Consider the following 144,179-nt stretch of genomic DNA (forward strand, 5'->3'; position numbering starts at 1 on the left):
GACACGTGAAACACAGGATGGATCCGCAGTGAGGCCGGAAGCTGAAGCCTCACCGCGGCTGGACTGATGACCTTAAGGATCTTAAATGGGCCGATGTAACGGTCCTGTAGCTTGGGGGAGTCCACCTTGAGGGGAATGTCCTTTGTGGATAACCACACCTCCTGCCCTGGCCGATACGCAGGGGCCGGGGCCCGCCGACGGTCTGCATGGGCTTTTGCCCTCGTCCGGGCCTTTAGCAAAGCAGAACGGGCGGCACGCCACACCCGACGGCACTTCCGTAGGGCACCGAGGGCACACCGACCTCTCCCTCAACCACCGGAAACAACGGGGGCTGATACCCCAGACATACCTCAAAAGGGGAGAGGCCGGTGGCTGAAGACACCTGGCTGTTATGAGCATACTCGATCCAGGCCAAATGGGTACTCCAGGCCGCCGGGTGCGCGGCAGTCACGCAGCGCAAAGCCTGTTCCACCTCCTGGTTTACCCGTTCTGCTTGCCCGTTGGTCTGAGGGTGGTACCCGGACGAGAGACTCACCGTGGCCCCCAGTTCCCGGCAGAAGCTCCTCCAGACTTGCGAGGAGAACTGGGGATCGCGATCGGAGATGATGTCTGTTGGAATCCCATGCAGCCGGACGACGTGGTGGACCAGGAGGTCCGCTGTCTCCTGGGCTGTTGGGAGCTTCGGGAGGGCCACGAAGTGGGCCGCCTTGGAGAACCGGTCCACTATCGTGAGGATGGTGGTGTTGCCCTGGGACGGCGGGAGGCCCGTGACAAAATCCAGGCCGATGTGGGACCAGGGGCGATGAGGCACAGGCAGCGGCTGGAGTAGGCCTGGTGCCCTGCGATGGTCAGCCTTGCCCCTGGCGCAGGTGGTGCAGGCCTGGATATAATCCCGGACGTCGGCCTCTAGGGACGCCCACCAGAAGCGCTGCCGGACAACTGCCACGGTTCTTCGCACCCCTGGATGACAGGAGAGCTTGGAGCCGTGACAGAAGTCCAGGACTGCAGCCCTAGCTTCTGGTGGGACGCATAGTTTGTTCTTCGGCCCAGTTCCGGGGTCCGGGCTTCATGCCAGGGCCTCCCGGACGGTTCTCTCTACGTCCCAGGTGAGGGTGGCCACGATAGTGGACTCCGGGATGATGGGTTCCGGTGGATCCGACAACTCCGCTTTGACTTCATCTTCATGTACCCGGGACAAGGCATCCGATTTCTGGTTTTTGGTCCCGGGACGGTAGGTGATCCGGAAGTCAAAACGGCTGAAGAACAGTGACCAGCGGGCTTGCCTGGGGTTCAGCCGCTTGGCGGTCCTGATATACTCCAGGTTCCGGTGGTCAGTGAAAACCGTGAATGGCACGGACGTTCCCTCCAACAGATGTCTCCACTCTTCAAGAGCCTCTTTCACCGCAAGGAGTTCTCGATTGCCGACGTCATAGTTCCATTCAGCCGGGGTCAACCTGCGGGAAAAATAGGCACACGGGTGAAGGACCTTATCGGTCTTCCCGCTCATATCCCCGGGTGGCGCTGTTGGTTTTTTCCTAAATTACGCTCCCTCCAATCACTGCTTTGCATCACACTGTCCTCACCATGATACAACATGAACCCACCGCCTGTGCTCCTGCTCTTACTTCCCTTCCACTTGGTCTCTTGCATACAGAATGTGGGCTGTTTTAATGTTGTGACAACACACAACACACAACTAAACACACAAAATTTGTAAAGCCAATTACACCAGGTGACGTGTGGGCAGGCTCGAAGATAGAAGACCCCCGACGAGAGAGAAGCCGCGTCCCACACGGCTTCCACCACCAACGGTCTGAAGAACACCGGAGCCGCCAAGTCCCGTATCCCCAGGTGGCCTCTGTCTTCGGCTGTCGACCCTGGTACTGCTGGCAGAAAGCAGAGACAAGATGAATGAGTGTAAGTCCACACACTCAGTGGTCCACGGTCTGTACACAGTTAGGAGGGAGAACCCCCACCTCCAAATCACACACTCGTGCAGCTCTTGATTAACCACTTATCTGTTTGGAGTGTGAGGCGCAGTCGTCGCAGTCACACCAAATGCCAAAATCCCAGATAAGGCAACAACCACAGGACAACGGCTGCAAATGAGATTAGATTAGTACACAACGTTTTAGTCAGCAGAGAAAATTACCTCTTGGTAGTCGATTTCTCGGCGGGGAGGTGGAGTTACAGTCCGGCTTATGTAGTGGTGTAGATGAGTGACAGCTGGTGCGATGAGTGACAGCTGTCACGTCTTCTGGGTCTGGCGCCCTCTCGTGCTTGGAGCCCGCACTCCAAGCAGGGCGCCCTCTGGTGGTGGTGGGCCAGCAGTACCTCCTCTTCAGCGGCCCACATAACAGGACCCCCCCCTCAACGGTCGCCTCCTGGCGCCCAACCAGGCTTGTCCGGGTGTCTTGCGTAGAACTTGGCCAGGAGGGCCGGGTCCAGGATGAAGCTCCTCTTCACCCAGGAGCGTTCCTCAGGTCCATACCCCTCCCAGTCCACCAGGTATTGGAACCCCCGGCCCTTACGACGGACGTCCAGGAGCCTGCGGACCGTCCAAGCAGGTTCCCCGTCGATGAGCCGGGCAGGAGGCGGCTCAGGTCCAGGTGCACAGAGGGGCGAGGCGTGGTATGGCTTGATGCGGGACACGTGGAATACAGGGTGGATCCGCAGTGAAGCCGGGAGTCGGAGCTTCACTGCGGCCGGGTTGATGATCCTGAGGATTTGAAATGGTCCAATGTATCTGTCCTTTAACTTAGGGGAGTCCACACAGAGGGGGATGTCCTTTGTCGAAAGCCACACCTCCTGCCCGGGCTGGTACGTGGGGGCCGGGGAACATCGGCGGTCCGCATGGGTCTTAGCCCTCGTCCGGGCCTTTAACAGGGCAGAGCGGGCGGTCCGCCACACCCGGCGGCACCTCCTGAGGTGGGCCTGGACTGAGGGCACACCGACCTCTCCCTCCACCAGCGGGAACAATGGGGGCTGGTACCCCAAACATGCCTCAAAAGGGGAGAGGCTGGTAGCAGACAAAACTTGGCTGTTGTGGGCATACTCGATCCAGGCCAGATGGTGACTCCAGGCCGCCGGATGCGCGGAGGTGACACACCGAAGGGCCTGCTCCAACTCCTGGTTGGCCCGCTCTGCCTGGCCGTTGGTCTGGGGGTGGTACCCGGACGAGAGACTCATGGTGGCCCCCAGCTCCTTGCAGAAACTCTTCCACACCTGTGAAGAGAACTGGGGACCACGATCTGATACAACGTCCGATGGTATCCCATGCAGCCGCATGACGTGGTGGACCAGGAGGTCTGCCGTCTCCTGGGCCGTCGGGAGCTTCGGGAGGGCCACGAAGTGGGCCGCCTTGGAGAACCGGTCCACTATCGTGAGGATGACGGTGTTGCCCTGGGACGGCGGGAGGCCCGTGATGAAATCCAGGCCGATGTGAGACCAGGGGCGATGAGGCACTGGCAGGGGTTGGAGGAGGCCCGTCGTCCTCCGATGGTCCGCCTTGCCCCTGGCGCAGATGGTACAGGCCTGGACGTAGTCCCGGACGTCGGCTTCCAGGGACGCCCACCAGAAGCGCTGCTGGACTACTGCCACGGTCCTACGCACTCCGGGATGACAGGAGAGCTTGGACCCGTGACAGAAGTCCAATACGGCAGCTCTAGCCTCTGGTGGGACGTACAGTCTGTTCTTGGGGCCAGTCCCCGGGTCCGGGGAAAAGATGAGTATATCGTCCAGATATACGAAGACGAACCGATGCAGGAAGTCCCGCAAGACGTCATTTACCAAAGCTTGGAACGTCGCGGGGGCGTTAGTGAGGCCGAACGGCATGACCAGGTACTCAAAATGACCTAACGGGGTGTTGAATGCCGTCTTCCATTCGTCTCCCTTCCGGATCCGAACCAGGTGGTACGCGTTTCTAAGATCCAATTTCGTAAAGATTTGGGCTCCATGCAGGGGCGTGAACACTGAATCCAACAGAGGTAACGGGTATCGGTTGCGAACTGTGATCTCGTTCAGCCCTCTGTAATCAATGCATGGACGGAGTCCGCCGTCTTTTTTACCCACAAAAAAGAAACCAGCACCCATCGGGGAGGTGGAATTCCGGATCAGCCCGGCAGCTAAGGAGTCCCGGATGTAGGTCTCCATTGATTTGCGTTCCGGACGTGAGAGGTTGTACAACCTACTGGACGGGTACTCAGCGCCCGGGACCAAATCGATGGCGCAATCATACAGTCGGTGCGGAGGAAGAGTGAGCGCCAGATCTTTGCTGAAAACATCAGCAAGATCATGGTACTCCTTTGGCACCGCCGATTGATTGGGGGGAACTTTGACCTCCTCATTAGCCGTAGTGCCCGGAGGAACCGAGGATCCTAAACACTCCCGGTGGCAGGTTTCGCTCCACTGCGTCACAACCCCGGACGGCCAATCTATCCGGGGATTGTGCTTCACCATCCATGGAAAGCCCAAAATCACTCGGGAGGTAGATGGTGTTACATGGAACACCATCTCCTCCCTGTGATTCCCAGACACAACCAAAGTCACTGGTTGTGTCTGATGTGTGATTAATGGAAGCAGGGTGCCATCTAGTGCTCGCACCTGCAATGGTGCCGGCAGAGCCACCAGGGGGAGCCCTACTTCCTTTGCCCATCTGCTGTCCAGCAGATTCCCTTCTTACCCCGTGTCTACCAGTGCTGGGGCGTGAAGGGTTAAATCCCCACAAAGGATTGTTACTGGGATTCGTGCAGATTTGCGGGGTCTTTCCGCGTGTGTGTTATGGCCCACCCTTAGCCCAGTTTCTAAGGACGGGCGTTGTAGTTTGACCGTTTAGGGCAGTCCTTCTGCATGTGCTCACAAGAGCCGCAGACAAAACACTCCCCGCGGGCCAGCCTCCTTTGTCTGACATTTGTTTTCACTTTGGCCCTGCTCGTGTCCATAGCCTCCTCAGCAGGGGGAGCTGTAGCCACACGGAGCTCTCTGGCAGTGAAGCGTGGGGACGACGTCACCTTGTCGGAACCGGAAGGGGGAGGGACGGCTCGTGCCCGGTCACGCCCCCGGCCTGCTCCCGACGATGCTCGTTTAAACGGTTGTCTAAGCGTATAACCAAATCGACAAGCCCGTCAAAATCCCGCGGTTCTTCCTTAGCCAGTAGGTGCTCCTTAAGGACCGGGGACAGTCCATTTACAAAGGCGGCGCGGAGCGCAACGTTATTCCAGCCGGACCTCACTGCCGCGATGCGGAAGTCGACTGCATACTCGGCTGCGCTACGGCGCCCCTGTCTCATAGACAGCAGCACGTTCGAAGCGGTCTCGCCTCTGTTGGGATGATCAAACACTTGTTTGAACTCCCGTACAAACCCGGTATAAGACGTTAGGAGCCGTGAATTCTGCTCCCAAAGCGCCGTAGCCCAGGCGCGTGCCTCTCCTCGAAGCAGATTAATAACATAAGCTACCCGGCTAGCGTCTGATGCGTACATGACAGGGCGCTGTGAAAAGACGAGCGAACACTGCATGAGGAAGTCTGCGCACGTCTGAACACAGCCCCCGTACGGTTCCGGAGGGCTTATGTATGCTTCAGGGGACGGTGGGGGGGTTCGTTGAACGACCAGTGGAACGTCTGATACAGGCCCAGGACCAGCCAGAGGAGGGGCTGCAGCAGCGCCCTGATCGCGCTTCCAGCCTGGCGGTGAGAGCCTCCACCCTCCGATTAAGGAGGACATTCTGCTCGGTCACTAAATCTAACCGAGCCGTGAAGGCGGTTAAGATCTGCTGCAGCTCACTCAACACGCCTCCCGCTGACGCCTGCGCTCCTGGCTCTTCCATTGGCCGTTCACGCTCGGGTTGACGCCCCTCGGAATCCATGACGATGGCTGAGAAATCCTGTTGGGAAGGTGTCGTAGCACGGACCCACAACAGGGGGCGCAAATGAACGGACAATGAGTAAGCCAAAAGGTAACAATTTAATGTTGTGACAACACACAACTAAACACACAAAATTTGTAAAGCCAATTACACCAGGTGACGTGTGGGCAGGCTCGAAGATAGAAGACCCCCGACGAGAGAGAAGCTGCGTCCCACACGGCTTCCACCACCAACGGTCTGAAGAACACCGGAGCCGCCAAGTCCCGTATCCCCAGGTGGCCTCTGTCTTCGGCTGTCGACCCTGGTACTGCTGGCAGAAAGCAGAGACAAGATGAATGAGTGTAAGTCCGCACACTCAGTGGTCCACGGTCTGTACACAGTTAGGAGGGAGAACCTCCACCTCCAAATCACACACTCGTGCAGCTCTTGATTAACCACTTATCTGTTTGGAGTGTGAGGCGCAGTCGTCGCAGTCACACCAAACGCCAAAATCCCAGATAAGGCAACAACCACAGGACAACGGCTGCAAATGAGATTAGATTAGTACACAACGTTTTAGTCAGCAGAGAAAATTACCTCTTGGTAGTCGATTTCTCGGCGGGGAGGTGGAGTTACAGTCCGGCTTATGTAGTGGTGTAGATGAGTGACAGCTGGTGCGATGAGTGACAGCTGTCACGTCTTCTGGGTCTGGCGCCCTCTTTTGCTTGGAGCCCGCACTCCAAGCAGGGCGCCCTCTGGTGGTGGTGGGCCAGCAGTACCTCCTCTTCAGCGGCCCACTTAACAAAAAGGGTGCAGGTTTTCTTTGCAGCCACTGACTCCAGCAGGTGATTTCACTGATGAATTCCTCCCACGATCAAAGCCGACTGTATAACAATCTAACTCCCAGGATCATTGGCCAGTGGGGAAACGACTTGAATTAAAATGACATATCTGTCAAACTCAAGCATCAGTGTTATGTGAATAATAATTTATTTGTTTGAATGAGGTAATCACTGTCTGTGATACCACAAAAGGATGTGGACTGAATTCAAATGTCTTAAATGTTGGGGTGTAACTCTCCGTCTGTCAAAAACCGTCCTCTCTGTTAATGCTTATACGTAGTCCATCACTATTTCAGAATGCAGAAACACAACAGCAGTTGTGTACTCTGAGTTTGCAGTAGACAGTACATATGTGTAGTTTGCACTAATCTTACTCTGTATAATTTACACAAACAAAGTCCTCTCCAGAAAGTTTAGCAGATCACATCTGTGAGCTCATACATGCAAACCTGTGGCAGGTCTGAAGCTTTGGGTCTTTGACCAAAGTAACCACTTGGATTTTTTTGGTGCCAGTGACACATACTTGTGAACCCTGACTGTGAAACAGCCCATGTCTACCTTTCTCCTCTCCATCGTATCTTCCAGCTCTCTCCCTTTACCAGTCAAACTGCCAACATTCAAAGTCCGACTCTCACTTCCACCCTTCTAGTTTTCCTCTTCTCCCGCTGTCTCTGGACATGTTCTCCTCCTCTTCTTCTTTGCCCAGCAGTAGCCCAATTTCCACTGGCATCCTGTTGGGCAACGGCACCAGTCGTCGTTAACCCGGTTAACCGTTGTTAACCCCCCCCCACACACACACAGCCTTCACTGCACATGCATCATTTCTGAATGTCAGCAGCGATTCACCAATTATCACCTCATTTCTGCTTAAAACTGCACTCCAGATATCTGAAGCTTTTGTACAACAATCATTTCCACATAAATTCAGCATTATTTCATCATAAGATGTCAGATGTGCTGCTGCGCTTACGTCATTTCTGAGCGTCAGCAGCGATTCATCGATTATTGCCTCATTTCTGTTTAAAAGTCTTCAGAATGATTTAAGAGGTTTTACTTTGTTATCTGATGGTTAATAATCACATTATTCCCTTTGATGGCTTTGGATGTAGAGAGTCAGACTCAGACATGCTGCTGCAGCGCTCTGATCGCTTCCTCCGTCTTTTATGATGAAATCATACTGAATTTATGTGTAAATGATTGTTGTACAAAAGCTTCAGATATCTGATGCTGAGACAGATGACTGGAGGCAGTTTGAACCAGAAACAAGGGTGATAATCACTGAATCACTGCTGATGCTCAGAAATGATGCATACACGGTTAAGGCGGGGAACCGATTTTTATGGGGGACCGTTTGGTCTGCAATACCCGGCCTCAACTGATCCAGTATGGAAATTAGATTTTTAGTCTGCATGGTTGGCTTGTTTTACACTGGATGCCTTTCTTGACGCAGCCCCCCTCATTTACTGGGATTGGGACGGCACTCAGAGTGTACCGGCTGCACACCCCATGTGGCCAAGTTGGGTTTTGCAGTGTGATATTTGACAAATGAAGCAAAATGTAGGATTTCTGTATGCGTGACAGTGGGTTTGACCTGAACCGTGAACATTGCTTCAAGCAGCTTGGTGATGACGGTGGATTTTCCAGATGTTTCCTGATACTCTTCAAACAGATCAATAGAAATGACAAACAGTCGTGCTAATTATTACCAGTAAATCTGATAACGTTTTATTACATGTAAACCTGCAAACAAAATCAAAGTCACAGAGTAAATAACAGCCAGCTTTTACTGTGACATCACAGACCCATAAATCAAACGGCTTCAGTCCCACTTTGAAAACATTGACGCAGCGCCGGCTGAGCGTGGTGCAGTGTGGGGAAAATGCACGGCAAGTGTAGTCCAATTTTCTCCATCGCTGCATGCCGTCACCAAGCCACATGACTGTAAACCCTCACGGTTGTCAACTCTGCAGTAAGCGGTAAACTCTGATGGTCTCAGATGAACTTTATCCGGCACAAGAAAAAGGTGCAGTTCTTTGACTCACCACTTGAGGCCAGCTCCGAAAAAGAACAGGTTCCCATTGAAGTGTTAAAATGTGATGTTCAAATTTAGAGCAGAAATAAACATGTTTACAGCCTGGTACAAAAACAGTACCTGACAGAGGAATGTCATGTTTGCCGCTTTTATCTGCAACCTTATTCACTACCCAAAGTTCATGACCCTTGGCTGAAAGAAGGAGCAGACCGGTAAATCGAGTCTCGCCTTCTGGCTCAGCTCTTTCTTCACCACATGGTCTGATACAACATCCTAAACATGTTCCCAATCTGTCTATCTTATCCCCCTCATGAACAACACCCTCTGAGATAAACTCCTTGACCTGGGACACTAACTTTCCCCTGATCCAGAGGGGACAATCCACCATTTTCCAACACAGGACCACAAGGTCAGTATTTCTGTGTTTAAAAAAAAATCCTTTTTATTTGATTGATCTTACGAAATACTAGACTCTTCATGAAATTCTACTGTATTTGCATTAATGGGTAAATGTCCACCAAGTGGAGCTACTGTTCCATTTCAAGAACATTGGGGCATGATGATGACCAACCTGTTGCTTATACAACCCCTGGCAAAAATGATGGAATCACCGGCCTCAGAGGATGTTCATTCAGTTGTTTAATTTTGTAGAAAAAAAGCAGATCACAGACATGACACAAAACTAAAGTCATTTCAAATGGCAACTTTCTGGCTTTAAGAAACACTATAAGAAATCAGGAAAAAAAATTGTGGCAGTCAGTAACGGTTACTTTTTTAGACCAAGCAGAGGGAAAAAATATGGAATCACTCAATTCTGAGTAAAAAATGATGGAATCATGAAAAACAAAAGAACGCTCCAACACATCACTAGTATTTTGTGCACCACCTCTGCTTTTCTAACAGCTTGCAGTCTCTGAGGCATGGACTTAATGAGTGACAAACAGTACTCTTCATCAATCTGGCTCCAACTTTCTCTGACTGCTGTTGCCAGATCAGCTTTGCAGGTTGGAGCCTTGTCATGGACCATTTTCTTCAACTTCCACCAAAGATTTCAATTGGATTAAGATCTGGACTATTTGCAGGCCATGACATTGACCCTATGTGTCTTTTTGCAAGGAATGTTTTCACAGTTTTTGCTCTATGGCAAGATGCATTATCATCTTGAAAAATGATTCATCATCCCCAAACATCCTTTCAATTGATGGGATAAGAAAAGTGTCCAAAATATCAACGTAAACTTGTGCATTTATTGATGATGTAATGACAGCCATCTCCCCAGTGCCTTTACCTGACATGCAGCCCCATATCATCAATGACTGTGGAAATTTACATGTTCTCTTCAGGCAGTCATCTTTATAATCTCATTGGAATGGCACCAAACAAAAGTTCCAGCATCATCACCTGCCCAATGCAGATTCGAGATTCATCACTGAATATGACTTTCATCCAGTCATCCACAGTCCACGATTGCTTTTCCTTAGCCCATTGTAACCTTGTTTTTTTCTGTTTAGGTGTTAATGATGGCTTTCGTTTACCTTTTCTGTATGTAAATCCCATTTCCTTTAGGCGGTTTCTTACAGTTCGGTCACAGACGTTGACCTCCAGTTTCCTCCCATTCGTTCCTCATTTGTTTTGTTGTGCATTTTCGATTTTTGAGACATATTGCTTTAAGTTTTCTGTCTTGACACTTTGATGTCTTCCTTGTCTACCAGTATGTTGCCTTTAACAACCTTCCCATGTTGTTTGTATTTGGTCCAGAGTTTAGACACAGCTGACTGTGAACAACCAACATCTTTTGCAACATTGCGTGATGAGTTACTCTCTTTTAAGAGTTGATAATCCTCTCCTTTGTTTCAATTGACATCTCTCGTGTTGGAGCCATGATTCATGTCAGTCCACTTGATGCAACAGCTCTCCAAGGTGTGATCACTCCTTTTAGATGCAGACTAATGAGCAGATCTGATTTGATGCAGGTGTTAGTTTTGGGGATGAAATTACAGGGTGATTCCATAATTTTTTCCTCAGAATTGAGTGATTCCATATTTTTTTCCCTCTGCTTGGTCTAAAAAAGTAACCGTTACTGACTGCCACAATTTTTTTTTCCTGATTTTTTATAGTGTTTCTTAAAGCCAGAAAGTTGCCATTTGAAATAACTTTAGTTTTGTGTCATGTCTGTGATCTGCTTTTTTTCTACAAAATTAAACAACTGAATGAACATCCTCCGAGGCCGGTGATTCCATAATTATTGCCAGGGGTTGAAGTAGTAGTTCCTAACAGTTTAAGATACACATTGTTTGTGGCACTGTAGGCAGTAATTATTGAAATGAAACTGAAAAATGCTTGAAACATTTTAGTTCGTATGTAACAAGTTCAAAACAAAATTTTCACTTTCTGAAACTCAGTTTAAGAAATAAATCAGTGCTTTTCTGGAGACATTTAGAGGATGGACACATGAACACTTCAACAGTCATTAAGAAATCCAAATGGTGAGTTCGTGTACAGCAAATCGGCTCTCAACATCAGTTCTGCAGCTGAAGGCTCCACCCACAGCTCATTAATTCCAACAGGTGTGCTCAGCCAATGAGGAGGTGTGAAACCCCGGCGTTAATTAATCAGGTGGGAGTGGAGTAGGTGGACATGAAATGGAGGGACTGCATAAAAATGGCTAATTCTAATGCACCTGACAGCTGCTTGAAATGAGCTTGTCAGTTTCTTTCTTTCTCAGGGCCCGGTCAGGTCTCGTCAGGTTTGTGGATGGCAGCCACAGTAGAACTGATAAGCGGGAATATTTCCCGTCATGCTCAGTGATTTATGGTCATCTGCTTTCCTTTAGAGACTCGCTGTTTCTTCTGCCGTCTTTGCACATGCACATATGGCGCGTGTACAGCTCTGGATCATGTGTTTTTACACATTACTCCCCGGGTGCCGGACTGTGGCTGACCACTGCCCCTAGTGGTTGGATTGTGTCCAACTGTAACGAGGATGGTTAAATGCAAAGGAAAAATTTCATTGTATGTAAAACTTTGGGCCCCCCTGATGATTTCCATGATTTTCCTTTATAAATCATTGGTTGTTTGGTTCAGCAATTTCAGTTAAATATATCATATAGCAGACAAACACAGTGATATTTGAGAAGTGAAATGAAGTTTATAGGATTTACAGAAAGTGTGCAATAATTCTTTAAACAAAATCAGGCAGGTGCATAAATTTGGGCACCCCAACAGAAAAAAAATACATCAATATTTAGTAGATCCTCCTTTTGCAGAAATAACAGCCTCTAAATGCTTCCTATAGCTTCCAGTGAGAGTCTGGATTCTGGTTGAAGGTATTTTGGACCATTCTTCTTTACAAAACATCTCAGGTTTGTTGGTTTCCGAGCATGGACAGCCCGCTTAAAATCACACCACAGATTTTCAATAATATTCAGGTCTGGGGACTGAGATGGTCATTCCAGAACATTGTACTTGTTCCTCTGCATGAATGCCTTAGTAGATTTTGAGCAGTGTTTAGGGTCGTTGTCTTGGTGAAAGATCCAGCCCCAGCAAACTTCAACTTTGTCACTGATTCATGAACATTGTTCTCAAGAATCTGCTGATATTGACTGGAATCCATGTGACCCTCAACTTTAACAAGATTCCCAGTACCTGCACTGGCCACACAGCCCCACAGCATGATGGAACCACCTCCAAATTTTACTATAGGTAGCAAGTGTTTTTCTTGGAATGCTGTGTTCTTTTTCAGCCATGCATACCGCCCCTTGTTATGTCCAAATAACTCAATTTTAGTTTCATCAATCCACAGCACCTTATTCCAAAATGAAGCTGGCTTGTCCAAATGTGCTTTAGCATACCTCAAGCGACTCTGTTTGTGGCGTGTAAGCAGAAAAGGCTTCCTCTGCATTACAGCATCATACAGCATCTTTGTGCAAAGTGCGCTGTATAGTTGAACGATGCACAGAGACATTATCCGCAGCAAGATCATGTTGTAGGTCTTTGGAGCAGGTCTGTGGGTTGACTATGACTGTTCTCACCATCCTTCTCTTCAGCTTATCTGACATTTTTCTTGGCCTGCCACTTTGGGCCTTAACTAGTACTGTGCCTGTGGTCTTCCATTTCCTCACTATGTTCCTCACAGTGGAAACTGACAGCTGAAATCTCTGAGATAGCTTTTTGTATCCTTCCCCTAAACCATGATGTTGAACAATCTTTGTTTTCAGGTCATTTGAGAGTTGTTTAGAGGCTCCCATGTTGCCACTCATTAGAAGAGATGCAAAGAGGGGGAAAATTTGTAAATGGCCACCTTAAATACCCTTCTCATGACTGAATTCACCTGTGTAAGGAGGTCAAGGGTCAATGAGCTTACCAAACCAATTTTGTGTTCCAGTAATTAGTGTTAAATGTATTCAAATCAATAAAATGACAAGGGTGCCCAAATTTATGCACCTGCCTAATTTTGTTTAAAGAATTATTGCACACTTTCTGTAAATCCTATAAACTTCATTTCACTTCTCAAATATCACTGTTTGTCTGCTATATGATATATTTAACTGAAATTTTTGATCCAGACAACCAATGATTTATAAAAGGAAAATCATGAAAATTATCAGGGGGGCCAAACTTTTACATACAACTGTATATGTACAATGACAATAAAGGCTCTATTCTATTCTATTACTGCAGTATGAGAACATTGCTCTTCCACTAAAACTGTTTTGTATTTTTACTGTTTCTTTGAAAGTCCCATGACAAAAAAAACAAACATATGAAACCAAACTAAGTTCAAGTCAAGACATTACTAACTTCAGTAACATTAGTAACTTTAATATTGTTATTAACTTTTGTAACTTAAATAACGTTAGCGAAGTTACTCACATTCGTGACTTTAATAACATTACTAATGCCATTAAAGTTGCTAACATTAGTAACTTTAATGTTAGTAAAGTTATTAAAGTTACTTTTAGTTACTAATGTTAGTAACTTTACGAGTGTTATTAAAGTTACCAAAGTTACTAATGCTAGCAAAGTTGGTAACATTAGTAACTTTAATAATGTTAGTAAAGTTATTAAAGTTACAATTAGTTACTAATGTTAGTAACTTTACGAGTGTTATTAAAGTTACCAAAGTTACTAACACTAGTAAAGTTGCTAACATTAGTAATGTAGATGATGTGGCCCATAACCTGTAGGTGGCCGAGGACAGTTTTTCTCGTGCTATCGTGTAACATGAACTCAAACACGCGATGTGCCTGCAAGCTTGAAGGTAGTAGTAAGATGGCCGCAGGGCACCTTCAGTTAGCTAACACCTGATGATGTCACAGTGACATCACATCCTGCTGGATTGTCTCAAACAGCCTTGACTTTGTCCACATCAGCAGCTGGTGCTGACTCCTCCCCCTGGGCAGCCACACCCCCTCCTGATTGACAGCAGCTGTGCTGATGTTCTTTCCAGTCCTGAAATACATAAAGTTGATCCTTGTTACTGATGCTAGCAGCAGCTAATGCACATGCTAACTGATGCCGACAGTCAGACTCGAGTCCTTGAGTCCAGAACCTCAAGAACCTCAAGCATACTACTTTGCTGTGCTGTCACTGATTGCCATGAATGCAGATTCTGCATCAGTGTTGTCATTGCTGGACTTGAATGCAATGTTTCATACAGCCGACCTTGATATCTTGGTGGTGAGAATGGAGACTTATTTTGCTATTTCTGGAAAGGTGCTTGCATGGCTGAGATCTTATATGTCAGGTAGAACTCAATGTGTTCTTATAATGGTGCAACACCTGATTTCTCAGCTATGAAATTTGGTGTACCTCAGGGTTCTGGTTTGGGTCCTCTGTTGTTCACCTTGTGTGTTTCACCTTGTGGCCAGACTATTCAGTGTCACAGAGTTGATTTTCACTGTTATGTTGATGACCTCCAGGTATATACAGTTGTGCTCAAAAGTTTTTAAAACAAAATCTGCCAGCGTATGTAACTTTTGAGCGAACTGTATGTAGGTCTCTGTCAGCCAATGTGTGTCTGTTCACAAAACTGGATGTCTGCAAAATTCTTGCTTTTGAATGCAGAGATGTTGGTCCTCTCAGACTAAGACATCTTTCTGACCACTGTCACTTGCTGACTAACTGACTCATCAATGTAAGAAAGTTTAAAGTCTTGTTATGACTTTAAACTCCGTGTGACTCCGAGAGCAGATTTTAAGGTTTTGTTGCTGACTTGTGAGGCTCTAAACCAACATGCCTCCTCGTACCCTGCAGTCGCTGGATGCTGACCTGCTCTGGGTCGAAAGGGTTAAAAAGAAGTCAGCAGGTTTTAGAGCCTCTTCCTGCTCGTTGAACAGCCGCCTGCTGGAATTCAAATTCCAGCGACTTTTTTAAGACTAGTTTTAAAACCTATTTATTTTCTGTTGCTTATCACAGGGATGAGAACAATCTGAAAGGAAAAAGACTGGTGGGTGACTGTGGGGGTGAAGTTTGAATTTTTTCACACTTTAAAGGAGCTATTCTGGTGAATTTTAACAGGAAAAAAAAAGATAAGATAAACTTTATTGATGTCACAGAGGAGATGATTTTATGTGATGATTTTATGTGGATAAAAATGTTCTCATTTATACCTTTAATTGTTTAAAATCTTGGCCATGAATGACGATTCATAATAAATTGTATGTAACTTTATTGTGACCAGACATTCCAAATCAATGCTAGTCAATAATGAAACCAGTCAGTCTGATGTCTGTGTAGATCCTGGAAAAAGCCACTCAAGACCACATGACAAATGATAGTTTTTCAATTAAAAACCAGGTATGTCCAACAACAAATCCAAGTTGACATCATCTATCGTACTGAAAGGAACAATAATAATGAAATCATCTCCAGACAGTTCTACCTAGTTTATGTGGTATTTTCCTCTTGTTCAGTAATTTATGTTGATTCCTGGTGAAACATTACTAACTTCCATCAGGAGTAGATATTCAGTCTGACGACAAGGCTGCAGGTTGTCAGCGCTATTACTTTGTCCAGCCATAATTTAAATTTCTTTCATTTATATGTATTTGCTACTTTAAGGTTTCCCATAATCCCCCTGGTGTCCTCCTGGTGTTTCCCAGGATGCACCGCGGCACCAGCAGAGTTCCGGCATCTCACACTGCATGTAAACAATGGCTAGCGAGATCATGAATGGCGCTGATCCATCTGAGTTCACAGGTGATTATGATGATGACGACACTGGAGGAGGGGCAGCACCTGTGATGGACTTCTGCCCCAATGTGTCTTGTCCAAACGTCACGAGGTGTGTTTACATTGTGTCCTGAACCGATGTCACAGCCTGAACGGTCCCCCCCTAAAAATCAGTCCGCCTGCCTTCACTGCACATGCGTCATTTTGGACCGCAGCAGCTCGTCTGACTCTCTTCACCCAAAGTGATCAAATGGATTAATGTGATTATTAACCATCAGATGACAAAGTAAAACCTCTTAAAATGTTGTTAAACTGTTGTGTGTGTGTGTGTGTGTGTTGTTTTTAGTCCTGCGTGGCTGGATGTGATATGTTGTCCTTTTTATGATTTGCTGCCTTTCTTGATGATTTGGTGCTGAAGAGATGGTGCTAAAATTAAGTTTCATCATGTCCACAATGACAATAAAGTTCTATTCTATAATTAGTGAACCGCGGCTAATGACACACGCGCAGTGAAGGCAGGGCGGACCAATTTTAGTGGGGACCGTTCGGTCGGTGACACCGGAACTCTGCTGAAACCGACCTCTCGTGTGAGTCACGGACCGCAACACGGCGCGAGATTCACAACTGCAAAACAGCGAATAGCACCAAATCACAACAAAGCTGCCTCAAGGTGCTTCACACAACTAAGATCTAACCTTACCAACCCCGAGAGCAAGAACACAGGCGCAGGCCTGGTACCACTGTGGTACTTTGTCCAGCCACATCCATGCAACCTTTTCTTTGCAGAATCTTTATCAATTTCTCGAACACACTCACCATCTTCATCTTTTACACGTTCTTATTTAACGTGGGTCACCAACGAAAGGCCGAAGCTCGTTTCCAGAAGGTCCCATGTGTCTCTCACTCCTCCCAGCACTCCTGTTCAAAGTGCCAGTTGGGAGCACAGCTGCAGTTGAGAATCAAACCCAGATTGCTGGCATCTCAGTCCAATGTGCAAACTGTTACGCCACCACCTCCCCCTCCAGCACATTTTCCTCCCGATAAACCAGTGTTGTATAAAATACCAGAAAATCACACTTAAGTAAAAGTACAGATACCCATTCAAAAAATGACTTTGGTAGAAGTTCAGGTAACCGATTGAAATGCTACTCAAGTAAAAGTCTTAAAGTCTCTAGTATTTATTGTACTTAAGTATGACAAGTAATGTACAACTAAATGTACTCAAGTATTGAAAGTAAAAGTACAAGTAAATGTTAATAATCAAAAATGGACCAATTTTTTATATTACAAAGTTTATCTAGGCTTGTAAATGACTGGTAGTATTAAACACTTCAGAAACAAGGTTTCAAAACCTAAATGAGAGTAGGCTACTCACTAGGTGTTCACAGGAAACGGGTATTTATTTCTATATGTATTTATTTATTTTCATTGTTACATGGTTTTATCTTTTCTGTTGTGTTTTGTTTCATTAGGTTCTTTTTGTCTCTTTTTCTAAAATTGTATTGTAACATTATTAGTCTATTATTATTGACTATTATTGTCTATTATGTAGACTATTGTTGTTGCTATAATATATGAATAAAAATAAATTAAAAAAAATTACAATTTGACTCTTTTACAACAATGAATGCTGAGCCATTAATTATACAGCAAACAAATCAACACAAATGTGCTGATGCAAACAGCTTAATGCTAACTTTAACATTGAAAACGCCATAGACATGCTAACGTGTTAGCATCGGTCCTGTTTTTAAGTTATAAAATACATCTATCAACTGTTTCAGAAGACCATAACAGGTCGGTTTAACATAAAAATATTAAATATTACTCACAGACATATGCTCTTCGGGGTTTTAGCGGGAAAAATTGGGATAAAGCGAAATAAAACAATGAATCCACAAATTGTAGATCGAAGCACTGCTTCGACCTGTGAATCACTGCTTCAATTGGTTCAAGGTTCAAAGCAAAGCCGCGCTGCAGGTCTGTAATCAATGTAGAGAAATGATCATTTTCCTGACAAACACCCCCGAAGTGTGCAACTGCAAAAAAGCCTATTGGACATGACTCATGACAAATCGGCCTGACTCCGTTACAGTCATAGTAATCAGTGGTGTCTCTGGGTGAAAACACAACTTTTTTTCGTCTGTGATTTTTTTTTTTGTAACGGGTAACGGCAGTGCGTAGAGAAAATGTATCAGAGTAGAAGTATGCAATTAAGGTCGGAAATGTAGTGAAGTAAAAGTGAAAGTAAGCTGAATTAAAAAAAACTCAAGTAAAGTACAAAGTCTCCCAAAACGTACTTAAGTACAGTAGTGAAGTATTTTTACTTCGTTACTATACAACACTGTGAAAAACTGGACAAACTTTCTTCACTTGCCGCCATTCTGCATCCCATAATAAGCAGTTCTGGCATGTGGGATCTCACACAAGGTACGTTTTTCAGGAAAAGTAAAGTTTTTACTGCTTATGGGACCCCAGCCCCGTCATGAACTACCCAGCCTTTTTGTTAACAGACACAAACTGCGGGACAAGGTGCTACTTCTACCTGCTACCAGCAAGCCCCGTGCACACCATGCTGTTCAGTAACAGCGACGCCCGGTGGCTAATGTGAGAACTGTCACAAACACATCACACCTCAATGTTTTCTCCCCAGATTTGAAATGAATCCCAAAAGTCATGAAACCGCTGATCGGCAGCTGATTCTCATCCTTGTTTTATGGATTTTAATTTTCATTTTAATCTTGTTCCTACAAAACTGTTTTTTATGGTTTTATCTGCTTTAACTCTGTGTTGGAGTTTGTTCAGCACTGTTGATTTGATTCATTTCATTGATTTTTCATTGAAAGTCCTTTATAAATAAATATATTATCTTCATTTTATTCTTGTTACTATCACTGTTGTTCTTATTTTTCTCCAACACGTCTCAAGGCAGGAATTGAAAGTTGTTTAAATAAAATGGTGCGAGCGCCGCTCACAGAGGATCTGGACACGTCTTACCTTCCTCTGACAGAAGGGGGAGCAGTAGCTGACTTTGCGGCAGGCCGTGCACTCGCTCAGCGCCACGCGGCCACAGTTGACGCACATTTGCTGTAAATAAAAGACGATGAGTTTCCTCTGTGAAAACCACCATGAATGACCAACAGGGGGCAGACTTGGATCCCAGCTGATGTTACAGAGGAACTCCTCCCCTCTGCTGTCAATCAGTCCTCAGCTGGCATGAGAGCCCGCCCCCGTCTGCACAGTGCCCTACGTGGATGATGATCTCGGTGACCTCAGAGTTTCTCTTGGTCTCCGGCTGCTCCTGGTCCTGGTGTGGACTCGAGATCTGGTTCTGGAAGTGGCTCTGTGGACACAGACCAAAGCCTTCAGCGTCTCACACCGCGTGGTTATTCTTTGTTCTGCTGTGTGAGCTGCCACATGGCCTCACCTCTTTACTGGCGCAGTGACCTTTGACCTGTGGCACCTGCTGCTTGGCCTGTTCAATCAGCACCTTCAGCTGCTGCGCGTTGCTCAGCAGCACGTTGGCCATTTCCTCCAGCTGCTGCCAGGTGGACGTCTGGCCCTCCCCCAACACTGGCCCCACCCCCACCTCCAGCCCTGCTACTACACCCGCAGACGGAGATGCTGCCACAGCGACCTTCGCCTGAAGAGGCTGGGGGGTCACGGCCAACGCTGGCAATGCTGCGAGCACTGAGAGACACAGGTAGTGTCTTTAGACAACGTAAAAACCAACAACGACAACAAAAACAATACAACAATAACAAAAACAATGGAACAATAACAAAAACAGCAATGCAACAACAAAAACAATGAAAAAATAACAAAAGTGCAACAATAGAAACAATACAACCACAACAAAAACTCATTAAAACACAATGCAACAATAACAAAAAGACAATAACAAAAACAACAATGCAACAAAAACAAGACAATAACTAAAACAACGACAACAGCAACGCAACAACAAAAACAAAAACAGCAATGCAACAATAACAATGAAACACTAACAAGACCATAAAAAAATGCAACAAAAACAAATGAAATAACAAAAACAATGCAACAATAACAAAAACAATGCAACAATAAAAACAAGACAATAGCAAAAACAACAGCAATGCAACAACAAAAACAATGCAACAATAACAAAAACAAGGCAATAACAAAAACAAACCAACACAAAAATAACAAAAAACAAGTCAAAACGACACAAAACATAAAAAACAAACAAAAACGTAAAATACCAACACAAAAACCAACATAAAAAATGACTACAAAATGACATTTGTAGACATACAAAACTTAAAAAACAAACAAACAAAAAAACAATGCAAAACATAAAAAAAAACCAAACAAACACAAAAATCACAAAAAACCCACTACGCAAAAATCACACAAATCAACAGAAAAATACCAACAGAGAACTATGACAACAATGATGCACTCTGGTATTGAGTGCAGTTAAAGTAGTGCACGAACAAGCAGCTGCTGCATTAGATGATCTGCTGCAGTGCCCTCTAATGGCAGCAGCTGGAAGAAGATGACGACTGGTACCTGTGGTGCTGGTGAAGACATCACTCTGCGCCGCGCTGTCTGACATGATGGCAGCAGGCTCGCCTGTGGGCGTGCGGTCAAAGGTCACTGTCCCGGCTGTGGTGATGTGTCCTGATGGACACACAGTGACTGTGGGAAAGGAAACACCGTCAGTTTGACACCGGACCTGACCTCTAACCCTGTGCCCAAAGGTTGTTCAACTGGACAGGACCATGACAGTCTGCTGGTACCACCCACTGTGGGCGCCATCATCGACATGTGATCTGAAGTCCTTCACCCGGAGCAGGATCTCAGTCTGAACCTGGACTGAAGTTTCACACACTGCTGCAAAATGTCCCATGAAGAAGACATTCCAACTACATCACAAAGGTGCATGCTGGGAACTAGCGGCCACCCTCAAACCTTTACCTGATCGCTTCCCTGCCCCTGTCAGTGAAGCGTTTTCCTGAGTCACATGACCACACATCTGACTCCTGTCCCTCCTCCTGTCTCTGTGTATGCATGTATATGTAGGACGGGTCACAAATCAAATACACAGGAAACATTTTGATGCATGTATTTGGAATGACAATCAAGACCTTCCTCCTCCCCCTCCTGCTCCTCCTCCTCCATTGTGGCTGTTGTCATAATTTATGTAAATTAGAAGCTCATTTATTGTCTTAGTCAAACCATAACACTGGTCAACAACAAAAAATAATTTTCAGAACTGATTTTGGGTCATTTGTGGTGCTGAATCTGAATATGAGCTTTGGCTATCTGCATGTTCCGGATTGATGGATGACGCAAAAGTTGCTCATTCACTTACGAGTTTGACGCCACTAATCACACAAAAGCAGTTTCAAAAGCATCGTTTTGAAATCAGGTTCATAAAATGTGAACAGAGAGCCGTCATATCGTTTATGGCGCTGAAGAGGTGTCTGACACGGCAGCTTCTACTTCAATGCTTGATACAAGAAACATGTTTTCATATCTCAAAAACGTGATGTGAAATTACCCAAAATCCTTTGGAAAAACTCCATGGAAGAAAATGGTGTTGACAGTCTCCTTCATAAAACATCCTCAATGTCACATCCTCATCAATACGCAAAATATATGCAGAAATCAACTCAAATATAATCAGCTATTCTCCAGAGGGTACCTGTGGTGTAAGTATCAAGTTACTGTGTTCACTAGGGATGGGTATTGATAGGTTTTATTGATCATTCATCAATTCCGCTTATCAATCCAATTCCTTATCGATTCCCTGATCAATACCGCCTGAGAATTTTCTGTGTACTAAAAGTAGGCTTTACGGGTTTTCTACGTCAATAACATTTTATTGAGTCTTAAAGTAAATAAATATGAAATTGGTCACTGGATCCTTGATCTGTGGACATACGAGGTCTGTCCAAAAAGTATCGACCTTTTTATTTTTTTCAAAAAACCATATGGATTTGAATCACGTGTGATTGCATCAGACAAGCTTGAACCTTCGTGTGCATGCGTGAGTTTTTTCACGCCTGTCGGTTGCGTCATTCGCCTGTGAGCAGGCTTTGAGTGAGCACTGGTCCACCCCTCTCGTCGTCTTTTTTATTGCGAATAAATGTCTGAATGATTTGGAGCTGTGCTGCATCAATTTTTTCCAGAAACTGTGAGAGACCTCCAGGTGGACACCATTCGGAAAATTAATATGGCTTTCAGGGACGATTTTATGGGGATTACACAGATTAAGGAGTGTTACTGCCGCTTTAAGGACGGCCCACAACTGCTGAGAGCGCACCGCGCTCCGAGCACCGATCGACAGGCTGAATCAACCAGATCATTTCCAACGTGAAGGCTTTGTTGATCCGGGATGTCGTCTGACTTCCACAAAAAAAGGAAAAAGGTGTGGACATCAGTACTTTTTTGGCACATTCCACTGTTAAAGGAGTTTTTTTCATGGAAAGAAAAGCGGATGGATGCGCCACCGTGCCGTTCATGGCGCAGCACAAAACCACCTCCGTGTTGGTCTCACAGGACGGCTTTCAGATGGCTTTCTGACTGCTTTCGGTGGGTTTTCAGTCGTGTGACTAACCGAGAAATTGTGGATGAGCCTGGACATGCCAGGACATGTCCTGTGAGGCTTCATCACGGCGTTGCTTTGCGCCATGCGGCTCCACCGCGACGCGCGGAATTCCTCCGCTCCTCTTTCCATGACAAAAACTGCTGTAACAGTGGAATGTGCCGTTCATTTCCAAACGGAATGCTGTGTTTTATCCAGGATGTCCTCTAACTAGCACAGGAATTGCGGAAGACGTGGACATCAGCACTTTTTCGGCACATTGAGACAGACGTGCGGAGGAATTCCGTGCGTCGCGGTGGAGCCGCATGGCGCAAAGCAACGCTGTGATGAAGCCTCACAGGACATGTTCTGGCATGTCCAGGCTCATGCACAATTTCTCGGATAGTCACACGACTGAAAACCCACCGACAGCCATCTGAAAGCCATCTCAAAGGCGTCCTGTGAGACCAACACGGAGGTGGTTTTGTCCCGCGGCATGGTGGCGCATCTGTTCGCTTTTCTTTCCATGAAAAAAAACTCCTTAACAGTTGAATGTGCCGAAAAAGTGCTGATGTCCACGTCTCCTGCCTTTTTGTGAAAGTCAGGCGTGAAAAAACTCACGCATGCGCACGAAGGTTCAAGCTTGGCTGATGCAATCACACGTGATTCAAATCCATATGGTTTTTGAAAAAAATAAAAAGGGTCGGATACTTTTTGGACAGACCTCGTAATACAACCCCTGGCAAAAATTATGGAATCACCGCCTCGGCGGATGTTCATTCAGTTGTTTAATTTTGTAGAAAAAAAGCAGATCACAGACATGACACAAAACTAAAGTCATTTCAAATGGCAACTTTCTGGCTTTAAAGAAACACTATAAGAAATCAGGAAAAAAAAATTGTGGCAGTCAGTAACGGTTACTTTTTTAGACCAAGCAAAGGGAAAAAAATATGGAATCACTCAATTCTGAGGAAAAAAATTATGGAATCACCCTGTAAATTTTCATCCCCAAAACTAACACCTGCATCAAATCAGATCTGCTCATTAGTCTGCATCTAAAAAGGAGTGATCACACCTTGGAGAGCTGTTGCACCAAGTGGACTGACATGAATCATGGCTCCAACACGAGAGATGTCAATTGAAACAAAGGAGAGGATTATCAAACTCTTAAAAGAGGGTAATCATCACACAATGTTGCAAAAGATGTTGGTTGTTCACAGTCAGCTGTGTCTAAACTCTGGACCAAATACAAACAACATGGGAAGGTTGTTAAAGGCAAACATACTGGTAGACCAAGGAAGATATCAAAGCGTCAAGACAGAAAACTTAAAGCAATGTGTCTCAAAAATCAAAAATGTACAACAAAACAAATGAGGAACGAATGGGAGGAAACTGAGTCAACGTCTGTGACCGAACTGTAGAACCACCTAAAGGAAATGGGATTTACATACAGAAAAGCTAACGAAAGCCATCATTAACACCTAAATAGAAAAAAAACAAGATTACAATGGGCTAAGTAAAAGCAATCATGGACTGTGGATGACTGGATGAAAGTCATATTCAGTGATGAATCTCGAATCTGCATTGGCAAGGTGATGATGCTGGAACTTTTGTTTGGTGCCGTTCCAATGAGATTTATAAAGATGACTGTCTGAAGAGAACATGTAAATTTCCACAGTCATTGATGATATGGTGCTGCATGTCAGGTAAAGGCACTGGGGAGATGGCTGTCATTATATCATCAATAAATGCACAAGTTTACGTTGATATTTTGGGACACTTTTCTTATCCCATCAATTGAAAGGATGTTTGGGGATGATGAAATCATTTTTCAAGACGATAATGCATCTTGCCATAGAGCAAAAACTGTGAAAACATTCCTTGCAAAAAGACACATAGGGTCAATGTCATGGCCTGCAAATAGTCCGGATCTTAATCCAATTGAAAATCTTTTGTGGAAGTTGAAGAAAATGGTCCATGACAAGGCTCCAACCTGCAAAACTGATCTGGCAACAGCAATCAGAGAAAGTTGGAGCCAGATTGATGAAGAGTACTGTTTGTCACTCATTAAGTCCATGCCTCAGAGACTGCAAGCTGTTAGAAAAGCCAGAGGTGGTGCAACAAAATACTAGTGATGTGTTGGAGCGTTCTTTTGTTTTTCATGATTCCATCATTTTTTCCTCAGAATTGAGTGATTCCATATTTTTTTTCCCTCTGCTTGGTCTAAAAAAGTAACTGTTACTGACTGCCACAATTTTTTTCCTGATTTCTTATAGTGTTTCTTAAAGCCAGAAAGTTGCCATTTGAAATGACTTTAGTTTTGTGTCATGTCTGTGATCTGCTTTTTTTCTACAAAATTAAACAACTGAATGAACATCCTCCGAGGCCGGTGATTCCATCATTTTTGCCAGGGTTGTAGAAATAAATCAAACCTGTAGTTTTTGTCAAAAGCATTTCCTTTCAGACATTAATGAGACAAATGTAACTCCATAGACTCTGATTGAGCTCAGCCAGCTGCACGTCAACATCATCAATGCAATTCATAAAGAACGCAGGACGTCTCATTTTGGGAGAAAAAAAAACACGGTTTGTAGTTTATTGTGTGATGTTTGGAACGAGGTGTTATTTGATTTAAATCGGTAATACGGTTTGAAGTTATTCATTCCCACCAAAATCTATCTTTGAACTTTACTCAGCAAAGAGCCGCGTGGCATTTGGGCTGTGCAGGATATCATTATTATTATTATTTTCTTGACATGAAGGTCAGTTTATGAACTGGCGAAGTGGGTCCGGCTCACACCAGAGAACCATCATGTTCACTGCCCCACGAAAATTTAAAAAGGAATGAAAAAACAGAGGATGATTCTCATTTCTTGCCTGCAACAAGACAAAAGTACCAGTCAGCACAAGGTGACTCACAATTGACATCTTTAAATGGCTTTGCGGACCCACTGCTTCTGAGAAGAGGCCTTTTATTGTGGCCAGCCTAAGGCACACCTGTGCAATAATCATGCTGTCTAATCAGCATCTCAGAGCTGGCATTGAGGCAATATGGCTAAGCCTGAAACTAATTTGTTGACGGGTTTTGGGGGCTGCCTAGGTCCCCAATGGGGTCCAGGGGCAAAGCCCCAGACTGGGGGCTGCGATTTTAGGCCTTTTCAAACCTGTTTGGAAAGCTCTCAGAAACACCCAATGTTAAAGATTTTAAACAATCATTACCATCTTTGAGGTCAAGTGGTTTGTGTTTTACAATCCAGATTTCTAAAGCAAAAATAAAATAACCACAAACAAAAATTGGGCACAGGTTCCCCTAACATCTGCAGGTTTTGTCTACATACTACCAACACTGACAACACTGTTGCTGCTGGCTCATATATTCAGGGCAATTATTTTATAGTTTATTCAACAGACCAGCCGAAGTGAACATCAGTGTGGAAAGAAAAGCAAGGCAGAAAATGAAAATGGTTGGGTTCGCATCCACACTGAGTTTCAAATATGTGAAAATAATTATTATTTCAATAAATGAATGGTTATTAACTTACAACATGACCTAAGCATTTTGTTTCGAAATGCCAAAATTCGTAAGCAATTTGAATTTTGAAATTTATCGAACACCTCATCATGGATGCTTAATCCTTTCACTAAGACCTCTTCAAACTACATAAATAAAAAAACATAAAATACTACTTACAGCAATCGGCTGCACTGGTCAAAATCATATCCACTAAATAATCTCTTTCTTCAATTTGATCGCTTTGTCTAAAAGGTGCCTGCAAAATGCTAAGAAAAGATTTTTGTTCTGATACAGATCAGCCACATTAAAACACGTTCAATGATTGGTTATCACTTCGAGCTAGACCGATGTTAAAATCGTGTTATTAAACCAAAGAACAGGGTATATTTCGCAGCTCTTATTAACAAAGAAACCGGTATTTCCCGGCGCTAAACGTCATTCGCGGACCATCCCCTCAAACTCTGTCATAGTTGTGTTATAACCAGTCAGCATTTATTTTATTATACATCTGTGTAATTACTAAAATTATCTTCTTGGATGATTCATTCGTGCACGCACGCAAAAAACAAAACAAAAACAAAACAAAACAACAAAAAAAAACAAAACACTGGCACTTCCTCGCTTTCTCTCCCTCAAACTGTCATAATTGTGTTAAATATTTCAATTCAGTTTCAATTTATTTTCATTTATATAGCACCAAATCACACAGAGTTGCCTCAAAGCGCTTCACACAGGTAAGATCTAACCTTACTAACCCCCAGAGCAACAATGGTAAGGAAAAAGTCCCTCTGAGGAAGAAACCTCAAGCAGACCAGACTCAAAGGGGTGACCCTCTGCTTGGGCCATGATACAGACATAAATTACAGAACAATTCACGGACGAATATACAAGAAATGCTATTGGCGCACAGGACAGGAGGATCGCTAACACGAATACAACTCCATCTCTGGATGAAGCTGCACCTTAAACAGAGAAAAAACAGAATCAGGCCTCAGAAAGACAAAAAATACAGTATATTTGTCAGCATTAAACAACAAGAAAAACAGAGAAATACTAAGGTGATCGCCGGCCACTAGCCCTAAACTTCACTAAAAGACCCAGAATTTAGGTGAAGTTGAGGCCGCAGCACGCTCCAATTACTAATAAATTAATTAAAAGAGTAAAAAGCGTAAAACAAAACTGTACCAGTATTCTAGCCATATGAAAGGGAAAATAAGTGCGTCTTAAGTCTGGACTTGAAAATCTCCACAGAATCTGACTGTTTTAGTGACGCAGGGAGATCATTCCACAGAACAGGGGCAACGATAAGTGAAAGCTCTGTGACCCACAGACTTCTTACGTATTCACCTTAGGGACACAAAGTAGTCCTGCACCCCGAGAATGTAAAGCCCGGGCTGGTACATAAGATTACTTAGGTCAGCTAGGTAGGGAGGTGTCAGTCCATGAAAAATTTTATAGGTTAGTAGCAGAACCTTAAAATCTGATCTCACTGGGACAGGAAGCCAGTGAAGAGACGCCAAAATGGGAGTAATGTGGTTGTACTTTCTGCTTCGTGTCAAAAGTCCTGGCTGCAACATTTTGAACCATTTGGAGAGCCCTAATGCTAGACTGCGGTAAACCAGAAAATAGAACATTGCAGTAGTCCAATCTAGAAGAGGCAAACACATGGATCAGGGTCTCGGCATGAGCCATAGACAGGATGGGATGAATCTTCGCTATATTTCACAGGTGGAAGAAAGCAGTCCTAGTAATATTTCTAATGTGGAGGCCAAAGGACAACGAAGGATCAAAATTACCGCAAGGTTCCTCACTTTGTCAGTGTGATGTATGACACACGAGCCTAGGCTGAGTGTTAACTGGTCAAACTGATGCCGATGTCTCACTGGACCAGAACCATCATTTCAGTCTTATTAGAGTTTAAAAGTAGGAACTTCTAGACATCCAACTTCTCACTGATACAAGGCAATCGTCTAAGGATTTTATGTGAACGAGATTACCAGCAGTTATCGGCATGTATAACTGAATATTATCTGCATAGCAGTGAAATGTAATCCGAAAACGCTGCAATATGTGCCCAAGAGGTGCTATATAAAGGGAGAAAAGCAGGGGGCCTAAGACAGACCCCTGTGGAACCCCAAATTTCATGTCACTAAGGTTAGAGGTAGTGTTACTGTACAAAACACAGTGAGAACGACTGGTCAAGTATGACGTCAACCATGCAAGGGCACTCCCAGTAATCCCAAAATGATTTTCCAGCCTATCAATGTAGAATATGATGATCCACTGTATCAAATGCAGCACTGAGATCTACAGCAACAGAACCGTAGTGGTGTCCGAACCCATTGTAAGCAGAAGATCATTCACCACTTTAGTGAGAGCCGTCTCTGTGGAATGATATTTTCTAAAAGCAGACTGCAGTGGCTCGAAGAGATTATTCTCAGTAAGATAGTCTATGAGCTGCCGTGACACCACTTTTTCCAGAATTTTAGAGAAAAATGATAGATTTGATGTTGGCCGATAGTTTGTCAATACACTAGGGTCAAGATTAGGTTTCTTAATTAATGGTTTAATCACTGCAGATTTGTAACATTTATGAACAGATCCAGAAGTTAAAGAAAGATTAATAATCTCCAGCACAGTCGGCCCAAGAGTGGACCACAGGTCCTTAAACAGTTTTGTTGGTATAGGATCAAATAAACAGGTTGTGCTTTTGTTGACATTATGAGTTTTGTCAGCATGCCCAGTGAGATACTGTCAAATTCTGTAAATCTCGGTAATACCTCAGTAGTGGTGCCCACCTCAATAGCAGGGTGTAGTGGTTGGGTTAAGGCATGCTGGGATATGTTTAACCTGATGTCTTCTATTTTCTTCTCAAAGTAATCCAGGAAATCTTGTGCTGTAAAAGGAGAGCGAACTACAGGTGGTTGTCCATGAATAAGTGTTGCCACCATGTGGAACAAGAACTTGAGTTATGCTTGTTTTTTGTTGATCAAATCGAGTAGTAAGTCCGCTTTGTTGCCAGTAATACATGCTTATAGTCTAAGATAGCATCACGCCACGCAAGGTGAAATACTTCTAATTTTGAACGACACCATTTCCTTTCTAGACCTCTTGCTTTATGCTTGAGGTCACGCAGATAATCATTGAACCAAGGTGACTGTGATTTGGGGGAGCGCGGTTTTAACACAGTTGGTGCAATCATGTCGAGTGTAGTTTTGAGCACTGAGTTTAAACTATCCACAAGTCTGTCTACTGACTGGGTATTTGTCAAATGTGAAGCTAAGACATCAGGCAGTCTAGTTCAGTCTTAGTTGAGGAGTTGATGCATCGCCGTAATGATATATAAGGTTGTTGTTCCACTAAACACAGCAGCGAAACTGTAAATTTAATAAGTGAGTGATCAGAGACGACTGATGTAAGAGGCATGATGTCAATATTCGTGACAGCAATACCACGTGCGAGAACCAGATCCAGGGTATTTCCACGAGTGTGCGTCAAATCCCAAATGCATTGCCGAAATCCTAATGCATCCACAATTTCCATAAATGATTTGCAGAGGGGATCAGAAGGCTTATTGATATGAATGTTAAAGTCACCAATGATCAGAATGTTATCTACACTAGTTGAAGTTAGAGATGAACGCACCAAATTCATCTAAGAATTCAGAATATGGGCCAGGAGGCCTATATACAGTGACAAAGTAATACGACTGATTTTTATTCTTCTGACCTTGGCAATGTGTAATATCCTGAGTAGAGCGGAGAATCAGATGCTCAAACAAGTGATATTTGTAACCCCCAACAGCTAATAAGCTAAACCAAGATTTATAAATAAGAGCAACACCCCTGCTTGCTTCGCATCACGAGAGACGTGACTAAATGTATATGCTGGTGGGCAGGCCTCATTTAAGGGGAGGACAGCTGTAGGTTTAAGCCCAGGTTTCACATAGCCCAATCATATCTAAGTGATGATCAATAATTAGATCATTGATCAACAATGATTTTGAGGACAGTGATCTTATGTTAATGAGACCCAGTCTAAGGACCTCAGTGGGGTTGACAGTTGAACTGTTGGGTTTAGGGGTGGTTCCAGAGTAGCATATATAAGATGCCTAGAAGTAGGTTTAGGTTAAGACATTCCCGCGCATTGTAGTAGCAGACACGAAATCTTTGCTATTGCTGGAACAACCACTGGGCCATCCTCAATTTCAACATCATTCAATATAGTAATGGTATTAAGTTTGGAAAGCATATCCTCTATGATTTTTATGGACACGACTACAGACGCAGGCCACAGTCTCAACTTGTTGAAATTCCCTCCCTGGCAAATAAACTGCACTATCACCATAGTGGATTTCTGCACTAAATTCCCCACTAAGCTAATGGATTCCACACCCACATTTGTCATAAGCCTTTCAAGGTCTCTAATCACCTACTCCGTGGCCTGCTGTAGATTCCTAATGTTACCCTCCCTGTAGAGCTCTATCCATGTTCGCAGACAAGATGGCGGCACCTTCCCCAGTAGGGTGGAGGCTGTCCGGCATCAGCAAGCCACGGCGGCCCCAGAACGAAGGCCAGTTATCAATAAAGCTAAAACCTTGCTGTCTACAAAACTGCGCCAGCCACCTATTTAACGATGTCAGCCTGCTAAACGCCTCATCAGTACCCCGGGAGGGGAGGGGACCAGAGACTATTAATCAATACCGATACATCTTTCTGGCAAGGTCACAAGTCCTCTCTATGTCCATTTTTGTGACCTCTGAGTGCTTCATCCTGATATCATTGGTGCCAATGTGAATAACTATGTGATTATATCTCATGTCATGTTCCTTCTTCTGTCTTCCCTCTGCAGCGGTCAGCACCCTAAGATGAGATGCAATGTCGGGAGCTCTGGCCCCCGGAATACATTTAACGTCAGCTGGCATCTGTAACCTGACTTTGCAGGTGATAGAATCCCCTATCACTAAAGTCCGGTGTTTCGGCCTGGAGACAGGAGTAGAAGTCACTTGTGGGCTCAGAGAATTCACATCTGGCAAATCCAAGGGGGAGAGAGAACCGATTCACAGTTCGCACTGGCGAGTGTGTTCGGGGTGCCACAACCCGGGCACCAAGCCCTACGGGGCTTTCCTCCGCCTAGCCACAGTCCGAAAAGCCGTCCTCCACAGCCGGCGTTTCTAAGTTGATGCTAATGGGCTCGCTAGCTGGCCCAACACTAACCTCATCTGGAGTGCCCGTAACATCTAACTCCACTGTGCTAAGAAGCTGCTCTAACTTACGGACACGGCTCTCTAAGAGAGCCACCCTATCTTCCAACATCACGCAGGATTTACGGAGGGTGTAAAGTATAATAAGTAGTGTACTTTGTGCCACTAAGAAATTCAAGAATATAGCCAAGCAAACACGAGCTAACCAATAATGGATCAGCTAATCACTCCTAAGGCTCAAAACAGACGCAAATAAATGAATTAAAATTCACAGCAGTTACACTGAAAAACTAACAAGTATTAAACAGGTAAAAAAGGCAGCAGCTATAAAATACACTAAACAGTTAATTAACTAACAGGAGTGTAAAAAAATGAAATGAAAATGATGATGAGGTCCGAAATAGCTAACGCAAGCTAACCGCTAGCGAAAATGCTAGCCGCTCCTAAGATTTACACAGGAGTAAAATAATTACTTAAAATTCACAGCAGTTCAACTGAAAAAAACGAACAGAAGTATTAAAAGGGTAGAAAAGAAACAGTTATAAAAGTAACAATGGAGAGGGGAGGGGTCGACCTAGCTAGCAAAAGCTAACCGCTAGCAACGCTAACCGCTAGCGAATGCTAATTGCTAGCGATTCACAACAGGACTGTTGTTAAATAACGTTCAGAGTAGATACAATTAATAACCAGAAGGGTGCTAAACAGAAATAAAAGAAGTGTATACAACTGTGTGAAGTTCAGAGTGGCGTCACAGCAACAAACAATCCGTCAGAAGCAAGTTGCCAGATCTGTCTGAATAAAAGACAAAAGGGACATAAGTCCTGCTCACAGGCTGATTGCCAGAGACAGGACATGTCCACGTCAAGTATAAACTCCACACAGACATCTCCACGTCACTACTATCTACAACGTGTCCTTCCATAGGGATTACATGGCAACCTGTCACCTCCGCTGCATATATCCGGATGCAAAAGCCAGAAATCTGGCGGCAGGCCGGAAAAATACCAGGCCTGGCATCTTGATGTGCCACACCTGTGAGGTGGGATGGATTATCTGTGCAAAGGAGAAGTGCTCACTAACAGATTTAGACAATCTGTCAACAATATTTGAGAGAATTCTGGCGTCCTGTCCAGGGTGAACCCTGCCTCGAGCTTTATGACTGCTGGGATAGGCTCCAGTCCCCCGCGACCCTTAATTGGAGTAAGCGGTTGAAGGTGTGTGAGTGAGGTCTTTTTGTGTACATAAATGGTAAATGGACTGCATTTATATCACACTTTTCCATCTGCATCAGACGCTCAAAGGCTTTACAAATAATGTCTCACATTTCACCCGATGTGAGGCTGCTGCCATACAGACGCTCACTACACACCGCATACCGCCACACATCACCACAACATAGAAAATGTTTTAGGTCTTTGAGTTCAGCTTGTGAAAAATGGGAACAAAAAAATTGTTGCGTTTTATATTTCTGTTCACTGTGTGTGTGTGTGTGTGTGTGTGTGTTATTTTTTTATTTATTTATTTCAGAAAACCTTTAAAAGGTTTTCAGCTGAAAACCGCTCAAAGTGAGAGGTACCAGGTGGTATCAGGACATTTCATAATGTGGCCCCAGAGGTCAGCGTGATGTTTTTGGTAGCTGGAGGCTCCTTCCTGATGTGAGCGGCTGCAGGCTCCGCCTCCTTCTTCCTTCGCTTGTACGGAACAAACAGCCGTACCGGACCGGTCTGAAGCAAACAGACCGAGAAAGACCAGAGGACCCAGTGAGTGAACCAAACAACCAATCAAAATACCAGCACCCACTGTTTGAAACCAGACAGGACAGCGTGAACCTGGGGATTAGTTTGACCAAACAGTGTGTTTTTTTCCAAATGTCACTGAGGTTAGGAGTGGAAAATTTAGGAAAATTATTTTTCTGTATCACATAAATTCACAACATTAAAATACAAATAAATCAGTAAGCAAACTCACCATGCTGAGGTTATCTGCTGTGACAGAATCACCGTCCTTTAAAGTCTACAGACAGAAGAAAAACAGAGGCTGACTCACAATCCACAGCTTCAGAATCAGAGCCTCACCACAGCGCCCTCTGGCGGCCATCTCTGGGTATAAGCCCTCTAACACAGTGGTCCCCAACCTTTATGTACGTACATTGTTTATATTGTGAATATAATAATAAGCGTGAATCCACTGTGTAAACGTTTGCAACATAACATCTGTTTAACATCAAAGTCTCTGTTCACATCCTTTCTGCCCCTAAATAAATTATTCAAAAATACACGTGGAAAAATAAATAAAGAACAAGAACCAGCAATTCCACATTTCTTTCTCTATTATCTAAATATACCTACACAACATTTTAATTTTTTTATATTAAACACGCCATGAATGTAATTTTCAACAGATGAAATAAAGTTGTCAGTTTGAAACATCTCCTCTCCCCTCTCCCTCTCCCCCCTCTGTTGGCGACCACCGCCCTAACGCTCTCTGACTCTGGTCACTATGGTAATGCTTAAAAAGGCCTTCAAAATAAGATACAGATCGCCACAAACATGGATATAAAGTGCATGAATTTTAACTCACATCCGTGGGAGCCCTGAGCTTGTTTCTCTGCAACGAGGATGGTCCCATCTGGGGGTAATGGGAGACAATGACACCCGAAGTGTGTTGATTATGTTCAGTCTACTCCGTTTTTTTTGCTTTGGTAGCTGTAACTGCAGAAACCCAGCTTCACTCAGATCGGATGTTGGAAATGGCAACAGGGTTTTCAGTGCTGTGGTGGTGATCTCAGGGTATTCTGCCATGACTTTAATCCAGAACACCGGCAGAGTTGTTGGTCTCAAAAATACTTTTAAAGCCGCTGTCGTTTGCGATCTCCAGTAGTTGAGCTTCTTCTTGCACAGACATGCTGGATTCACCTGGTTTGTTGATAAAGGGTTGCCAGATCCATTCCTTGGCAGTTCGTGGGTCCTTTTTGGTTGGGAAGTAGCGCTCAAACTCTTTTAAAAGTAAAGACAAGTGATTGTGCAGCAGCTGGGAGAATGAAGGCTCAGGCTCAGTCTCACACAAAATCCACGCTAATGTTTGAAACATGTCCAATATGCCTCTGTTCACGTGCCGTCCCCAACAAATCCAGTTTGGCTTTAATGCACCTACTTTATCTGCCAACTTGAAGACCGCTGTCGTTTTCCCCTGAAGTGACAGATTGAGTTCATTGAGCAGCGTGAATATGTCGCACAAGTAAGCCAGTTTTGCGACCATTCCTCATCACTGAAACGTGCTGCCAGCGGTGACTTGTTTCCTGAGAGAAATCTTTTGCAGTGGCTCTCGTAATTCAAACAGTCTGGCCAGCGATTTCCCTCGGGATAACCATCTTATTTCTGTGTATAAGAGAAGCCGTCTGTGCTCCGCGTCCATCTCCTCACAAAGCTGCTCCAAAAGGCGCGAGTTAAGGGCGGCTGTGCTTTGATGTGGTTAATAACTTTAATGACAGCATTCAATACGCTGTTCAATTCCGGTGGCATTTTTCGGCTTGCCAGCTTTTTCCCTGTGAATGATACAATACGTGGATTCACACTCAGGTGCAACCTCCTAATCCGAGCAGTTAAACCAGACAGCCGTCCGGTCATGGCAGCAGCTCCGTCTGTGCATATGCCAACACAAAACAGTGCCTTGAAACAGTTTCTGCGCGCTGTTGTGTTGGTTGGCAACCAACAGTGCACATAACGTTGTGTGGGCCGCTGAAGAGGAGGTACTGCTGGCCCACCACCACCAGAGGGCACCCTGCCTGGAGTGCGGGCTCCAGGCACCAGAGGGCGCTGCCGCCTCACAGGATGCAGCCAGAGTGACAGCTGCCGCTCATCATCTTTGACAGCTGTCACCATTCGTCGGATCAGTGTCGTATATCAGCCAGACGACATCTCCACCTCTTTGCCGAGATATCGTTCGACCCAGAAGGTAACATATCCAGCCAGCGAATTATTCTTTGACTAGAAAATACTTTTTGCCTTGTACAGAGAGAAGAACAGCAGGAGATTGCTACACGGATAAGTACCTTACATTCCTGCAGTGTTTTTCCTGACTAGAGGTGGAGGTGGTGTTTCACCCCACGTGTTGCTGGGTGCAGACGCACCCACATCTGACTGTTTCTGTTCCTCGCCAGCAGTACGGATCTGACAAGCGGAGGCAGTGGCCACCCGGAGTTCGGGACTTGGCGGCTCCAGTATTCCCGGGGTTCGGTGGCGGAGGAAATCGTGTGGTTCCGGTTCGGCTGGGACGGACGTCTCCTACCTTCGAGCCTGCCCACACGACACCGTTGTGATTGACTTATCGCTACAATTATTATTATTGGTTGTGATTGTTGTGCTTGTTTCACAACAGTAAAGTGTTGATATTTGACTTCCTCCATTGTCCGTTCATTTACGCCCCCTGTTGTGGGTCCGTGTCCCTACACTTTCACAACAAACATATCCTCATGTACATCCTCCTGATAAAGATATCACACATAAGTAGTATTGCCCTGTTGTCAACATCTGTAGATTCATCAGCCTGGAGTACGTACCACGGTGATGTATTAATCCTCTCCAACAACTGTTTCTCAATATCTTCGGCTGTTTCCTCAATGCGCCGAGTCACGGTGCTAGCCGACAGAGGCACCTGTGCTATCTTTTTAACAGCAGCCTCTTCTAGAAGTTCACAGCAAATGTCTTTAGTGGAGGGTAATATCAATTCTTCACCAATAGTGAATGGCTTTTTAGCCTTAGCAATACGGTTAGCCAACCAAGTATGATGCTCTCAGTGCATTCGCATTTATTGATGTGGTGGCCGCCAGTAATTTTTTCTATCCTTCGTGTTCCTGTTTTTTTTCTTTCAAAATACTGCAGGGGCTTGTCTTTAATCCAGGTGTTTGACATCCGCCCTCTAACACACCGGGTGTTTGAACACCCGCCCCCTAACAGACCTGGTGTTTGAACACCCGCCCCTAACAGACCGGATGTTTGAACATCCGCCCTCTACAGAACGGGTGTTTGAACATCCGCCCTCTAACCACACCGGGTGTTTGAACACCCGCCCCTAACAGATCGGGTGTTTGAACATCCGCCCCTCTAACACACCGGGTGTTTGAACACCGCCCCTAACAGACCTGGTGTTTGAACACCCGCCCCCTAACAGACCGGGTGTTTGAACATCCGCCCTCTAAACAGACCGGGTGTTTGAACACCCGCCCTCTAACAGACCGGGTGTTTGAACATCCGCCCTCTAACAGACCGGGTGTTTGAACATCCGCCCTCTAACAGACCTGGTGTTTGAACACCCGCCCCCTAACAGACCGGGTGTTTGAACATCCGCCCTCTAACACACCCGGGTGTTTGAACACCCGCCCCCTAACAGACCGGGTGTTTGAACATCCGCCCTCTAAACCACCGGGTGTTTGAACACCCGCCCCCTAACAGACCTGGTGTTTGAACACCCGCCCCCTAACAGACCGGGTGTTTGAACATCCGCCCTCTAACAGACCTGGTGTTTGAACACCCGCCCCCTAACAGACCTGGGTTTTGAACACCCGCCCCCTAACACACCGGGTGTTTTGAACACCCGCCCCCTAACAGACCTGGTGTTTGAACACCCGCCCCCTAACACACGGGTGTTTGAACACCCGCCCCCTAACAGACCTGGTGTTTGAACACCCGCCCCCTAACAGACCCTGGTGTTTGAACACCCCGCCCCTAACACACCGGGTGTTTGAACACCCGCCCCCTACAGACCTGGTGTTTGAACACCCGCCCCCTAACAGACCGGGTGTTTGAACATCCGCCCCCTAACAGACCTGGTGTTTGAACACCCGCCCCCCTAACACACCGGGTGTTTGAACACCCGCCCCCTAACAGACCTGGTGTTTGAACACCCGCCCCCTAACAGACCGGGTGTTTGAACATCCGCCCTCTAACAGACCGGGTGTTTGAACATCCGCCCTCTAACACACCGGGTGTTTGAACAGCTGTTCCTTGGTAACTCAGATGTTGGACTGGGTGTCACCTGGACTTTCTGGGTGTTCTGACACTTTAGGTTTCTGAACTGACGTTTCCTGATATTGTGGGTATTTAGATGACTGTTCCTTTCCAGGGTGTGTTGGGTGACTCACGGTGGTGGGCTCGTCACAGCAGGCTGTGCAGGTGCAGGATGCAGCGTGCGGGTTCAGGATCCCTTCCTACACAACACCACATACATGAACTGAAAACCAGCTGACCTCCAACACCTTTAGTGACACCTACAGAGTTGGTCTGGTCTGAAAACAGCACGTAACCATCTGCCAATCACTGTGCTTCTCCACAGACAACATCTTGACTAAACCACACCCATTTGACACCAGCCAATTAAATCAATTTTGACAATAGATCTTGTTTCAGTCAAAAAAACAAAAAAAAACAAAAACAAAAAACAGAAAATAATGACATACCGACTATCAGGTGGTCTGTGGAGAGTCTCAGTCATCCAGCTCAGCTGGACTTTAAGGCCGTCACACCTTGACCATGAGCCAGCATTTAGAGTCCCTTTATTCAGAGAGCAGCATCAACTCAGAACATGGCGCCATTTTGGTTCCAACTGCGCTGAACTACTGAATGAACCTTTAATGTTTTCAACATTTTTTTTAATCATTTAACCACACAGAGAAACACATCCAGGTACAGGTGCTATCAAAATAAATAAAAAATAATTAAGGTATCAAATTTACATAAATTTACAATTCATGATGATTTATTTCATTAATTTAAAGCCTGATTTATGCTTCTGCAGCTCTGTAACTCTGTGTCATACAATGACGTGTGTGACAGTTTTAAAGTTCTCCGTCTCTGGATTATAATTTATTCTGGACTAATTTGACCTTCAACAAGCTTTTCTTTCTACAATCATCACCTCCAAATCAAAAGCTGAACATTTTCCTCTTTTACTGACTTTGTGCTGTAAAGTTGTGGACTTTTCTGATCCATTTGTAATAAGCGTGTGCATTGTTAAAATACGAGAGGAAAGAGTGAAAGCAGAAAAGTGTCAAATCACAGCCGTTTGTAATTTAACATTATTTTATTTTTTATCTTGGTGGACCATTTTCATTGTGTGCTGAATGCTGATTAGTGGACCGGCTGTGGGAAACACTGCTGTGAATGAATGGAGCACTGTGACTCTAAAATTTTAAAGCCCCGGTTGCATTCTGATCAGCGGATCTGATCAGACCTGAATAATGAAGCGCACAGCGCAAAGATCACACCAACAGTGACGGCGCTTTAAAAGTTTAAAGAGCCACCACGTTTCTGTGTGATCAAAGTGTGATATGGGCATACTCTGAAAAACGCACCTGGAGCAGAAAAACCTCAGAGGGACTTGCTTTAAAATGCTACATTTCAGCTACAACAAGGAATTAAAGAATTTTCAGACATTGTTTTCCAAAATCGTGTTTCTTTTTATTCACCTCTTTTTGCTCACTCTGCATTTAATCATTAGTGATTGATCTCTGCTCCCCTCCACAGCATGTCTTTTTCTTGGTTCTCTCCCTCAGCCCCAACCAGTCCCAGCAGAAGACTGCCCCTCCCTGAGCCTGGTTCTGCTGGAGGTTTCTTTCTGTTAAAAGGGAGTTTTTTCCTTCCCACTGTCGCCAAGTGCTTGCTCACAGGGGGTCGTTTTGACCGTTGGGGTTTTTTACGTAATCATTGTATGGCCTTGCCTTACAATATAAAGCACCTTGGGGCAACTGTTTGTTGTGATTTGGCGCTATATAAATAAAATTGATTTGATTTTGATTTGATTTGAAAATCAGGAGCTTTATTTGGACACGTGTTTGTCAGACTGTGATGGTGAATCGGACTGAAACAAATAGGTCAGACTTTATATTTACTCCGTGTGTGAATTACCCTTAACTTCTTAGATGTATTCCGGTGTTTTTTTAATATGGTCGGATTACACTGGTTAAATCGTCATGGTGTGATGGGGCCTTTAGATTCTTGATGTGTTTTCTTGAAAACGTTTCACTTTTCCTCCAGAAACCTTCATCAGTTTGAAGTTACAGTCGTGAATCAAAGGAGTAAACACTGTAATTCTACAAACTCAGGAGGATTTTCAGCAAATTCAACATTCCTGTTTTCAAACCCGGCAACAGGTCCATCCTGAAGACGGAACGCCACAGACCCGCAGGCCCACAGACCCACAGACCGACAGTCCCACAGAACGACAGACCCACAGAACGACATACCCGCAGATCCACAGACCCACAGACCCACAGACCGACATACCCGCAGATCCACCAGACCCACAGACCGACAGTTCCCACAGACCGACATACCCACAGATCCACAGACCGACAGACCCACAGACCGACATACCCACAGATCCACAGACCCACAGACCGACAGACCCACAGACCGACATACCCACAGATCCACAGACCGACAGACCCACAGACGACATACCCGCAGATCCACAGACCCACAGACCGACAGTCCCACAGAACAACATACCCGCAGATCCACAGACCGACAGACCCACAGACCGACAGACCCACAGAACAACATACCCGCAGATCCACAGACCCACAGACCGACATACCCGCAGATCCACAGACCGACAGACCCACAGACCAACATACCCGCAGATCCACAGACCCACAGACTGACAGTCCCACAGAACGACAGACCCACAGAACGACATACCCGCAGATCCACAGACCCACAGACCGACAGTCCCACAGAACAACATACCCGCAGATCCACAGACCCACAGACCGACATACCCGCAGATCCACAGACCCACAGACCGACAGTCCCACAGACCGACATACCCACAGATCCACAGACCGACATACCCGCAGATCCACAGACCCACAGTCCCACAGACCGACATACCCGCAGACTGACAGACCACAGTCACACAGACCGACATACCCACAGATCCACAGACCCACAGACAGACATACCCGCAGATCCACAGACCGACAGACCCACAGACTGACAGACCCACAGACACACAGACTCACAAACCGACAGTCCCACAGACCGACATACCCGCAGACCCACAGTCCCACAGACCGACATCCCCACAGTCACACAGACCGACATACCCGCAGATCCACAGACCAACAGACCGACAGACCAAGAGACTGACAGACCGACATACCAGCAGATCCACAGACCGACAGTCCCGCACATCGACATACCCGTAGACCCATAGATCGACAGTCCCACAGACCGACATACCTGTAGACTGACAGACCCACAGTCCCACAGACCAAGAGACTGACAGACCGACATCCCTGCAGAGCAACAGACCGACATCCCTGCAGAGCGACAGACCCACAGTCCCACAGGCCAACATACCCGCAGACCCATAGACCGACAGTTCCACAGACCGACAGTCCCACAGATCCGCAGACTAACAGACCCGCAGACCGACACACCGACGGTCCCACAGACCGACAGACTGACATACATGACCAACAGTGTTATGTGTCGGACACGGGCGGAGGACCGGCCAGCGTTTGAAGTCGGACCCAGTATAAAATAAGCAGAGCACGGTTCAAAGGATAACAGAATTTAATGACATAACAGTGAGTGCTTAATTACAAACAAATGAGTGCGCGGTCTGGCGAGGTGGAATAACGGTGCGCTCCCAGCAGCACAAACGGTCCGGAGCCAGAACAGTTCGGACCCAAGGACCCCGCCGACACCCCCCAGGTGGCCGCGACCAACCGAGTCTGTGAAAGAAGAAACCATCATGTGAGTCCACCACTCCACACACAGAGAGACCACTCAAAGGTGTACATAAACAGCAAACACTTCCTGGCTTAATCACCAATCAGCTTCCCACCCTGCAGGCATGGAACACCCAGTTCACATTCTCCACTGCAGTGGAAGCTGATTAAATGACTAACACAACAGCTCAATATAATAAGGTGTGAGGGACACCACATTTACTGACTGTACTCATGTTAGTCACAAAACCTAAAGTACCTCAGGAAGTGTGCTGACGAGCGTGAGACCTCACCCCCTCCTCTTTCACAGACCATGGCATCAAACCTGGTACGGTCTCTGCATCCATGATGATGAGATGGCTCTCTAGACGACGATCTCACCCGTCTGGTCACAAGGTCGAGTCTCTGGCAAATATACACTGTGTACTCCAGACTTAAATGCAACCATGCCCCAATCCATAAAGATGCACCACAGCTGTGAGTCCTGACGAGCTGCACATGACAAGCTTCAGGTGATTAGGGTGAGGTCCTGATAACTCAGCCACACAGCCACTCAGTCCTGAACGCATGCCACCTGGAAGGAAAAACAAAAGACAGAACAGAAGACAGAAACAAAAGGCAGCCAGGCACCCCCAGCCATACAACAAACAGATTGACATACCCACAGGCCGACATACCCAGAGTCCCACAGTCCCACAGACCTGCAGACTGACAGACCCGCGGACCCACAGACCGACATACACGCAGACCGACAGACCCACAGACCCTGCAGATCCACAGACCCACAGTCCGACAGACAACAGACCCAAAGAATGACAGACCCACAGTCCGACGGACCCTGCAGTCCCACAGACTGACAGACCCACAGTCCCACAGTCCAACAGACGGCCATCTGCTGTGTGCAGCTCAGTGCAGTGAGCTCGACATTGAAGAAACCAAACAGCCGCTCATCAAACCAACGACTTGACACAGGAGGGTCAGGACTTTGACGCCTACCAGCATCTAAAGGAAGACAGACCCACCTTTGAAGGTATTCAGAAAAGAGAAGCTGGTTGGTTTGAAAGAGGCCAAAGTGATGAAACCTTCTGTAAAGTGTGTTTGTGGGGGGGTGATGAGACATTCTGTTCTTTCATCAACAGACCCAGAGAGCGTCCTCACACCTCCTGAAGTGAAGCTAAGGACCTCAGGAACTCACACCTGAACTTCTGGGACCTCTGATGACCGACAACTCTTAAAGGGTTTTTTAAGATTTAAGTCATGAAATGTATTTTCTTTGGCACCACTATAATTTTATTCCTCAGCATTTAGATAAAGAAAAATAAAATCGACATGATGTTTAGATTTTGGGAGAAATGAAACTTCTCCATTTTGTGAAATTCGAAAGGCCCTACAGCTTTAACAGAGTTCATTACATCACTGTGACATCACCGACACCACAGAGGGTCAATATCCAAGTCTCACGTCTGTAACTTAGAACTGATGAAGTTTTTCTGGATGACAAGTGAAACGTCTTCAAGGAACTGAAGACATCCAGCTGAGCAGACGGCAGGAAGATCCACCTGAAGTCACTTCAGATCATTACGTCTGGCTCAGTTAGTATCTGTAGTGCAATGCAGTACTGTGTAGTAGTGTGTAGTAGTGAGTAGTACTGTGTAGTAGTGTGTAGTAGTGAGTAGTACTGTGTAGTACTGTGTAGTAGTGAGTAGTACTGTGTAGTACTGTGTAGTAGTGTGTAGTAGTGTGTAGTACCTGTATGAGGCACAGCAGAGGTCTACCGGCGTAACGGATGCTCCTCTTCCAGTCTTTGCTGCTCGCTCTTCCTGCTGAAGCTTCAAACTCAGAGGGTGTGAACCACTGCTGGTTGTGTTTGATACAGCGACCTTTACCTCCTGAAGTACACACACACACACACACACACACACACACACACACACACACACACACACACACACACACACACACACACACACACACACACACACACACACACACACGGTGGAAAACACAGTGGTTGAGCACATTAGTGCAAACCAGCAACAACAAAGTTCCTGCTGACAAATGAAACACAAACTGAAACAACGATCCTCCTTTAACGGACCACACAGGAGAGATATAATAAAATATGACATCTCACTGTCCACCTGTTTGGTGAAAACAGTCACAGGGCATTTGGTTCACATTTTCTTCGCCTCTGGGAACTGACGTCGATGCCACTCAGTAGCTTGCAGCAGGTGGCGCTGCTGTTCATCCTTGGTTAGGATCTGATTTTAATCCTGGATAAGTGCAGCTCCTCATTCAGCAAAATCACTGACAGCAGCAACGTGATCCAGGACCTGCTGCTGGACTGGAGTGACGGGTCGTCCTGCCACTCTGAGGGTCCCTTATCAGGAAGATCATGGTGACGCTGAAATGCCTCAAAAATGCCACCTGACGCAGAAGGAACAAAATCTGCAACTAATGAACTCATGGATCCAAACCAGAACTCAACACGTCACAAACAACAGGAGCCGGGCGGCAGCGGGTCATATTTTACAAACCTCATGAAATTTCATTTTTTGGTTCCCCTAAAGGAACCAAAAAATGAAGAAGCACCTTGAGAAAGTTGAAGTTTGTTTTTCAGCACCACCCTAGTGTCTCATTCAAATGTTCTGAAACCAAAAACCTGCCATCTGGTGATGCTGCAGTTCTTTGGGAAGAAGGCCTGACCTGATCCCAGGCGGTTCTTGAACAGGATCCCACTGGTGTTCCTGCAGCGGACCGGCAGCTCGTTGTTGTACACCGAATGGTCCCAGTTGTATTTGGAGCAAGAATCTTTGTCCTGAGGCGGAGTCAGGGGGGTGGGCGGAGTCTGAGGGCCTGAAGGAAGAGAACAAACTGGTGTCAACATTTCTGATGATAAATATGACACAGCTGCTGCTCACAGGAGGAGCGGCTTTGACTGCAGCGGGTGTGCGTGTGCGTTTGGAACCAGGTTCTGTGAACCGGTCTGTGGCGCATTTCTGACAAACCTGGAGCCATAGCAGCGGTGGACTTGAGGCTGGCGGCCTCCACGATGCTGCCATCAGTGTGGACCACGATCAAAGTGGCCTTCTGGGAACTGAGACCGTCACCCAGCTGCAGGGCCGTCCTTCCGCTCTGCAACACAGACACAGCACTCATCACCTGCCAGCAGAGGGCGCAGTAAACACAGAATGATGTTGATGATGTCATTCTTAATATCAAACTGTCTCCATGTTAAAATGATCCGTGAACGTCTCTAAAGTCTCTGTGTCAGTGTGTGTTGCTGTGCACGCTACCAGCACGTGTTCAGACAGGCTTCCAGATGTGGCCACTGTGGTGGTGAACGCGTGGTCATCTGCCATCGTCACTGCTGTCACCTCTGACCCAGGAAACACACACAGTGGGCGTGTCACATGGTGATGAAACACAGTTTATATAAAATGTCATTTCAATGTATTGAATGTTTCACAGAAAGTTATTTCAGCTGCAGAGTCACAGGTCGGGTCGGGTTTTAAACCTCACTCACGGGCCGGGTCAGGGTTTAGACCTTGCTCACAGGTCAGGTTTTAAACCTCGCTCACGGGCCAGGTCAGGGTTTTAAACCTCACTCACGGGCCGGGTCAGGGTTTAGACCTTGCTCACGGGCCGGGTCGGGTTTTAAACATTGCTCACGGGCCAGGTCGGGGTTTTAAACCTTGCTCATGGGCCAGGTCAGGGTTTTAAACCTCGCTCACGGGCCAGGTCAGGGTTTTAAACCTCACTCACGGGCCGGGTCAGGGTTTAGACCTTGCTCACGGGCCGGGTCGGGTTTTAAACATTGCTCACGGGCCAGGTCGGGGTTTTAAACCTCGCTCACGGGCCAGGTCAGGGTTTTAAACCTCGCTCATGGGCCAGGTCAGGGTTTTAAACCTCACTCACGGGCCGGGTCAGGGTTTAGACATTGATCACGGGCCGGGTCGGGTTTTAAACATTGCTCACGGGCCAGGTCAGGGTTTTAAACCTCGCTCATGGGCCAGGTCAGGGTTTTAAACCTCGCTCACGGGCCGGGTCGGGGTTTTAAACCTCGCTCACGGGCCAGGTCGGGGTTTTAAACCTCGCTCATGGGCCAGGTCAGGGTTTTAAACCTCACTCACGGGCCGGGTCAGAGTTTAGACCTTGCTCACGGGCCGGGTCGGGTTTTAAACATCGCTCACGGGCCAGGTCAGGGTTTTAAACCTCGCTCACGGGCCAGGTCAGGGTTTTAAACCTCGCTCACGGGCCGGGTCGGGGTTTTGACCACGCTCATGGGCCAGGTCAGGGTTTTAAACCTCGCTCACGGGCCAGGTCAGGGTTTTAAACCTCGCTCACGGGCCGGGTCGGGGTTTTGACCACGCTCATGGGCCAGGTCAGGGTTTTAAACCTCGCTCACGGGCCAGGTCAGGGTTTTAAACCTCGCTCACGGGCCGGGTCGGGGTTTTGACCACGCTCATGGGCCAGGTCAGGGTTTTAAACCTCGCTCACGGGCCAGGTCAGGGTTTTAAACCTCGCTCACGGGCCGGGTCGGGGTTTTGACCACGCTCATGGGCCTGGGTTAGGGCCGGTTTCTGGTACGTTTCGTTTAATAACGATGCTTTATGAGCCTGTTGGGACTGGATCCTTTATCTGTACATGACACAAGAATATATAATCATATAATGTCACAACAGTGTACCTTGGAATTATTTACATATTATTTATTAGAGATGTTCATTTGATTTGGGTGAGTTTAAACAGAATCAGTGAATGTAATAAAGGTGTAATAACAGCATCTATTCCACACCATGAGTGAATGTTCACTTCTTTACAGCAAAACTGTAATAATAAACTTATTTTTCAAGTGAAACTGTATTATTGAAAGACGGCCGTCCACAGATTTGATCAAGATACAGATTCTTTACTGTCATTGTAACGTGTACAACAAAAGGTAAGATGCAGCTTTTCAGTGTAAATATAAACCTGAGTGAACCACACACAGACGTCCCCACTCAGGAAGAAAAGAAAATCAATATAAAATTTAACAGAATGAAAAATGTGTTTCCAGAGCGCAAAAAAGAATAAGTAAAATTATGAGTATGCAGTGGCAAAAAATAAAAAGAGAATACATATTAAAAAAAAGAGAAAAGTATGTACAAAACTGTGGATATTTTGGTGGCAGTGGGTATTGCACCAAACACCACATTACTTATCCTGTAGAGTTCAAGTGGACCAAAACCAACACTCAGCTACAGGGAGGTGCACAAACCAGGCAGGTCCCAAGCCCAGATAGATGAGGACAGTAACGGTTGGATATAGTTGGTACTGATGCAAGCAGGTCGTGGGTTCGCTTCTCCTCCTTTGTATGTGGAGTTTGTGTGTTCTCCCCGTGTTTCCTCCCACAGTCAAAGACATACTTAGGCCCCGTTAAAAACACAACAAAACAAAAACACTGTATCATCCCCGCACGCATGCCGAAATCAGCTCACATCAATTTTTTTTTTTTTGGGGGGGGGGGGTGAATTTCATTAACGGCAGTCCAGCCGGTAAAAGATCACAGTCAGCTGCTCCGTGTCACTCGCACACAGTGTGCACGTTTATCACGCTGCTAGTGCACAGAAACAACATTTATTTTAAAAATATCTGATATTTTCAGTTCCTCACTGCAGGTGCTGTCTGTGTTGTTTTTCAGGTTTGAAATGACGTATGTACTCGTTTCTAAGAAATAAATAATAAACCCCTTTTTCTGACGTCAAGGGCGATAAACTAACGTTTGATTTTTATTATGGGGCGGTACTGCTCCTTTCTCTGCCCCTAGTGGTTAGATTGTGTATACTGTAATTAGGACGGTTAAAGGACACGTCCCACGTTATTTGATGTCCCGATTAGCAGCACATCATTAAAGTATTCATAACTGTAACCCTGTCTGTGCATGTGTTAACACTTATTGGTCTCTGATGTATTTTACTGATAATCATCCCTCTCACTGAGTGAGCATTTCCAGAAAAACGTCTTATTTGGCAGTTTGTGGTGTGCGACGTACATTTCAGCAAAACAGAAGTAATGTGATAAACGCAGTTTTTTACAGAAATAGAGCTTTTGTATGCTGGAGCTTCCTGAGCTTCCAAAGGTTGGAAATGCAGCATAGGAAGACTTTTCCCATTAGAATTCCACTCTGTTTCAATTATGTGTTCTACGAGTCTTTGCTTTCAGCCTAATTTGTGTTGCTGACAGTGTTGGGGGCCGGGGGCAGCACTGCTGGTGGAACCGGCACAGGATGGAAGTCCTGTTGTGGAGTCGGTAGCTGTGATGCTGCTAAACGAGGTCAGATGCGTGGAGCTCGCTGTGCTTCAGAAGGATAGAACCGGCTCTCATCCACCATCTGGACATCTGCATCCAACTTGACTCCATGTTACTGCGCAGACATTTACAGGACTACTTTGTGTCCCTAAGGTGAATAAGAAGTCTGTGGGTCACAGAGCTTTCTCTTATTGTGCCCCTGTTCTGTGGAATGATCTTCCTGCATCAATAAAACAGTCAGATTCTGTGGAGACTTTCAAGTCCAGACTTAAGACGCACTTACAGTGAGGAAAATAAGTATTTGAACACCCTGTGATTTTGCAAGTTCTCCCACTTAGAATCATGGAGGGGTCTGAAATTTTCATCTTAGGTGCATGTCCACTGTGAGAGACATAATCTAAAAAAAAAAAAAAAAAAAAATCCAGAAATCACAGTGTATGATTTTTTTTTATAATTTATTTGTATGATACTGCTGCAAATAAGTATTTGAACACCTGTGAAAATCAATGTTAATATTTGGTACAGTAGCCTTTGTTTGCAATTACAGAGGTCAAATGTTTCCTGTAGTTTTTCACCAGGTTTTCACACACTGCAGCAGGGATTTTGGTCCACTCCTCCGTACAGATCTTCTCCAGATCTTTCAGGTTTGGAGTTTCAGCTCCCTCCAAAGATTTTCTATTGGGTTCAGGTCTGGAGACTGGCCAGGCCACTCCAGGACCTTGAAATGCTTCTTACGGAGCCCCTCCTTAGTTGCCCTGGCTGTGTGTTTGGTGTCATTGTCATGCTGGAAGACCCAGCCATGACCCATCTTCAATGCTCTTACTGAGGGAAGGAGATTGTTTGCCAAAATCTCACAATACATGACCCCATCCATCCTCCCTTCAATACGGTGCAGTCGTCCTGTCCCCTTTGCAGAAGAGCACCCCCAGAGTATGATGTTTCCACCCCCATGCTTCACGGTTGGGATGGTTTTCTTGGGGTTGTTCTCATCCTCTAAACATGGTAAGTGGAGTTGATTCCAAAAAGCTCTATTCTGGTCTCATCTGACCACATGACCTTCTCCCATGCCTCCTCTGGATCATCCAGATGGTCACTGGTGAACTTCAAACTGGCCTGGACATGTGCTGGCTTGAGCAGGGGGACCTTGCTGCCCTGCAGGATTTTAAACCATGACAGCATCATGTGTTACTAATGTAATCTTTGTGACTGTGGTCCCAGCTCTCTTCAGGTCATTGACCAGGTCCTCCTGTATAGTTCTGAGCTTTCTCAGAATCATCCTTACCCCACAAAGTGAGATCTTGCATGGAATCCCAGACTGAGGGAGATTGACAGTCATCTTGTGTTTCTTCCACTTTCTAATAAATAATCATAACAGTTGTTGTCTTCTACCAAGCTGCTTGCCTGTTGTCCTGTAGTCCATCCCAGCCTTGTGCAGGTCTACAGTTTTGTCCCTGGTGTCCTTAGAAAGCTCTTTAGTCTTGGCTATGGTGGACAGGTTGGAGTGTGATTGAGTGTGTGAACAGGTGTCTTTTATACAGGTAACAAGTTTAAACAGGTGCAATTAATACAGGTAAAGAGTGCAGAATAAGAGGGCTTCTTAAAGAAAAATGAACAGGTCTGTAAGAGACAGAATTCTTACTGGTTGGTAGGTGTTCAAATACTTATTTGCAGCAGTAACACACAAATAAATTACTAAAAAAATCATACATTGTGATTTCCAGATTTTTTTATTTTTTTATTTTTTTTAGATTATGTCTCTCACAGTGGACATGCACCTAAGATGAAAATTTCAGACCCCTCCATGATTTCTAAGTGGGAGAACTTGCAAAACCGCAGGGTGTTCAAATACTTATTTTCCTTGCTGTATTTTCACTTTCGTATGGCTAGCATACTGGTATAGTTTTGTTTTACGCTTTTTACTCTTTTAATTCATTTTATTAGTAAACGGAGCGTGCTGTGGCATCAACTTCATCTAAATTCTGGGTCTTTTAGTGAAGCTTAGGGCTCGCGGCCGGCGATCACCTTTCTGATGCCTGATTCTGTGTTTTCTCTCTGTTTCAGGTGCAGCTCCATCCAGAGATGGGTGTGGGTGTCTACTTCTGCAACCCTCTAATCCTGTGCACCGACATGGACACCCAAAATTTCCTGTATATTTGTGTTGTCAATTGTGTCTGTAGCATGGCCCAAGCAGAGGGTCACCCCTTTGAGTCTGGTCTGCTTGAGGTTTCTTCCTCAGAGGGAGTTTTTTCTTACCACTGCTGCTCTGGGGGTTAGTAATGTTAGACCTTACTTGTGTGAAGCACCTTGAGGCAACTTTGTTGTGATTTTGCTCTGTATAAATGACTGTGAGTATATGTGACTGATTGTTTGTTGTGACTAGCTGTTTATTTTAATCTGTTTGTTGTGACTGACTGTTATGACTGTTTATAAAGACAATAAAGTATTTATCTATCTTGTTGTGACTGGTTGTTTGTTGTGAGTTGCTGTTTGTTATGATTAGCTGTTTGTGGCGAGCGGCTGTTTTGTTTTCATGTTTGTTTTGGCTGACTGTTTGCTGTGAGTGCTTTTGTCTGTTGTGACTGGCTGTTTGTTTTCGACTGTTTGTAGTGACTGGCTGACTGTTGTGACTGGTTGTTTTCATCTGTTGTGGCAAACTGTTGTGACCGACTGTTTGTTTTCATCTGTTTGTTGTGACTGGGTGTTTATTTTTGTCTGTTTGTTGTGACTGGGTGTTTATTTTCGTCTGTTTGTTGTGACTGGTTGTTTGTTTTGACTGACTGACTGTTGTGACTGGATGTTTGTTTTCATCTGTTTGTTGTGACTGATGTCTGTTGTGACTGGCTGTTTGTTGTAACTGACTGCTTGTTTTCATCTGTTTGTTGTGACTGGCTGTTTCTTTTTGACTCTGTTGTGACTGGCTGTTATTGTTTTGATTCACTGTCTGTTTTCATCTGTTGTGACTGGCTGTTGGGACTGGCTGTTTGTTTTCAGCTGTTTGTTGTGACTGACTGATTGTTGTGACTGGCTGTTTCTTTTTGACTGTTGTCACTGGGTGTTTGTTTTCATCTGTTTGTTGTGACTGACTATTGTGACTGGCTGTTTGTTTTCGGCTGATGGTGTGACTGTCTGTTTGTTTATCTGTTTGTTGTGACTGACTGTTGTGATTGGCTGTTTGTTGTGACTGAGTGTTTTCTTCTGTTGTGACTGGCTGTTTGCTATGACTGGCTGTTAGTTTTCATCTGGCTGTTTTTGTCTGTTGTGACTGACTTTGTTGTGACTGGGTGTTTATTTTCGTCTGTTTGTTGTGACTGGGTGTTTGTTTTCACTGACTGACTGTTGTGACTGGATGTTTGTTTTCATCTGTTTGTTGTGACTGATGTCTGTTGTGACTGGCTGTTATGATTCACTGTTTGTTTTCATCTGTTTGTTGTGATGGCTGTTTGTTTTCATCTGTTTGTTTTAGCTGACCGTTTGCTATAACTGGCTGTTTGTTATGATTCACTGTTTGTTTTGATTCACTGTTTGTTTTCGTCTGTTTGTTGTGGCTGGCTGTTTTTGACTGGTTCTTGTAACTGACTGCTTGTTATCGTCTGTTTGTTGTGACTGGTCGTTTGTTATGATTCACTGTTTGTTTTCGTCTGTTTGTTGTGGCTGGCTGTTTTTGACTGGTTCTTGTAACTGACTGCTTGTTATCGTCTCTTTGTTGTGACTGGTCGTTTGTTATGATTCACTGTTTTCGTCTGTTTGTTGTGACTGGCTGTTGTGACTGGCTGTTTGTTTTCATCCGTTTATTATGACTGACTGTTGTGACGGGCTGTTTGTTGTAACTGACTGCTTGTTTTCATCTGTTTGTTGTGACTGGCTGTTTCTTTTTGACTCTGTTGTGACTGGCTGTTATGATTCACTGTTTTCATCTGTTTGTTGTGGCTGGCTGTTTTTGACTGGTTCTTGTAACTGACTGCTTGTTTTCGTCTGTTTGTTGTGACTGGTCATTTGTTATGATTCACTGTTTGTTTTCGTCCGTTTGTTGTGACTGGCTGTTGTGACTGGCTGTTTGTTTTCATCCGTTTGTTATGACTGACTGTTGTGACTGGCTGTTTGTTGTAACTGACTGCTTGTTTTCATCTGTTTGTTGTGACTGGCTGTTTCTTTGTGACTCTGTTGTGACTGGCTGTTATGATTCACTGTTTTCATCTGTTTGTTGTGACTGGCTGTTTCTTTTTGACTCTGTTGTGACTGGCTGGTATGATTCACTGTTTTTGTCTGTTTGTTGTGACTGGCGGTTATGATTGGCTGTTTGTTGTGACTGGCTGTTTATTTTTGACTGTTGTGACTGGCTGTTTGTTTTCATCTGTTTATTGTGACTGACTGTTTTCGTCTGTTTGCAGTGACTGGGTGTTTGTTTTCGTCTGTTTGCTGTGACTGGCTGTTTGTTGTGACTGACTGTTGTGATTGGCTGTTTGTTGTGACTGGTTTGTTATGATTCACCATTTTCGTCTGTTTGTTTTCACTGGCTGTTTGTGATTGACTGTTTCTTTAAGACTGTTTGTTGTGACTGATGTCTGTTGTGACTGGCTGTTATGATTCACTGTTTGTTTTCATCTGTTTGTTTTGGCTGACTGTTTGCTATAACTGGCTGTTTGTTATGATTCATTGTTTGTTTTGATTCACTGTCTGTTTTCATCTGTTGTGACTGGCTGTTGGGTCTGGCTATTTGTTTTCAGCTGTTTGTTGTGACTGACTGATTGTTGTGACTGGCTGTTTCTTTTTGACTGTTGTCACTGGGTGTTTGTTTTCATCTGTCTGTTGTGACTGGCTGATATGATTGGCTGTTGTGACTGACTGCTTGTTTTCATCTGTTTGTTGTGACTGACTATTGTGACTGGCTGTTTGTTTTCGGCTGATGGTGTGACTGTCTGTTTGTTTATCTGTTTGTTGTGACTGACTGTTGTGATTGGCTGTTTGTTGTGACTGAGTGTTTTCTTCTGTTGTGACTGGCTGTTAGTTTTCATCTGGCTGTTTTTGTCTGTTGTGACTGACTTTGTTGTGACTGGGTGTTTATTTTCGTCTGTTTGTTGTGACTGGGTGTTTATTTTCGTCTGTTTGTTGTGACTGGGTGTTTGTTTTGACTGACTGACTGTTGTGACTGGATGTTTGTTTTCATCTGTTTGTTGTGACTGACGTCTGTTGTGACTGGCTGTTATGATTCACTGTTTGTTTTCATCTGTTTGTTGTGATGGCTGTTTGTTTTCATGTTTGTTTTGGCTGACCGTTTGCTATAACTGGCTGTTATGATTCACTGTTTGTTTTGATTCACTGTTTGTTTTCGTCTGTTTGTTGTGACTGGCTGTTTGTTTTCATCCGTTTGTTATGACTGACTGTTGTGACTGGCTGTTTGTTGTAACTGACTGCTTGTTTTCATCTGTTTGTTGTGACTGGCTGTTTCTTTTTGACTCTGTTGTGACTGGCTGTTATGATTCACTGTTTTCCTCTGTTTGTTGTGGCTGGCTGTTTATGACTGGTTCTTGTAACTGACTGCTTGTTATCGTCTGTTTGTTGTGACTGGTCGTTTGTTATGATTCACTGTTTGTTTTCGTCTGTTTGTTGTGACTGGCTGTTGTGACTGGCTGTTATGATTCACTGTTTTCATCTGTTTGTTGTGGCTGGCTGTTTTTGACTGGTTCTTGTAACTGACTGCTTGTTATCGTCTGTTTGTTGTGACTGGTCGTTTGTTATGATTCACTGTTTGTTTTCGTCTGTTTGTTGTGACTGGCTGTTGTGACTGGCTGTTTGTTTTCATCCGTTTGTTATGACTGGCTGTTGTGACTGGCTGTTTGTTTTCATCCGTTTGTTATGACTGACTGTTGTGACTGGCTGTTTGTTGTAACTGACTGCTTGTTATCGTCTGTTTGTTGTGACTGGTCGTCTGTTATGATTCACTGTTTGTTTTCGTCTGTTTGTTGTGACTGGCTGTTGTGACTGGCTGTTTGTTTTCATCCGTTTGTTATGACTGGCTGTTGTGACTGGCTGTTTGTTTTCATCCGTTTGTTATGACTGACTGTTGTGACTGGCTGTTTGTTGTAACTGACTGCTTGTTTTCATCTGTTTGTTGTGACTGGCTGTTTCTTTTTGACTCTGTTGTGACTGGCTGTTATGATTCACTGTTTTCATCTGTTTGTTGTGGCTGGCTGTTTTTGACTGGTTCTTGTAACTGACTGCTTGTTTTTGTCTGTTTGTTGTGACTGGTCGTTTGTTATGATTCACTGTTTGTTTTCGTCTGTTTGTTGTGACTGGCTGTTGTGACTGTCTGTTTGTTTTCATCCGTTTGTTATGACTGACTGTTGTGACTGGCTGTTTGTTGTAACTGACTGCTTGTTTTCATCTGTTTGTTGTGACTGGCTGTTTCTTTTTGACTCTGTTGTGACTGGCTGTTATGATTCACTGTTTTCATCTGTTTGTTGTGGCTGGCTGTTTTTGACTGGTTCTTGTAACTGACTGCTTGTTTTCGTCTGTTTGTTGTGACTGGTCGTTTGTTATGATTCACTGTTTGTTTTCGTCTGTTGTGACTGGCTGTTGTGACTGGCTGTTTGTTTTCATCCGTTTGTTATGACTGACTGTTGTGACTGGCTGTTTGTTGTAACTGACTGCTTGTTTTCATCTGTTTGTTGTGACTGGCTGTTTCTTTGTGACTCTGTTGTGACTGGCTGTTATGATTCACTGTTTTCATCTGTTGTGACTGGCTGTTTCTTTTTGACTCTGTTGTGACTGGCTGTTATGATTCACTGTTTTTGTCTGTTTGTTGTGACTGGCGGTTATGATTGGCTGTTTGTTGTGACTGGCTGTTTATTTTTGACTGTTGTGACTGGCTGTTTGTTTTCATCTGTTTATTGTGACTGACTGTTTTCGTCTGTTTGCAGTGACTGGGTGTTTGTTGTGACTGACTGTTGTGATTGGCTGTTTGTTGTGACTGGTTTGTTATGATTCACCATTTTCGTCTGTTTGTTTTCACTGGCTGTTTGTGATTGACTGTTTCTTTAAGACTGTTTGTTGTGACTGGTTTGTTAAGATTCACTGTTTGCTTTTGTCTGTTTGTTGTGACTGGCTGTTTGTTTTCATCCGTTTGTTATGACTGGCTGTTGTGACTGGCTGTTTGTTTTCATCCGTTTGTTATGACTGACTGTTGTGACTGGCTGTTTGTTGTAACTGACTGCTTGTTTTCATCTGTTTGTTGTGACTGGCTGTTTCTTTTTGACTCTGTTGTGACTGGCTGTTATGATTCACTGTTTTCATCTGTTTGTTGTGGCTGGCTGTTTTTGACTGGTTCTTGTAACTGACTGCTTGTTTTCGTCTGTTTGTTGTGACTGGTCGTTTGTTATGATTCACTGTTTGTTTTCGTCTGTTTGTTGTGACTGGCTGTTGTGACTGGCTGTTTGTTTTCATCCGTTTGTTATGACTGACTGTTGTGACTGGCTGTTTGTTGTAACTGACTGCTTGTTTTCATCTGTTTGTTGTGACTGGCTGTTTCTTTTTGACTCTGTTGTGACTGGCTGTTATGATTCACTGTTTTCATCTGTTTGTTGTGGCTGGCTGTTTTTGACTGGTTCTTGTAACTGACTGCTTGTTTTCGTCTGTTTGTTGTGACTGGTCGTTTGTTATGATTCACTGTTTGTTTTCGTCTGTTGTGACTGGCTGTTGTGACTGGCTGTTTGTTTTCATCCGTTTGTTATGACTGACTGTTGTGACTGGCTGTTTGTTGTAACTGACTGCTTGTTTTCATCTGTTTGTTGTGACTGGCTGTTTCTTTGTGACTCTGTTGTGACTGGCTGTTATGATTCACTGTTTTCATCTGTTGTGACTGGCTGTTTCTTTTTGACTATGTTGTGACTGGCTGTTATGATTCACTGTTTTTGTCTGTTTGTTGTGACTGGCGGTTATGATTGGCTGTTTGTTGTGACTGGCTGTTTATTTTTGACTGTTGTGACTGGCTGTTTGTTTTCATCTGTTTATTGTGACTGACTGTTTTCGTCTGTTTGCAGTGACTGGGTGTTTGTTGTGACTGACTGTTGTGATTGGCTGTTTGTTGTGACTGGTTTGTTATGATTCACCATTTTCGTCTGTTTGTTTTCACTGGCTGTTTGTGATTGACTGTTTCTTTAAGACTGTTTGTTGTGACTGGTTTGTTAAGATTCACTGTTTGCTTTTGTCTGTTTGTTGTGACTGGCTGTTTTAAATATAACACGCCTGGAGCCACAGCTGGAGCAGTGTGTGTGTCTGCATCTCTGAGTTCCAGGACTCTGCGCTGGGACGGAGCTCATAGTGCCTGAGTCCTAGAGAAACTGCAAACAAAAGCTGTGGAAATCTGTGTGCATGGCGGTGGACCACCTGCTCTGGTTCCTCGTCCAGAACAAAAGAGGGATCATCTCATTCATCATCAGAATCCTCACTGTCTGACGACACACTGTGCGAAACATCCATCCATCCATCCATTTTCTTCTGCTTCATCCGAGGTCGGGTCGCGGGAGCAGCAGCTCAAGCAAAGCCGCCCAGTCCTCCCGATCCACACACACCTCCTCCAGCTCCTCTGAGGGAACCCGGAGGCGTACCCAAGCCAGCTGCGAGACGTAGTCCCTCCAGCGTGTCTGGGGTCTTCCCCGGGGCCTCCTCCCGACGGGACGTGCCCGCAACACCTCTCCAGCGAGGTATCCAGGGGGCATCCGAAAAAGATGCCTGAACCTCCTCAGCTGGCTCCTTTCGACGTGGAGGAGCAACGGCTCGACTCCGAGCTCCTCCCAAGTGACCGAGCTCCTCACCCTATCTCTAAGGGAGTGCCCAGTCACCCTGGGAAGGAAACTCATCTCGGCTGCTTGTATTTGCGATCTTGTTCTTTCGGTCACGAGCCAAATCTCATGACCATAGGTGAGGGTCGGAATGTAGACTGATCGGTAAATCGAGACCTTTGCCCCCTGCTCAGCTCTCTCTTCACCACGACGGTCCGATACAGTGACTGCATCACTGCAGATGCTGCACCGATCTGTCTGTCAATCTCACGCTCCATCCATCCCTCTCTCATGAACAAGACCCCGAGATACTTAAACTCCTCCACTTGAGGCAAGGACACTCGATCGACCTGAAGAGGGCAAAGCACTTTTTTCCGGTCGAGAACCATGGCCTCGGATCTGGAGCTGCTGATTTTCATCCGAAACGCTTCACACTCAGCTGCAAACCGCCCCAGTGCACGCTGAAGGTCCTGGTTTGACAAAGCCAACAGAACCACATCGTCTGCAAACAACAGAGACAAGATTCTGTGGTTCCCAAACCGGACCCCCTCTATACCCTGACCGCCTAGAAATTTTGGCCATAAAGGTAATGAACAAAACCGGTGAGAAAGGGCAGCTCTGGCGGAGGCCGACGTGCACTGGAAACAGGCTTGACTTACTACCGGCAATGCGAACCAAGCTCCTGCTGTGGTTGTACAGGGACCGGATAGCCCTTAACAATGGACCCCGGTCCCCGTACTCCTGGAGCACCCCCAACAGGGCGCATCGAGGGACACTGTCGAACGCCTTCTCCAGATCCACAAAACACATGTAGACTGGTTGGGCGAACTCCTATGAACCCTCGAGCACCCCATGGAGGGTGTGTAGAGCTGGTCCAGTGTGCCGCGACCAGGACAAAAACCACACTGCTCCTCCTGAATCCGAGCTTTGACTATCGGTCGAATTCTCCTCTCCAGTACTCTGGAATAGACCTTACCGGGGAAGCTGAGGAGTGTGATCCCCCTGTAGTTGGCACACACCCTCCGGTCCCCCTTCTTAAACAAAGAGACCACCACCCCAGTCTGCCAATCCAGAGGCACTGTCCCCGACCGCCACGCAATGTTGCAAAGACGTGTCAACCAAGACTGTCTAACAACATCCAGAGACTTAAGGTACTCCAGACGGATTTCATCCACCCCAGGAGCCTTGCCACCGAGTAGCTTTCTGACCACCTTGGTGACTTGACCTTGGCCAGGGTGATGGATGAGTCCGCCTCTGAGTCCCCATTCCCTACTTCCTCTTCGGAAGACGTGACGATGGGATTGAGGAGATCCTCAAAGTATTCCTTCCACCGCCCGACAACATCCCCAGTCAACAGCTCCCCACCCGCACCATAGACAGTGTGGGTGGAGAGCTGCTTCCGTGTCCAAAGGCGTCAGACGGTTTGCCAGAATTTCTTCGAGGCTGACCGATAGTCCTCCTCCATGGAAAAAAAACACCTCTGGTGTGCCGTGGTCACTGCTGTATCACTGTATTATGTTACTAAGCCATATATATTGATTTATAACGGGAAACTGTCAAAACAAAGAATAAATATAAGTGTAAAGATGATTGAAGATATCAGAGCAGTAAACTGATCAGTCCATGTGTGTGGTTATTTCCACCAGCTGCAGGTGATCCACAATGTGAATTCTTCCTTCCAGAACAGCTCTTTATATAATCATCTGAATCATCTACCTGTTGTCACATGTACATGATTGTCATTCCTACACTCATACTGTTATATTTATTAAAAAATAATAAGCGCACACAGGGGCTGCAGCTGTTGCTGCCATTGCATTCAAGTACCATTGGAAATTAAACAACGTTTTTGTTGTTTCAAAATTAGCAGTTGCTTGTGGCAAAATAATTAATTGTATCCACACAAAAGATTAATTCTGGCCTATATAAGGTGCCTGAGCCCATTAAAGCTGACCCCCCACCCAGATAAAAATATCCAAGCAAGCAGGCCGAGTTTGCCCTGGGTGGCTGGCTGGCCCGCCGATGGGGGCCCGGGAGCCGCGTCGCGGGGCTTCTGGTCCTATTGGCGTTGGGGTGGGGGAAGAGAGTGTTTGGTGGCCATCGTTCCTTTTCAGTTGGGTTTGTCTGCTCTACCGTTGGTGGGTTGGGGTCCGGTGCCTGGGCAGGGGGTGGTGCCTCTCCCCGGGGCTCGGGTGTGCGTGGCCCCCTGTGCCCCGGCCTCTCCCTCTGGGTTTGTGGGGCCCGCCTGTCTCCCCTTTGCTACTCGACTGCCTCTGCGACTCCGGTGTCTCATCTTGCACCTTCCCTGGTTCGGGGACCGCCGGGCGGGGTGGCCTGTCCATCTGCGGCTCCCTGGCCCCCTGTCCCCCCTATTGGTTTGCTCCTCCCTGGCCTCCGGTGCTCCTCCGGGGCTGCCCGCCTCTCCCCGTCCCGTGGTTTCCCTGGCACCTCCACCGGATCTGGGGTTGGGCTGGGGGACCGGTGGGGCTGGTGTGGGTGGCCTCCTCCCCTTGCCGCGCCTCTGCCTCTGCCTGCTGCTTGGGGTTGGGCCTCACGTGTCACACATGTCACACCCTTTTAATGCACTTCACCGGGTTAGCACCTGCACGCACATCATATTGGGTTGTAAGTAGCACATTGTAGAGGTCACATGATTTGCGGTAGGGTGTTGGGGATGGGTTTGCAGGGCAGTCTGTGGCGCAGCTGTGCACTGCAGCCTTCCACTGCGATCTCCATCCGCCACTACTGCCTTGCAATTTTTATGCACACACCTTACTTCTACACGTTTAGTAAACACCTTCACCAATTTAGAGTCGGGGTCACTAGGCGGTGGTGGGTTTGCAGGGTAGGCTGTGGCACAGCCGTGTGCCATGACCACCCACGGCAGTCTGAAAACCTGCCGTCTCTTGCCCTGCTTTTAATGCAACACTTTATCTTTGCACACTTAGGGGGTCGTACACAGCAAGGGAGATTAATTGTAACAACTATGGAGGGGTTGGTAGGTAGGGTGAGTGTGGCACGTGGGTTTGGCCCCGAGTGGCTGTGGATGTCTGGGGCTCTGGGGTGGGGGGTCTTCTCACACACTACATACCTTCTGTCTTGCAAGAATAAATTGCATATATGGGTATTAATGTTCATAAATAGTTCTGCCAGTGTGGCATTTACCATTACTATATATGCAGACAGGGGGAAAAAAACAATAACATTACAAAAACTAAACAAACGATTAAAAAACGTCAAGCACGACAGCAAAACGAAACACAGACGAATTGAAGTTTTCGTTGCCCTTCATTCAAATTTTTCAACAGTTTAAAAATCCTGACGAAGCAACTGCTGCAGGAATGAAGCTGAGTGAAGGTTAAATGATGCCAACGAAAGTCCAGATTTCTTGTTTTGTCAGGGCTTCATTGCCCTTCATTAAGTGCCCTGTGACTGGACCGTAAGAAGCAAATGCTCATCTTTTATAAAGAAAGTCAAATCACAATATTATTTGTCTGTCACCACTAATAACCTAAACAGTCCACGGGAATTTTGGAAAGTTATTAAATCTCTCTCTGTGAGTAAAAGCTCTCACATATGTTTTAAAGGATACTGTTCCTGTCTCTAATAGGATGGAGATGTTGAACTGTTTTAACATTTTATATCTTCTGGCTCTTTGTCAGATCTGTTGCTGTGAAATCTTGCGAGGCCTCGTAATGTACACTGGTCAACCTTTCAACATTGTATCTTTCTCTGTTCAGGAAGTTTATCAAGCTCTTAAATCTTTACATCGTAGGAAATCATTAACTTATCTAATGTTACAATTAGTGGCGTTTTTGCATTAGGGGCCTGTGGGGCACAGCCCCACCAGATGTCGCTGTTATGCAGAGAATTATGTTCATCACAATTATGTTGTTCAGCAAAACTTCAAGTTAACAAACTGAACTTTGTTCTCCAAATAAAATGTTGACGATTTCATTTGCAGAGTGTATTTCTTCTCTGGACTTGTTTGTAATGTTGTTCTGTGTGGATTTGTCTCTGCTGCTCACCCGTTTCCACTCGGTGGGGCACAGCAAGAGAAGGCCGCGCCTGCAGCGCTCTGAATTGGACACACTGCTGCGTGTGCATGCGCGTGCTCAATGCACACGTCAGTTTGGCTGGTGGGGCCTGACAGCCAGGGCCCCAGACGCTTTCCTATTGGTTGATTTGGTGTGAGGGCGGGTACTGGGCATCGCTACCTTGTCAGTTAACTAGTTTGCTGTTTAGAAAAACAATGAACCGAGTAGATTATTTAGCGACTGTGTGATTTGGTACTCCACCGATCAATAAATTAGAGATTAAATGTCTGGGACCCCATAGACCAGAGGATTTCACCCTTTGTTAAGAAGGAAAGGATAAAAATAGATCATTCAACCATGAATGGTTCAAATGTGAAAAATGGCTGTTTTCCATGTTTTCTTTTTGGAGGGGAAACTCTGGACAACAACTGGATTTCAGGACTTGAAACATCTATCAGAAAGGCTGCTAAAACATGAGAGCTGCACATCACGTGGATAATGCCATCAAGGTCGGCTTAGGGACCACAAATATTACATCGCAGCTTGACAGTGCACACAGACGAGACATCGAAGAGCACAATCGCCAGACTGAAGAAAACAGGTATGTTCTTGGCAGAATTATAACCTGCGTGGACATGACGAGTCTGCCAGCTCCTTAAACCCTGGCATTTTCAGGTGTATTTTTGAGACGATGTGTGAGGGAGACTCCAGGCTCAGAGGACAATATGATTCTCAACCTGATTTTAAGGGCACTTCCACAATAATCCAGAATGACCTTTTGGATTGCATGTACAGTGTTTACAAGGATGAGGTTACTCAACAGTTGGTAGATGCACCTTTCATTGCTGTGCAGGCAGATGAGACCACTGACATCTCCTGGAAATCACACATGGTCACAGTGCTGCGCGACATGGTCAACAACACAGTGACAGAGAGGTTTTGGGAGTTTATTGAGGTGAAGGACAAAACGGCTGCTGGTCTATCAGCTGCTATAACAGCATCTCTTGAGCCCCTGAACCTGGGAAACAAGCTCATAGCACAAACATATGACGGTGCAGCAGTAATGAGTGGAGGTGTGCGCGGAGTTCAGACTCTTGTCAAGGAGCGCTATCCAAATGCGCATTTTATGCACTGTTACGCGCATCAATGAAACCTGACAGTCCAACAAACCTGCTCAGCAAGAATTTCCGAGCTGAAAGTGTTTTTTGCTGATCTGTTTGCAGTGTTTTTCTCCAATTCACCAAAGAGAACAGCTGCTCTTGACGCAACATCGGAGAGGCGCATCCCTAGACCTCCAGCCACGTGGTGGAAATTCAAAAGCAAAACAGTCAATGCTGTGTGGGAATGCCGCCAGGAGATAAACCAAATCAAATCAATTTCATTTATATAGAGCCAAATCACAACAAACAGTTGCCCCAAGGCGCTTTATATTGTAAGGCAAGGCCATACAATAATTATGTAAAACCCCAACGGTCAAAACGACCCCCTGTGAGCAAGCACTTGGCGACAGTGGGAAGGAAAAACTCCCTTTTAACAGGAAGAAACCTCCAGCAGAACCAGGCTCAGGGAGGGGCAGTCTTCTGCTGGGACTGGTTGGGGCTGAGGGAGAGAACCAGGAAAAAGACATGCTGTGGAAGAGAGCAGAGATCAATCACTAATGATTAAATGCAGAGTGGTGCATACAGAGCAAAAAGAGAAAGAAACACTCAGTGCATCATGGGAACCCCCCAGCAGTCTAAGTCTATAGCGGCATAACTAAGGGATGGTTCAGGGTCACCTGATCCAGCCCTAACTATAAGCTTTAGCAAAAAGGAAAGTTTTAAGCCTAATCTTAAAAGTAGAGAGGGTGTCTGTCTCCCTGATCTGAATTGGGAGCTGGTTCCACAGGAGAGGAGCCTGAAAGCTGAAGGCTCTGCCTCCCATTCTACTCTTACAAACCCTAGGAACTACAAGTAAGCCTGCAGTCTGAGAGCGAAGCGCTCTATTGGGGTGATATGGTACTATGAGGTCACTAAGATAAGAAGGGACCTGACTATTCAAAACCTTATAAGTAAGAAGACTAGAAGGAGAGAGCATATCTCACCCATATTGGCCTCTCTTCATTGGCTTCCTGTTAATTCTAGAATAGAATTTAAAATTCTTCTTCTTACTTATAAGGTTTTGAATAATCAGGTCCCATCTTATCTTAGGGACCTCGTAGTACCATATCACCCCAATAGAGGGCTTCGCTCTCAGACTGCAGGCTTACTTGTAGTTCCTAGGGTTTGTAAGAGTAGAATGGGAGGCAGAGCCTTCAGCTTTCAGGCTCCTCTCCTGTGGAACCAGCTCCCAATTCAGATCAGGGAGACAGACACCCTCTCTACTTTTAAGATTAGGCTTAAAACTTTCCTTTTTGCTAAAGCTTATAGTTAGGGCTGGATCAGGTGACCCTGAACCATCCCTTAGTTATGCTGCTATAGATGTAGACTGCTGGGGGGTTCCCATGATGCACTGTTTCTTTCTCTTTTTGCTCTGTATGCACCACTCTGCATTTAATCATTAGTGATTGATCTCTGCTCCCCTCCACAGCATGTCTTTTTCCTGGTTCTCTCCCTCAGCCCCAACCAGTCCCAGCAGAAGACTGCCCCTCCCTGAGCCTGGTTCTGCTGGAGGTTTCTTCCTGTTAAAAGGGAGTTTTTCCTTCCCACTGTAGCCAAGTGCTTGCTCACAGGGGGTCATTTTGACCGTTGGGGTTTTACATAATTATTGTATGGCCTTGCCTTACAATATAAAGCGCCTTGGGGCAACTGTTTGTTGTGATTTGGAGCTATATAAAAAAAAAATTGATTGATTGAATTAAGAAGAAGAATTTTAAATTCTATTCTAGAATTAACAGGAAGCCAATGAAGAGAGGCCAATATGGGTGAGATATGCTCTCTCCTTCTAGTCCCTGTCAGTACTCTAGCTGCAGCATTTTGAATTAACTGAAGGCTTTTCAGGGAACTTTTAGGACAACCTGATAATAATGAATTACAATAGTCCAGCCTAGAGGAAATAAATGCATGAATTAGTTTTTCAGCATCACTCTGAGACAAGACCTTTCTAATTTTGGAGATATTGCGCAAATGCAAAAAAGCAGTCGTACATATTTGTTTAATATGCGCATTGAATGACATATCCTGATCAAAAATGACTCCAAGATTTCTCACAGTATTACTAGAGGTCAGGGTAATGCCATCCAGAGTAAGGATCTGGTTAGACACCATGTTTCTAAGATTTGTGGGGCCAAGTACAATAACTTCAGTTTTATCTGAATTTAAAAGCAGGAAATTAGAGGTCATCCATGTCTTTATGTCTGTAAGACAATCCTGCAGTTTAGCTAATTGGTGTGTGTCCTCTGGCTTCATGGATAGATAAAGCTGGGTATCATCTGCGTAACAATGAAAATTTAAGCAATGCTGTCTAATAATACTGCCTAAGGGAAGCATGTATAAAGTGAATAAAATTGGTCCTAGCACAGAACCTTGTGGAACTCCATAATTATCCTTAGTCTGTGAAGAAGACTCCCCATTTACATGAACAAATTGTAATCTATTAGATAAATATGATTCAAACCACTGCAACGCAGTGCCTTTAATACCTATGGCATGCTCTAATAAAATAAAATCATCTCTAATAAAATTTTATGGTCAACAGTATCAAAAGCAGCACTGAGGTCTAACAGACGCTTTGACTTGGGACCTCTCCAAAGTTTTGTGCATCCCAAAGTCACCAGCCTTGGTGTCACCATAGACAGCGATCTTAAATTTGATTAACAGGTTAACGCGGTTTTAAAATTGAGGGGTTTTTTTTACCTTCGTCTTTTATCAAAAGTGAAACCTTTTATCCCTTTTAAATTGTTTGAACAAGTCATGCACGCTTTTATTTATTCTCGTTTAGACTACTGCAATGCACTTTATTCGGGGATTAGCCATAACGCACTTTCCCGACTGCAGTTAGTCCAGAATTCAGCGGCTCGACTTTTAACGTGCCAGAAAGCGTGAGCACATTACCCCAATTTTGGCTTCTCTGCATTGGCTCCCTGTACGTTTTAGAATTGATTTTAAGATACTTTTGTTTGTTTTTAAAGCTCTGAATGGACTGGCACCACAATATATCATCAACTGCCTCCAGGTCTACACTCCAGCATGAGCTCTGAGGTCCAAGGGCCAGTCCCAGCTCATGGTGCCTAGGACTTAAGACTTGAGACTTAAAACTTGAGGGGACAGAGCCTTCTCCGTGGTCGGTCCCAGACTCTGGAACGCTCTGCCCCCACATGTCCGATCTGCTCCCACTGTGGAGTGTTTTAAGTCCCGTCTTAAGGCCCATTTTTATTCCTTGGCTTTTAACACCGCATGAGTTGTACGGTCCTTGTGTCTTATTTTATTTTTATTTTATTGAAATTTATTTTTTTTTTATCATGGTTTTTATCTATTTATGTATTATTTTATCTTATCTATTTTATTGTTATTATTGTTATTATTGCTATTTTCCGTGTCTATGCTTTTGTTGTGCAGCACTCTGGAGACTCGGGTCTGTTTAAATGTGCTTTATAAATAAAGTGGATTGGATTGGATATTTAAGCTCGAAGCATTAATTAATGGTAGGGCTTCCTTGAGCAGCCTGGTAGGAATGGGGTCTAATAGACATGTTGATGGTTTGGAGGAAGTAACTAATGAAAATAACTCAGACAGAACAATCGGAGAGAAAGAGTCTAACCAAATACCGGCATCACTGAAAGCAGCCAAAGAGAACGATATGTCTTTGGGATGGTTCTGAGTAATTTTTTCTCTAATAGTTAAAATTTTATTAGCAAAGAAAGTCATGAAGTCATTACTAGTTAAAGTTAAAGGAATACTCGGCTCAATAGAGCTCTGACTCTTTGTCAGCCTGGCTACAGTGCTGAAAAGAAACCTGGGGTTGTTCTTATTTTCTTCAATTAGTGATGAGTAGTAAGATGTCCTAGCTTTACGGAGGGCTTTTTTTTATAGACCAACAGACTCTTTTTCCAGGCTAAGTGAAGATCTTCTAAATTAGTGAGACGCCATTTCCTCTCCAACTTACGGGTTATCTGCTTTAAGCTGCGAGTTTGTGAGTTATACCACGGAGTCAGGCACTTCTGATTTAAAGCTCTCTTTTTCAGAGGAGCTACAGCATCCAAAGTTGTCCTCAACGAGGATATAAAACTATTGACGAGATAATCTATCTCACTCACAGAGTTTAGGTAGCTACTCTGCCCTGTGTTGGTATATGGCATTAGAGAACATAAAGAAGGAATCATATCCTTAAACCTAGTTACAGCGCTTTCTGAAAGACTTCTACTGTAATGAAACTTATTCCCCACTGCTGGGTAGTCCATCAGAGTAAATGTAAATGTTATTAAGAAATGATCAGACAGAAGGGAGTTTTCAGGGAATACTGTCAAGTCTTCTATTTCCATACCATAAGTCAGAACAAGATCTAAGATATGATTAAAGTGGTGGGTGGACTCATTTACATTTTGAGCAAAGCCAATTGAGTCTAATAATAGATTAAATGCAGTGTTGAGGCTGTCATTCTCAGCATCTGTATGGATGTTAAAATCGCCCACTATAATTATCTTATCTGAGCTAAGCACTAAGTCAGACAAAAGGTCTGAAAATTCACAGAGAAACTTACAGTAACGACCAGGTGGACGATAGATAATAACAAATAAAACTGGTTTTTGGGACTTCCAATTTGGATGGACAAGACTAAGAGTCAAGCTTTCAAATGAATTAAAGCTCTGTCTGGGTTTTGGATTAATTAATAAGCTGGAATGGAAGATTGCTGATAATCCTCCGCCTCGGCCCGTGCTACGAGCATTCTGACAGTTAGTGTGACTCGGGGGTGTTGACTCATTTAAACTAACATATTCATCCTGCTGTAACCAGGTTTCTGTTAGGCAGAATAAATCAATATGTTGATCAATTATTATATCATTTACCAACAGGGACTTAGAAGAGAGAGACCTAATGTTTAATAGACCACATTTAACTGTTTTAGTCTGTGGTGCAGTTGAAGGTGCTATATTATTTTTTCTTTTTCAATTTTTATGCTTAAATAGATTTTTACTGGTTATTGGTGGTCTGGGAGCAGGCACCGTCTCTACGGGGATGGGGTAATGAGGGGATGGCAGGGGGAGAGAAGCTGCAGAGAGGTGTGTAAGACTACAACTCTGCTTCCTGGTCCCAACCCTGGATAGTAACAGTTTGGAGGATTTAAGAAAATTAGCCAGATTTCTAGAAATGAGAGCTGCTCCATCCAAAGTGGGATGGATGTCGTCTCTCCTAACAAGATCAGGTTTTCCCCAGAAGCTTTGCCAATTATCTATGAAGCCCACCTCATTTTTTGGACACCACTCAGACAGCCAGCAATTCAGGGAGAACATGCGGCTAAACATGTCACTCCCGGTCCGATTGGGGAGGGGCCCAGAGAAAACTACAGAGTCCGACATTGTTTTTGCAAAGTTACACACCGATTCAATGTTAATTTTAGTGACCTCCAATTGGCGTAACCGGGTGTCATTACTGCCGACGTGAATTACAATCTTACCAAATTTACGCTTAGCCTTAGCCAGCAGTTTCAAATTTCCTTCAATGTCGCCTGCTCTGGCCCCCGGAAGACAATTGACTATGGTTGCTGGTGTCACTAACTTCACATTTCTCAAAACAGAGTCGCCAATAACCAGAGTTTGATCCTCGGCGGGTGTGTCGCCGAGTGGGGAAGAACGGTTAGAAATGTGAACGGGTTGGTGGTGTACAGGGGGCTTCTGTTTAGAACTACACTTTCTCCTCACAGTCACCCAGTCAGCCTGCTTTCCCGGCTGCTCCGGATCTGCCGGAGGGGAACTAACGGCGGCTAAGCTACCTTGGTCCGCACCGACTACAGGGGCCTGGCTAGCTGTAGAATTTTCCAAGGTGCGGAGCCGAGTCTCCAATTCGCCCAGCCTGGCCTCCAAAGCTACGAATAAGCTACACTTATTACAAGTACCGTTACTGTAAAGGAAGCCGAGGAATAACTAAACATTTCACACCCAGAGCAGAAAAGTGCGGGAGAGACAGGAGAAGCCGCCATGCTAAACCGGCTAAGAGCTAGTAGCTACGCTAAGCTAGCGGATTCCTAAAAACACGCAAAGTGAATAATGTGTAAATAATTTAGAGGTGATTCAGCAGAAGGAGTGCTTTAGTTAAGGCACGTAAAGATTACACTGTGAAACAAATCGTTATCTAGTTAACTAGATAAACAGCTAACAGATACAGCAAAACACCGCTGTGCTCCGGAACAGGAAGTGATACAATACCGCAGTGAGAGCCAACCACCAGTAGAGGCAACCTACCAAGGACTGATAAAGGACTGTTTGGACAACATGTGCACACAAGAGGGATGGGACAGGGTGACCATCAGTGAGGCCTATGGCCTGTCCATGCACCTGCAGGACACAAAGTTCATACACTTCTTGCAGTTTATTTTCTGAGCTCCTGCCAGAAGTGGACATTTTGTACAGTGTGCTGCAAAAGCAGGACATTGATACAGCCGACATCAATCAGGTGATGGACACCTTTAAGATGAACGTGGGATGTTTCAGGGAACGAGCTGATGTGATTGTGCAAGAAAGTGGAGCAGAAGGAAATAAAAGGAGGAAAACTGACAGCTACAGTTATGAAAGAGGCCTGTGACACTGTGTTAAGTCAAGTGGAGGAGAGGTTCACTAAGAGTGACCGTCTGATTGCAGCAAAACTCACTGCACACTTTCCCCAAGTTTGTGCAGTCCTTTCCAGGGGCTGAACTGGAACGTGCTGTTAAACTATGGCCAATAACAAATAAGGCGAAGCTGAAAACAGAGTTGATGTTCCTCTACCAGCACAGTGAACTCAGCACAGGCAGCACCGCACTTTCTTTACTGTAGTCCATTCATGAAAACAACATCCAGGAGGCCTTTTCTGAAACAGTGACACTTCTACAAATCATAATCACAACACCAGTGACAAGCACTGAATCTGAGAGAAACTTCTCCAGTCTAAAAAGAATAAAAAAGTTTACACGGAATACAATGGGACAGCAGAGATTGAACGCCTTGGCGATGCTTTCTATTGAAATGGATTCATCCATGGACTGTTAGCAAGGTCACTGAGAAGTTTACCACCATGAAGGACCACCGAGCTTCATTCAAAAACTGAACCATGGTGAGTCTTATTTATTTTTATTCTTAACTATGACATATTGACTGCTGTGCTGTGTTTAAGCGTTGGTTTGAGGATGAGAAGTTTGACGCACAAGTGTCAGAGGGTGACTTAATTTACTTATTTTTATGTGGAATTGATAATATGTAACATGTATATTGTATAATTGTAGCGGAGTTGAAGTAATGGGTTGCTGGCGATAAGTGTGTAGTAGGGATGTGAATCTCATCACTGCCAACAATTCAATGCGCATCTCGATACATGACCAGCGATACGATACATGGTGATACACGATGATACGATGTGATACGATTCACCCCTGTTCCTGATTCGATGCGATTTGATATGTATCTGATGGCAATTCAATTCCTCACAATGCGATACGATGCAATACGATGCAATTCAACATGATGCAAAGAAATTATACCAAAAATTTAAATAGAAAATAAGAAGCTGCAATTCAGTATGGTACTATGGAATTCTTCTGATTCTATTAGAGGCAGAGGACTTGTTTTACTCCTTATAAGCAACAAATTTACCAGATTTAACATTAAGGAACAGGAATTGGTTTCCTCATATTTGGAACCTGTTTTAATCACAATGGCAGAACTTAAACAGTACAGTAAACAATAAGTAGAGTAGAGTAACTTTACTGATCCCCAGGGGGAAATTAAGGTGTCAAGTAGCTTACACAATACACATAATGCCCACATTGACATTTCAAGACACACATATACACAACAAGCATTAACACAGGTCAAAGTCAAGGGGAGGGGGAAAAAAAAAGCAAGTGTGCAAAAACATATCCTGTGAGTTGAGGTAGACAAGAGATTAACATGACCAAGAAGCAATGAGTGTTGATAGATAAGTCTATGATGTAGTATTGTGATGTAGAAGTTAGAAGAACTAAGACATAAATAGTATTCAACAAAGAACAAAAATCCTGGTAAGGTGCATGAAGACATTCAGCAAAAACTTAAAGTGATCAAAAAGCAGTGTTACGTGTACTAAGCAGTGATAGGAGTGAAGATTTCTCAATTATCACAACTTCACAGTCCAGTAAAAAGTGTATTGCACAGTCCACACACACACACACACACACACACACACACACACACACACACACACACACACACACACACACACACACACACACACACACACACACACATGCCTAGCGGTATCCCGGGACTGGGCCAGCTAAGGAATCTCGCAGTCTTTGTTTGTGATAAGCAAGGAAGAAGTATGTCCAGTGTTCATGAGAGTTCCATAGTGCAGTGATTATCCTAGATAGTGCAGTGCAACCGTCCCTGGTGGTGAAAAATAGTGGGGTAAAAACTGTTCTAGTGGCTTGTAGTGAAAACTTAGCATCCTTGAATAACTGGAGGACATGGGGTCTTAAGCAGTCCAGTCCCCAGTGATGATGTCCTTCTGTGTGCTGTTAAACAGTTGTGTGCTTTTTCCTGAAACCTATTTGATAAGATGGCATTTGAATAAACAACTCCTTTACTTGGTCACTCACCAGGACGTCAAGAATTTTGGCCACCACTGCTAGATACAAAAAAAAAAAAAAGCCACTCACGAGATTTGAACCTGAAAAGACCAGAGGGGCAGACAGGAGTCTTACCGCTGCACTACAGCCACAGTTGGACAATGGAGGCAAAAAAAATGCCTAAAATCAATAAGATGGGAAACGTATTTTGTTTTTAAAAAATAAAACAATGTATGAAAGACGATTTATGAGACATTTTCCTGCCTAATCCCCACAATTTTAGCCAACGTTAAATGACACAACAGGTAAGTTAGAACAAACTTTACCACAAAGAGATCTGTGCTCGACTGAGTCGCTCTGCTCGTTCACCACCACAGACCGCAAGGAGTTGCGTCTGAACCTCTATCAGAACCCATATCGCATTTTTGGCAGGTCCAACCTCCATATCATGGGTATCGAGAGATACCGCCTCTCCTTCCCACTAGAGGTGCACCGATCAGGATTTTCGCATTCTTTTCGCAAAATCCACAGATCCACAAACAAATGCCTACTGATTCACAAATACACACTCACGCACACTGGATATCCACTAGATGGCAGTGTGGTTCCATTCATTACACAGCAGTCTATTTAGATCTCTCAGTTTCTTACCATCTTTGCTGTATGGTTGCTGCTGCTGTAGTGTCTCTGTAACTGAAAGTTGTGCAAATTGTTTGTTCTTTGTCGGGTCCGGCTTCTGCTCTGCTTGAGAGCTAGCTGCTTTGTGAAACTCCTGGTATTTTGTCAAGTCACAACTCTTCAAATGTCTAATTAGGTTTGTAGTATTGAATGTTTTTGGGTTTACTCCTCCTCGAGGGATAGCCTTGTCACAAGTGTTGCAAATAACAAATTGTGTCTGTTTTTGACACCGCAAAAAAAGTCCAGACCGGCAAAGCCATTTTGAAACTACACATGCTCTTGGCTGGGCATGACAGGACCAAGCGCTCCCTGCGCTACTGCCTGCACTGTTGTGATCGGTCCTTTGATCGGCGCATTTTGCCGATCACCGATCAAACCGATCAAGGCGTGATCGGCCGATAATGATCGGTGCCCGATCGATCAGTGCACCTCTACTTCCCACTCATTTGTGTCCTACCACAATCCTCAGGAGGCTCCCCTGAGACATGTGCGTATTTAAATGACATACGCTATTACCTCAGGGATTTCACCCATGCTACCAGTACATTGCTAACATTACATCTACCTCATCAAGCAGACTTCTAGCCGCGAGGTTAGCCGGTTCGTTGAGCGTCAACCCGCGGCGGTACGACAAGACTTTGCTAAACTCAGCTTAGCATTAGAAAAAGAATATTCGGATCATTCCGTTCGGACAGATCTTGCCGCCGCTATGGCCGTCAAACAAGGCAGGCGCAAACCGCCCCAGCAATATTATAACAGGTTTCTCTGTACCTATTTCGGCACCGAAATGAACCAGGTATGGAAGAAGACCTTAACTTTAAAAACTTGTTCCTTGAGAACCTCCACCCGACCACGAATCATAATTTGGGAATCCTGGGAGATCCCAATGAGGCTCCCATACAGTACCCATGTCACCTTGGTGTGAAAGGTTTTGCTAAACAAATAAAGACAGAGAGTAAACCGGAGGACAAAATGATCCTCAGCCTTGAAAGACCAAGGCCTACCCTTGAGCTTGAAGGCACCTCCGGGGGGGCATTTAAACCCCATACTGGCTCTGCCACTACCTCCCCTCGACAGATGAAACCATCTGTCAGAGGCCGACCCAAGGATTGAGGTGGACCACGAGCAAAACCTCAGTGGTCCCCACAAAGCCAAAGTGACTTCGGAACCAGAGAGGGCTCCGAAACTGGTGAAAATCGGGGTAATAAATTCAAACCCAGACAGTGGGAGAAGCCCACCACATGGGAAGATCAGCCCGATGACAGACATGAGTACCCAGGTGGCCGATCCCAAGGATGGCAGGGTTCCACACACCCTCATCAGGGACCACCTGGATGCAACACTAAGAGTACTTGGAACCGAGACTCCCGAGAAAGAGACCAGTCCAAGCACTCAATTAAGGATGTGGACTCAAGCCTCCACCAAGAAATCTGTAAGATCATGAAAGGCCTCCTCCAGGAGTTTGAGGACGAAAAGGCCAAAAAGACAGATAACATGCTGTGTGTAAACAGCATAGCAACACCAACTACCAACCTGGTTTCTTCACAAACTCCACCAAAGGCATCTGAGGACTGTAGACAACCCGTGAGCGGCACCATCCCAGGACCCACGTCCTGAAACATGGTACTTTTTCAGATGGGGACCAAGAACCAAGAGAGACCAAGTCTGGTCCTCCCAGCACCATCTTGGTAGTCCAGGTCGATCAGGACAAGAGATCACACGCTGATCCAGCGTCCATTATACCTGGACAACCACCTGTATGGAAATTCTTGGGCAATCTCTCTGAGAAGGGGATTGCAAGAAATTTTATTTGTCCCTAACTCTGGAAAACTCGCTCAGACATGAGGCTCTTGTGGATACCGCTGCCGATGTCACCTTGATGTCTACCTCACTGTTTAAACAACAGCAGGTAGCAGCACGGCAGGCCAACAGAAACCTCAAACTATCGCCGTGTTTGTTAGAGATCCAGCCCTACACGATCAACCCAGCAACTTTATCCTCAATGGCTCTGGCCAACATCACTGTCGGCCCCATGAGTCTGGTACACCCTGTGTACATATCGGCACTCAACACCATTCCCTTCCTCTTAGAGAAAGATTTTCTCAACTGATTTGAACCCCTCATTGATTTCAAATGGTTAAAACTGTGAGCACAGGTCCGTCACCCTCTCCCACCTGAGGTGACCCAACTAGCAGAGCCCCAATGTTATGCCATTAAGACTCTGATCCCAGATGATATAGAACCCCCACGCGACATGGTCACAGTGAACATCTCGTCGACTGTAGACCCGCGGAATGCTTCATGGCCACCAGATGCACTGCTGGCCAAGAAGGACACTTTCCTCTGTAAGCTGTCAGAGGATACTAATGCGAGTGAGTACTCCTCTCTGGTAGTAGATGGTCTCCATTAGGAAAACACACACACCGCTGATGTTGGTCTGGCTCTTTGGGCCGAAAGATCAGCTAGTCAAAGTCTGTTTGATTCATTGAGAAAATCCAATCCAGACATTTTATATGTGGAAAAATCTTCCCGTTTTCCAAAGGACCCTCTACCCCAGACCATACTCAAGGCAACTGGAATCTGCACACTCAGAACTCGCTGGAACCGACAAGAATTGAGCCACTCATTCTTAGTCGTTCCAAACTTATCATGCACTGTCCACATAGGAGGGGACCTGCTTGTCCGATTGGAGGTACAGGTTGACAGAGTCAATCAGGTCCTCTGGTCTCTGACCAGAACATACGACGACCCCGCTTACTCAGATTCGGAGTATCTAAAGTCTGGGCAATGTCAGGTAGTGAGTGATGGTCACATCACGATACCTGCCAATCTGAAAAATGCACCATGCTGCCTCGTGATTCATCCAGGACAACGGCTCCAACACTTGCAGGTGGTCTTCCAGCCATCCCAGCTCTTCACCAAACTGGGACTGTCTCTCAAAGCCACCCCGTTTCTGAGCCTAAGAAGTTGGACAACTCCCTTGGTGGTGCATAATGACACTGGCGAAGACATCCTGATTCCCAAAGCCACCCCACTGGGCTGGTTAATCAGCACTGACTTTCAGGACTTTGAGATAAACATTCCAGTTCTTGGCCAAGTCCCTCCATCACTTCTTCCCTGTCCAGTCCACAACAGGGGGTTGTCTTTTCCAAACCCTCAGGAGTGATCACTGTATTTCCAGTGATCATCTCTGAAGAAGACACTGTTGGCAGAATAGACCTTGAGGACCCTGACCACATGGTCCTCCAGACCCTTACAGTCCTCATGGTCGACTCTCAGAACAAAACAAATACTGAAGATGACACTGAACCAGCTCTGAACCTTAACCAAGATTCTGATTCTGAGTTTGCATCTCAGGTAGAACAAGTTTTAGCAGCAGCAGATGCTTTAAAGAATGATAAGGAGCGAGGATGCCTAAGAGATCTACTCTATAAATACTATAAATACGTCCTTTGCCAATGATTCATTGGATTGTGGACTCACACACATCCACTCTGTGCGTATCCCAACTCCTCCAAACACACCGCCCACCTTCGTGCGACAGTACAAAATTCCTTTGGCATCCTATGAACCTGTACAGGAAATCATAAAAGACCTATTGGGAAAAGGGATCATAAGACCGTGCAGCAGCACCTATTCAGCCCCTGTATGGCCGGTAATCAAACCAAATGGTAAGTGGAGACTTACCATCGATTACCGCAAACTCAACCAACAGGTGTCGCGATCTCGATGGCTGATGGCTCGGTTAGAGCAGGAACTTCCCAAGGTAAAAGACGCAAGATACTTTTCCACGCTTGACGTGGCCTCCGGGTTTTGGACAATCCCTGTCCATGAAGACGATCAACACATACTGGCATTCACCTTCGCCAACCGCCAGTACACTTTCACCAGGTGCCCATTGGCTATGCCAACTCACCTGCAGAATTCAACATTTTCTTGAATAAGGCATGTGCTGATGCTAACGAGCGAGGCACCCTTATCTATGTTGACAACATCCGAATGCCAAACCCCACATTAGACACACATTTGGAGGGGACAGACCGCATTCTGGGCCAACTCATGACTGCTGGTGCAAAAATCCCACTCTCCAGGTGTCAATGGTGTCAGACCAAGGTCAACTAAATGGGCCTCCTTGTCGGGCCAGACGGAGTGCAACCACAAGTTGGATGAGTCCAAGGCATCACCAACATCAAAATGTCTACGAACCTAACAGAACTGCCAAGCTTTCTGGGAGTGTGCAGCTACTCCCGCCAATTCATTGAAAACTATGGAGATTTGGTGAAACCACTGACAGACCTGCTCAAAAATGATACGCCGTTCCTATGGGGTGAAGCCCAAGAACAGGCGATGCGGGCTTTAATAGATAAACTCTGCTCAGCCCCATGCCTGGCAATACCCCGATTGTAGTAAAGAATGCCACCTAGAGGTGGGATTCTCCAATCACTGCCTAAGCAGAGGACTGTACCAGATGTACGACAAAGATAGGCGAGTGGTTGCATACACAAGCAAAACACTACAACCGCCGAAACTTAAATTCAGTGACTGCGAAAAAGCCCTACTAGCAATAGTCTGGGCCGTGAAACATTTTGCCAACTATCTGGGCGGACAAAAAGTCATTGTAGAAACTAATCATCAACGAGTGACATTCCTTAACAGTCAGACTGCGAGAAGGTGTAGTAACAAACTCATGAGTTACCTCTTGGTTGATGGCACTGCAAAGTTTTGACCTGGAGGTGCAGTACGCACAAGACCGCAAAACTCCCCTAGGCACAGGGTTAGCTGCTTGCCAGCACTGCACCGAAGACACACCGGCTGCAACCCCGTTGAACGAAGACGTGTCACCACCCGACTCCCCTAATCACCACTACTTTGACCACAATGCCTGCCAAGGCATGATCACTGCGTAAGTGGACGGCTGCTCATTTCACCACGAAACAGTCGCCCGGGCAGGAGTGGGGGTCGCATGGATTGACAACACACCACATGAGCCACAAAAGTTTCAACTGGGACCACAGTCCTCTCAGTATGCAGAAATTGCTGGCATACTCATAACATGCCAGTTAGCTGTGGCACAAAATGTCGAAACATTTGTGCTATGCACAGATTCGAACTATGCACGTCTTAGCTTTTTGTGCCACCTACTCGGCTGGAAACGCAATGGTTTCGTAACCTCCAACAGGAAATCGGTCAAACACAAAGAACTGTTTGAGGCTTGTGACCACCTCATAACTACACATGACCACCAGATATACTTGAAAAAGGTCAGAGGTCACTCCCGCACACCAGGCCAAGACAAAGAATTTAATGACTTGGTTGACACACTAGCCCAGCAAGGTGCTCTGGACGGCATGCCGTGGGGATTCGATGAGGCATTTTTGATCCGCCCACCCACCCATGCTGTGTCCGTGGTGACCTGGACCAGGACTGCTACCGCAGACCCTGCCACAGTCCCCGTCCCCACAACAGCCTCGGTTGCTCCAACTTTCTCCGACTCTGACCTGGCTTCACTCCAGGCTCTGGACCTGGCCATAAACAAAATGGTGCTAAACCTCACTGATCCTCAAGTTCACCCACTCACTGAGGATGATTTTGCTTCCGTCCCTGACTTGAAACAGCTGTACCATGCCAGAGATAACTTACAAGTGCTCTGTGGCATCTTGTTCTATGCTTCTGAGGATCTCTCTTCACCTGCGTTAGTGGTTCCTCGTAATCAAGGGGGGGGGGGGGGGGGATGTTGATGCACAGGCACGATTCAGCATGCGCAGGTCACAGAGGAATGAAAGCAACATACAATGTGATACGACAGGTGGCATATTGGCCAAAAATGCAGAAGGATGTGAGCGATTACATCAAAGGCTACTTGGTCTGTTGCCATTTTCAACCTGTGAACCCAATTCACAAATCTCCCTTACAGAAAAGAGGTATTTCCTTCCCTTGGTCAGATCTACAAATTGACTGGGTAGGACCCCTCACGAAGTCTGCAAGAGGAAACAAATATTTCTTCACTGTCACATGTGACTTCACCAAATGGCTGGAATGCTCCAAACGATACAGCCTTGACGACAGCCTATTTGTTGATGAATCACATCTTTTCATGATTTGGACTACCTATCCGCATAAACTCGGATAGAGGCATCCACTTCACCAGTGAAGTCATGCAACAACTCTGACAAGTGCTGGGGGTAAAGGCGATCTTCCACATCAGCCACCACCCTCAGTCGTCAGGACAGGTGGAAAGGGCCAACTGAACTGTGGTGACCATCCTGCGCAAGTACATGGCAGACAACCACAGAGACTGGGATGTGAAACTTCCCTTGGTCCTCATGGCCATCCAGGTGACCCCTCACGAATCGACGGGGTTCTCCCCTTTTCAAATGATGACAGGCCATCAGATGATGCTCCCCCTCCACCTGCTGTACCAGCCAGGGGAGGCAAACATTGCGACAGCATACACGGCTCAACAATACAATTCATTCGAGATGACACCGCCGGCATCTGCGGTCTCAAATCACTGTCCAACAACCATCACGCCATTCGGCCAGGTCACGGACACTCAGGTAGAGATAGTAGGACAACGTTGGCTAGTTAACTCCCCTGAAAAATCAGCCCTACTAGTGTACGACCGTCATAACACATTGACTCGTATCGAACTCCCTCGAAAGACCTCATGGGTCACAGTACCCTAAAATGCCCTGCTCCACATTGGTGAGGTATCCCTCTACCACCTGCATCCTGACCAATATGAAGGAGCCATTGAAGTGTCAGATTTTTATAACCAAACCGCTATCGAACTAGACCAACAAACACTGGAGAAAATCCAGTATGAGGCCTCTCAAGTCATCGACGTGGCCCCAACAGATAAAGTTTTGAAAGAGATTCAAAATCAAGATCTCAGACCATACCAAGCCCTATCATATGCTTGGTCCACTCCTGACACCCTGCTGTTCGTAGCCACAATTGCCAGTTACGTAACTACCCTCGGCTTAGCTCTGTGGGCACGCCGATACGCCAATACCCTTCAAGACGGTATAACCAGGTGTTCTCGAGCCCTCGCCAGGCTAGCCTGAAGAAAAAGACGTGCGGCCGAACCGTCCGAAAACATCGAAGGTAACCCAAATTTTGGCCAAGAACTCGAACCTGACCAAGCATCAGAGCTACTGAATTTGGATTAGACAAACCTGCTGTGAATAGTGTAAATAAATAGTTGGCGCCCTTTTTCGGGGTAAAATTATCCACAGGTGATCATTTCAAATATTCTAAAACACATATTATATTCTTCCTGATCCTGCTACACTTGCATGACTCAAAATTCCATCCTTGCACTATAAAAGCTGCGCCAGTAGCATCTGTTTCTGGATCCTTCGACCCGTCAGTAAAAAGTAAAATGTGTTCTTGGTTCCTCTCTGTTACATGTTCATGAAATGCACTGACCAGGACTCCATGATTATTCCATGCCCAAAGTTCAAGTGGTGTGAGGTCAACCTTGGGTTTCTCTAACTGCCACAAAGAACAGGAGACCACAATGCTCCTGGACAGAAGACTTTGTCATGCACCAATAGTTCCTTTGCTCCTACCTCTCCTGACCACTCAGAGCTTGATAATTTAGTCCCTTCTCTCTCCCAGTTTGGCTGAATCACTACTTTAACCGGGTGATCATCTCTCTGACCCGTCAGGTTTAGCCAATAATCAGCCTGATGTTTCTTCTGCCGCAAGCTAAGTGTCATTTCTCCTGTTTGAACCTGCAGCACACACTGGAGATGACCACACCGCTCCTGAACATACCCTGAGAGCCTGAGCTAGAACTAGATCCAAACAAGACAAAACTGTCTTTGAAGGAAGCTTCCATCTTCCATTCTCAATATTATCAAATACACATAAATTTGCTTTAAAGAGGCCATATCTGCTCCCAGTCTGTTCCAACAAGACACCTCATTATCTCACCTTTTTTGCATTTGTCAACCACTTTCAGTATATGATCCCTCCATGTCAGTCTTGAATAAAAAAACTCCCAAGAACTTAAAACTTGACACCTTCTCCAAACTCTTACCATACAACATCAGTTTTATATTTTCTCCAATTGTCTTCCTCATAAAGAACATAGTGTTTGTTTTCTCAACAGAGAACCTGAAGCCTCACCTCCTTTCCCAAAACCTATTCTTGTGATACAGCTTTTTTTTAACTTTCCTACAATAAATTTAACATTCTTCCTTCTTTTCCATAAACTTCCATCATCTGCAAGCAATGACTTACCAATACCTGAATCAATATTTGCGAAAATATCATTGACAACAGAAAAACAAAAACAAAAACAGATATAATGTAATTTTGAAAATTTTTACAGTGCAGATCTCAAAACTACTGGTACAATTTGCCGGAAGGTACATCAAAGATACAAGCTTAGATTTGATGTTTTGGTGAAAGAATTAAATAAATTTATGGTCAGCGGGTGAAGCTACATCTCTTGAACACTAGATGGCACACCCACTCTGAATACATGAAGCACTTTCAGGATGGTCACTTCCTTATTTACAACAGTCAACACGAAACCACCAAAACTTTTTATTAAAAAAATACTTAATTTACTCATATTTGAAGTCATTCTGGGTAAATTGACGTTACCTGGCTGATTTTGTCTTTCTGCTCTGGTTAAAAAAAAAAATCATTGCGTTATTTAATGTGGCGCTTTCTCAAATGTTTGAGGTTGTGACGGAGCCTCTGCCTTCCCCCAATGTGTCAGCTAAAATAAATAAACAACAGCTTGGCAAATATCAGCGACAGAACAGGCATCTATCTGACAAACTTACAGGAACAGCAGTGAGAGTCACCTCAGCTCAGAACAGCCCTCTCTGCCGCAGCAAACTGGCTCACACACACACACACACACACACACACACACACACACACACACACACACACACACACACACACACACACACACACAGCTGGTTCACAGAGGAGTTTTCCTGGATCAAAAAACTCTGCAGCCGTTATCGCAATTAGTCGGGGGACTCCAAATCTCTACCGTCGGGCAAAATAATAATAATAATACATTTTATTTCTAATGCACTTTTTGTTTGATACCAAACCTCAAAGTGCTACAAGGGCAAACAGAGAAAACAGATAAAACAACAAAATACAGCAATTTCAACAATTTAAAACAGTGTATTAAAAAAAATTTAAAAAGCAAACAGCATTTAGTCCATATATGTTTTTCTAAAAAAGGAAGGTTAATTATACCGTGTACTGGATAAACCAGATAAACCGCCTAAACCGCACAGGCCTGCATAACACTGATCATAATATTAAACAGTACAGGACTTATCACACTCCCTTGAGGGGCTCCATTTTCTACCTGACATTTTCTTAATATTTCTGATCCCATCTTAACCTCAACACTTCTACCCTTCAAGAAGTCCATTACCCAGTTCAACATATTTCCTCCTCTTCCTCTCATCTCCATCTGGATTAACAGGACCTCAACCCAGAACATGTTGTACGTTTTCTCTATGTCTAAAAATATCTGGACCACAGTCTCGTTGTTGACCTGAGCTTTCCTTATCTCATCTTCTAAGCATAATACTGAGTCAGCGGTGGTTCTCCCTTTCCAAAAATCTGCTCTGTTAGTTGGTCAATAGGCCTCTTTCCTCAATAAAGTGTATTATTCTTCCATTAACCAATCGTTCCATTAAATGGATCGTTCCATGGAAATAGAGTTCCTTTCAAATGTCAACACAACAGAAAAAACATACCCGGCATTTGAAAATGGAGAGAGTGTACACGACTTTATTGATGGATTTACCAAAATTTTCTTTCACCGATGTTGCAAGACTGGTGGAGGAAAACTGAACAACAAAAAAATGAATACAGGGTACAATTTTTTCCATGAGGGATTGGTCCATAAGCATCAAGGTAAGTAGAGAGCAAGCACCAGTTAACTGTTACTGACCTGTTAACTAAAATATCAAATCATTAGCCTATCCACTTAGACATAATGACATAGTGGATATAGATTACCTTTGTAAATCATCATCTACTTTTTATGTTGCATTATGACATAAATTTGTTCTGTCTATAGTTGTCCAAGTGAACGTCTCGTGTGTAACGACAATAATGTTAACCAAATGCTTTCAGAACCAGTTATTTTCCTCTGGTAATATCTGTGTTTATGTGTATGCATATCAAACATAGTAGACGGGCAGGTGTTTGTGAGGGCTAGATGCTGTCCATCCCGCCGGATAGCTTGAATCCATTTCCGACTAACTTCACAATCAACAGGGAAAGAATGAAAGGCAGGTATGGCTGCTTTTGAGCATTACAAGAACAGCCCAGTATGTTACAAGAACTCCTGCTCATTGATGCGCCATTTGTTTAAACACTACTGTCGCGAGTCTCTTCCTTACCGTTGCTACAGAACTATTTGTTTACTTATTGCTGGAAAAGGGTTTCCACAACGAATGTGTATTTCCAGTCAGATATATGGAAGCTGGATGAAAGGTCTATGACAGGGTGGGCAACGTGTTCCAGAAAGGGCCAAGAGGGTGCAGGTTTTCTTTGGAGCCACTGACTCCACCAGATGATTTCACAACTGATTCCATCTGCTCAAAGTGATATTAATCAGTGAAATCACCTGGTGGAGTCAGTGGCTCCAAAGAAAACCTGCACCCTCTTGGCCCTTTCTGGAACAAGTTGCCCACCTCTGGACTATTTAAGCACCCAAGTGAACTGTCAAAAAAAGCCAAGAAACATGGAACTGCAACAAACAACACATGTAGCATAAATTTTGTAATATTAGGAAGTAAAATTGTGGATATAGTTATTAGAATTTTTTGAGTGTATTTTCTGATGTTAATATCTTAAAAGTCAAACAAATTCATGTCTTCATAAACACTAAATTAGGGTGTCCAGAATGCATCAGGTCGCACCATTTGACTTCAAAATTCTAAAAAATTCCCGGGGGTGGATGCCCCCAGACCCCCTAGTGCAGGGGTGCCCAGGTTTGGTCCTCAAGATCTACCTTCCTGTCGCTCTTATGGGTCTTTCACACTGAACACGTCAGAAGCGTCAGAGGTGTCAGGAATCAGTCTAAAAAGCATTATTTTCAATGAGACACATTGCTTTTTAGATGCGTCAGAAGCGTCGCTTTAGCTTGGCTTTTGATGTGACACTTCTGACGGGAGCACGCATTGCCGCTTGGTGGCAGGCTAACGTGGTCAAAGTTCAACCCAATCAACTTTCGACACTCTGAGCTGTGACGTAGCTTCGCGCTGTCCAATAGGAACGACGCGTCGGGCCAAAACACGGAAGACTAATGGCAGAAACCACTGATCTGTACAAAACAGATCGGTGCAGAAACCACTGATCTGTACAAAACAGATCGGTGCAGAAACCACTGATCTCTACAAAACATTAACGTGTGACAGGACTGTTCATTTATAGAGCAGTTTTCTGAAGAAAAATCCTTGGAAATGTTTTTTTGTTGTTGTTGTTTGTTACCTCAAAATTTCTGATTACTGTTAAAAAAAAAGCTTAGAACACTTGTAATTAAAATAGCTAAATAAATCAATAAATGGTTTAGAAACCGTTCATCTGTAAATTAAAACCACCTGTTATTTCAGATTAGATAATTTCTTGTTTAACATAAGGAACCTCTGACATTTATTTTTATACAAATAAAATAACATGGAAATTTGTACATTTTTTTTTAAGTCTGGTAGATTATATCTCATTTCAACCATAAAAACAGACACTGTACATAAATACAAATGTTTATTATAAATGCAACAGGAAATAATTTAACAATGACTGCAGTGTGATTGTAAAGTAGGATTTCTGTGACATAAACCTCAAGATGAATTTTTTTTATAGTCATTTAAACTTGTAATTTCGTCAAATATGTAATTGCCTTTAATGTTGTGATCAGGACAGAGTCATTTCTAAAATATGAATTTGAGCACAATGGGCCTCATGTATCAACGTTGCGCACTTGTGGCATAAATTTACGACGTAAACTTGAAATACACCAAAAGGCTTGAAGTCTGGAGAAAAAGGCGAGCAGCACTTTCTTTGCAGTCAGCGCTGTGGCCACAGATCGTGCTCGATAGACCAGCAATCCCGCAAAAGCGGGATTTGTATTGATTATTATGTAGTATAATCAGGAAAGTGTTATTTATGTAACATATGCACTGATTTGTATAATGGCACTGTTTATCAGGCCGATTGTTTTCATTTTTATGTGGATTCCAGCGCTGGTTCATTTCGGTGTATAATTTACACCACCTCTCGACCTGATGTATATTTTCAGCGCAGCGTACGCCAACGACCACATTGATCAATGCCAAGTAGCGCAGCCGTTTTGGCGTACACCCCATATACGCTCAAATATCGCTGTACGCATGTTGATACATGAGGCCCAATAAGTGGAGAGCTTCTACCTGTGCAAATGTCTTTTGACTTTGAGTTCATGATCCGTTCATTTATTATTAAAATATAAAATGAAACCACTTTTTAAAAAATAATAAAATAGTTGCTGTTTAAAGAGCCTTTTATTTAGAAGCAGGTGATGTTCTGCTGGATTCTCAGGACCAGATGAAGGTCTCTTCTGCAGTTTTGACCTCTGGTGGTGTTGCTGAAGACACTTTTGTCCTATTTTGAAGAGCAGAGATGTTTTATTTCGACTGGACTTCGTGGTGTTCAGCTCATCAATGGAAGTTTGGTTGTCTGCACAGCAAATGTTCCTGATTGGGACAAATAAAAATATTTATTTAAATATAAAGAAACAGTTTATATATAAAAAAGGAAAAAAAAAACAGGGAAAACAATGGAAAAAAAACACCCCAAAAAATAAGTTATTTAAAGTTGAGCTTTTGTGGTGTCTGGAAAAAGCTGTAGCTTTATTTGGTAAAAATAAAAAAGACTGAACATTTACAAATTAAAGCGTTCACTCAGATTAACTGTGCTAAAAGGCTAAGCTAATGTTAGCCGATCAATAAACCTTCACAGCAGTTCAGTAAATGTCACGTTTTACTTTTATTTTATTCTCACCTCGATAAAGCTGCAGAACTAAACTCCGTTGTGCAAACTGGGACTTCACATATATCCAAAAAGTGGGAGATTTCGGACTGAGTGGGTTTGTTCCATCACCCCGGTTGCCTGCCTCGGTCTGTCCAGTGATGATGCCTGAAGGTCGGCTTCTCTGTGCGGGTCGGCCCGCTGTCGCGGTTTGATTGATATCCCACCAAGTCATCAGTCCTCCCTCAGTCGGCGTCACTCCGAAAAGTAGCTGAAAAAAGCTTCTCCCAGCAGGGTGATGGAGAATCATTCTACTGCTGTTTTTTAAAGCTTTTGTGGTTCAGCCGATGCAAATTAAAGAAGGCGATCGTGCAACTTTTTTCAGGTTGTGGAAACAGCCAGAGTGTGATGTAGCAATCTCCACCCCCTTGCCGCTTCCGAAGCGAAGCGTCTGATGCCACAATGTGTTGGAAACACACCAGCCTGGCGTTACAACACATCGGAAAGCTTTGACGCGTCGGCCTGACGTCTTCAGTGTGAGAGGACCATAAGTTGTCTCCCTGCTCCAACACACCTGAATCCAATGAAAGACTCATTAAAAGTCTGCTAACAAGTCTTTGACTGGATTTAGGTGTGTTGGAGCAAGGAGACAACTAAGGGTGTCAGGAAGGTGGCTCTCGAGGACCAGACTTGGCCACCCCTGGTCTAGTGGTTAAGTACTGGGCTTGAGACCAGAGGATCCTCGGTTCAAAACCCCAGCCTGACCGGAAAATCACTAAGGGCCCTTGGGCAACGTCCTTAATCCCCTAGTTGCTCCTGGTGTGTAGTGAGCGCCTTGCATGGCAGCAGCCTGACATTGTTATGTGAATGTGAGGCATCATTGTAAAGTAGTTCTGAGCATCTGATACAGATGGAAAAGCGTTATATAAATGTAGTCCATTTACCATTTTATCTACAGTCCTAAAAAACAGCAAAAAGACTAAACTGCTTCAAATCCCTTACTTTATGTCTTTACTTTACGTTGGCCTCTCTTCATTGGCTTCCTGTTAATTCCAGAATAGAATTTAAAATTCTTCTTCTTACTTATAAGGTTTTGAATAATCAGGTCCCATCTTATTTTAGGGACCTCGTAGTACCATATCACCCCAATAGAGCGCTTCGCTCTCAGACTGCAGGCTTACTTGTAGTTCCTAGGGTTTGTAAGAGTAGAATGGGAGGCAGAGCCTTCAGCTTTCAGGCTCCTCTCCTGTGGAACCAGCTCCCAATTCAGATCAGGGAGACAGACACCCTCTCTACTTTTAAGATTAGGCTTAAAACTTTCCTTTTTGCTAAAGCTTATAGTTAGGGCTGGATCAGGTGACCCTGAACCATCCCTTAGTTATGCTGCTATAGACGTAGACTGCTGGGGGGTTCCCATGATGCACTGAGTGTTTCTTTCTCTTTTTGCTCTGTATGCACCACTCTGCATTTAATCATTAGTGATTGATCTCTGCTCCCCTCCACAGCATGTCTTTTTCCTGGTTCTCTCCCTCAGCCCCAACCAGTCCCAGCAGAAGACTGCCCCTCCCTGAGCCTGGTTCTGCTGGAGGTTTCTTCCTGTTAAAAGGGAGTTTTTCCTTCCCACTGTAGCCAAGTGCTTGCTCACAGGGGGTCGTTTTGACCGTTGGGGTTTTACATAATTATTGTATGGCCTTGCCTTACAATATAAAGCGCCTTGGGGCAACTGTTTGTTGTGATTTGGCGCTATATAAAAAAAAATTTGATTGATTGATGTCCACAAAAATTTATGCGGAAAAAGGGGTCTGGAAGACAAGATGGTGTCGAAGCATCATGTGACAGCATTTTAACCAATCACTGCGCAAAGGGATGAAACCAGAGTTGGGCGGGAGCTGGTATTTTTTAAATGATTTTGGTGGAAAATGATCACGTGAGCCTGTTACAAGTAACTTGAATTCATCGCACAGGGCTAACAGGCCTGTTAGCCTATTAGCAGACGGGTGAAGAGTGCCTTGCCTGCAAAGGCCGTTTCGTCCGGGTTCTCCGCCATGGTGCTGACTTCGGCCTCAGACTCGGTGTCTGAGTTCAGTCCCTCCTCCGGAGGCGGTTCGTCGAGCCCGAGCGCCTTCGTGGCCGAGTCAGCTTCGTCCATCGTTCCGAACAGACGAAAAGAGCCGAGCAGCGCCGCGTCAGAGTGCGTTCAGCCTACTGGTCCGACCCGAGCAGAATCGCCACCAAATAATAACAGAAATAAATAAACACTCGGTGTGAGCTTAAGGAAAATGACCCCGAGCCCGCAAATCTGAATCCCGGAGACAAAAGACCGCCATACTCTTTCCCTTTCACCAACAAATCGATACGACGGAAATGACCGAGTAGAGCCGAAGCGCCACACAGCGGCCAGCCGAAACCACGCGAGTGACGAAGACAGTTTGTACGTGAAACACATGCAGACACTAAACATAAAATGGTCCCTGGGCTGTCAGTTAATCCACGAATAAAACCTTTTTTTCTGCTTCTACAACTCCGTAACTCTGTGGCCACGCAATCACGTGGACTCTTTCAAAGTTTTCGTTGATGGGTGTCGCAATGCAATTTACCACTGGAACAATAGGGGGCGCAACGTGACGAACACGGCAGGGACCGAGTCACACTCTCACGAGCGCCACGCGCCCGCGGCCGACGTGCTTGATGAATGCCTGCGCAAAAAGTAGTTCCCAGATAATTGATAATGAGTATATCTCATCTAAATGAATTTTAAAAGTTATCAGTAATAAAGATAAATAAAGATAACTGAAGTTTTAAGAGTGGCCGTATCTGGGAAGAGACACATTCTGTGTTGTCATTCCAACGACAGCGGCACTCTGAGCAGAGTGGGACAGCTCCATGGTTTCCACCTGCACTGTAGCCCGATCAGTGATCTACATGTAGATCACTGATCTACATGTAGATCACTGATCACACAGATCAGTGATCTACATGTAGATCACTGATCTGTGTGATCAGTGATCTACATGTAGATCACACAGATCTGTGATCTACATGTAGATCACTGATCTGTGTGATCAGTCTGGTCTCTATGTACATCACACAGATCAGTGATCTACATGTAGATCACAGATCTGTGTGATCAGTCATCTATGTGATCAGTCTGGTCTCTATGTAGATCATGTAGATGACTGATCTACATGTAGATCACTGATCTGTGTGATCAGTCTGGTCTCTATGTACATCACACAGATCAGTGATCTACATGTAGATCAGTCATCTACATGATCTACATAGAGACCAGACTGATCTATGTGATCAGTCTGGTCTCTATGTAGATCACACAGATCACTGATCTACATGTAGATCACTGATCTGTGTGATCAGTCATCTACATGATCTACATGTAGATCATGTAGATGACTGATCTACATGTAGATCACTGATCTGTGTGATCTACATGTAGATGACTGATCTACATGTAGATCAGTCATCTACATGTAGATCATGTAGATGACTGATCTACATGATAGAGATCATAGATTTCCTTTGTTGATACAAAAAAAAACCTTCTCAACAATGTTGTAGTCGAGCTAACATAATGATTGAGTGCTAAATAAAATGATAAAACTATGATAAATCTATGAACTCCCTCCCTCACTGTCATCAATTGGAACATACCACCTCACGGGGGCTTCCAGTCAGCTGGACACCGTTGGTATCGATATTATCGATATTAGGATCGATCCGCCCACCTCTAACTGAAACACGAAAAGAACATGAAAACTGGCCAGTGTGTCTCATGGTCAGTTTGCTACTTTGCTAACTTCATATCTCCTTATATAAATAATAATAATAATGGTAATCATACATATCTCCTCTGATGCATACTGTTCTTTTGCTTACCACGCTACACAGACAAAACACACTTTTTCACACATGCCGTTTTAGATCTAACCCGAGCAGTCACTGGATAAAAAGTAAGACCCTTCGGCTGCTAGAGTGCCTAGATAGAGAGAGTAGCGCCAACTCAGAACACGGCGTCATTTTGGTTCCAACTGCTGTGACCTACTGAATGGTTAGGGTTAGATCTGAGTCTGAACACGGTGTGAAAAAAATAAACAGTCGGACTTTTAATCACGGAAATGACTCCGGTCCCACTTTACTCAAATCGGCGAGTGTCAGAGCTGAACTTTAATTTGTACCTCTGCACATCCAGACCGCTTGGTGTTTTTAATGAAAATACATTGTGATCAGATGGGACGTTTATCTGACGTGAGCGATATGTATGTAACAGATTAGTTACAGTCAGGAGGCACCAAACATCTATCCTGAAATGGGACGTGCGCCTAATTTAATGACCGGGTCATAATTTCCTCTGAAATTTTTTTTTCTGCCAAATGTATTTGATCCATTATCAAAATGTAAATGGTGTGCACACTGCAGAAGCAGTGAAAGCAGCAAAGTGCTTTCACTGCACAGCCTCAGACTCAGAGCTGTGTCAGGCTGCAGGTCTGAGTCTGAGCACAGTGTGAAAAAAAATAAACGGCCGGGCTTTTAATCACAGAAATGACTCCGGTCCCACATGCGAGGGGTTTAATGGAAATACATTGCAATCAGATGGGACATTTTTCCAATGTGAGCAAAAATCTGCAAAAATCCATTGCACAAAATCATTATGTACAGTGTTTATTAAATGGAAAATAATAGAAAATTTGGGACTTTTTTGTCTGGTGACTGTGAATATCTGGTTTATATGATGATGGTTTAGGTGAGTTTTACTGAACATGGGACTGAACAATAAATTTATCTCTCAAAGCTTTGATGATGAAGTCGCTTCCATCCCACACGCTGACTTTATTTTCCCAAATGTTTCTTCTGTTTGGATCTGAAGGGAATCTGTACATCTTGAAGCCCTTGTTGTGTCTATTTGTGCCTCCAAATGCACAACAACCCGACATTTTCAGTGGATAAATAAATGAAATAGCTGGATTTACATGCAGACACATTAACAGTGAACACTATTTTGGAACCAAGATGGCACCATGGGTCACGTGACCGTTTTTTCCCCCCAACTCTCTTGTTGCCACTCTGTTTATCTGGGCACTCTAGGCAGAGTGCTGTGTGTGGTCAGTTTACAAGCTGAAGTTGCATCTTTGTGTTTAGTGAAGGCATCTTTCAATACATCTAAAATTGAAGTCCGTTTTCTATCAGTTTTTGAATCTTCTGAGTTTGCTCCCTACAACCTACACATTAACTTTCAAAGGTTTTGTATCACATGTTGGGGACAAGCTGGAGAAACAGCCATGAAACCACTGGAATCTCTGTACAAACCTCAAAAACTCTACATTTAAAAAATGCAATATAAAGCCTCATCTGCTGAGCTTTGAGAGTTTTTAACTGTTTTCTAATTTGTCTGTTACATTTAAGATTTTAAATGGCTCGGTTCCTCCCCCGTGATATCAGTTTATTAATATTTGTAGCAGAATATCTTCAGTGAAACTGTTCTGTGCGTTTCTGTGTAAAAGTCTCGACTCTGTGGTACAAACGTCAGCTTTAAAACTCTGATTATAATGGAAGATTCAAAAACAAACTCAAAGACCCTCAACTCTATAAGCACTGATTTGAAACATCGTGTTAAATATGTGTGTGACCTTTGAGATCATGTTTTTTATTAATGCTTTATTCCTCATGTTTTAGTTATGAAGAACTGCACATGTAAATTAGCTTGAGGCTAACTCTGGTATGAACATTTATGTTTTTTATTGTACATGGTCCCTTTACAAAGAAATGAATAAAACAAAGACTGAGATCGGGGAACAACTTTGAGTCTCTTTCTAATTAAATATTATATATTTATGTGACAGAAAAACAAACCAACAAAAAACAGGACGCTACTTTTTTCTACGTGACGCGCGCAGTGCATGATGGGTGCGATGACGCCTGGGCTTTGTGGTGCAGTTCTCTTCCGGAGCTGCAGGCGGCGCTGCAGCGTTTGTGTGTAGCTTTTGGCCAAGATGGCGGACTGGAGCGGAGGTTGGTTTGTTTGTTTGTGCGTCTGAAAAAGGAAAAAAAATGTTTATTATTGTTTGCTGATTAACAACAGTGACGTTTATTATTTGACGTTTGACAGAAGCGTTAACGAACGACAGAAAGATTATGACGTGTTAGTGACGAAACAGGAAGTGAAGACATAAAGTAATGAAACAACGCAGTTTAGCTTCGAATTTTATTCGATAGAATAAAAGTGTGTGTTTGAGTTGGGTAGTTAGTTAGTTAGTTACTTAGTTAGTGTGTCTCTCTCTGGTTGTTCAGTCGTGTCTCTGTCTCTGTCTGTCTGTCTCTGGTTGTTCAGTCGTGTCTCTGTCTGTCTCTGGTTGTTCAGTCGTGTCTCTGTCTGTCTCTGGTTGTTCAGTCGTGTCTCTGTCTGTCTGTCTCTGTTCAGTCATGTCTCTGTCTGTCTCTGGTTGTTCAGTCGTGTCTCTCTGTCTGTCTGTCTCTGGTTGTTCAGTCGTGTCTCTGTCTCTGTCTGTCTCTGGTTGTTCAGTCGTGTCTCTGTCTGTCTGTCTCTGGTTGTTCAGTCGTGTCTGTCTCTCTCTGGTTGTTCAGTCGTGTCTGTCTCTCTCTGGTTGTTCAGTCGTGTCTCTCTCTCTGGTTGTTCAGTCGTGTCTCTCTCTCTGGTTGTTCAGTCGTGTCTGTCTCTCTCTGGTTGTTCAGTCGTGTCTGTCTCTCTCTGGTTGTTCAGTCGTGTCTCTCTCTCTGGTTGTTCAGTCGTGTCTCTCTCTCTGGTTGTTCAGTCGTGTCTGTCTCTCTCTGGTTGTTCAGTCGTGTCTGTCTCTCTCTGGTTGTTCAGTCGTGTCTCTCTCTCTGGTTGTTCAGTCGTGTCTCTCTCTCTGGTTGTTCAGTCGTGTCTGTCTGTCTCTGGTTGTTCAGTCGTGTCTGTCTCTCTCTGGTTGTTCAGTCGTGTCTCTCTCTCTGTCTGTCTCTGGTTGTTCAATCGTGTCTCTCTGTCTGTCTCTCTCTGGTTGTTCAGTCGTGTCTGTCTGTCTGTCTCTCTCTGGTTGTTCAGTCGTGTCTGTCTGTCTGTCTGTCTCTGGTTGTTCAGTCGTGTCTCTCTGTCTGTCTCTGGTTGTTCAGTCGTGTCTGTCTCTCTGTCTGTCTGTCTATCTGTCTCTGGTTGTTCAATCGTGTCTCTCTGTCTGTCTCTCTCTGGTTGTTCAATCGTGTCTGTCTGTCTCTCTCTGGTTGTTCAGTCGTGTCTGTCTGTCTGTCTCTGGTTGTTCAATCGTGTCTGTCTGTCTGTCTCTGGTTGTTCAATCGTGTCTGTCTGTCTGTCTCTGGTTGTTCAATTGTGTCTCTCTGTCTGTCTGTCTCTGGTTGTTCAGTCGTGTCTCTGTCTGTCTGTCTCTGGTTGTTCAGTCGTGTCTCTGTCTGTCTGTGGTTGTTCGGTCGTGTCTCTGTCTGTCTCTGGTTGTTCGGTCGTGTCTCTGTCTGTCTCTGGTTGTTCGGTCGTGTCTCTGTCTGTCTCTGGTTGTTCGGTCGTGTGTCTCTGTCTGTCTCTGGTTGTTCGGTCGTGTCTCTCTGTCTCTGTCTGGTTGTTCGGTCGTGTCTCTCTGTCTCTGTCTGGTTGTTCGGTCGTGTCTCTCTGTCTCTGTCTGGTTGTTCGGTCGTGTCTCTCTGTCTGTCTCTGGTTGTTCGGTCGTGTCTCTCTGTCTCTGTCTGGTTGTTCGGTCGTGTCTCTCTGTCTCTGTCTGGTTGTTCGGTCGTGTCTCTGTCTCTGTCTGGTTGTTCGGTCGTGTCTCTCTCTGTCTCTGGTTGTTCGGTCGTGTCTCTGTCTGTCTCTGGTTGTTCAGTCGTGTCTCTGTCTGTCTCTGGTTGTTCAGTCGTGTCTCTGTCTGTCTCTGGTTGTTCAGTCGTGTCTCTGTCTGTCTCTGGTTGTTCAGTCGTGTCTCTGTCTGTCTGTCTCTGTTCAGTCGTGTCTCTGTCTGTCTCTGGTTGTTCAGTCGTGTCTCTGTCTGTCTGTCTCTGTTCAGTCATGTCTCTGTCTGTCTCTGGTTGTTCAGTCGTGTCTCTGTCTGTCTGTCTCTGTTCAGTCGTGTCTCTGTCTCTCTCTGGTTGTTCAGTCGTGTCTCTGTCTCTCTCTGGTTGTTCAGTCGTGTCTCTCTGTCTGTCTCTGGTTGTTCAGTCGTGTCTCTCTGTCTGTCTGTCTCTGGTTGTTCAGTCGTGTCTCTGTCTGTCTCTGGTTGTTCAGTCGTGTCTCTGTCTGTCTGTCTCTGGTTGTTCAGTCGTGTCTCTGTCTGTCTGTCTCTGGTTGTTCAGTCGTGTCTCTCTGTCTGTCTGTCTCTGGTTGTTCAGTCGTGTCTCTCTGTCTGTCTGTCTCTGTTCAGTCATGTCTCTGTCTCTCTCTGGTTGTTCAGTCGTGTCTCTCTGTCTGTCTGTCTCTGGTTGTTCAGTCGTGTCTCTCTGTCTGTCTGTCTCTGGTTGTTCAGTCGTGTCTCTGTCTCTGTCTGTCTCTGGTTGTTCAGTCGTGTCTCTGTCTGTCTGTCTCTGGTTGTTCAGTCGTGTCTGTCTCTCTCTGGTTGTTCAGTCGTGTCTGTCTCTCTCTCTGGTTGTTCAGTCGTGTCTCTCTCTCTGGTTGTTCAGTCGTGTCTCTCTCTCTGGTTGTTCAGTCGTGTCTCTCTCTCTGGTTGTTCAGTCGTGTCTGTCTCTCTCTGGTTGTTCAGTCGTGTCTGTCTGTCTCTGGTTGTTCAGTCGTGTCTGTCTCTCTCTGGTTGTTCAGTCGTGTCTCTCTCTCTGTCTGTCTCTGGTTGTTCAATCGTGTCTCTCTGTCTGTCTCTCTCTGGTTGTTCAGTCGTGTCTGTCTGTCTGTCTCTCTCTGGTTGTTCAGTCGTGTCTGTCTGTCTGTCTCTCTCTGGTTGTTCAGTCGTGTCTGTCTGTCTGTCTGTCTCTGGTTGTTCAGTCGTGTCTCTCTGTCTGTCTCTGGTTGTTCAGTCGTGTCTGTCTCTCTGTCTGTCTGTCTATCTGTCTCTGGTTGTTCAATCGTGTCTCTCTGTCTGTCTCTCTCTGGTTGTTCAATCGTGTCTGTCTGTCTGTCTCTGGTTGTTCAATCGTGTCTGTCTGTCTGTCTCTGGTTGTTCAATCGTGTCTGTCTGTCTGTCTCTGGTTGTTCAATTGTGTCTCTCTGTCTGTCTGTCTCTGGTTGTTCAGTCGTGTCTCTGTCTGTCTGTCTCTGGTTGTTCAGTCGTGTCTCTGTCTGTCTGTCTCTGGTTGTTCAGTCGTGTCTCTGTCTGTCTGTGGTTGTTCGGTCGTGTCTCTGTCTGTCTCTGGTTGTTCAGTCGTGTCTCTGTCTGTCTCTGGTTGTTCGGTCGTGTCTCTGTCTGTCTCTGGTTGTTCGGTCGTGTGTCTCTGTCTGTCTCTGGTTGTTCGGTCGTGTCTCTCTGTCTCTGTCTGGTTGTTCGGTCGTGTCTCTCTGTCTCTGTCTGGTTGTTCGGTCGTGTCTCTCTGTCTCTGTCTGGTTGTTCGGTCGTGTCTCTCTGTCTGTCTCTGGTTGTTCGGTCGTGTCTCTCTGTCTCTGTCTGGTTGTTCGGTCGTGTCTCTCTGTCTCTGTCTGGTTGTTCAGTCGTGTCTCTGTCTGTCTCTGGTTGTTCAGTCGTGTCTCTGTCTGTCTGTCTCTGTTCAGTCGTGTCTCTGTCTGTCTGTCTCTGTTCAGTCATGTCTCTGTCTGTCTCTGGTTGTTCAGTCGTGTCTCTGTCTGTCTGTCTCTGTTCAGTCGTGTCTCTGTCTCTCTCTGGTTGTTCAGTCGTGTCTCTGTCTCTCTCTGGTTGTTCAGTCGTGTCTCTCTGTCTGTCTGTCTCTGGTTGTTCAGTCGTGTCTCTCTGTCTGTCTGTCTCTGGTTGTTTAGTCGTGTCTCTGTCTCTCTCTGGTTGTTCAGTCGTGTCTCTGTTCAGTCGTGTCTCTCTGTCTCTGTCTGTCTCTCTGTCTCTAGTTGTTCAGTCCTGTTTCTCTCTGTCTGTCTCTGTCTGTGTTGTAAAGCTGGTCTGTAAAGGCACCTTGACACTTTCATGAATTTGAGCCCTTCACTGGTACGCAATCTGCCGTGCAGGAGAGTAAACTCGTAAACTGTGCGCAGCTTCATGCAAGTGCACAATTTTTTTGTTTTGAATTGTTCAAAATCTCCATCCCGCATTAATTATGTGAACTACACGTGAACATTGTGCAAACATTTAAAAAACGCTTTGTGTCAGTGGCAGTCACTGTGTCAACGCATCACAGCGCAGCTCATCTGAACGATTATGATGAGATGTTAAATCTATCACATTCATAATTTTACAGCTACTCATGAGAAGGAATGAACATGCAACTCTTTTAACAAGCTATTACAACATAAACATTACCAATAATGACCTTGTAGACTGTTCCAAATGTGTTCTTCATCCCATGAAGCGCACGAGAGAGAGAGAGAGAGAGAGAAAAATTCCTCTGTGATCACAGAAGCGATTAGAGGTGGTTTCATCAGTCAGACCGAGAGCAAATGATTAATCCGCTACGAAATAATTATTTTATATAATGCAGCGTCCAGCAGCACAAAGCGCAGCATCCGGTGGAACACAGCGGGTGGCATTGGCATGACGAATTGCGTGGCAGTGCTGGGGTTAAATGCGTAAGTGTGAAGGTGCCTTAACTCTTAAACGATTGAAGACAAAAACCCATGACAGGTGCTGTTTTTTGTTTCAGGACATGGGAGTGTGGACGACGTCCTGGACATAGAAAACAAACGTCTGGCTGAAAACTTGGCAACTAAAGTGTCCAGACTGAAATCTGTGAGTGAGACAATTCATTCATCAAAATGTATTTACGTGTTTAAGTGCGCGTGACTCCCACTTCCTGTTTGGGTCACCGGTCCAATGAGAGTCTGTAGAAGGTTGTAAACTTGTCACAGTCATGTGACCTGAGGCTGTGTTTGAATTTGAGCATCAGACCTCCCCTCTGGGATGCAGCTCTGCATCCAGGACCAATTGGCATCAATTTTCATGTTTTTGATCTAATTTCATTGGATAGTGGACAAATAGTTTATAATAATTTCTAGTTTTCTTATTTCGTTTGGGTGCTTTTGCAATCTTTGCACAACACGAAGTAAAGATCAGCATGAAGCACTCTTAGGAATCTTGACACACGCTTCAAAGTTTTCAGTCGAAACATTTGCTGGCTGAATTTAAACCAGAAGTCGTGATCAGCAGCGTGCTGCCGAACGACCTCATCAAACGCTGAAGTTTTAAAGTGTTTCAGCGGTTCAGACGAGGTATGTTCATCTCATCACTGACAACGATTCCATACGCACCTCGATACATATAGTGATACATGATGATACTGACGATACAGTGCCATATGATTCACCCCATTCCCGTATTGATAAGACTTTATGTATTGATTCCGCTTATCGATCCGATTCTTTATCGATACCTCTTGTGAATTTTCTGTGTACTAAAAGTAGGCTTTATAGGTTTTCTATGTCAAGATTTTATTGAGTCTTAAAGTAAATAGATATGAAATTGGTCACTGGATCCTTGATCTCTGGACATAAATAGAAATCAGTCAAATCTGTATGTGGTCACTGGATCATTGATGTACATTATGGATCCTTGATTCCTGGACATAAATAGAAAAAAAAAAAATCATGCTTTTTGTCAAAAGCATTTCCTTTCACATATTAATGGCACGAATGTAACTCCATAGACTCTGAGCTGAGCTCTTCAGCTGGCTGCACGGCATGTTAGGATGTAATTCATAAAAACGCATGACATCTCACTTTGGGGAAAAAAGAAACCCAGTTTTGGTCAGTTGTACTTTATTGTTTGTATTATAATATTCGAGGTGTCATTTGATTTAAAAACGGCGATTTGCTTCCGACTGAACTCTGCACAGCTCGTTGGAGCTGTGTCGTTAGTCCCACAAAACAGAGGATATTATTATTATTATTATTATTATTTCCTTTACCTGATGGACAACTTCAGTTTACGCACTGACTGGTGCTCACGCCAGAGAACCATCACATGAAACTCCGGTGTGGAATGGAGGATGGTTCTCATTTCTTGCTCGCAACAAGATGACAGGTGAGTCATGATTGACAAACTTTGAATGGCTTTGAGAGAGGGGTTAAGAAGGAATTGCGGACCTGCCACTACCAGTGAAGCAGAGAACCAGCGAACAGCAGGTCGAAGCGCTGCTTTGTTGCTTTAAGCTTCAAGCAGACCTGCTGCAGTCTGCAGTCAATGTAGAGAAATAACCCTTTCACAATAAACACCCTCAAAAACAATGGCCGCTCCGGTATCCCAAACCTAAGGACTGATAAGGGAATCATTAAGCAAAAAGGCTATTTATGTCATCATGTTTGTTGTGGTAGAAATGTGCTTTCTGGCTTCTGTCTCGTGGTGCATTCGATGTGCCTTGGAAAAAAAATCAATGCAAGCAGGCAGAGAGCGATGCAACACAATTTCACCCATCAATTGAATCGATGCACACTGAATGAATTGATGCACTTGCATCACGTTCGTTTGTATCTAGATACTGATTTGTATTGATTAATTTCCACATGCGTAGTTCAGAGACATCAGATACAATCCTACAGAGACCAGCAGTCATAATAACACACTGAACGGCCGCTGGAGCAGATTACAGAGGCTAAATGCAGTCATTGTTACTGATTCATTATTGTCATCCAGTGGCAGGTGATTGTGTGTGTGTGTGTGTGAGTGAGAGTGAGAGTATGCGAGCATGCACCTCGTGTTGCGTTTGGATTGTTTCAGCACATATTCTTGGAGAGAAATGTGTGCAAACACTGAAGGAAGTCAGTGTTTATACTGAGATAATAATCCAGCAGATACCTTCAATTGTTGCGTGCTCTCACATGAGAATACGTGTTCTCATGTGTTCTCACGTGTGCACGTTCAGCCCAAAGTAAACACTGATCTCATGTGTGGCAGAACGTTCATCAGCAGTGTCTCCCTCCCATGATTCCTGAATCAGGCACTGTGCAGCTTCAGCTCCACTTTACCTTTTCTCATTCTTGACCACACAGTGCAAAGCGCCGTCTCCGTGTCCACCGTCTCTGTGTCCATTGTCTCCATTTTAGCGTTATTGCAACAACGAGAGCAGGATCAGTTCCACACCCAGCTTCCTGTTTGGCTGCTCAGCCAGAGCAAACGTGTTGTGATGACTGAATTAATGCAGACACTGGGTCAATACATCATGTTAACGTGTGTGTGTGTGTGTGTGTGTGTGTGTGTGTGTGTGTGTGTGTGTGTGTGTGTGTGTGTGTGTGTGTGTGTGTGTGTGTGTGTGTGTGTGTGTGTGTGTGTGTGTGTGTGTGTGTGTGTGTGTGTGTGTGTGTGTGTGTGTGTGTGTGTGTGTGTGTGTGTGTGTGTGTGTGTGTGTGTGTGTGTGTGTGTGTGTGTGTGTGTGTCTCAGTTGGCCTATGACATCGACAGAGAGGCAGAGGACCAGAATGACTATCTGGACAACATGGTGAGAGTTCATTCACTCTGTCACATTCACTACTTCAAACAGTGGTGCAAAACCTCCATTTGTCTCCGGATTTCTGTCAAAATTTGTTTCCATGTTCTGTTTATTTTGTCATATAAAACTGCTAACTTAAAAAAATATATATATATTTATTTGTACGTATGTTATGGCTTTATTTTGACACAAAATGTGACCCTGTGGAGAAAATCAAACACACCCCTCTTCTTCTGTGGTGTTTAACGGTAGCCGGCATGCTTATTGTTGCACTGCTGCCACCTGCTGTATCAGTCCGTTACAGCAGCACTAAATCTTCTCAATGAGTCTGGTATCCTTCAAGTACTTAAAAAGCCAACACTTCCCCTCTCACTTGAACTTATGGCTAAAATGCTTCCTACAGAAACTTCTTTCAGGCCTTACAAGTGATTTCTTTCAGTTTTTACTCTTTAATAATAATAATAATAATACATTTTATTTGTAATGCACTTTACATACATGGAATCTCAAAGTGCTACAGAGCAGAGACTAAAACCAAACAATGTACAGGGTCAGAAACAATAACATATATTCATAAAACATAACCAGACAGATAAAATCAAACATTTTAAACATTTTAACATTTTTAACATTTTAAAAGGCCCTTTTAAATAAAAGTGTCTTGAGGCCTTTTTTAAATGCCCCCACACTCTGTGGGGCCTTCAGGGTCTCTGGAAGGGCATTCCAGAGCTGTGGGGCGACTACCTGGAAGGCCCTGTCTCCCATGGTGGAGAGCTTGGATCTGGGCTGGTGCAAGCGGTAGGTGGACGTGGTGGAGCGGAGGGTTCTTGGGGCGGTGTGAACCCTCCGTCTTTAATAGATAAACCATTCAAAAATGACAAGATATGTATAATAAAATATTTACTGTACAGGTATATTCAGTGGTTATGATTTTTATTATTTATATTACACATGGTGGCATTTGAAAATGCTGCATTCCAGTGATAGTATTTCACACTTTATTTAGAATTCAGTTGGTCTGGTTTTGGTATTTGGCTTTAATATGTGGCATTTATCTGGTGATGGTCTTTTTTTATTTTATTTTTGTAACTAGTTATCACGTCTTTATGTATATTATTTACTAAAAGCAGAAAGGGTGTAATTATTGATTTGTTTTTTTTAAGACAGAATTTGATAAATGTAGAATGAAAACAATGAAAGCAGAATTAAAGTCCGTTAATGCAGACAGTCAGTCCATTATGGAAACTTATTACAGACACATACAAGATAGTAAATACATTTTAATGAAATCAAGACTTGAGCCATATTTTGTGCCACTGTAAGAGTCAAATACCGGTCAAAACATTTTCAGTTGCTTGCACCCCTGTTCACAAAGAAAGAAGCACACAGCACAACAAGCTCCGCCCACTAACAGGACAGCTCCAACTTTGATCAGATCTCTGTAACATCATAAGGTCAGTGTTCACAGATAGACTGAAATCAGTGACCTGTCTCATTGTGGTAGCAATCATTAGACACCTCATGATTCAATTATAAAACGATGATTGCTGCTTTTTTTTTTTTTTTTTTTTTAAATGTATATATTTTTTTTTGACAATGCAGGATTTATTTTTCTCACTTCTTGGCACTTTTTAAAGCAAAAATTGATGTCAGTTTTCTCTATTAATGTGAGGTTTTTTTAAAATTGTCTTTTTGTTTTTAATGTGAGGTTTTTTAAATTAATGTCAGTTTTCTTCATTAATGTGAGGTTTTTATGTGAAATAGTTAATTAGTCTTTTGTTTCTGCTACTTGCAGGACTCAAACTTCATGAGTGCAACGGGTCTCCTGAGCGGCAGTGTAAAGCGTTTCTCCACGATGGTGCGGTCTGGTCGAGATAACCGCCGCCTCTTGTGCTATATGTCCTTGGGTCTGGTGCTGGTCTTCTTCCTGTTGTATTACCTGGTCACCAGGATCCAGCGCTGATGGCCAGTACGTCAGACGATGGTTTATGTGAAGCTGAAACATTTCTTGCTCCCACTAAACTCACAGAACTGACCTCCAAACATTTAACTGTATCTCTGGTTGCACCACAAGATGGCAGCAGTGTCCTCGTGTGAACAGACCAAAGGTTTCACTGGACCATACAATACCTGGACTTTGGATTTGAGCCCTGGTCCAGCCCTTATCAGTAAAGGTACATTTTGTAAACAGACTTCCATCACCTACTGGCCAAAAGTCAGAACGTGGATGTGAACCTGGACTCATCCATCTGTGTCACATCACACGCTCGCATGATCTCCGCCCAACCTGAGCTGGACATCCAGAGTTTCTCTGATGGCTTTGAATTGGCCACTTTATTGTACAGAACATTGATTGGGGAGGTGATGGTCTAGTGGTTAAGCGTTGGGCTTGAGACCAGAGGATCCTCGGTTCAAATCCCAGCCTGACCAGAAAATCACTAAGGGCCCTTGGGCAAGGTCCTTAATCCCCTAGTTGCTCCCAGTGTGTAGTGGGCACCTTGTATGGCAGCACCCTGACATTGGGTGAATGTGAGGCATTAGTGTAAAGCACTTTGAACGTCTGATGCAGATGGAAAAGCGTGATATATAAATGCAGTCCATTTATTGTTGTCAGTCATCATCCCCCAGTCGACGTTGATGTTTTTTGTTTTTGGTCCGTATCAGCGTTTGGTCCACTTCCATGAAAACCGTCCAGCTCTAAATGTGGCACCACAGTTCGCTCACTAACACAGCCAGGTGTTCATATTCCAGAATGTTTCAGTATCTTCAAACACTGGAGCAGCTGAATGTCGCAGGACGCTCATGCACCAGTGAGACTTCCTGGAACTTCACCCTCACATTTCTTCTGATCTGTGATTGGTCATGTGGACTGGATGTGTCCGTAGTTACGGATCCTTCAGCAGCCTGCAACGTGTTGCCACCATACCAGCAATAGCAAAGAAATAAATAAATAAATAAAAATCTGAGGATATTTAATGAATAATAAAAATGGAACGTTTGTGTTGTCTGATTCCAAATCTTTGACATGTGAATGTGAATTTTTTTTTTTTTAATGCAAAGAATCTGAGCACAAACGGGAAGTAAAAACCTGCTGTAATGAAATGTCATCTTTGGTAAGTTAGCGGTACTAACCCAGCTGGAAGTGCTTATTTCTAGCTGGTTTTTAATCTTCGGTGGGATGCTGAGACGTAAGACAACAACTCATTTCCTTTTTCCTCCGAGTGTATCTCTCAGACACTGCAGTCCTACAACTGGGTCTTGTACCAACACATTGGCTCCTAAACCCTGTGTATGAGTTATTTAAGGTTTACATGAACCAGTTTAGACAGCACAGTGGCTTAGTGGTTAGCACTGTTGCCTTACAGCATGGGTTCGATTCCCACCTGTGGCCTTTCTGTGTCTGTGTGGGTTTCCTCCGGGTGCTCCGGCTTCCTCCCACATCCAACGACATGCAGGTTCGATGAACTGGAGACTTTAAATTGTCCGTAGGTGTGAATGTGTTTGTCTGTATGTGTCCCTGTGACAGACTGGCGTTCTGTCCAGGGCGAACCCATCTGTCGAATTGCCTGATGACATTTTTCAATTGTGTTTTCTAGACACCAAAGAACTTAATGGACTCAGATAACCTTTGGTAGAACTAGACTGAGTTTGGTTCTCTGAAGAGGACGATAACTGTTTAGTTTGGATTCACAGACAAACGGTTGGACACACACCACTTCTCTACTACCCTGAGAGCATTCTGCATGAGTTCTGAAACAGTTGTCAGACAGAATCCCCCAATCCACCTTATTCTGAGCCCCCATGAGGCCTTGCGTGAGTTATCCGCCATGAACCAAAACCGCTGTCTGCTGATGTTAGATATATTTCTGTGTTCATTTATGGTTTTCTTTATTAGTTTTCTATACTTGTTTTGGTATTAAGGTAGTTATTTCATTTAGGGTTATACTTTTAGTTTCATTCTTATTCTTATTTTCTTTTGTTCTTTCTTGGTATGTGCATGTAGAACTGGATTTAACCGGTTTGTACCACTTAAGATAAAGAGAGTTAGGTTACAATTATAAATCATATATCTCCCGTTACTGCACGGGCCTGGGGCAAGGGGATGGACCTCCCTCCAATGCCCACAGGGGCCAATAAGAGAAGGATTTCACAAAGTAAAGTCCGCCTCTTAATTAGCACGGAACCATGTGGGCTAAGCTCATCTAAATACAGCATCGCACACTCCTGTTGCAGATGTCAAAATTTTATTGAGATAACATTACCCTAATTAAGATAATATTAGCGATGCTGTATTTAGTAATTTTGAGTCTACCGCCTCTTCATCTGCACCTCAAGTAAGATTTTTGTGCGTGCGTTTTTGCATTTTCTTCCTTCTATTGATATCCTGCATCCAGCACCCAAAAGCAAGATGTCCATGCAGCCAGAAATGCAGAATGCTGCCCGCATGGACCAGACTTTTCAAATTCAACCAACAACGGAGAAGAGATTATCTTCAGTGAATCTTTGTTTGACAATGCTTCTTAACCAAATGAATTGTCTATTGATCTGCAGCATCTGTCCAAATGACAAACAAAGATGCATTTGCACGCAGTTATCTTGAGTGACTTTATCAGACAAGGCATTATTCCTAGAGGCCTATGTTCATCTGTTCTTTTGTTGGGCAAAAGAACAGATGAATTCATACAAGTCAACCTCTTTGAGGGTCCACCTGTATAACCAAGTGATAAAATCCATAAAATCAACACAAAATCCTTATAACCTCCTAAATCGCACCAAAATCAGTTTTATTACAGTACACACACTTAAATCCTCTTGCTCCACAGTAAAATTGCTTGCTGTCAATAAAATCAATGTCTACAAGTAAACTGTAGGTATTTTGTACAAACTCAATATAGTGTCACACAGCTGTTCTATTTGTAGCAGGATGAAAGTCCCAGGTCCCAATTGAAAAGACGTTCCCGCTAGCTTGGCTAATGGGGAGTTCCCCTTTGGCTGACCTGGTAGAGGAATGGTCTTTTGTGTGAGCCGCGTGGGTTCGATCCCCACCGTCGTCCCGGCCACGAAGGTCCTGCTGTTTCATATTTTTACAGAAACGAACTCACAGAGTAACAGATCACTGCTCCTAACAATCTTTGGCGCTTCCATCTGAGACTGCTCTGTCCTACGATTAGATATTGGAAAACCATGTGACAGTGAGCCAATTCCGATTGGACGCTTACATTGCGCACGTCATCACACGGCTTCTATGAGGAGGACAAAGTTGGTGGACGGCTGGCCGAAAGTCCACCGAGTTAAGAAAAAACAGTAAAAAAATTTACAACTGAAAACCCTGAATATCCGTCAAACTTTATTTGCATGTCCATATGACTCTGAAACTCGGAAAAATCCGTATAATTTACAGACAATCCATATAGGTTGACATGTATGGATAAACCAGAAAATAGAACATTGCAGTAGTCCAATCCAGAAGAGACAAACACATGAATCAGGGTCTCAGCATCAGCCATAGACAGGATGGGACGAATCTTCATTATATTTCACAGGTGGAAGAAAGCAGTCCTCATAATATTTCTAATGTGGAGGCCAAAGGACAACGAAGGATAAAAAATTACCTCAAGGTTCCTCACTTTGTCAGTGTGATGTATGACACACGAGCCTAGGCTGAGCGTTAACTGGTCAAATTGATGCCGATGTCTCACTGGACCAAGAACCATCATTTCAGTCTTATCAGAGTTTAAAAGAAAGTTTCTAGACATCCAGCTTTTCACTGATACAAGGCAATCTTCTTAGGTTTTTATGTGAACGAGATTACCAGCAGTTATCGGCATGTACTATAACTGAGTATCATCAGCATAGCAGTGAAAGGTAACCCCAAAATGCCGCCATATGTGCCCAAGGGTGCTATATAAAGGGAGAAGACCCCTGCGGAACCCCAAATTTCATGTCACTAAGGTTATTGTAAAAACTATCAGGCATGGCACAAACCGTAAGGACACAACTGCAAACTCACACAACTGATAGAGTTCAAAAAAAGGGGTTTAATTTGCTCAACAGGCAGGTGGTTGATACATGTGTGGTCCAGCAGCATGGCAGAGGTAGCAGGCAGACAAGAAACAGAGGCGTAGTCAAAAAATAGGCACAGGTCAAAATACACAGCGTAAGGGCAATCACAGGCAAGACAGAACTTGAGGTCATAAACAAGCAAGGTCAAAAAAAAAAATAAGCTGGATGAAACTAGGCATGAGACAGAGGCTGGAAAGTGACACAAAGTTGACGATCTGGCAGTGAGCTGTGAGACTGTGAGGGCTTAAATAACTGGTGGTGTGATTAGTGAAACACGATGCAGGTGTGTTGGTGAAGGTAAGGGATATATATATTTATTTATTTAAGATTAGGCTTAAAACTTTCCTTTTTGCTAAAGCTTATAGTTAGGGCTGGATCAGGTGACCCTGAACCATCCCTTAGTTATGCTGCTATAGTCGTAGACTGCTGGGGGGTTCCCATGATGCACTGTTTCTTTCTCTTTTTGCTCTGTATGCACCACTCTGCATTTAATCATTAGTGATCGATCTCTGCTCCCCTCCACAGCATGTCTTTTTCCTGGTTCTCTCCCTCAGCCCCAACCAGTCCCAGCAGAAGACTGCCCCTCCCTGAGCCTGGTTCTGCTGGAGGTTTCTTCCTGTTAAAAGGGAGTTTTTCCTTCCCACTGTAGCCAAGTGCTTGCTCACAGGGGGTCGTTTTGACCGTTGGGGTTTTACATAATTATTGTATGGCCTTGCCTTACAATATAAAGCGCCTTGGGGCAACTGTTTGTTGTGATTTGGCGCTATATAAAAAAAAATTTGATTGATTGATTGATATATATATATATATCAAAACAACTTTTTCATGTCATTATGGGGTATTGTGTGTAGAAGTTTGTGGGGAAAAAATGAATTTACTCCATTTTGGAATAAGGCTGTAACATAAAATGTAGAAAAAGTGAAGTGCTGTGAATACTTTCTGGATGCACCGTACGTCGTATGCAATTCACACAAGATAAATAATTTTGGTCCATGGCCCTCTCTTCAGATTCATTTACAGCTAAAGGGAACAATTTTGACACTTCTGTTGATAAATGAATAAAAAGAAGAGATATATAAACTGCTGATGGATCCACATCTATGTACTAAAAGAACCAACATCAGTCCCATGAAATATGCAGGATTCATGAGACACTGATGGAGTCTGTGAGACAAACTGTGTGTGAGTCAGTGTCTCACTGGAACAACTTCCCTTAAAATTAATTATGATTGAAACGGTTTTTGAACTGGCACTTGTTCTTGCACAAACCACCTAATCAGAGGTTACAGTGTCACTGATAAGATCATAAAACACAGAGACATGACAGCAGCTTGTTATAAAAAAGGACAAAAACTAATAGAAATGCGCTCATCTGACGTGGAAAGAGGGTGGTACCATCAGAGACTAGTACAAGTAAAACATTGATCAATGAATCAAAGTATTTCAGTTTTATGTTCTTATACATCTTTACTGATCCACGTGGCAGCAACGAGCAGCACGTGCTGTGGTTTGAGAGCCTGGTCTCTTCTGATTGGTTCACAAGTCCAGAAAGAAACCTTAAGTGGGCATGTCCTGTCTCATGCTGTTGAAGGATTGTTCAGGTCCACCTGTGGTTCTTCCCGAAGCAGTTCTCAGACTGAGAAACGAGCACAGGAGGCCTTGGACCGGTTGTGGCTGGTGTGGGCCTGGTTGGAATCGGGTGTCTGTCCTGAGCACCAGCAGCGCTCACAGATTGTCTAATTAGATTAAGTGAGGCTTTCCTCAGATAATCTGCAGCTCCCAGTTTTCCACTGAGCCTCTGAAGGTCAGACTGTTCTTTGGTTTGGTGCAGCAACATCTGAGGAACTGTGGACCTATAAGGGCTGGTTCTGGACTCCTTGATGAAGTTGTTGTGTCTGATTGGACTGTGATTGATGGTGCTAGCGGGAGGAGATGGAGGAAGTTTCTGTAAGTCCACCTTTTCTGGTGAAAAAATAAACTAACAATTAAAAAAAGACATTAAAACAATGTGTATCACAAATAGATCAGAAAGTTAAACAGACTCACTGACAAAACAAGACCTGCTTGTTTAGTTGAAAACCCACCCACCAGTGACTAATGAAACCAGCTGTAAGTCTTCTGTGACTGATTACCTCACCAGTGACTAATGAAACCAGCTGTGAGTAAATCATCTGTGACTGATTACCTCACCAGTGACTAATGAAACCAGCTGTAAGTAAATCATCTGTGACTGATTACCTTACCAGTGACTAATGAAACCAGCTGTGAGTAAATCATCTGTGACTGATTACCTCACCAGTGACTAATGAAACCAGCTGTGAGTAAATCATCTGTGACTGATTACCTTACCAGTGACTAATGAAACCAGCTGTGAGTAAATCATCTGTGACTGATTACCTTACCAGTGACTAATGAAACCAGCTGTGAGTAAATCATCTGTGACTGATTACCTTACCAGTGACTAATGAAACCAGCTGTGAGTAAATCATCTGTGACTGATTACCTCACCAGTGACTAATGAAACCAGCTGTAAGTCATCTGTGACTGATTACCTTACCAGTGACTAATGAAACCAGCTGTAAGTCATCTGTGACTGATTACCTTACCAGTGACTAATGAAACCAGCTGTGAGTAAGTCATCTGTGACTGATTACCTCACCAGTGACTAATGAAACCAGCTGTGAGTAATCATCTGTGACTGATTACCTACCAGTGACTAATGAAACCAGCTGTGAGTAAATCATCTGTGACTGATTACCTCACCAGTGACTAATGAAACCAGCTGTAAGTCATCTGTGACTGATTACCTTACCAGTGACTAATGAAACCAGCTGTAAGTCATCTGTGACTGATTACCTCACCAGTGACTAATGAAACCAGCTGTGAGTAAGTCATCTGTGACTGATTACCTTACCAGTGACTAATGAAACCAGCTGTAAGTCATCTGTGACTGATTACCTTACCAGTGACTAATGAAACCAGCTGTGAGTAAATCATCTGTGACTGATTACCTCACCAGTGACTAATGAAACCAGCTGTAAGTCATCTGTGACTGATTACCTCACCAGTGACTAATGAAACCAGCTGTAAGTCATCTGTGACTGATTACCTCACCAGTGACTAATGAAACCAGCTGTAAGTCATCTGTGACTGATTACCTCACCAGTGACTAATGAAACCAGCTGTGAGTAAATCATCTGTGACTGATTACCTCACCAGTGACTAATGAAACCAGCTGTAAGTCTTCTGTGACTGATTACCTCACCAGTGACTAATGAAACCAGCTGTGAGTAAATCATCTGTGACTGATTACCTTACCAGTGACTAATGAAACCAGCTGTGAGTAAATCATCTGTGACTGATTACCTCACCAGTGACTAATGAAACCAGCTGTGAGTAAATCATCTGTGACTGATTACCTTACCAGTGACTAATGAAACCAGCTGTGAGTAATCATCTGTGACTGATTACCTTACCAGTGACTAATGAAACCAGCTGTGAGTAAATCATCTGTGACTGATTACCTCACCAGTGACTAATGAAACCAGCTGTAAGTCATCTGTGACTGATTACCTTACCAGTGACTAATGAAACCAGCTGTAAGTCTTCTGTGACTGATTACCTCACCAGTGACTAATGAACCAGCTGTAAGTCATCTGTGACTGATTACCTCACCAGTGACTAATGAAACCAGCTGTAGTAATCATCTGTGACTGATTACCTCACCAGTGACTAATGAAACCAGCTGTAGTAATCATCTGTGACTGATTACCTCACCAGTGACTAATGAAACCAGCTGTAAGTCATCTGTGACTGATTACCTCACCAGTGACTAATAAAACCAGCTGTAAGTCATCTGTGACTGATTACCTCACCAGTGACTAATGAAACCAGCTGTGAGTAAATCATCTGTGACTGATTACCTTACCAGTGACTAATGAAACCAGCTGTGAGTAAGTCATCTGTGACTGATTACCTTACCAGTGACTAATGAAACCAGCTGTAAGTCATCTGTGACTGATTACCTTACCAGTGACTAATGAAACCAGCTGTGAGTAAGTCATCTGTGACTGATTACCTTACCAGTGACTAATGAAACCAGCTGTAAGTCATCTGTGACTGATTACCTTACCAGTGACTAATGAAACCAGCTGTGAGTAAATCATCTGTGACTGATTACCTCACCAGTGACTAATGAAACCAGCTGTAAGTCATCTGTGACTGATTACCTCACCAGTGACTAATGAAACCAGCTGTAAGTCATCTGTGACTGATTACCTCACCAGTGACTAATGAAACCAGCTGTAAGTCATCTGTGACTGATTACCTCACCAGTGACTAATGAAACCAGCTGTGAGTAAATCATCTGTGACTGATTACCTCACCAGTGACTAATGAAACCAGCTGTAAGTCATCTGTGACTGATTACCTCACCAGTGACTAATGAAACCAGCTGTAAGTCATCTGTGACTGATTACCTTACCAGTGACTAATGAAACCAGCTGTGAGTAAATCATCTGTGACTGATTACCTCACCAGTGACTAATGAAACCAGCTGTAAGTCATCTGTGACTGATTACCTCACCAGTGACTAATGAAACCAGCTGTGAGTAAATCATCTGTGACTGATTACCTCACCAGTGACTAATGAAACCAGCTGTAAGTCATCTGTGACTGATTACCTCACCAGTGACTAATGAAACCAGCTGTAAGTCATCTGTGACTGATTACCTCACCAGTGACTAATGAAACCAGCTGTAAGTCTTCTGTGACTGATTACCTCACCAGTGACTAATGAAACCAGCTGTAAGTCTTCTGTGACTGATTACCTCACCAGTGACTAATGAAACCAGCTGTAAGTCATCTGTGACTGATTACCTTACCAGTGACTAATGAAACCAGCTGTAAGTCATCTGTGACTGATTACCTCACCAGTGACTAATGAAACCAGCTGTGAGTAAATCATCTGTGACTGATTACCTCACCAGTGACTAATGAAACCAGCTGTAAGTCATCTGTGACTGATTACCTCACCAGTGACTAATGAAACCAGCTGTAAGTCATCTGTGACTGATTACCTCACCAGTGACTAATGAAACCAGCTGTGAGTAAATCATCTGTGACTGATTACCTCACCAGTGACTAATGAAACCAGCTGTAAGTCATCTGTGACTGATTACCTCACCAGTGACTAATGAAACCAGCTGTAAGTCTTCTGTGACTGATTACCTCACCAGTGACTAATGAAACCAGCTGTGAGTAAATCATCTGTGACTGATTACCTCACCAGTGACTAATGAAACCAGCTGTGAGTAATCATCTGTGACTGATTACCTCACCAGTGACTAATGAAACCAGCTGTGAGGTAATCATCTGTGACTGATTACCTCACCAGTGACTAATGAAACCAGCTGTAAGTCATCTGTGACTGATTACCTCACCAGTGACTAATGAAACCAGCTGTAAGTCATCTGTGACTGATTACCTCACCAGTGACTAATGAAACCAGCTGTAAGTCATCTGTGACTGATTACCTCACCAGTGACTAATGAAACCAGCTGTAAGTCTTCTGTGACTGATTACCTCACCAGTGACTAATGAAACCAGCTGTGAGTAATCATCTGTGACTGATTACCTCACCAGTGACTAATGAAACCAGCTGTGAGTAAATCATTCTGTGACTGATTACCTCACCAGTGACTAATGAAACCAGCTGTAAGTCATCTGTGACTGATTACCTTACCAGTGACTAATGAAACCAGCTGTAAGTCATCTGTGACTGATTACCTCACCAGTGACTAATGAAACCAGCTGGTAAGTCATCTGTGACTGATTACCTCACCAGTGACTAATGAAACCAGCTGTGAGTAAATCATCTGTGACTGATTACCTCACCAGTGACTAATGAAACCAGCTGTAAGTCATCTGTGACTGATTACCTCACCAGTGACTAATGAAACCAGCTGTAAGTCTTCTGTGACTGATTACCTCACCAGTGACTAATGAAACCAGCTGTAAGTCTTCTGTGACTGATTACCTCACCAGTGACTAATGAAACCAGCTGTGAGTAAATCATTTGTGACTGATTACCTCACCAGTGACTAATGAAACCAGCTGTGAGTAAATCATCTGTGACTGATTACCTCACCAGTGACTAATGAAACCAGCTGTGAGTAAATCATCTGTGACTGATTACCTCACCAGTGACTAATGAAACCAGCTGTAAGTCATCTGTGACTGATTACCTCACCAGTGACTAATGAAACCAGCTGTAAGTCTTCTGTGACTGATTACCTCACCAGTGACTAATGAAACCAGCTGTAAGTCTTCTGTGACTGATTACCTCACCAGTGACTAATGAAACCAGCTGTGAGTAAATCATTTGTGACTGATTACCTCACCAGTGACTAATAAAACCAGCTGTAAGTCTTCTGTGACTGATTACCTCACCAGTGACTAATGAAACCAGCTGTAAGTCATCTGTGACAGATTACCTTACCAGTGACTAATGAAACCAGCTGTAAGTCATCTGTGACTGATTACCTCACCAGTGACTAATGAAACCAGCTGTGAGTAAATCATCTGTGACTGATTACCTCACCAGTGACTAATGAAACCAGCTGTGAGTAAATCATCTGTGACTGATTACCTCACCAGTGACTAATGAAACCAGCTGTAAGTCTTCTGTGACTGATTACCTTACCAGTGACTAATGAAACCAGCTGGTAAGTCTTCTGTGACTGATTACCTCACCAGTGACTAATGAAACCAGCTGTGAGTAAATCATCTGTGACTGATTACCCTACCAGTGACTAATGAAACCAGCTGTAAGTCATTCTGTGACTGATTACCTACCAGTGACTAATGAACCAGCTGTAAGTCATCTGTGACTGATTACCTCACCAGTGACTAATGAAACCAGCTGTAAGTCATCTGTGACTGATTACCTCACCAGTGACTAATGAAACCAGCTGTAAGTCTTCTGTGACTGATTACCTCACCAGTGACTAATGAAACCAGCTGTGAGTAAATCATCTGTGACTGATTACCTTACCAGTGACTAATGAAACCAGCTGTGAGTAAATCATCTGTGACTGATTACCTCACCAGTGACTAATGAAACCAGCTGTAAGTCATCTGTGACTGATTACCTCACCAGTGACTAATGAAACCAGCTGTGAGTAATCATCTGTGACTGATTACCTCACCAGTGACTAATGAAACCAGCTGTAAGTCATCTGTGACTGATTACCTCACCAGTGACTAATGAAACCAGCTGTAAGTCATCTGTGACTGATTACCTTACCAGTGACTAATGAAACCAGCTGTGAGTAATCATCTGTGACTGATTACCTCACCAGTGACTAATAAAACCAGCTGTGAGTAATCATCTGTGACTGATTACCTTACCAGTGACTAATGAAACCAGCTGTAAGTACATCTGTGACTGATTACCTCACCAGTGACTAATGAAACCAGCTGTAAGTAATCATCTGTGACTGATTACCTTACCAGTGACTAATGAAACCAGCTGTGAGTAAATCATCTGTGACTGATTACCTCACCAGTGACTAATGAAACCAGCTGTAAGTCATCTGTGACTGATTACCTTACCAGTGACTAATGAAACCAGCTGTAAGTCATCTGTGACTGATTACCTCACCAGTGACTAATGAAACCAGCTGTAAGTCTTCTGTGACTGATTACCTCACCAGTGACTAATGAAACCAGCTGTAAGTCTTCTGTGACTGATTACCTCACCAGTGACTAATGAAACCAGCTGTGAGTAAATCATCTGTGACTGATTACCTCACCAGTGACTAATGAAACCAGCTGTAAGTCATCTGTGACTGATTACCTCACCAGTGACTAATGAAACCAGCTGTAAGTCATCTGTGACTGATTACCTCACCAGTGACTAATGAAACCAGCTGTAAGTCATCTGTGACTGATTACCTCACCAGTGACTAATGAAACCAGCTGTGAGTAAATCATCTGTGACTGATTACCTCACCAGTGACTAATGAAACCAGCTGTGAGTAATCATCTGTGACTGATTACCTCACCAGTGACTAATGAAACCAGCTGTAAGTCATCTGTGACTGATTACCTCACCAGTGACTAATGAAACCAGCTGTAAGTCTTCTGTGACTGATTACCTTACCAGTGACTAATGAAACCAGCTGTGAGTAAATCATCTGTGACTGATTACCTTACCAGTGACTAATGAAACCAGCTGTAACTCTTCTGTGACTGATTACCTCACCAGTGACTAATGAAACCAGCTGTAAATCATCTGTGACTGATTACCTCACCAGTGACTAATGAAACCAGCTGTAAGTCTTCTGTGACTGATTACCTCACCAGTGACTAATGAAACCAGCTGTGAGTAAATCATCTGTGACTGATTACCTTACCAGTGACTAATGAAACCAGCTGTGAGTAAATCATCTGTGACTGATTACCTTACCAGTGACTAATGAAACCAGCTGTAAGTCTTCTGTGACTGATTACCTCACCAGTGACTAATGAAACCAGCTGTAAGTCATCTGTGACTGATTACCTCACCAGTGACTAATGAAACCAGCTGTAAATCATCTGTGACTGATTACCTCACCAGTGACTAATAAAACCAGCTGTAAGTCTTCTGTGACTGATTACCTCACCAGTGACTAATGAAACCAGCTGTGAGTAAATCATCTGTGACTGATTACCTTACCAGTGACTAATGAAACCAGCTGTAAGTCATCTGTGACTGATTACCTTACCAGTGACTAATGAAACCAGCTGTAAGTCATCTGTGACTGATTACCTCACCAGTGACTAATGAAACCAGCTGTGAGTAATCATCTGTGACTGATTACCTCACCAGTGACTAATGAAACCAGCTGTAAATCATCTGTGACTGATTACCTCACCAGTGACTAATGAAACCAGCTGTAAGTCTTCTGTGACTGATTACCTCACCAGTGACTAATGAAACCAGCTGTGAGTAATCATCTGTGACTGATTACCTCACCAGTGACTAATGAAACCAGCTGTAAGTCATCTGTGACTGATTACCTCACCAGTGACTAATGAAACCAGCTGTGAGTAAATCATCTGTGACTGATTACCTCACCAGTGACTAATGAAACCAGCTGTAAGTCATCTGTGACTGATTACCTCACCAGTGACTAATGAAACCAGCTGTAAGTCATCTGTGACTGATTACCTCACCAGTGACTAATAAAACCAGCTGTAAGTCTTCTGTGACTGATTACCTCACCAGTGACTAATGAAACCAGCTGTGAGTAAATCATCTGTGACTGATTACCTTACCAGTGACTAATGAAACCAGCTGTAGTAATCCTTCTGTGACTGATTACCTCACCAGTGACTAATGAAACCAGCTGTAAATCATCTGTGACTGATTACCTCACCAGTGACTAATGAAACCAGCTGTAAGTCTTCTGTGACTGATTACCTCACCAGTGACTAATGAAACCAGCTGTGAGTAAATCATCTGTGACTGATTACCTTACCAGTGACTAATGAAACCAGCTGTGAGTAAATCATCTGTGACTGATTACCTCACCAGTGACTAATGAAACCAGCTGTAAGTCTTCTGTGACTGATTACCTCACCAGTGACTAATGAAACCAGCTGTAAGTCATCTGTGACTGATTACCTCACCAGTGACTAATGAAACCAGCTGTAAATCATCTGTGACTGATTACCTCACCAGTGACTAATGAAACCAGCTGTAAGTCTTCTGTGACTGATTACCTTACCAGTGACTAATGAAACCAGCTGTGAGTAAATCATCTGTGACTGATTACCTCACCAGTGACTAATGAAACCAGCTGTAAGTCATCTGTGACTGATTACCTCACCAGTGACTAATGAAACCAGCTGTAAGTCATCTGTGACTGATTACCTCACCAGTGACTAATGAAACCAGCTGTAGTCATTCTGTGACTGATTACCTCACCAGTGACTAATGAAACCAGCTGTGAGTAATCATCTGTGACTGATTACCTCACCAGTGACTAATGAAACCAGCTGTGAGTAATCATCTGTGACTGATTACCTCACCAGTGACTAATGAAACCAGCTGTAAGTCATCTGTGACTGATTACCTTACCAGTGACTAATGAAACCAGCTGTAAGTCATCTGTGACTGATTACCTCACCAGTGACTAATGAAACCAGCTGTAAGTCTTCTGTGACTGATTACCTCACCAGTGACTAATGAAACCAGCTGTGAGTAAATCATCTGTGACTGATTACCTCACCAGTGACTAATGAAACCAGCTGTAAGTCATCTGTGACTGATTACCTCACCAGTGACTAATGAAACCAGCTGTAAGTCATCTGTGACTGATTACCTCACCAGTGACTAATGAAACCAGCTGTAAGTCATCTGTGACTGATTACCTCACCAGTGACTAATGAAACCAGCTGTGAGTAAATCATCTGTGACTGATTACCTCACCAGTGACTAATGAAACCAGCTGTAAGTCATCTGTGACTGATTACCTCACCAGTGACTAATGAAACCAGCTGTAAGTCATCTGTGACTGATTACCTCACCAGTGACTAATGAAACCAGCTGTAAGTCATCTGTGACTGATTACCTCACCAGTGACTAATGAAACCAGCTGTGAGTAAATCATCTGTGACTGATTACCTCACCAGTGACTAATGAAACCAGCTGTAAGTCATCTGTGACTGATTACCTCACCAGTGACTAATGAAACCAGCTGTAAGTCTTCTGTGACTGATTACCTCACCAGTGACTAATGAAACCAGCTGTGAGTAGTCATCTGTGACTGATTACCTCACCAGTGACTAATGAAACCAGCTGTGAGTAAATCATCTGTGACTGATTACCTCACCAGTGACTAATGAAACCAGCTGTAAGTCATCTGTGACTGATTACCTCACCAGTGACTAATGAAACCAGCTGTAAGTCATCTGTGACTGATTACCTCACCAGTGACTAATGAAACCAGCTGTGAGTAAATCATCTGTGACTGATTACCTCACCAGTGACTAATGAAACCAGCTGTAAGTCATCTGTGACTGATTACCTTACCAGTGACTAATGAAACCAGCTGTGAGTAAATCATCTGTGACTGATTACCTCACCAGTGACTAATGAAACCAGCTGTAAGTCATCTGTGACTGATTACCTCACCAGTGACTAATGAAACCAGCTGTGATTAACTCACCTACAGGGGTGATCCTGGAGGCGGACGGACCGGGCAGCTGCCCGGGGCGGCATCGTGGGGAGGGGGGGTGGCACGACCATGCAGAAAAAAAAAATGGTAAAAAAAAAAAAACGTGGTGGGGGGGGGGGGCTGTCCTGACGGGGGGGGTTCGTGGTTACGTTACGGCAGAGCGGCAATGGCTGCTGTCATGGCTTCAGCTCTCAATGGTTTGCAGGCCAAAGTTAAAGCAATAGCCCCCAGGTCAATGTTTGTGCATTGCTCTGCTCACAGACTGAATCTGGTTCTGTCTCAGGGGGCTAAATGCTTATCTGAGTGCAGAATATGTTTTGCATCACTCTCTGGGTTTGCCACATTTTTCTCTAAATCCACAAAGAGGATGTCTTTTCTTGAGTCTGCAGGCTGCTCAAGGTTGCCCAGAAATGCTCCTACTGGATGGACTTTCACATCACGGATAGTGAGCACTGTGGAAAACAGTTATGATGCCTCCTGCAAACTTTTGTATATAGACTGTTTTCCTCTTAGTTCTTTTGCACTTCTTGTTATTTATGACAAATTATTGTGGTTTGCCATTTTTGCCTTTAAAGAGTGTTAACTTCTTCACTTGTTGCTTCCTGTTACTTATGATACACAATAGTGTTTGTTATTTCTTCTTATGTGTACATTAATGGGTGTAGAATTTACCTCTGTCGTTAGTTCATTTATTTATGATACATGATTGTGTTTTACCATTTTTTCCACTTTAATGTATAGGGGGTTTTTTTGTACATTTTTTGTCACTTCATGGTATTCTGTAATATACAGATTAACTTCTTTTGTTATTTATATGGTGCGACTTTAATGGAGGTTTAAGTCTTGTTCATTATGGTGAATGATACTCTATGATAATGCAAAGTGCACTCTGTTGGTAAAACTGAATGACGTGCAATATTTTGTCCATCAGGTGGCGCTGTAGTGCAGTTGTGCTTTCTTAAATACCTGTACTGTACATAGTTGTAATGTGAAGTCACTGAGTCTTTTGTTTTTTTATGTTCAAAAACTTTATTGAAGGAATTATTGTTAATCTTTGTGTTTGTTATTGCAGTAGACATTAAAACCTGAAATTTGTTCTTGAAAATAGCTGTTGTGAGTTCATTTGTGGGATTGTGGGTGTTCTGGATGAAGTTAGTGTTTTCATGGGTGGTGGGGCGGAGGTGGTGGCCACATTAGTGTGCGTAGGGGGTGGGGGGGGTGCACGCAGGGGGTTTCGCCCGGGGAATAAATCACTCTAGGACTGCCACTGCTCACCTATGACTAATTACCTCACCTGTGACTAATAAAACCAACTGTGATTAACTCACCTGTGACTGATTACCAAAACTCACATATGACCAATGAAACCAGCTGTGATTAACTCACCTGTGACTGATTACCAAAACTCACATATGACCAATGAAACCAACTGTGATTAACTCACCTGTGACTGATTACCAAAACTCACATATGACCAATGAAACCAACTGTGATTAACTCACCTGTGACTGATTACCAAAACTCACATATGACCAATGAAACCAGCTGTGATTAACTCACCTGTGACTGATTACCAAAACTCACATATGACCAATGAAACCAACTGTGATTAACTCACCTGTGACTGATTACCAAAACTCACATATGACCAATGAAACCAGCTGTGATTAACTCACCTGTGACTGATTACCTTCCGTGTGACCGATTACCTCACCTGTGACTGATGACCTCATATGTGACTGATGACCTCACCTGTGACTGATGACCTCATATGTGACTGATGACCTCACCTGTGACTGGTCACCTCATGTGTGACTAATAAAATCACCTGTGACTGATTACCTCACCCGTGACTAATAAAATCTTCTATGACTAAGTCATCTGTGACTGATTACCTCACATATGACCAATGAAACCAGCTGTCATTAACTCACCTGTGACTGATTACCTCACATATGACCAATGAAACCAGCTGTCATTAACTCACCTGTGACTGATTACCTCACATATGACCAATGAAACCAGCTGTCATTAACTCACCTGTGACTGATTACCTCACCTGTGACTAATAAAATCTTCTGTACTAAGTCATCTGTGACTGATTACCTCACATGTGACTAATAAAATCACATGTGACTGATTACCTCAACTGTGACTAATAAAATCACCTGTGACTGATTACCTCACCTGTGACTGGTGACCTCACCTGTGACTAATAAAATCACCTGTGACTGATTACCTCACCTGTGACTAATAAAATCTTCTGTGACTAAGTCATCTGTGACTGATTACGTCACATGTGACTAATAAAATCATCTGTGACTGATTACCTCACCTGTGACTGATTACGTCACATGTGACTAATAAAATCATCTGTGACTGATTACCTCACCTGTGACTGATTACCTCACCCGTGACTAATAAAATCTTCTATGACTAAGTCATCTGTGACTGATTACCTCACATATGACCAATGAAACCAGCTGTGATTAACTCACCTGTGACTGATTACCTCACCTGTGACTAATAAAATCTTCTGTACTAAGTCATCTGTGACTGATTACCTCACGTGTTACTAATAAAACCAGCTGTGATTAACTCACCTGTGACTGATTACCTCACCTGTGACTAATAAAATCATCTGTGACTGATTACCTCAACTGTGACTGATGACCTCACCTGTCACTAATAAAATAACCTGTGACTGATGACCTCACCTGTGACTGATGACCTCATATGACTGGTGGTTGGCTCTCACTGGTGGTCTCACCTCAACTGTGACTAATCACATGTGACTAATAAAATCACCTGTGACTGATTACCTCACCTGTGACTGATGACCTCACCTGTCACTAATAAAATAACCTGTGACTGATGACCTCACCTGTGACTGATGACCTCACCTGTGACTGATGACCTCATATGACTGGTAGTTGGCTCTCACTGGTGGTCTCACCTCAACTGTGACTAATAAAATCACGTGTGACTAATAAAATCACCTGTGACTGATTACCTCACCTGTGACTGATGACCTCACCTGTGACTGATGACCTCACCTGTCACTAATAAAATAACCTGTGACTGATGACCTCACCTGTGACTGATGACCTCACCTGTCACTAATAAAATAACCTGTGACTGATGACCTCACCTGTGACTGATGACCTCACCTGTCACTAATAAAATAACCTGTGACTGATGACCTCACCTGTGACTGATGACCTCACCTGTGACTGATGACCTCATATGACTGGTGGTTGGCTCTCACTGCGGTATTGTATCACTTCCTGTTCCGGAGCACAGCGGTGTTTTTCTGTATCTGTTAGCTGTTTAATCTGCGCAGTTAGATTGATCTAGTTACCTAGATAACGATTTGTTTCACAGTGTTATCTTCACGTGCCTTAACTAAAGCACTCCCTCTGCTGAATCACCTCTAAATTATTTACACGTTATTCACTTTGCATGTTTTTAGGAATCCGCTAGCTTAGCGCAGCTACTAGCTCTTAGCCGGTTTAGCATGGCGGCTTCTCCTGTCTCTCCCGCACTTTTCTGCTCTGGGTGTGAAATGTTTAGTTATTCCTCGGCCTCCTTTAGCAGTAATGGTACTTGTAATAAGTGTAGCTTATTCGTAGCTTTGGAGGCCAGGCTGGGTGAATTGGAGACTCGGCTCCGCACCATGGAAAATTCTACAGCTAGCCAGGCCCCTGTAGTCGGTGCGGACCAAGGTAGCTTAGCCGCCGTTACTTTCCCTCTGGCAGATCCCGAGCAGCCGGGAAAGCAGGCCGACTGGGTGACTGTGAGGAGGAAGCGTAGTTCTAAACAGAAGCCCCGTGTACACCGCCAACCCGTTCACATTTCTAACCGTTTTTCCCCACTCGGCGACACACCCACCGAGGAACAAACTCTGGTTATTGGCGACTCTGTTTTGAGAAATGTGAAGTTAGCGACACCAGCAACCATAGTCAATTGTCTTCCGGGGGCCAGAGCAGGCGACATTGAAGGAAATTTGAAACTGCTGGCTAAGGCTAAGCGTAAATTTGGTAAGATTGTAATTCACGTCGGCAGTAATGACACCCGGTTACGCCAATCGGAGGTCACTAAAATTAACATTGAATCGGTGTGTAACTTTGCAAAAACAATGTCGGACTCTGTAGTTTTCTCTGGGCCCCTCCCCAATCGGACCGGGAGTGACACGTTTAGCCGCATGTTCTCCTTGAATTGCTGGCTGTCTGAGTGGTGTCCAAAAAATGAGGTGGGCTTCATAGATAATTGGCAAAGCTTCTGGGGAAAACCTGGTCTTGTTAGGAGAGACGGCATCCATCCCACTTTGGATGGAGCAGCTCTCATTTCTAGAAATCTGGCCAATTTTCTTAAATCCTCCAAACCGTGACTATCCAGGGTTGGGACCAGGAAGCAGAGTTGTAGTCTTACACACCTCTCTGCAGCTTCTCTCCCCCTGCCATCCCCTCATTACCCCATCCCCGTAGAGACGGTGCCTGCTCTCAGACCACCAATAACCAGCAAAAATCTATTTAAGCATAAAAATTCAAAAAGAAAAAATAATATAGCACCTTCAACTGCACCACAGACTAAAACAGTTAAATGTGGTCTATTAAACATTAGGTCTCTCTCTTCTAAGTCCCTGTTAGTAAATGATATAATAATTGATCAACATATTGATTTATTCTGCCTTACAGAAACCTGGTTACAGCAGGATGAATATGTTAGTTTAAATGAGTCAACACCCCCGAGTCACACTAACTGTCAGAATGCTCGTAGCACGGGCCGAGGCGGAGGATTAGCAGCAATCTTCCATTCCAGCTTATTAATTAATCAAAAACCCAGACAGAGCTTTAATTCATTTGAAAGCTTGACTCTTAGTCTTGTCCATCCAAATTGGAAGTCCCAAAAAACAGTTTTATTTGTTATTATCTATCGTCCTCCTGGTCGTTACTGTAAGTTTCTCTGTGAATTTTCAGAACTTTTGTCTGACTTAGTGCTTAGCTCAGATAAGATAATTATAGTGGGCGATTTTAACATCCACACAGATGCTGAGAATGACAGCCTCAATACTGCATTTAATCTATTATTAGACTCAATTGGCTTTGCTCAAAATGTAAATGAGTCCACCCACCACTTTAATCATATCTTACATCTTGTTCTGACTTATGGTATGGAAATTGAAGACTTAACAGTATTCCCTGAAAACTCCCTTCTGTCTGATCATTTCTTAATAACATTTACATTTACTCTGATGGACTACCCAGCAGTGGGGAATAAGTTTCATTACAGTAGAAGTCTTTCAGAAAGCGCTGTAACTAGGTTTAAGGATATGATTCCTTCTTTATGTTCTCTAATGCCATATACCAACACAGTGCAGAGTAGCTACCTAAACTCTGTAAGTGAGATAGAGTATCTCGTCAATAGTTTTACATCCTCATTGAAGACAACTTTGGATGCTGTAGCTCCTCTGAAAAAGAGAGCCTTAAATCAGAAGTGCCTGACTCCGTGGTATAACTCACAAACTCGCAGCTTAAAGCAGATAACCCGTAAGTTGGAGAGGAAATGGTGTCTCACTAATTTAGAAGATCTTCACTTAGCCTGGAAAAAGAGTCTGTTGCTCTATAAAAAAGCCCTCCGTAAAGCTAGGACATCTTACTACTCATCACTAATTGAAGAAAATAAGAACAACCCCAGGTTTCTTTTCAGCACTGTAGCCAGGCTGACAAAGAGTCAGAGCTCTATTGAGCTGAGTATTCCTTTAACTTTAACTAGTAATGACTTCATGACTTTCTTTGCTAATAAAATTTTAACTATTAGAGAAAAAATTACTCATAACCATCCCAAAGACATATCGTTATCTTTGGCTGCTTTCAGTGATGCCGGTATTTGGTTAGACTCTTTCTCTCAGATTGTTCTGTCTGAGTTATTTTCATTAGTTACTTCATCCAAACCATCAACATGTCTATTAGACCCCATTCCTACCAGGCTGCTCAAGGAAGCCCTACCATTATTTAATGCTTCGATCTTAAATATGATCAATCTATCTTTGTTAGTTGGCTATGTACCACAGGCTTTTAAGGTGGCAGTAATTAAACCATTACTTAAAAAGCCATCACTTGACCCAGCTATCTTAGCTAATTATAGGCCAATCTCCAACCTTCCTTTTCTCTCAAAAATTCTTGAAAGGGTAGTTGTAAAACAGCTAACTGATCATCTGCAGAGGAATGGTCTATTTGAAGAGTTTCAGTCAGGGTTTAGAATTCATCATAGTACAGAAACAGCATTAGTGAAGGTTACAAATGATCTTCTTATGGCCTCGGACAGTGGACTCATCTCTGTGCTTGTTCTGTTAGACCTCAGTGCTGCTTTTGATACTGTTGACCATAACATTTTATTACAGAGATTAGAGCATGCCATAGGTATTAAAGGCACTGCGCTGCGGTGGTTTGAATCATATTTATCTAATAGATTACAATTTGTTCATGTAAATGGGGAATCTTCTTCACAGACTAAGGTTAATTATGGAGTTACACAAGGTTCTGTGCTAGGACCAATTTTATTCACTTTATACATGCTTCCCTTAGGCAGTATTATTAGACGGCATTGCTTAAATTTTCATTGTTACGCAGATGATACCCAGCTTTATCTATCCATGAAGCCAGAGGACACACACCAATTAGCTAAACTGCAGGATTGTCTTACAGACATAAAGACATGGATGACCTCTAATTTCCTGCTTTTAAACTCAGATAAAACTGAAGTTATTGTACTTGGCCCCACAAATCTTAGAAACATGGTGTCTAACCAGATCCTTACTCTGGATGGCATTACCCTGACCTCTAGTAATACTGTGAGAAATCTTGGAGTCATTTTTGATCAGGATATGTCATTCAATGCGCATATTAAACAAATATGTAGGACTGCTTTTTTGCATTTACGCAATATCTCTAAAATTAGAAAGGTCTTGTCTCAGAGTGATGCTGAAAAACTAATTCATGCATTTATTTCCTCTAGGCTGGACTATTGTAATTCATTATTATCAGGTTGTCCTAAAAGTTCCCTGAAAAGCCTTCAGTTAATTCAAAATGCTGCAGCTAGAGTACTGACGGGGACTAGAAGGAGAGAGCATATCTCACCCATATTGGCCTCTCTTCATTGGCTTCCTGTTAATTCTAGAATAGAATTTAAAATTCTTCTTCTTACTTATAAGGTTTTGAATAATCAGGTCCCATCTTATCTTAGGGACCTCGTAGTACCATATCACCCCAATAGCGCGCTTCGCTCTCAGACTGCAGGCGTACTTGTAGTTCCTAGGGTTTGTAAGAGTAGAATGGGAGGCAGAGCCTTCAGCTTTCAGGCTCCTCTCCTGTGGAACCAGCTCCCAATTCAGATCAGGGAGACAGACACCCTCTCTACTTTTAAGATTAGGCTTAAAACTTTCCTTTTTGCTAAAGCTTATAGTTAGGGCTGGATCAGGTGACCCTGAACCATCCCTTAGTTATGCTGCTATAGACTTAGACTGCTGGGGGGTTCCCATGATGCACTGAGTGTTTCTTTCTCTTTTTGCTCTGTATGCACCACTCTGCATTTAATCATTAGTGATCGATCTCTGCTCCCCTCCACAGCATGTCTTTTTCCTGGTTCTCTCCCTCAGCCGCAACCAGTCCCAGCAGAAGACTGCCCCTCCCTGAGCCTGGTTCTGCTGGAGGTTTCTTCCTGTTAAAAGGGAGTTTTTCCTTTCCACTGTCACCAAGTGCTTGCTCACAGGGGGTCGTTTTGACCGTTGGGGTTTTTACGTAATTATTGTATGGCCTTGCCTTACAATATAAAGCGCCTTGGGGCAACTGTTTGTTGTGATTTGGCGCTATATAAATAAAATTGATTGAAACTGATTGATTGCTATGTGACTGATGACCTCACCTGACTGATTACCTCACCTGTGACTGATTACGTCACATGTTACTAATAAAACCAGCTGTGATTAACTCACCTGTGACTGATTACCTCACCTGTGACTAATAAAATCACTTGTGACTGATTACCTCACCTGTGACTGATTACCTCACCTGTGACTGATTACCTCACATGTTACTAATAAAACCAGCTGTGATTAACTCACCTGTGACTAATAAAATCACCTGTGACTGATGACTTCACCTGTGACTAATAAAATCATCTGTGACTGATTAACTCACCTGTGACTGATTACCTCACCTGTGACTGATTACCTCACGTTACTAATAAAACCAGCTGTGATTAACTCACCTGTGACTAATAAAATCACCTGTGACTGATGACTTCACCTGTGACTAATAAAATCATCTGTGACTGATTAACTCACCTGTGACTGATTACCTCACCTGTGACTGATTACCTCACGTTACTAATAAAACCAGCTGTGATTAACTCACCTGTGACTAATAAAATCACCTGTGACTGATTACCTCACCTGTGTGTTAATGTGCGCTCTGGGCACACCTCTTTCATTCTGTTAAATTTTATGTTTATTTTCTTTTCCAGACCTTCTCAGTCTGCTTGTGGTTTACTCAGGTTTATATTTGCACTGAAAGGCTGCACATACCTTTTGTGGTACACGTTATAATGAAAACAAAGAATCTGTATATCATTTCATTTTTTTCATGAATGTTTAAATTTTTGTCTGGTTGGTTCTTGTGTTTTTATGTCGAGCACTTTGAGAACCTTCTGACTGAAGGTTCTCTGTAAATAAATTGATTTCAAAATGTTTTTTTTTTTATTTGTCTGTTTTAATTCCTGATGCGCCGTCTGTTTTGCAGAGTCTTTCTTCTGTTATATCTCCTCCTTGTGACCGACACTGACTGTTTTTGGTAAAGTACTAGAAGAAGACGCCGACATGGCCAGCAACTCTTTTTGGGTGCACAAACATGGGTGCCAGATGAAGCCCAACCACGAGGCGCCTTCCGGTTGCTCAGTGAAGGAGCTTTGCACTCTGATGGAGCTGAGAGGCCCTGCGGCGCTGATCCACATCCAGGAGACTTACGGAGACATTAATGGACTCTGTGGCCGACTCCGAACGTCACCTGTTGCGGGTAAAGTGTCCCGTGTCAGGAGACCCCGTTTGAGTGGTCTGGTGGATGTGCCGTAACATTGTCCTTGTTGCAGGTTTGGATGATAATGGCGAGGACATCAGCAGGAGAAAACAAGAGTTTGGTCAGAATATTATTCCTCCTAAAAAGCCAAAGAACTTCATGGAGCTGGTTTGGGAGGCTCTGCAGGATGTCACACTGATTATCCTGGAGGTGGCAGCCATCATTTCTCTCGGCCTGTCCTTCTACAGACCGCCAGACGTGGAGCGAGAGCGTGAGTTTGTACGCTTTTCACTCACTGCTGTCTGTCTCAGTCTTGTTCACCGTGTTGCTTGGTTTTAGAACATCCTTAAACACTGAATGGATGTGGAGTTAGGACTTTAATAACCTGAAGGGAGGGAACTAAAACCTGTTGTAACGTGTGGCGGTGCAGGCTGTAGTTAGCCATGGACAGGTGCTGCTGGATAGCAAAAGAGCATGACTTGTAGTTGTAGATTTCCACAAAATACCAGTTTAATTACCAAAAGAAAAAGAGAAGTCGCCAGCTTTACCACAAGTTACTGGAGGTTGCACAGCGGTCCGAGTACACACGGCCAAGTCCATGACATGAGAGCGAAGAAGAGAGAAAAAGGGACCATTATCTATAGTAAAACACAGGGGCGCCCTCTTGAGGCGTAATACTGTAATACCATGGTAATGACTATTAAACTGGACTGTTACATAGTCCCCCTAGTGAGAAAAGGCTGTCCCCAGCCTTACACAGCTGAAGATGCACTATACCCCACCTACTAGCATCCTGTACATAGAGCATAGTTAAGATTGGATAACACTCAGGGCAAAGAGAATGCACCAAAAACAAAATGCAAATACATTAGGCAAGATAAAAATAGAAATATGTACCGTGGAAATCCTTTTTTTTTTAACACGAACCACCGCTCACTGAAGAGCGCTTAACATGGGCTGAGTAGTGTTAACAACATCTACACCCTGAAACATTGAAATGCAGTGAAACAACGCAACAGAGGGAAACAGTTATTCCACCTAAACAAGTCACTTCAGATCAAGTCTGTCAGTGTGAAAAACATTTGTCCATCTTTTGTCATGCCAACCAGACGTGATCCTGGGGCACCGTCTGGTCCTGAGGTTGTAATGTCCAGTAGAAACCAGGTCTGGGCTAGAACTGCGTGAAAGACCACTGGAATCAGTGTCCATGTCGGTATTTGAGTCAACGTCCGGTAAATCAAAGGGAATTGGGTCAGGGTCAGTGTCTGTGGGCGGGGCCTGATGGACAAAATAATCATTGTCCATAACCTCAGGGGTCCCACTCGCAACAGGAGAGGAAACAGAGCGTCCTTTGGAGGAGAGAGAGTCCCAAGTATGGAATGGGTGCATATTCACAACACGATAAACACCAGCATCAGCACCAGAGACGGCCGTGCGAGTCTGTAGTTAACATCACCGAGCTTTTGAAATATGCACAGAGGACCTTCAAACAGTGGTGCAAGTTTAGCAGCAAAGTTAGACTGAGCATCAGACCCGGGGTGCGTCTTAACCCTAACGAGGTCACCGACATTAAATGTGGCATGTCGACGTCTCAAGTCATAGTAGTGTTTTTGTCTGTCATGACTATAGTCAAGAGCTGCTCTTGCATGATCATGAGCTTCCTGCAAGGAGGCTCTGAGAGTCTCAGGGTAAGGTACACCTGGCTCGTCAACACCGTCACTGGAGGGCTGTGTGATGAGGTCAAGTGGGGTGTCCAACTCACGACCATAAAGCATCATGGAGGGACTCAGTCCAGTACTGTCATGTGGGGCGGTACAGAGAGCAAAGCAAATCTGGGGGAGGTACTTGTCACCTACATAAGCGCGTATGGCAGTTTTAAGAGTCCGGTTGACACGTTCAGTAGCATTTGTCTGAGGGTGTTAAGCCGTAGTGAGTCTGTGTACAGAGCCTAAGGCTGATTACGAAAACTGCGAAAAGTTCACTCACAAAAGGAGACCTTCTGTCAGAAATCAAGTAAGTGGGTGCACCATGTCTGGCAAAAATGTCAGAAACGAATTTACCAGCTGCAACCTCAGATGTAGCTTCTTTCACAGCGCTTGCTTCAATCAACTTAGTCATGTAGTCAACCAGTGGTGGGCACACTTCCGATAATCCGATAACAGATAATTATCAAAGATAATGTCTTTGTTACACTTCAGAAAATGATGGGCCACTCATCTCCCATGCAACATATTTATTTTTTGCAGGAACTGCAAAACAGAAAATTGTCAAGTTAACAGGAGCACTGTGATCTGTACACTGATCTTCATCACATACTGACTGGACTTCTTCTGCACCCGATACCACAGGATGGCTAGGATATAACTGACCGTACTGTCTCAATAATTATACAGTTTAACCACATACATCGTCCTCATGAACTGACAGAAATCACAATCTGTTTCTTTGTCTATGAACATATATTTTAATAATGAACTCAAAATGAAGTTTTAGAGTGCTTTTACCCATTCTGTTTCTCACTGTTCCATTCTCTTATTCATTACTCTCATGAACTGTATTTATTAAACTACTGATTTTAAACCAATGCATTTTACTATATTCCTCTCCTATTCACCCTTCGGGAGATGAACCTTAGCATATTACACTTTGTCTGATTATAAAGAAAAATGTTTAGTGCAACTTGAATTCAAAATACATGTGTGGAAGAGACTTTCCTCACAGTCTCATAGCTGGATTAGCACTTAGAAAGGATAACACTTGTGTTCCTTAAGTTCAAGTTCAAGTTCAAAGTTCAAAGGTTTATTGTCATATGTACAGTAAGAAACATATTTCCCTGTACAATGAAATTCTCTTCTTTGCTGCTCTCACTGGGTGTCTATAATAATAATCAAAATAGGCATTAAAAAAAAATAATGAAAATAATGTGCAAATAGCAAGATTCAAGTATTAACAGTTAACAGTAAGGTAACAGTAAGGTGCAGTAACAGTGTAAAGTGACCCCAGGGGGTCTGCTCAGTCCTTAACAGCATTCAGCAGTCTGATGGCAGTGGGGTAGAAAGAGTTTTTGAAGCGGGTGGTTTTGCATTTCACACTCCTGAACCTCCGTCCTAAAGGCAGCAGTGTGAACAGTCCATGTTGGGGATGTGTAGGGTCTTTTATGATGGCGGCAGCTCTATTGTGGACTCTCCGATGGTAGATGCTCTGCAGAGATGGTAGTGGCGTCCTCGTGATCTTTGATGCGGTCTTCACTACTCTCTGCAGGCGTTTGCGGTCATTCACCCTTGAGCTGCCATACCACGCAGTAATCGAGGTGGTGAGAATGGACTCAATAATGCAGCTGTAGAAGTTGCTGAGAATCTTGGGTGACATGCCAAATTTCCTCAGCCTCCTCAGGAAGTACAGCCGCTGCTGAGTCTTCTTTACCACCTGTGTGATGTTGAGTGTCCAAGTGAGGTCACTACTGATGTGGACCCCCAGATATTTAAAGCTGCTCACTCTCTCCACCTCGCGGCCTTGGATAGACAGTGGCTGATGAGGTTCCCTCTCCTTCCTCATGTCCACTATCATTTCCTTGGTTTTATCTGTGTTCAGGGTGAGGTTGTTGACTCCACACCATGTCACCAGGCCTTCCACCTCCCTCCTGTAAGCTGCTTCGTCTCCGCCGGTGATGCGTCCAATCACAGCAGTGTCGTCAGCAAACTTTATGATGGTGTTATCGGGGTGAGAGGCGGCACAGTCGTAGGTGAAGAGGGTGTAGAGAATAGGGCTGAGGACGCAGCCCTGCGCGGTACCGATGTTGGTGGTGATGCTGGCTGAGGTCTTATTCCCAATCTTGACAGACTGTGGTCTGCCAGTCAGAAAGTCCAGAAGCCAGTCACAGAGGGTGGGGTGGAGTCCAAGGGCAGACAGTTTGTAGGTGAGTTTGTGAGGGATGACCGTGTTGAAAGCAGAGCTGTAGTCAACGAAAAGTACTCTGATGTAAGAGTCTTTATTTTCCAGGTGGGAGAGGGAGGCGTGCAGGGCGGCGGCAATGGCATCCGAGGTTGACCTGTTGTGCCTGTAAGCGTACTGCAGGGGGTCTGTGATGTCCGGTATGCAGCCCTGAATGTATGACAGTACCACTCTCTCGAAACACTTCATAATGATTGGAGTGAGTGCCACTGGCCTATAGTCATTCAGGCAAGATGGGGGGTTCTTCTTGGGGAGGGGGATGATGGTGGTGGTCTTGTAGCAGGTGGGAACAGTGCATTGACTGAGGGAAAGGTTGAAGATGGAGGTAAGAACGTCAGTCAGCTCGTTGGCACATGCTCTGAGGGCACGACCAGGTATGTATCCGGGCCAACAGCTTTCCGGAGCCGAATACTCCTCAGTGCTTAACTTAGCCTTACACTTTAACTCTGCACTGAACTTAGTATTTCAGTTTACACAAGCTTCTCCTAACACATTTACTCTGTTCAACATTCGTTTTGCCATGAATTCATGCTTTTACAGTTGTTCTGTGCATCCCACAGTTGTTAGTTTAGCTCATCTTAACTCATACAGAGAAAGTTCCCTTCTACATTACCACGCTCACCACAGACTACGTGTCCGCCATTTCAGGTGCACCATGCAGCACGTCACCTTTACACGGTCATAAACTTGTGAATTTACTCTCTGGCTTGACATCTGTTACCCGCTGAAGCCTTTATGATCTATTACTACTGTTGTCCATTACTTATAGATTATTTACCACTCAGCTTACCTGCAAAACAGAAAATTGTCAAGTTAACAGGAGCACTTGGAGTGTGATCTGCACACTGCTTCATCACGTACTGACTGGACTTCTTCTGCTGGGGCGTCAGCTACTGATGTATAAGATACCAAGTGCCCCCTGCTGGGCGAAACCTACATTACACTCTATTGTTGCAAAACAGACATTAACAGTAGTTCTCACAATGGAAAATGACCTTTAGTACTAAAATAAAATGGGGGGGCAACTATTTTGCTGCATTCATTTTTATCCTAGTGCTACATCTTCTTTATCGGATTATCTTTTTAGATAACTTTAAAAACCATTATCGGACTAATTATCTTCCGATTAATCTTTGTCCGATAACTTTTAAACCGATAAACAAAATAAACAAAGCTGAACAGCAACAAGCATTTTTAAAATTAGTTTAGCACTCACCTGTTAAAAATTTTGTAAGACGCACAGCTGTAACCTGTAAGAGAAACAGCCCCAAAAGAAAAAAAAAATTCATTTTAACACCATACCAATAGGCTCCCGATATCACCTAAGTCATCCAGAGGCATACGTTTTTAACTTATGGTTCAAATTTTAACCAAGCAAATTTTGGACAAGTTATTTAAAATTACTGTCATGTCTGAAGTTTTATTAAGTGAAAATATCAGATATATGTTTTAGTTTTAAAGTAATGTGCTACTTTTTAAGGTTTTGTGAGCACATCCTGTGACCCACAATGCATTTTGGGGAGGATGATGTAATCTCAGTACATCACGACAGGACAAATGCATTTCAGACACTCTGTTCAGGCTCCACGGACAACAGCATTAAACTCTAGTGCCTAAAACTCTCTTGAATATATTCTCTGCGTTTATAGATGTTGGTTTTATTTGCGTTTCTTAAATTCCACGCATTTTGAATGTAGCAGACAGGGATTACTGTATCTGGAATTTTGTTTTCAAGGCCTGTACTGCCATCTACTGGTCAGTAGTGTTCACTAAGCGTGTGGGAACCAGTAGATAGCAGTGTTCTATTTATTTTGACCCTGGTTATGTCAGATGATTGTCAAATCAACTTTTTGGCTTTGCAAATGGCTTTTTTTGTGTGCAATGAATGTATACGTTATACAAGTTTCACTTTTTTAATGGAATTACAACCTTATTTCTTTTTCAAATTCTCCCATTTTTTGCATCCAGCCTTATTTCCTTTAGAAATTTCCTTGACAAATAATATCACTCTATTTATGTGGTCAGGTTATGTGTTACACATATACATGTGTGTGTATATATTTTCCAACTTATTCCCATTGATGAAACTTTTCATTTTCTGCCTGAAATCTTATTAGATGAGTGTGTCCAGGGCTCCGTTTGTTTACAAAATACACACACGTTACAGACCTTGAAATCCAACAGCAGGGATTGATATTATCCAAAGATTTATGAACATACAAATTAACGTGCTTACACTTTATCATGATTTTCTCCGTTGTGAGATATAAAAGTGTCTTATCGTAGCGTTCGTGTGTATGTGCATTATAATGCAGCGCACGAGCGACGTTACGATATTCTTCAGAACGACAACATACGCAACACGCATCCAGCAGCAGACACGTTACTGTCATAGACAACTGCCTGTAAAGTTTTTTGGCAAGTTATAACTTTCTAAACAGCGTAATTTGTAATGAAAGCCGCTTCATTTGGGCGGCTCTTTCGGCGCCATGTTTGTTTTTTCAGACAGCAGTAAGCTCCTCCTACCCCTCCAAACGGAGGGATTTGTAGCCCTTCGCCTTCCCCTAGCTCCAAAAAGAGGCACTTTTACCCAGAATCCTTTGCGATCTGTCTGTTTGTTACAAAACCTCAGAATTAGTGCATTATTCAACATTAAAAGATACATGTTATATTTTAACTTTGTACAAATGACATAATTGACATTAATGGAGTTATTCTATCGGTATTAATGTTATTTATAATCAAAACCATAAGTCAGCATGACTTGCGCCTGACCGGAGTGTCATAATTGATAGAGAGTTGGCTTTATGGCTGCTCTCTGAGTGTCTCTGTGCTGGGAGCTCTGTAGTAAATAAGAGCTTCCAGCAGGGGCCAAATGTTGAAAGAAAAATGTGGTTTCATTGTTGTGGTCTGTTTTTATTTTTATTATTATAAGCTAATAAATTTGTTCTACTACTAGTTGTAGATGTGTCAGAAGTAATATTGGAATTTATCTATTATCGGTTAACTGTAACTTCCAAAACATTTTTGGGTGGTTTATTGTTTTATCTTTATCAAAGATAACTTTTCAGCTATCTGATTATCTGTTATTGAAGTTAATTTTTTGATTATCTGTGCCCACCACTGTAGTCAACAAACACGATCAGCTAAGCATTAGCAGCTGGGGTGCGGGGTAGAGGGCCAACAAAATCTACGCCTACATACTCCCAGTGTTGTGAAAGTGTAGTGACACGGACCCACAACAGGGGGCGTAAATGAATGGACAATGAATGAGCCGAAAATAGAACACTTTACTGTTATGAATGTGCACAACGAAATACAGACGGTTACAGAATTTGTATGCAGTCAATCTACAGAGGTGACGTGTGGGCAGGCTCGAGGATAGAAGACATCCGTCCAGAGAAGAACCGGATCCCACATGATTTCCACTGCCACTGAACCCGGAGGACACTGGAGCCGCCAAGTCCCGAGTCCCCAGGTGGCCACCGTCTCCGGCTGTCGGATCTGGTACTGCTGGCAGGAAGCAGAAACAGTTAGGTGTGGGTGTGTGCACACCCAGTAACACAGTCAGCAATGCAGGTGGGAATTGCACCTCCACCTCTGCAATACTGAACACAGTCTGTCCACTAAACCCAGCCAGTTACTTGTCTTACGAGTCGTGAAGGGTGAAATCCGTCACCCTGCCGTCAACGACTGGTTCAGCCTCCAGCTGACACAAGCAATTAGGTCCTTCCGTAATGGATAAACAAACTGTTAAGTGCAATACGGCACAGTATATAGCTGAGGAATATTACCTCCAGTGGTAGGCAATATCTCGGCAGGGAGGTGGAGTTGCTGTCCGAAGATGAAGATTATGAAGATGATGATGTGGTGATGAGTGACAGCTGTCAGGTGGTGATGAGAGACAGCTGTCACTCCCAGCTGCTCCCGTGAGGCGGCTGCGCCCTCTTGTGCCTGAAGTCCGCACTTCAGGCAGGGCGCCCTCTGGTGGTGGGTCAGCAGTACCTCCTCTTCAGCAGCCCACACAACAGGACCCCCCCCTCAATGGGCGCCTCCTGGCGCCCGACCAGGCTTGTCCGGGTGACGGGTGTAGAAGTCGGCCAGGAGGGCCGGGTCCAGGATGAAGCTCCTCTTCACCCAGGAGCGTTCCTCAGGTCCATACCCCTCCCAGTCCACCAAGTACTGGAACCCCCGGCCCATCCGACGGACGTCCAGGAGCCGGCGGACCGTCCAAGCCGGCTCCCCGTCGATGATCGGGCAGGAGGCGGCACCGGTCCGGGAGCACAGAGGGGTGAGGTGTGATGTGGTTTAAGTCTGGAGACGTGGAATACCGGATGGATCTGCAGTGAAGCTGGGAGTTGGAGCTTCACTGCGGCCGGACTGAGGACTTTGAGGATCCTGAAGGGGCCAATGTACCTGTCCTTCAGTTTTGGAGAGTCCACCTGGAGAGGGATGTCCTTCGTAAATAACCACACCTCCTGCCCGGGCTGGTATGCAGGGGCCGGGGAACGCCGGCGGTCTGCATGGGCTTTAGCCCTCGTCCGGGCCTTCAACAAGGCAGAATGGGCGGTGCGCTACACCCGACGGCATCTTCGCAGGTGGGCCTGGACCGAGGGCACACCGACCTCTCCCTCTACCACGGGGGAACAATGGGGGCTGGTACCCCAGACACACCTCAAACGGGGAGAGGCCGGTGGCAGAAGACACCTGGCTGTTATGAGCTTACTTGATCCAGGCCAGATGGGTGCTCCAGGCCGTCGGGTGCGCGGATGTCACACAGCGGAGGGTCTGTTCGAGTTCCTGGTTGGCCCGCTCTGCCTGTCCATTCGTCTGTGGGTGATACCCGGATGAGAGGCTCATGGTGGCCCCCAGTTCTCTGCAGAAACTCCTTCAGACCTGGGAGGAGAACTGAGGACCACGATCCGAGACAATGTCAGTCGGTATCCCATGCAGACGGACGACGTGGTGGACCAGGAGGTCTGTGGTCTCCTGGGCCATTGGGAGCTTCTGGAGGGCCACGAAGTGGGCCGCCTTGGAGAATCGGTCCACTATCGTGAGGATGGTGGTCATGCATGGTCGGCAGGGAGGTGGAGTTGCTGTCCGGCTTTTATGAAGATGATGATGTGGTGATGAGTAACAGCTGTCAGGTGGTGATGAGAGACAGCTGTCACTCCCAGCTGCTCCCGTGAGGCGGCTGCGCCCTCTCGTGCCTGAAGCCCGCACTTCAGGCAGGGCGCCCTCTGGTGGTGGGCTAGCAGTACCTCCTCTTCAGCAGCCCACACAACACCCAGGGTTTCTGAGGTACAATGGGAACCATAAGACCTGAAGGTTTTCTCTGACTAGGCTTAGTGAACTGGCAGACTGAGCATGAGGTTACATAGCTTTTGACATCAGCGACCATTTTGGGCCAGAAAAACCTGAAGCACAGCCTAGCTAAGGTCTTAGAAACACCAAGATGACCTGCAGTGGGGTGGTCATGGTAATACTCAAGCAAGGTGCCTCTAATAGACGTAGGGACAAACAGTTTCAGCTCTTTCAAAGGGTGCAAAGCGCATTTGGACTTAGAATCTTTACAATACAGTAAACAGTTGTGCACAACATAATGAAACAGATTTTCACTCTCTGAGTTGATCCGTGAGTCTGCTTTGATGTCTCTGAGTAGAGGGCCTGTGACAGGATCATCTAACTGTAACTGTCTCAACTGCAAACGGTCAAAAAGCATCACAGGGGGCAGGGCACGAATGTACAAACTGCCAATCACAGCATGCTCAGGCAAGAGCTCTGTCGGGCTGTCACAAGTCAGAGGTAAGGGGTGACGTGACATCGCATCTGGCACTTTGTTGTGTGTGCCAGGTTTGTGCACAATCGTGAAATCAAAGTCTTGAAGGAGAAGTGACCAGCGGGCAAGCTGACCAGTGGGGTTTGGATGAGACATCAGCCATTTAAGACTGCTGTGGTCAGTGTAAATAGTAACATGCATGCCTTCAACGTATGGGCAAAAGTGCTCCAGGGCCCATATCACAGCAAGGCACTCCTTTTCTGAAGTGCAGTAGGGGAGTTCAGCTTTGTGAAGGGAGCAACTAGCGAAGGCAACAGCATACTCACGACCTTTGTCATCCTTTTGCATTAATGCAGCACCAAGACCAATGTCACAAGCATCAGTGTGAATGAAAAAGGGACACTTGAAGTTAGGAAATGACAGGACAGGGGCTGATGTGACATGGTCTTTCAAAATGTCCATGGCTCTTTGGCAGTTGTCGTCCAAGCAGAAAGTGGCATCCTGTCTTGTCAGAGCGTGAAGAGGTTCAGCATGACGGGTGTAATCCTGAATGAAGCGACGATAATAGCCAGTCAGGCCGAGGAACTGACGGACGTGTTTCACCGAGGTGGGGGTGTTAAACTCCTTAACCGCCTTAACTTTGTCCGGATCTGGTTTAACACCTGATGAGGAGATGTGGTAGCCGAGGAAGGTGAACTCTTTGAGGCAGAACTGGCACTTACTGAGCTTCACTGACAGGCCAGCATCTCGGAGTCTGTCCAGCACTTCTTTAACATCTGCCAAGTGCTGTTCAAAGGTGGGTGAGGCAATAACAATGTTGTCAAGGTAGATTGTGCATGTTTTATAAATGAGGCTGGCAAGTACAGAGTTCATGAGTCTTTGAAAAGTCGCACATGCATTGCAGAGTCCAAAAGGTAGCACCCGAAACTGAAAGAGGCCACAGTGTGAAATGAAGGCAGTTTTTGGCTTAGAGTCCTCTGCAACAGCAACTTGCCAATAACCTCGTGCCAAGTCCAGTGTTGAGACGAACTTACCCCTAGCCAAGAAGTCTAAAGACTCATCTATTCGATGTAAGGGATAGGAGTCCTTTTGAGTAACTTGGTTGAGACCTCGAAACTCTACACAAAACCATGGGTCAGTAGTGGCTCTGTTGATGATGACCATGGGAGCAGCCCAGGGGCTTGTGGAAGGTTCGATGATATTGTCTTTAAGCATCTGCTGCACCTGTTCTTCAATCACACGCTTCTTTGCAGGTGATGTGCGATAGGGTGGCCGATTCACAGGCGTAGCATTACCAGTCTCTATGACATGCTCGGCAAGAGATGTTTGACCAAGATGACCGTCAAACATGGGGCCGAAGCTGGTGAGCAGATTGAGCAAAGTGCCTTTGTTGTCCTCTGAGAGGCTGGCTTCAGACACTTTTGCATGAAGGTTTGAGTTTAGTAAGTCCATTGACATTACTGTTTCCGCTGAACGCGAGTAATCATTTTGGCAATCCTCCTCTTCATCTGAAGGGGGGCAAGGAATATCATCAACGTAGACAGTCCTTGTGGGGATGTGGATAGACACTGAAGCTCTGGACATAAAATGCATTCCCAGGATGAAAGGAGAAGACAACTTTGGTATTACTGCAAAACGCTGGTAAAAGTTCTTGTTCATGAATCCAATGTTGAGCCAAGTGACACCCTCAGGGATGCAAGGAGCGTTATTGGCGAGGTTGACTGCAGGGCCAATCCACTCACTTGTTTTGTTGGGGTAGGTGCCATTGACTTGAATGAGATCTGCTCTTACTGCTGAGAGGGAAGCACCAGTGTCAAGAGTAGCATCCACAGATATAGTGTTAAAGTTGACTTTTGTTCTCAGAGGAGTATTCCAGTGGGCTTTGGAAAAATTGTCCTCCAAGTGTCCCAGAATTGGACCATCTTGGGGTGTCATAGGTGAATGAGGCTCTGTTAGCGGCTGGAGGGAGGTTGGCCTCTGCGAAATGTCCTCCCTCCCCTGCAGTTTCCCAACTGCTTGCTTTGTGTTGGGGTCTGGGCGCTGTCATTGTTTTTGTGTTGGCCTGAGTCAGGGGGACCAGGCGCTGGAGATGGTTGAAATGGGTTGGGCCGCGTAGCATCTGCAGGGGTTTGCATAGAAGAAGGCTGGCCGTTGCAATTTGGGCAGATGTGAATCCTGGTTGAGAGCATTTAAAGCAGCATGGCTCAGGCTTGTGCTGTTCTTTGTAACGGGAAAAAGTCTGTGGTCCACTTGGTCCAAGCACTGAGTGGAGCTCATGAGCATGTAGCAAAAGTTCCATTACAGAAGTAATATTAGCTCCATACAGCGCAACTCTGTATTTTTCAAGAGAGTGCTTGCTAATCAGGTTGATTTGCTCTTTTTCAGGTGGCGGACTTTTCAGTTTATTAAACTCACTCACCATGTGGGCCACGAAGGTTGGGAGTGGTTCATCCTGAGCCTGGACATGATCCAAAAGTCCCCTCAGAATGCATTCTTGGTTGTCGGAAGGCAGAAAAACTGTCCTGAAGAGCTGACAGAACTGGGCCCATGAGGTGATGTGGGAGCTCAGGGCCTTGAACCTTTTCCCAGGCTCTTTAGCAAGAAAGTGTGGCAGTTCATTTAGTAGTTGTTCATCTGTTAAGCCCAATGAGGATTTGTATGTGGCAACATCTTGTAACCGGTCCTCAGGTTGCACTTTATTTTCCCCAGCATATACCGGTGGCTCCAGCTTGGCGTGATGTAAAGCAGCTGCTATCACCCTCGATGTGTTGCTGAACTCGAGTGACTGAGGTGGCAGGAAAGGACTGGTGTGTAGAAATGGATTGGTAGGCAGGAATGGATTAGTACCGTTAGCATTGACTGTAGGTCCAGCTCCGACTGCCGTAGGGACGTGAGGCGTGAACGTAGCCATTGGGAAAACAGGAGACTGTATGACTGCAGGAGGAAAAGGGTTTTCCTTGTTGAGATGGTCCCACTGCTTCAGGAAAGTCTGCTGCATGTTCAGTGAGTCACGTAAACAGTCACTAAGTCTGTCAACTTCTGTTCTCAAATCTACTACTTGTTGGTTAAGGTCAGGAATTTTATTTTCAACAATACTGTATATCAGTAAAGGGGTGAGTCCCATGTCTGAGTCAAAATCATGTGGGTAACGTGCCATTGTGCTTTCCAAAAATAAAGCACACTTAAACACAGCACAGGGCCTTAACAGTAAGCAAAAAGAGTCAGTCAGACTAAGATATGCTGACCAAAAGTGGAAAAAAAAACACGCCTAAAGGTGCTGGTCAAGACTAAATTTAGAGAAAGCCACTCAAAAAAATGTTACGCAAAATTAGACTGAGACCAGAATGGTCGTTTTCACTGTATTACTATAAGCATGACAAAGCACAACCAGTAAATAGTGTAAAGTAGTTTTATACAGTCGTATTTTACGATAATATATGACTAACACTACTGTTTGTGGTCGAAAAAGTCACTACTCACAGTCAAGGGTCCGTCTAATTTCAGCAGAGTGGTAAATGTCTGTGTACTTTAATGTGGACAAAAAGATTCCCATGCAGTGCCAAAACAGCGTGAAAAGTTCAGTTTTTGTCTTCCAGCGGATGTGGGCATTTGTAGAAACAAATCCACGTGGTGATTTCCACATAACTGATCCACAGGTTGCATTTTCTTGGTGGAGTTAGCTTCATCCAGTCAAGTAAAACTGTATTGCACTCACAGGCATCCAGGAAATAGTCAGGTCCTGCCTGCACAAGGCTGTAGCTATGACTGGGAAACGTCGTCCGGAGCGTCCACAAAAGCACTGGGATCACTAAAAAACGTATACGTGAGGCAAAAGAATCCTTTTTTTGGGATCCAAAAACTTGATTGAGGTCCAGAGAAAACAATGTTCGGGCGCCAGTTGTAACGTGTGGCGGTGCGGGCTGTAGTTAGCCATGGACAGGTGCTGCTGGATAGCAAAAGAGCATGACTTGTAGTTGTAGATTTCCACAAAATACCAGTTTATTTACCAAAAGAAAAAGAGAAGTTGCCAGCTTTACCACAAGTTACTGGAGGTTGCACAGCGGTCCGAGTCCATGACATGAGAGCGAAGAAGAGAGAAAAAGGGACCATTATCTATGGTAAAACATAGAGGCGCCCTCTTGAGGCGTAATACTGTAATACCATGGTAATGACTAGTAAACCTGACTGTTACACTGTGTGTGCTCAGACTGTGGGAGGGCGGCCGGCCACGTGGACGATGAGAGCGATGTCGACACCGGCTGGATCGAAGGCGCTGCCATTCTGCTGTCTGTGGTCTGTGTGGTTTTGGTGACGGCGTTCAATGACTGGAGCAAAGAGAAGCAGTTCCGAGGCCTCCAGAGCCGCATTGAGCAGGAGCAGAAGTTCACAGTGGTGCGCAGTGGGCAGGTCACTCAGGTCAATGTGTCCGACATCGTCGTCGGTGACATTGCACAGGTCAAATATGGTAAGAAAACAAAGTCCTGCCTTGTGTCAGTGTTCTGATTGGCTCAAAGGTAAGTTTCTTCTGAACATTTTGCTTCCATCTATCCATCAGCATCTGGACTGAAGGTTTTTGTGCGTTCCTCTGTCTGTCAGTGGCAGATATGTGACCTGTTGAATGTGTGAACTTCTTCCAGGTGACCTTCTGCCTGCTGACGGCATCCTGATTCAGGGGAATGACCTGAAGATGGACGAGAGTTCTCTGACAGGAGAGTCAGATCACGTCAAGAAGAGTCTGGATAAAGATCCTATGATGCTCTCAGGTGTGTCCCTCTGACCCTGTTTGGATGTGATGAGAGTCGGAAATCTTCTCCTGTTTGTTCCACAAAGCTGAAAAACAAAAACATCAAATTCTTTGGGAATGTTGACCTCTGGTTTTATATCTGAGATATCTCATGTCTGCTCCACTTGAACAGACATTTATGATTCATCTGATGCACATCTAAAGTACTTGATGCCTCACACTCCTGCTTGTGTGTGTGTTTACTCCCCCCTCCCCCTGACTGAGGTGACCCGTGTGTCTCACTGAAGCTCCTCTACCAGACGTCTGAGACTTTCTGAGAGTTTGAGGGCTCAGCACAGGATCTTAATGGTTCCTTGGCTGCACATTTCTGAACAGACACCTCAGGCTCTTCTCACAGTTTTGGGGTCACAGCTCCAAGTGGTACTATTACTGTTGGGAAAGTGTAAGTACATGGACCCACAACAGGGGGCGCAAATGAACGGACAATGGAATAGGTCAAATAAATGGTAAATGGACTGCATTTATATAGCGCTTTTCCATCTGCATCAGTCGCTCAAAGCGCTTTACAATAATGCCTCACATTCACCCCGATGTCAGGGTGCTGCCATACAAGGCGCTAACTACACACCGGGAGCAATAGGGGATTAAAGACCTTGCCCAAGGGCCCTTAGTGATTTTCCAGTCAGGCGGGGATTTGAACCCAGGATCTTCTGGTCTCAAGCCCAACACCTTAACCACTAGACCAAATAACAACACTTTACTGTTGCGAACGTGCACAACAAACACAACAGATCACACAATAGATCAAAGGTCAAATTACAAGGTGTCGTGTGGGCAGGCTCGAGGATAGGAGACGCCTGTCCAAAGCAGAACCGGAACCACACGATTTCCTCCGCCACCAGACCCCGGGAATACTGGAGCCGCCAAGTCCCGAACTCCCAGGTGGCCACTGCCTCCGCGTGTCGGACCTGGTACTGCTGGCGAGGAACAAAAACACAGTTAAACGTGGGTGCGTCTGCACCCAGCAATCTGCACGGCGGGGAAGCTACCTTCACCTCTCGTTAGAGAAAAAGTCTGTTATCACTCACAAAAATCACAAAAAGGCTTTCTATCAAGCAGTCAGGCTGAGGATATTACCTTTCAGGTAGAACGATATCTCGGCAATGAGGTGGAGATGACGTCTTGCTGATATACCACTGTAGATCTGATGATTGATGACAGCTGTCGTCAGTGATAAGTGACAGCTGTCACCCCGGCTGCTCCTGTGAGGCGGCAGCGCCCTCTGGTGCCTGGAGCCCGCACTCCAGGCAGGGCGCCCTCTGGTGGTGGTGGGCCAGCAGTACCTCCTCTTCAGCGGCCCACACAACAATTACCCTGGGACCATTGTGGTCTTCAGCCCCTGGTGGTACTTCTACATCTTCTCATGCTTTTTCTTTCTGATGCTGCCGTCACTTGGAATTGTTACATCAACCACAATTGCCCTTTTTTTTTTTTTTGCAAGTTATCACCCCCTGCTCTGTCTGGTTGGTTGACTTCTACTGTTTGTCTGTCTTTAACTTGAAATCCCACATCACCTTACCTCTGCTGCTCTCTCCTTGGTGGTGTTCCCCACTTGGACTTTGGTACTTCCCGTCCGTATTCGGCACAGTGGTTCCTGCACACTGCCCCAGCTTACATCATGCAGCCTGCCGCCATATCCGCGATGGTCTCACTGACACAGACTGCAGCTCATGGTTAGGTTAAGGTGCCATCACTCCCTCAGTCATAACGCTTATCATTGTGATGTGCACATATAGCCAGATGAAACGTGGGTTTGCAGGACCACATAGTCTGTGTTCATTGCTGAACGATTCTAAAGGAAACTCTCTAAAAAGTGATGATTTACATTCACAATTATCCTGATATTTAATTTGTCTAATTAAAATAAGATAAGATAAACTTTACTGATCCTGCAGAAGAGAAAATCAATTGTTGCAGCAGCAAGAGTCGTACAGTAGAGCAGAAAAAGATTTACATTAAAGAAAGGTGACTAAAGTATATTGCGATGTTTGCTGGTGGCTGCATAAATGCTAATGTGAACAGATTACATGAAAAATAGAACATATGTGAGTATATATATATATATATATATATATATATATATATATATATATATATATATATATATATATATATATCCCTGGGCCTCCTCCTGGTTGGATGTGAGATTGCATCAGAATTTTGGCTCTCTGTTGGGACTGTTTACACAGAGACTGCTACCTGCTGCTTTGGACTTGAATTAACAGTCTTTTTCAAGACTTTTTTACTTTTTTACCTTTTTACTTTTTTTTTTTTACTTTTTTACTGTGTTCCAACGCCTAAGGAAGACCTCTAACGGTCGAAACATCGCGACGGAGCACTTTTATCAGCTAACTTTCATCAGCGTTGGCAAGCTAACTAGCTTGCTAACGCTTTCGTTTTTATTTTTTTTATTTTTTTTGGCACTGTTGTCGTGCGTTATCTGTGCTGCTCCACAGCGTGTTTAGTCGATTTTTATTTTATTTTAGCACCGTTGTCGTGCATTCGCTGTTGTCGTGCGTTGCTTGTGCTGCTTCATGGCCTGTTTGGTGCCTTGACTGGGGCACTCCTTCTGCTGAATCACCTCTAAATTATTTACACATTATTCACTTTGTGTGTTTTTAGGAATCCGCTAGGTTGCGTAGCTACTAGCTCTTAGCCGATTTAGCATGGCGGCTTCTCCTGTCTCTCCCGCACTTTTCTGCTCTGGGTGTGAAATGTTTAGTTATTCCTCGGCCTCCTTTAGCAGTAACGGTACTTGTAATAAGTGCAGCTTATTCGTAGCTTTGGAGGCCAGGCTGGGCGAATTGGAGACTCGGCTCCGCACCGTGGAAAATTCTACAGCTAGCCAGGCCCCTGTAGTCGGTGCGGACCAAGGTAGCTTAGCCGCCGTTAGTTCCCCCCTGGCAGATCCCGGGCAGTCGGGAAAGCAGGCTGACTGGGTGACTGTGAGGAGGAAGCGTAGCCCTAAACAGAAGCCCCGTGTACACCATCAACCCGTTCACATCTCTAACCGTTTTTCCCCACTCGACGATACACTCGCCGAGGATCAAACTCTGGTTATTGGCGACTCTGTTTTGAGAAATGTGAAGTTAGCGACACCAGCAACCATTGTCAATTGTCTTCCGGGGGCCAGAGCAGGCGACATCGAAGGACATTTGAAATTGCTGGCTAAGGCTAAGCGTAAATTTGGTAAGATTGTAATTCACGTCGGCAGTAATGACACCCGGTTACGCCAATCGGAGGTCACTAAAATTAACATTAAATCGGTGTGTAACTTTGCAAAAACAGTGTCGGACTCTGTTGTTTTCTCTGGGCCCCTCCCCAATCAGACCGGGAGTGACATGTTTAGCCGCATGTTCTCCTTGAATTGCTGGCTGTCTGAGTGGTGTCCAAAAAATGAGGTGGGCTTCATAGATAATTGGCAAAGCTTCTGGGGAAAACCTGGTCTTGTTAGGAGAGACGGCATCCATCCCACTTTAGATGGAGCAGCTCTCATTTCTAGAAATCTGGCCAATTTTCTTGGATCCTCCAAACTGTGACTGTCCAGCGTTGGGACCAGGAAGCAGAGCTATGGTCTTATACACCTCTCTGCAGCTTCTCTCCCCCTGCCATCCCCTCATTGCCCCATCCCCGTAGAGACGGTGCCTGCTCCCAGACTACCAATAACCAGCAAAAATCTATTTAAGCATAAAAATTCAAAAAGAAAAAATAATATAGCACCTTCAATTGCACCACAGACTAAAACAGTTAAATGTGGTCTATTAAACATTAGGTCTCTCTCTTCTAAGTCCCTGTTGGTAAATGATATAATAATTGATCAACGTATTGATTTATTCTGCCTAACAGAAACTTGGTTACAGCAGGATGAATATGTTAGTTTAAATGAGTCAACACCCCCGAGTCACACTAACTGTCAGAATGCTCGTAGCACGGGCCGGGGCGGAGGATTAGCAGCAATCTTCCATTCCAGCTTATTAATTAATCAAAAACCCAGACAGAGCTTTAATTCATTTGAAAGCTTGTCTCTTAGTCTTGTCCATCCAAATTGGAAGTCCCAAAAACCAGTTTTATTTGTTATTATCTATCGTCCACCTGGTCGTTACTATGAGTTTCTCTGTGAATTTTCAGACCTTTTTGTCTGACTTAGTGCTTAGCTCAGATAAGATAATTATAGTGGGCGATTTTAACATCCACACAGATCTGAGAATGACAGCCTCAACACTGCATTTAATCTATTATTAGACTCTATTGGCTTTGCTCAAAAAGTAAATGAGTCCACCCACCACTTTAATCATATCTTAAATCTTGTTCTGACTTATGGTATGGAAATAGAAGACTTAACAGTATTCCCTGAAAACTCCCTTCTGTCTGATCATTTTTTAATAACATTCACATTTACCCTGATGGAGTACCCTGCAGTGGGGAATAAGTTTCATTACACTAGAAGTCTTTCAGAAAGCGCTGTAACTAGGTTTAAGGATATGATTCCTTCTTTATGTTCTCTAATGTCATATACCAACACAGAGCAGAGTAGCTACCTAAACTCTGTAAGGGAGTTAGAGTATCTCGTCAATAGTTTTACATCCTCTTTGAAGACAACTTTGGATGCTGTAGCTCCTCTGAAAAAGAGAGCTTTAAATCAGAAGTGTCTGACTCCGTGGTATAACTCACAAACTCGTAGCTTAAAGCAGATAACCCGTAAGTTGGAGAGGAAATGGCGTCTCACTAATTTAGAAGATCTTCACTTAGCCTGGAAAAAGAGTTTGTTGCTCTATAAAAAAGCCCTCCGTAAAGCTAGGACATCTTTCTACTCATCACTAATTGAAGAAAATAAGAATAACCTCAGGTTCCTTTTCAGCACTGTAGCCAGGCTGACAAAGAGTCAGAGCTCTATTGAGCTGAGTATTCCATTAACTTAACTAGTAATGACTTCATGACTTTCTTTGCTAACAAAATTTTGACTATTAGAGAAAAAATTACTCATAACCATCCCAAAGATGTATCGTTATCTTTGGCTGCTTTCAGTGATGCCGGTATTTGGTTAGACTCTTTCTCTCCGATTGTTCTGTCTGAGTTATTTTCATTAGTTACTTCATCCAAACCATCAACATGTTATTAGACCCCATTCCTGCCAGGCTGCTCAAGGAAGTCCTACCATTATTTAATGCTTCAATCTTAAATATGATCAATCTATCTTTGTTAGTTGGTTATGTACCACAGGCCTTTAAGGTGGCAGTAATTAAACCATTACTTAAAAAGCCATCACTGACCCAGCTATCCTTAGCTAATTATAGGCCAATCTCCAACCTTCCTTTTCTCTCAAAGATCTTGAGAGGGTAGTTGTAAAACAGCTAACTGATCACCTGCAGAGGAATGGTCTATTTGAAGAGTTTCAGTCAGGTTTTAGAATTCATCATAGTACAGAAACAGCATTAGTGAAGGTTACAAATGATCTTCTTATGGCTTCGGACAGTGGACTTATCTCTGTGCTTGTTCTGTTGGACCTCAGTGCTGCTTTTGATACTGTTGACCATAAAATTTATTACAGAGATTAGAGCATGTCATAGGTATTAAAGGCACTGTGCTGCGGTGGTTTGAATCATATTTGTCTAATAGATTACAGTTTGTTTCATGTAAATGGGGAATCTTCTTCACAGACTAAAGTTAATTATGGAGTTCCACAAGGTTCTGTGCTAGGACCAATTTTATTCACTTTATACATGCTTCCCTTAGGCAGTATTATTAGACGGTATTGCTTAAATTTTCATTGTTACGCAGATGATACCCAGCTTTATCTATCCATGAAGCCAGAGGATACACACCAATTAGCTAAACTGCAGGATTGTCTTACAGACATAAAGACATGGATGACTTCTAATTTCCTGCTTTTAAACTCAGATAAAACTGAAGTTATTGTACTTGGCCCCACAAATCTTAGAAGCATGGTGTCTAACCAGATCGTTACTCTGGATGGCATTTCCCTGATCTCTAGTAATACTGTGAGAAATCTTGGAGTCATTTTTGATCAGGATATGTCATTCAAAGCGCATATTAAACAAATATGTAGGACTGCGCAATATCTCTAAAATCAGAAAGGTCTTGTCTCAGAGTGATGCTGAAAAACTAATTCATGCATTTATTTCCTCTAGGCTGGACTATTGTAATTCATTATTATCAGGTTGTCCTAAAAGTTCCCTAAAAAGCCTTCAGTTGGTTCAGAATGCTGCAGCTAGAGTACTGACGGGGACTAGCAGGAGAGAGCATATCTCACCCGTGTTGGCCTCTCTTCATTGGCTTCCTGTTAATTCTAGAATAGAATTTAAAATTCTTCTTCTTACTTATAAGGTTTTGAATAATCAGGTCCCATCTTATCTTAG

At 44.4% G+C, this 144,179-nt stretch overlaps 3 protein-coding genes and 2 long non-coding RNA genes across 6 annotated transcripts in view; 2 read left to right on the forward strand and 3 right to left on the reverse strand.

Annotated features, from left to right (window-relative positions):
• Positions 1-13,890: 13,890 nt before the first annotated feature.
• On the reverse strand, positions 13,891-85,802 carry deaf1 (DEAF1 transcription factor). 2 transcript variants are annotated; one of them, XM_034177363.1, is made up of 13 exons: positions 85,426-85,802; positions 44,207-44,289; positions 43,919-44,045; positions 43,617-43,766; positions 42,660-42,799; positions 37,317-37,382; positions 33,146-33,190; positions 32,778-32,901; positions 20,441-20,569; positions 19,317-19,579; positions 19,140-19,232; positions 18,887-18,976; positions 13,891-14,167 (listed from the first exon to the last, which is right to left on the reverse strand). In XM_034177363.1, exons 1-13 carry the CDS (start codon positions 85,559-85,561, stop codon positions 14,060-14,062), a joined length of 1,554 nt encoding a protein of 517 aa, XP_034033254.1. In that variant the 5' UTR covers positions 85,562-85,802; the 3' UTR covers positions 13,891-14,059. The 2 variants fall into 2 exon arrangements, 1 of the variants encoding a protein (XP_034033254.1); XR_004562381.1 differs by lacking the exon at positions 18,887-18,976 and having other exon boundaries at positions 14,019-14,167; positions 19,017-19,232; positions 85,426-85,798.
• On the reverse strand, positions 55,875-60,642 carry LOC117516387. Its single transcript, XR_004562382.1, has 3 exons — positions 60,605-60,642; positions 60,103-60,481; positions 55,875-55,888 (listed from the first exon to the last, which is right to left on the reverse strand). It is a non-coding gene; the product is annotated as an uncharacterized LOC117516387 (long non-coding RNA).
• A 3,577-nt stretch (positions 85,803-89,379) lies between the features above and the next one.
• Positions 89,380-99,102, forward strand: bet1l (Bet1 golgi vesicular membrane trafficking protein-like). Its single transcript, XM_034177365.1, has 4 exons — positions 89,380-89,433; positions 94,132-94,217; positions 96,862-96,918; positions 98,705-99,102. The coding sequence occupies exons 1-4, from the start codon at positions 89,415-89,417 to the stop codon at positions 98,870-98,872; spliced, it is 330 nt and encodes a 109-aa protein (XP_034033256.1). The 5' UTR covers positions 89,380-89,414; the 3' UTR covers positions 98,873-99,102.
• A 5,544-nt stretch (positions 99,103-104,646) lies between these two features.
• Positions 104,647-144,179, forward strand: part of LOC117516389 (plasma membrane calcium-transporting ATPase 1-like) — a 169,497-nt gene continuing 129,964 nt past the window's right edge. Inside the window, exons 1-5 of the mRNA XM_034177366.1 lie at positions 104,647-104,919; positions 122,996-123,268; positions 123,342-123,539; positions 137,206-137,463; positions 137,636-137,761. Of these exons, the coding sequence (XP_034033257.1) occupies positions 123,073-123,268; positions 123,342-123,539; positions 137,206-137,463; positions 137,636-137,761 (778 nt within the window). The 5' untranslated portion in view covers positions 104,647-104,919; positions 122,996-123,072. The remainder of the gene's footprint in view (positions 104,920-122,995; positions 123,269-123,341; positions 123,540-137,205; positions 137,464-137,635; positions 137,762-144,179) is intronic.
• Positions 123,321-143,434, reverse strand: LOC117516390. Its single transcript, XR_004562383.1, has 3 exons — positions 143,424-143,434; positions 134,568-134,574; positions 123,321-123,552 (listed from the first exon to the last, which is right to left on the reverse strand). It is a non-coding gene; the product is annotated as an uncharacterized LOC117516390 (long non-coding RNA).

Source organism: Thalassophryne amazonica, chromosome 8 (genome assembly GCF_902500255.1).
Source record: "Thalassophryne amazonica chromosome 8, fThaAma1.1, whole genome shotgun sequence".
In the NCBI taxonomy this organism is placed as follows: domain Eukaryota; kingdom Metazoa; phylum Chordata; class Actinopteri; order Batrachoidiformes; family Batrachoididae; genus Thalassophryne; species Thalassophryne amazonica.

What these genes read in the sequence shown, in the direction of transcription:
- deaf1 (XM_034177363.1), bottom strand. Translation starts at nt 85,561, where the DNA reads ATGGACGAAGCTGACTCGGCCACGAAGGCGCTCGGGCTCGACGAACCG. An exon ending in GGACGAAACGGCCTTTGCAG is followed by an intron (nt 44,290 to 85,425) that starts GCAAGGCACTCT and finishes TTCCTGGGTCAG; the next exon opens with AGGTGACAGCAGTGACGATG. An exon ending in CCCCCTTCTGTCAGAGGAAG is followed by an intron (nt 14,168 to 18,886) that starts GTAAGACGTGTC and finishes TATGTATTTCAG; the next exon opens with GACTGGAAAGAACATCAGCA.
- bet1l (XM_034177365.1), top strand. An exon ending in AAGTGTCCAGACTGAAATCT is followed by an intron (nt 94,218 to 96,861) that starts GTGAGTGAGACA and finishes TGTGTGTCTCAG; the next exon opens with TTGGCCTATGACATCGACAG. An exon ending in ATGACTATCTGGACAACATG is followed by an intron (nt 96,919 to 98,704) that starts GTGAGAGTTCAT and finishes TGCTACTTGCAG; the next exon opens with GACTCAAACTTCATGAGTGC.